Genomic DNA, 144,179 nt, shown 5'->3' on the forward strand with positions numbered 1-144,179 from the left:
CGTAGGCCCATACGTAGCAATGTACGCTGCACAGTGTGTTGAGAAACACTAACACTGTCTGGGTCACCTCTGTTGTAGCTGGTGGTGATTTCGGCTGTTTTAGCTCTTCGGTCACGGCGAATAATGCGTAGCAATCTCCGCTCTCCTCTGGAATCAGTGCGCCGTGGATGACACACTGTTGGCCGGCGACTTGCAGTTTCACCATTCCTGCACCATTTTTGATACGTGCTCACAACAACTGCTCGTGAACAAGCCACTATACGCGCCGTTTCTGAAATTGATGTTCCCAGTTGCCGAGCCATAACCTTTATCGAAGTCTGATAAATCAGCTGATTTTCCCATTATGTTGCTAATCGCACTATGTTTAGAAAGACAATGCATACCCGCTTTATAAACTCCAATACCAGCCGCGCACGCGCAGTGGTTCTGCTCCTGGGAGAGCCCATTGTTATAGATGGAGGATGGTCATAATGTAATGGCTCTTCGGTGTACACTCCCACACGCCTACATGCATTCACACAGGTATACATACACACACAAGCCTACATACACACACACACAACTATGCACACGTAACCGCACTGGAGGAGGTGCAGGCTTGGGGGGACAGGAGTCGTTTCTAGAAACAAATGACTCCAACGAGTAGGGTCCGCATTGTTCGCCGTGACCGAAGAGCTACAACAGCCGAAATCACCACCAGCTACAACAGAGGTGACCCAGACAGTGTTAGTGTTTCTCAACACACTGTGCAGCGTACATTGCGTATAGGCCAACGAGTAGGGTCCTGTCGCAGTTCGTGATTGCGAAAATCATAATTTGAATTCAAAATTTCAGAATTCAAAATAATTCTTTTTTCTTCTTCTTTCTCTGACTTTTACTAGGAGAGTAGGCTGTGTACAAACTGAAAAACAGGGGGGAAGGAAATTTCGTGACGGCCAAACTGGAGAGGACACCGTATGGACTTGGGTTACCTTAATAGCGCTAATAACTTTCAATTTTCTATGAACTCACAAAGAAAAAATTTACACTTTCAAAATCAGGCCCCAAAATCATTATAGAACGGAGCTCATTAATAAGTTTCGAAATTGAAACAATCAATATTTAATCTTTTTTTATTTATTTATTTTATTTTATTTCATTTTATTTTTTTGTTTTTCTAAATAATTTTTCTTTTATATTCCCTATTTCAGAAGGGGAGGGGGGCATCAACCCTCCCTGCCCTCAGGGCTTAATTTCTCTCAAAAGAAAGAAATGCAGGAGCCCTTTAGTTCCCACATTCTCATTTACGCGTAAATAAGATGAATCAGGAGTGCCTACCTTGGGTTTGGATTATGGCACAGACTGCGACATTGAAATTTTTTGGGAGTAGTTTCAAGGGGTATTTTTTCATTTTTTTCGGGGGGGGGGAGGGTTTGTTTATGGAGTAGGGGTCTTTTCAAACTTTAGGGTGGTGCGTCCTCGGTCTTAGGCGTGGGGGGGGGGGACGACGCCTGGATGAATTTCCCCCAAAATGTTAAAATTTGGAGATCAGCTCCTGTCTCTTGTGAGGTCCTATGAAAACTAAGCACTGCTTGCCCTCTGAAAACGCCCATGCATTGAAATACATTTAAAAACTGATCCGAGTTTAAATAATAAGAGTTCATTAGTTCAGTGCTTCTCAACCGGTGTGCCGCGACAAGGCCTCCCATGACATTTTCGGAGTTGTCGAATAATCAAAAACACCTATTTTGCTTGCGCAAGAAATCACATATAATGTTCCTAATTTCGTCATCAAAGATTACCTCAACGTTAAGATTTCAGTTTCAAAACATTTTGGGTGAGATTACCCGAACATCAACGTCACAAAATATTGCTTAAAATTTCAGTTTTAAAACTTAAATTTGGATAAATTTCCGGGACTCCGAACGCCCTCTTTTCCGCCTTTAAATTCAAAGATGACCTAAATTTGCGTTAAAAAGATAAAGACTCTAGTTTGAGGGACAAAAACAGGAAGAGAATCCCCCTAGATATAGTAAAATTGCGTTTTTAAGACACCAATTTAGAAAAAATAAAATTAGAAAAATCTGGAGATCTATTTCTGAAAACCCCAAAGGAAGTTCAAGACTAAGTTCTTAGGATTTTATCAGGTCGAAAAAAAAAAAAAAAAAAAATACTGGGAGAACTTCCGAAACCTTTCGCTCCTCCTAAGTCAATAAAACAGAAGTCTGAAATAACGTTTTAAAAGTCGTTTAAAAAATGTTTAAACTTTGCAAAATTTCCTGGAGAGAACCCCAAAACCCTCTCTCTAAGTTTGCTTAAGATGGCTTTAATTTGCGTCTTTGAGACATGAGTTTGAGATTTTTTTCTGGGAAGAGCCTTCCTTACCCGTAAATCACCAAAGACAGTCCTAACGTCTTCGTTTTTTTAATTATTATTGTTAAATTAAATAGTTTTTATCTAAAAAATAAAAATAAAAAAACATTACGGGAACAACCCTGGAAACTCCTCTGCATCCCCCAAACGTTGACAAATCTCTAATAAAATCAGGGGGGCCATCCCCTCCAAGTTCAATGGCGCAGATTCCCCCCCCCCCAAAAAAAAAAGAAATTCTCAACCCTCTTTCCCTTTTTTTATTTTTAGCTCTTTTTTTATTTTATTATTTTTTTTATTCACTTTATTTATTTTTTTTTTATTTATTTAAGTTACATTTTTATTTTTTAAAATTCAATTTACCTTTTTTATTATTTTGATTTTATTTACTTTTATTTATTTATTTTTATTTATTTTAAATTATTATTGTCATCATTATTTTATTTGAAAAGTTCTGTGCTACGGCAGTGACATATACACAGACACACAAACTAACTAAATAAATGAAATAAAATACAAACAGAATAAAATAAATAAATCAATAAATAAATTTATATAACTAAAGTTAAAAAACAAAAAACAAAAATTTTGATGGCGCAAGCCGCGCCATACCCCCCCCCCCCCCTCCTGTGGGCACCCCTGATTAAAACGGCTTTTTTAAACTTACAATTCCAAGCCATTTTCGCGAGAGAACATCAGGAGCCTCCCCCCCCCCCCAATCTTCCCCTAATCACTCAAAATAGCCTAAAACAATCTTCAATTTCCTTTTAAAAAAAATTGCCCCCGCACTTATTAGCCCCACTCGCCGCCTATGCTTTTCAAGAACAACAAAATATTGTGGCTAGATCCTCGATTTAAAAAAACTTTCTGCAGCTCTTTCATTCATAAAGATGAATAAAAAGCGTCACTTTTCTTTAAGACAGACATAACTTTCTCAGTCGTGTTAAGTGAAAGCTTATGACTTGCTGGTCATAATAATCACTTTCATTCATGCTGAACTTCAATTAATTTCTAAAAAAACTGAAATATTTAAAAGATTAAATGTGAAATCCATATGGAAACGCTGGCTTCGATTAGTGAACGATGAAAATATTTTCCATATTGACATATGAAATTTGTGTCAGTGTGCCGCAAGAATCGAACTACAAAAGTGTGCCGTAAAGTAAAAAAGGTTGAGAAGCACTGCAATAGTTGAGTTATTTTTTTAATATTTTTATTTTTCATTTTTTCTTTGAGATGGCGCCACCTCCACTTAACAGATTTGAAATCTATGTATCTAGGTCAGATTAAAAAGTGTTTTAGTTGGTAAATGGAAAGGGAAATTTTATTTCGATTTTATATATTATAGAACAGACGTGGTTATTTTTCAGCGAAACAGAAAATGACGTGTGCAATTTGTCAAGAAGATTTTTTTCAAACTAAATTCATTTTAATCCTCGATTGCAAACATATGTTTCACGAAAAATGCATCTTGAGTTCGATAAGACATAATCTTTTTTTTTGTCCTCTTTGTAAAGTTGCCATCAATGGCTGTCATTCGTGTTTTAAAAATATCAAAAACCCTGCTGACCGCTGTGTACTCGACTGCGAACACGAATTTCATTACAGGTGTCTACGTTGGCGAGAAACGTGTCCGGTATGCAGAGAGGAAATTGTAGCACAGGATTTGCAATTAATTCGTGCGAGAAATAGAACGATGTATTTTGGGTGATTCTCCAAAAGCCTGACAATATCGTATTCGGGGAAAGTTGCACAAGGATTGCTTGAACCATAAAGTATGTAATTATATTTTTCTTTTTTAATTGTTAGAAATACTTTTCCAAATGCATTTCCATTCACATGGAAACAACACCTCATTCATTTTTTCCTAAGAAAACTTTGGAATATAACCGAAAAGTCACCGCTTGACCTGTCCTAATCTTTTTCTCAAATGTAACTTCTAAAATATTTGTCAAATTTTATATCACCATTACACAAACTAAGTTGTAATATGCATGCTTCAAAGTGTAAAATAATATTATTTTAGTCCATTTAATTATTTAAATGATCAGTTAGAAGTTAGTCCCAAAGTTATCGTATCACTCTCCTATCATAGAAATGAGTTCAATTATTACTAGTAAAAGAAAGAATTTTGAATCTGCTGTACAGCAACACAGTTTGTTCTTACTATTTTGCTGGATTCCTAGTTTTTGCAGTTCTGATGCGTCTGATATTATTAAAATTTTAAAATTCATAACTGATATATCTATCATTTTAGCTGTCACTCTCCTGGCCAACATTTCTGTTTTATATAAAACGTTTTTTTTAATTGTTCCTGTTATATATAGTTTAATTAAGAAATAAGAACTTAAAAAAGATTGCATTCCTAACCTTAAATCTAACTTCGAGCCTTGTCTCTGCTTAAGTTAAATGTCACTCTACTGAGCACCAGCGGAGCCTTCAGAGGCCTTGGTCCAAGCTGAAAAAGGAACCAAACGTCAAGGATGGTCAAATGAAAACAATTAGCAATCGTGATTGCTCAAAAAAAAAAAAAAAAAAACTCAAAGTCGCAAAAATTCAGGTGTGCAAAAAAAAAAAAAAAAAAAAAAAAAAAAAAAACGCTGAAGGCACAGATTTTCGAGCGCCAAAAAAAAAAAAAAAAACGGAGCACAGGTTTGAGAGAGGGAAAAAAAAAAGAAAAGAAGGCGAATAGGGGTGATAGCTTGCACCATCCCACAGCAGTGCGCCCCTGCGTCGTGATAGAAAGAGGAGGTATATCAGTTGTGCACGAACTCCCCTGCACTTTTATCATCATCAAATTGTTGTCCTTCTAAGTCTTTCTGGAGTGATTGAAACAAATAAAAGTCATAGGGCGATAAATCTGAACTGTACGGAGGGGCTTCTAGAAGTATCCGATAAAACTCCTCCCATTTTTCCCGCTTTAAAACGACAATATGGAGAAGAATGACGTTACGTATCGGTTGCCGGCATCGCGTGTTATGATATGCAATTCCTGCTTCACCCAAAATGCGACAGTAATAGCCTGCATTAGTTTTTCTTCTTCAATAATGTTACGAATGGCAACAATGGTGTCTACAGATATGCTTGTCCGCGGCCTCCTTTCATCAAGTTTGTTTTCCGCAGCTTCTCATCCTGCCACATTTTTTTTCATCTCACTCATACACTCGAGTATGCGAAGTGTTTCTTCAACAAATCGTGTGTACCGCTGTCTAAAAAAAATCAGAAGGGATGGTGCTCTCTTTTGCTAGAAATTGAAAAATAATGCGTTGCGCAAAAGACGTGTGCATCTCGTGCTCGCTCATGCGTATTAAAGCAACCTAGATCTATAATGCGTGTGCCAGTTCAAAAACCCTTCTTTAGAGATGCTCACCATTCTACTGGTAAAGCCTCGGATTTTTTAATAACAGCAGCGTTTGAGTCAAACTCTATATTTGATCTACCCTCGTAAAATGCATTATGGTCAAAATTAGTTATCTTATTTTTCTTTTATTACGATCCGGATAAAAACTAAGTATACATTTAAAAAAAAAAAACATGAAAGCATTTTTTATTTCTCTGAATTTTCGATTAGAAACTGTAAGGTTTTGGGAGAATCACCCAAGTGTTTTTAGATTGAAAAATGTTAAACGTGTAAAAAAAAAAAAAAAAAAAAAAAAAAAAAAAAAAAAAAAAAACACGTTTAACATCGGGTTGTGGTCGTGGTGGGCTTCAATCTAAAAAACAAAAACAATTTTAAAAAAACTTGAATTTGTTTCCAGCAAATTCAGCTCACATTTTTTCATGTGAGATATTGAGAAAGGAACCTATTTTTAAAAAATCAACAAATAACTTTGATTTTTAATGCAAATTTATAAAACTATAACTTTATTTTCGGTTCTTTTTTCTTTAGCAGTTTAGTAGTTTGATTTGTTCTATAATGTAACTAAAACTGTTTAGTTCTGTTCTCTTTTCTATTATTAATACCTGTTAAATGTATGTTTTTAACCATTTTTAGGTATTTATGGTTTGTATAATTCTATTCATTTTAGTTCTCAGGTTTGTAGTTTAACTTACTGTAAAATTAAGCTATAAGTGTTTTCTGTTTTCTTGTGTTCTTTTTTCTATTATTACGAGTTAATAAGGAATTGTTCTAAATATGCTAATGTAGTTTTGTTCTTTTTCCTCCCGCAGTTTAGAAGCTAAGTTGTTATATAAAATTTTGATTCCGTTCTTTTTAATGTTATTACTTACTAAATACATATTAATATCTGCTTTATTTATTGAATAGTTCTGTTCTTTTTCTATTAGCGGTTTCTAGTTTAATTTCTTGTAATAGTGTATAAACTAAAAGTGTTTAGTTCTTTTCTTTTTCCTGTTATTAATGATTTAGTAAGGGACTGCCTACTCCTATTTGTGTTTTGTACAGTTCTGTTCTTTTTCCTATTCTTACTGATTAAGTAAGGGATTATTCATATTTTTGATTTCATGAAAGCAATACTTTTTTTCTTTTGCAGTATGAAAACCAGGGCTGCTGAGTCGGAAGAAAAATAGCCGACTCCGGCTTATTTATTTTTTTAACTTATTTTTTCAAATCACCCCCCCCCCCTTCATGGGAAGGGGGAAAACCCCTAAACAGAGATTGAAATATTAATTCCTTTTTATGAAATATTCGCTTTGTATATTATTAAACCTAAGATGCATACATTGTTGAAAATTCAATTTTAAAATCAAATTTTCCAATGGTTGCGATTTCTAAAGTGAGATTGCTTAAAAATTCTATTTATAAAATGAAAAGGATTAATTTGCTCCCCTTTAATATTTAACAAATAGATGTTGATCAAATCCTGTGCTTTCATTTTTGGAAGCACAGGGAAGAGTTAGAGAATGAGTTTTGACAAAAAAAAACTTTTTGCTAAGTCAAAAAACCTTTCTTTAGAGGGGACGGTCCCATCCCCCTCCCGGGGGAAACCCATCTGGTGGGTGACACCTCAACTTAATATCAGAGTCTATAAAAATTGAAATACTTTAATTCTAAAACAATTTCCCAATAATAAATCTTAAATTTCATCTTAAAAATTTCAACAAAAATATTGCACTATATTGCGGAGAGAGGTCGGGAACACGTATGTCTAGAGTAAATTTTATACAAAATGCGGCGGTTTACAGCTTTGCACAAATAGCTTTTACTATACCTACATTTCTTGGCTCAATTTTTTAATATTAATTTTATTGGCAGTTCCAGAATTAACTTTAATATGAAGATTTTTGGATTAACTACAATTATTGAGTGTTATAACAAATAAATCATGTACTAATTTTATTTTGTACTTTTCAGTGATAACCAAGCTTTCTTAGATAAAGATTTTAGATTTAAAAAAAAAACATTTATATTTTATCGGAGCTTTTGGATTTGCACTTCCGTGCCAACATTTATTTGAATTTAACCAAGCACCCTCAGAAGTTTCCCGACTTGCTCAAGCGATTCCTTTATATTTATTTATTATTTTACTAGTGGTATACCACGGCTTTGCCCGTAATAGAAAAACTAAAAGGTCTTTTGGTTCGCCTGTATATTTACAAATAATGTATGGTGAATTTTCTCTCCAATTGGCTTGTACCCATGTTACGGTTCCACGTTATGATAATTTTGTAATTTACTCGTCCATCTTATGATAATTTTGTTCTTAAAATTGGAGTGGAAAAAGAACAAAATCAAATTTTCGAAAAATCGCTTCGATGTGTACACCCTCATGCTATAAAATGTTCCAAATTTCATGAAAATCGGCCGAACGGTCTAGGCGCTATGCGCGTCATAGAGATCCTGACAGACAGAGATCCGGACAGAGAGACTTCCAGCTTTATTATTAGTAAAGATAACTGAGATCGAGGTTAAAAACATATTATTATTTTTATTTGAAAGTGATTAGTTAGAAAATGTCAGGCAACAAAACTGTTTGCTATTAGTTTATGACAGTTAAATAACGAAAGAAAATAAGCAAACTATTACACGGCGTAGGCAGGGCCAGATTCAGATATCAGGTGGCCCTGGGCCATATGCTTTTTCGGGGCCCCTGTGTACTCGATCCTTACAATTTTAGCCATTGGCGAAAACAGTTTTAGCTATTGGATAAAAAAAAATAGCCATTTGGGGGCCCCTAAAAAGTGGGGGCCCTAGGCCACGGCCTAGTTGGCCTATTCAGTAATCAGGCCCTGGGCGTAGGTAGCTGTCACAGAAAGTTCGATAGACAATCAATCCAGCTGGTTGTCACAATGACAGCTACCTTCTTATTAGTAATCCTTTATATATGTACAGTGAAACCTGTGTAAGTTGTCCACTTGCGGTGCACCACTTTAGGGGTCAACTTAAACAGGTGGTCAACTTACAGAGATTGAATTGTGTAGTATATAGATCTAATTCTGTGCCCGAAAATAGCGGTTTACTTAGACAGGTGGTCAACTTACAAGGGTGGTCAACTTTACAGGTTTTACTGCAATCAAAATAATTGGTAGTCAGTTTTTTAAAAAATACAAGGAGAGTCGGTGAAAATTAAAGAAAAAAAAGAAACCCGGAGTCGGAGTCGGCATGTTTTCGAACGACTCCGGCCCCGACTCCTTTACCCCAAAATCAGTCCGACTCCCGCTCCACAGCCCTGATTAAAACCTGTGTTGGAACTCCAGTTTAATTTTAGCTCTTTTAAAATTGTTTAGTTTTCTAATTTTATTTATAATTGGCAACAGAAAAAAATGTTATTGCTTTTACTTTTACGTTCTTTAAAGATTTTAAAAAAGAAGTTACTACGACTTACAATATGTACGCTGCGTTGGATAAGAAATTATATGTTTAAATTACGATTATTCATCTTTAAGATTTGCGCATTTATGACCAAACATTTGTATATAAACTCATCTGTAAATAGTCGTATCCATATTCATTTAACCCGATATCCGCTGAATCCAGACCATATTCAGTAACGAATATATAAGCTATTATAAAATAATAAAATTTTATAACAAATAATACAAAACTAGATATTTTTTTTAACTAACCCCAAACTCCAGTAAATAACATTAGTTGTTGACCACCTTTTTCGTTTCTTCATTCTCCTGAAATGACAAAAACCTTACCAGTAAAACAGTTAAGTTACTGGACCTAGTTCAGTTTTTTCTAAACAGAGCGTTTCTCTGCTTATCAAACGTTGCTAAAAAATAAAAAAAAAAAAAAAAAAAAATTCCTCACATTATAAACAAATTACTGATTTTAGGTACTTCAACAACGGGGTGCGTAGTATGTACTATAGAAGTGGCCTGATCGATAAGGCATCGGACTTGTGACCGGAGGTCCCGGTTTCGATCCTAGCCGGTCGAAGATCCACCGTCTTCATTAATGGTGACTGGGGGACGTTAAATATGCTAGTGGTCATAAAGTCTTCCAAGTGAAACGATACCTCTGGGGATGCTGACCAGGGATTGCTCAGTTTCTGGTATGGTTCAAAAAATCAGAGTAGTCTTCAGGGTCCCATCCAAAGTCGCAAATAGTGTCAGGTACGGGGGACCTCTGGAGTGAAGAGTGAAGAGAGTATGTGCTATAAAACATCGACGGTGCGTAGAGACTCCTGGGAAGCTACTTGGAGAAAAAATCCATTTCCAAGGTACTTTTAACTCCTTGGATTCTCCAAATAGTCCTTGGAGTTATCAAGATTCAAAACTAGTGCAACTTCGGTCATGTTTACAATGTTCAGAAAAATAAATTATCACATTTTCCCGCTTCAATGAGCTGGCACCAGCCTCAAGCTCGGTTATTCCCTATTCCCGACTGATGAGTCCATAACAAGGACGAAACTGCAGGTTCATTCATATCAAGAACGAAACTGCAGTCTTTGGATGGGATATCCAGGCTGTCGGTGTATTGCTTGTAATAATTTCTGTTATAGTCCTTCAAATGGAAAAGCTACACAGAAGGTTCCAATGCAATGGAAATAAAGATAGCAGCAAGTGACTTTCGTCATGGAAGGTAATAACATTTTTACAGTATTTTGTAATACAAATTTAATGAAACGACTTGTATAAAAATAGTAAAATTTATCTCAATTTATCCTTTATTTGGTAGTTTTTAAGATTTTTTGTTTCGAATTGACAGGTATGTGTTTATTTATGTTTAACAACGATCATAGTAATTTGGAGACAATTCTTTTCGCCAAATAAAAAATTTGTTCACTATGCATTTTATAGATTTAGACTCAAATGACAAGGGTGCCTCCCCCCCCCCCAAGAGCAAGTGCGCGCCGCCTCCTCCAAATTTTGTTCAGACTCTCTCACAAGAACAAGAGCCTCCCCCCCTTCCCAAAAGAAAAAAAATACCCCTCAAAACATCCCCTGTAAAAATTTCCCCGGTTTGCGTCATGACCCCCCCACCCCCCAACCCCTAGGTGGGCATCCCCTGCAAATGAATCTTGTTTTTGTTTTACGAAAAATAGGTTTCTCATTGAAATAATAATCTTACTTGTCTTTCATACTTCTCTTTTTCAGAGATTTTTGTTCAATACTGTTCAATAAGATAGATCTGTTTTCTAAATTGTACTTAAGAAAATAGTATCAACTTGTTTCATTCGAAATTATTTCAATGTCTTTCTATATATCTGTAAAGGGTGGCAAAAAAGTCAAGTGTCAAAATCTGAATGAAAGGTGATCAGTAAAATCGACTCATGTCATGAAAAACATTGAAAGAAATTGCTTTACTTTAATTTAAACAATACTGATGCTTGAAGATAGAAATTTACTATAAAATATCCTCCAAATAAGCAAAAAAAACTCGATTTACAGTATACTATTCAAGATTCAATCCGTCCTCCTGTAAAATATATTTTTTTGGCCTGTGCTCTTTTTACTGCTTTCAACAGTTATAGACTTATATTTCATGGATAAAAAGTGAAAATGAAGCAAAGGTAAGATGTTAAAGACAAATGCTGCCAAAAAATTTAAATTGTACTCATTTCTTTATTGTAGGAAGACTGATTTATTTTATTATATATATATATATATATATATATATATATATATATATATATATATATATATATATATATATATACAACATGAAAAAAATTTTAAGAACATATTTTTAATATAAATTCAAAGACATTGAAAAAAAATGAAAGAATAAATACTAAAGTGTACTGTAATGCCAGCGCAAAGCTGCTAGAAACAAAGACAGTACAAACATATTCATGAATAAAAAATCTAAATAAAATTGAAGATGCAAAAAGCAAGAACACCAAAATGAAAAAAGGTGAACCAGGGACCGACACTTTACATGGCCCTATCTGTTTAGCAAGAGGGAAGGTCCCAATAACTTGCTACCCTCCCCGAGAGCCCTTGGAGGAAAATTGAACAAGAAAACATACCTGAAAAATAATGAACGAAAGCGTTTTCAGGTGAACCATCAAAAGGAAGAAACAATCAGAAAGTAGACCTTGAAAAAGAAAGTGCATATCATTTCTTTTTCCCTTGAGAAAATGTCGGTCCCTGGTTCACCTTTTTGTATTAATTATTGATTACTTTTCTTTAGCACATTTGAACAAGTTTGTGAAAGATTTCTTTATTTTGCATAAGTTTATAATCTCAACCATTCTGAAAATGGTGGTAAATTTTTATAGAAAAAGAAAATGTAGTTCTTAAAAATGTACTGAATCATTCGTGGATCAAATGTCAGCGCCATATTATTTGGTTCTCTGAAGCTGTTGTCCAGGATTCGGGGCTCTATGCTACATTCTGTAGTTTTACATAGGGTAACGGTACCAGTAACAGACAAGGGTCCAGTAACGGACAGTCATAAGTTTAGATTTAAGTAATAAGAATTCTAGGCGGGTTAAACTGATGTTGCTGTGGCCAATGCATACGGTGCAGCCCTCTAGTGTTATGAGTGAATTTCATGAGTCAGTTGGTATTTACAAGGCAGTAGTAGAAGGTTTTGAACAGCCACCTCGAGGTTAGCTTGTGTTTCATGCAGCAGCTAGTTGGCTAGCCTAACGAGGTTAGTGTTTTTAACCATCATTTTACATTGTAAAATGTTGGTATGAGTGCATGCTGGAGGTATTTTTTAATGTTTGAACTATGTTCTTTACGGTTTTCACATCGTTTTTCAAGTACATTCACTTCTAATGTAAGTTTTATCTATGTCTGTTACTCATCCCAAAAAACTCGCTTTTCTAGTAACGGACACCCATGTCTGTTATTGGTCCTTGAAGCCTTTTTCATTATTTCCTTTTTTTCGCTCCAGAAGAGGTTATTCATTGGTTTGATTGTACCTACAGGTTCAATATTGAAAATCGAACACTGTGACTCAAGTGGTGTTACAATTTGGCGGACACTTGGCGATATATCACCAGTCTTTTGGTCATCAAGTTTTGTCGCCAACTTGATGACAAATTTGACGATTTTTTTTTTTTTTAATCTGGTTTCAATTTGGCCACTGTTGGTGATATTTAGAGAGTAAACTATTGAATCACATTAAAATTACGAATAATGGGAAAATGACATTAAATTAGAGTAAAAGGAAGTCATGGGAGGCACACATCTGCTCGTTATATTTGTATTTGTAAGTGTTTCTCCGCATTTTTCTTCCAGGACTATACTATACGTACTGGTATGAAAAGACGTTACTGTGATTAGAATGTAATGAGTCTTCCGGGTGAAAGCTAGTAAATCCAGATTGAGGTACCGTTTACCAACAGTGGTGCAACTAGAAAATAGTTTTGGAGGGGGGGGGGGTTCTTCCACGAAAAAATTTTGAAATGGTGGTCCCAAAAACGCAGTTTAAGGCGATCTCTGGTGCAGTTGCGGGGGGAAAAGTTTAGAGGAGCTGACTGCGGAAATTTTAACAAATCGAAATCTTAAAAACGTGATTATGCGCGATATTTGTTGACGTTGGAGTAAGGAATGTTACTTTTTGAAGCTGTCCCTGATTGATTTTTTTTTTTTTTTTTTTTTTTTGAGAAATAGAGCTGAATCGATCCCGCCTCCACCCAGCCCCCCCCCCCCCCCTCCCCAAGTGAAGTTCGAAAAACGCAGTTACAGACGAATTTTGATGTTATGGGCAGGGGATTTCTGTTGTCATTCCCAAAAAATATTTCGGAATTGAAATCCTAAAAGCGGAAGTTTTTAAGCGATGTTCAGTGATACTTGATGGGGGGTTTCTAACGCTATCTGACTTAACTTTTTCTAAATTGTTGATCTTTCGTTTTGAGATTTCATACAGAAGCATTTGTCTGAAAATATTTCGTGGTTGAAGTCTTAAAAACGTGACTGTAAATCTTGCTTGGTAACATTATGGGCTCAGCAAATTTTCAAACATGAAGCTCCAAAAAAACAATCGAAAACGATTCTCGTTGTTGTTAGAAGGCGGGGTGTTTGGAAGTTCTCCCCTGCAAATTTTCGAGCCTGAAGCCCTGAAAACGAGATTTGAGACGTTCCTTAATGTTTTTTTTTTGCCCCTTATGCCGCCCCCCCCCCCCCCCATAGGGAACTGGCCAGTCCGTGGAAAATAGGACATCGTCAAAATATAAAACACACACTATACCAGCATGTTATATTTCAATTTATTCAAAGAAAGCATAGTTTTTCTGATTCAAGGTGTGGAATTTCCTAGCTCTTACAGTAAACACAGTTTCAACAAGCAAAGATTGTTTTCTACCACATTTTTAAAAAAAAACTTTCAAGTTTCTAGCCTAGGATATGGCAACACCAGATCCAGTTTGGAAGATACAGGTTTATTTTGGTACAGCCGGCACGCTCTCTGTCATTTTTCAGTCATCAACTTCTTTACAGTTAGCAGTTTTTTTTTTTTTTTTTTTTTTTTCAACTACAGGTAAGTAAAGCTATCTAAAATCTTTGTCACGACCGTAACCAGTATCATCTATTGTATGTAACAATATGTGTTTGTAAAAGTTTGACACTTTAGTTTTACAATGAACTCAATCGTGGGAACGACACACGCTACTAATTCAAGTAAGAAACCCTTTTATTTAAGAGCTTTGTTAGTTTGAGTGTGACACTAAGAATGAGAAATGAGAGTTAGAGCCTTCTCTGAAACACGTTTTAGCATATTTTCAGACGGGTGTGCTGCCTAGTTGAAAAATAAATGTACACTTTGTAATTTGTGTTTTATGGAAAAAGATTATGGTGCTTGTGGCGACTGGTCGTTTTTCGCAACGTCATATGGCAAAGGAGCAGTGGATGGTGTTGGAGGTGGTGAGAACCTGGAAGTTTGCAGTTACGCATGCAATTGAGTTTGCTGATTATGCAAATAAAAGATTTTAAAAACATCAAAGTGCTTTTTTTCCCTATAAGAGAAATAAAATTTAAAATACAAATACTGGATAAAAGATGGAAAGTCGTAAAAACAATACCCGGTACTCAGAAGTTACACTTTTTCAAACTAGTTGATCACAACAACTTAGAAGTTAAACTCTTTGCCACCAGTACTAATTTTAAGATTGCTAACATGCGTAAAGTAATATTGCAATAGAATTTATCATTCATCTTTTAGTTCAGAGTATGTACATAATTTCGTGCAAAAAAAAGTGAGTATCTATACATCAGGTGTTATTGTGATTTTTCGAGGGATTACTTTTACTCAAGAGCAGAAGTTGCTGCGCCGTAGACGTTCCAAAAACATTCAGGCAGGATCTTTTTTATTTGTTTTATTTTATTGATTCCTATTAAAACCGAAATTAATGATAAGTGATTATTTTCAACATGTTCATTGAAACAAGCACTTTTCAGAGCGTTGACGTATGTGTCCGTTACTAACGATGTTGTTCGTTTAAGCAAATTTGTTGAAATTTTTCCAAGCAAAGAACAGGAGAAATACAGATCTCAAGCCGCAGATGAGGATGAGGATTTATTGGTAATATATTTTAAGAGACACGGGAAGTTGTGGGCTTTATGTAGAAGTTTCATAGTAAAACATAATGAAATAGTTTGAATAATGTACAATAACCAATTCGAGAAGATATCTAATCTTCAAATGAATTCATTTCTGTACTTTTTTTGCTCTAAATTTCATTATTTGAGTTCATATAACTGAAAAATGAATTAAAAGAGCCGTTTATGTATTATTATATTCATATATGAGGCAGTGAAAAGCAAAGGGATGTAAATGGCAAAATTAAAAATTTGGAGATAACCAGTATTTATGGTAGGTAAACCTCTCCTCTATCTTTGGGCAAGAGATGGTACTAGTAGCCATGATAGTTGCTGCGATACAGAATGATTTAGAAAAAAAATCAATGAAAGCCTACCTAGGATGTTATCTTTAAACGCGTTTCACTCAAAACTTGAAAATGTTCACTTACATTACATCCCTTTGCTTCTCACTGCCTCATGTGTCATCTTGATATCATAAAAAATGTTGCATATTACACGACCGTAAGCACGATCAAAAGTTCATAAAATTCCATTTTTCAGCCCAATCGCTAAGTTTTGTTTCAAAAAATTGTATTTGATCAGTAAAGGAATTGTGAAGAAATTCTTAAAGATCATAAGTACAATGGATTCAAAGAAAAGCTGCATTGTTCAGTACACTTCAGAAAAGTTTTTTTTTTTTTTTTTTTTTTTTGGCACTTCCGTAACTACACACCTTTTCCAGCTTTTTCTTCAACTTCCACAAATAATCTCCGACTGATGTTCGGTTTTGAATCAGGACCAGCTTCTAAAAATCGAGACAATCCTGATGAAACCAGAACATTTGGACATCCTATAGCATAAATGGTAATAAACAACGTTTTAACGCATAAAATTCCCAAGAAAGAAAATTATCAGGCCATGAATTCATCGGCTTAACGATACAAGTTCCAATTTTACCCTCTTAAGGCATGCTGCATATGTAAGAAAAAAATATTATTTTCCAACCGTTAACTACAAAAAAAAAAACTGTTCTACCATATATGGATGATGTGGCCCATCCCTGCTGCTAATGAATAGGAAGCAATCGAGTATTTAAAACGTGTTTTCGAAATAGTTCGTGATTACAGACTTGAAACTAATATGCAAAAATGTCAATTATCGCACCATAAGATTGAATTCCTTGGACATGTCGTAGAAAACGGTAAACTCTTTTCTTCCCAAGAAAACAAAAACTGTCCTTCATTACGTACCCAGATCCAAAAGATGTCAAAGACGTACATCGATTTCTTGTATTTATTGGCTATTTTAAAAAGATTATTCCTTCGTATTCAACTGTAGCGAGCTAATTTTGTGCGTTAAAACGTTGTTATACCATTTACTTCTCTGCACTAAGGTATCTATTAATTTCTTATATTATAACGTGTTTAAAGTTCAAACTTACCAATTTCTGCAGTCCGTCTCGCTATTTGTTGTATTTCAGCATTTTCAATTGCTGTTCCGACGAAAATCTGTATGTTAATCAAATGTTCTCAGTAAAATCTGTCTGAAAATGAGCTCGTTTCTGAGAAATTGGTGTTCACGCATAAAAGTGTATCTCCCCCGTTTTCTGATCTCGAACACGAAACTCGATTTCTGCGGTAAAAACCAGATTTTTCACAATGAAATCAGCATCTGCGTCATAGAAACCATAATGCCTTCCTTTCGATTTAAAACTCGTCTCTGAATAATTTTCTTGGTAATAATTTTCGCCAAATTATGGGAATTAACTTATTACTTCATAAATATGACAAAAAGCTCATAAAAATGATCCAAAATCAAAATAATCTGTTAAACCGTTTCTTCTTTTGTCGTAACTTATGCGAAAAAATGCTTCTCTATGAGTTACAGAAATCAATAGAGCATTTTTTTTTAATTATGTGTTATTATATCCTGCATACATCATTAATAAAAAAAAATTTTCTTTTAATGCGAAATTTGGCTTAATATCTATGACAAATTATTTTAAATGAATTCAAATCTTCCTTCATTGAACGAGTGTATTATAACTATAGTATAACTTCGATTTAAGGGGGGAAACCAGTTTAGACCGGTCAAAAAATCCACTTTTTTTTCTTCTTCCTTTTCGGCACTACAGCCTAGGGCAGGCCAAGACCGTCTCAATCAGTTTTCTCCATCCCGCCCTGTCAGAAACAGATTTCCTCTATCCACTGAGGCCAACAGTTTTTTTTATGTCATAAAATGTTTGTAAAACTATTCAAGAACATGTTGACAAAATTTGAGTGAAAATTTTCGATTAGTTCCCATGCACTGAGCACTTAAAGTGACTGGAGATTTGAAAGCATTCACTGCATTTTTTATTATTTTTTTTCCAAACGCGTTTTTCTCGAAACAACTTTGTTTCAACTGGTGTACATTCCAACTCAAAGAGTTTTTGACCAATCGTTCTGAAAATTTGTGTGAATATTCTTCAATTATACTCTATATGAACCCAACTCTTTGATGATATTAGAAATAAAAATATTTTTTTAATGTAAGAAGTGTGAAAAAATGGTAGAAAAACATAACCTTGTAATCAAACACCTCAAAAACGTGCAATATTCAACTTTTTCCATCACAATTAGGTTCATATTCTAGGGAAATATGTTGTTTGTGAGAATGAAAAATTTTAATGTTTACAGGCAAAAATTGAGGCTTTAGTAATGCACACCAGCAACAAGCTCTGATGGCGACCGCCCATGGACAGCAGCTTCTAACTCCACTAACTCTGGTGGAAATAACTTGAAAAAAAAATACAAGGTGTACTTCAAAAGATGACTACAGTATCCTCCAAGTTTAAAGAAATTCTGATTATTCCTTTCCTGTTAAAAAAAGATCACGAAAAACACTAAAATTTCGGCCTCCCAAACTGGTTTCCCCCCTTAACAATACCCGATTTAGCGACTTCCTAAATTTAATGATACATTTCACTGGTCTGGGTTCAGCTGCATTCAATGGATATACCACTCGATTTAAAGATATCTTTGATTCAACGATAACTTTTTCCAATCCGTTGGCCATCGTTAAATCGGAGTTATACTGTAATCTCATTTAAGAGGATCCGGTTCCCTGTATTGTATATGCGTCATGTTAAATTGCTAAACTTTATGTACCCTTTTCTCAAAAAGGTTTTGTGGTTTAACTTACATTTTTCAGTGTTTTCAAGAGATATTGAAGTGGCTGTTGTGAAATTTTAAGGCAATTCTGTTAATTTCGAATTTATTAAATTTCAACTAAAGAAAAATTTTTCAATGGAAAAAAGGTCGTTTTTGATCATAAAAACAGCTATTTGATTAATACCACACAGTGATAAATTACATTTAGGACCTTGCTTTTTTCGTTGTATCTTCTCCCCAAAATGCCACTTTTTGAGATTTTCGACGTGATAATATAGCTTTAAGTTTTGATTACCCACACATTCTACTGACACAAACCATTTGGAATTCCTGTAACTGCCATTCCTAAAAAACGTATTATTTAAGCTTATTAATGTCGTTATTTTTTATAGCGATCTATATTTACTTAAAATATAAGGAAATGTTTACTTTTAAATACAAATGCGAAATTATATTAGAAAGCCCATCATAGGGATTTAGTCGAGTGCAGTTTGAAACCATGAAATCCAATGTAAGGTTTCAATTTCAACTAAATTTTTAAAAAAGTACCTTTTTTTAGTTTAATTTATGGAAAATATTAAGCAGTAAGTTTTATGAAAAACATTAAGCAGTAAGTTACCGCCTGTAACAAATGAAAAAAAATGTCATCTAAAGGAAGTAGTGTGAAAATAGTTATTCATGAAACAATGTAGACCATGCTTAAACCAGGTAATTCTACTTGTACCCTTAGTACTCTTACCTCGTCTTGATAACCCGTCTTTATAGCGATTTGAATTTACGAAAGCAAGTTTCAAATCAAAACTGCGTAAAGCTTTTGTTATTTTTCTTCATATCGAATTCTCATAACAATATTGCCGTGGGCAGGTAAACGGCAATATCTGCAGAAAGGAGTTTTCGAGATACTGTGAAACCCCGATTTTACGTCCCCGGAATCCACAATTGACGTTTTTTTCATCAGGTCCCAGTGTTTTCGTATACTACGAGTGATACTGTTAATTTAACCCGGATCGAATGTTATTTATGAATTTCAGACAATTTACGTTTTCCCTGGGAAGGGAGAAGTCTTTTTCTAAAATAAGCAATATGTAGCCTTTTCTGGCTTTTAAAAGCTTTGTTGAAAGTAAATTTATTTCAACAGAAATGTTACTGCTCCATCCGGTTATATTACAGACTCCACTATTTTGGATTATATTTTCCCCGTACCGCCGGATTCGCAACTAAATGTGTTAAAATGATCTAAAATGGTACATAATAATGTTCTTTTTTAAAAATATAGATATTTTTTTCCTTTTAAAAGAGTCACCTTGACTATCTTTAGTTTTTTCTGTTTCATTGTTGCTTTCTATGCCCCTTTTGTATTTTACGTTTCCCGTATTTCACGTTATTTTAACCGGTCGCTTGCGAAACGTAAAAGCGAGGTTTCACTTTATTTGAAGAAATGCGTTTTGGATTCAATACTAACAATCGAAAAAAGTTGAGATTTGACGACCTTTTTTTTTGCTGCGGACACCAAATAAGCAAGCTAGTACGATAAAGTTAACATGCAGTAAATAGCAAAAATTCGAAAAAATTAAGAATTCGCAGTTACTGCTCACTTTACCTGCCCACCGTAAAATGATTGAATACTAGAGTTATTACAAGTACGGTATCGTTATATAATTACTAGTAAAAAAATAGGGACATTTAATAAGAAATATAGTTTTTATTTGTTATATCCAGTTTAAGTACGTTTTTTCTGTTTTGGTCCATCCTTTTGTGCACATTGTTTTGTGAAATCGAGCTTGGTCTCTCACTGTTTCAATAATGGTCGCGCCATCTGGTTCTTTTCATCGTCTGACATCCAGGTGGTCAACTTCTAGATCGTTACTGAGTGTCATCCAATATTTCGGCATTTGAACAGTAATCGAAGATTTGCTCTTTGATGGTCCTGTTACTGGTGAAGTTGTCACTCTCTGTTTCGATGCTCGTAGTCATCATAATCTTTTTATCGTCTGACATCTACACGGTCAAGACTTCTCGATCATTACCGAGCAACGTCGAGTCCTTTGTGAATTGGACAATAATCAAAGACTCGTCCTTCGATGATCGTCTTATTGGTGAAGCCGTCTCTCACTGTTTTGACACTCGTCGAGCCATCATGTTCTTTTCGTCGTCTGACATCCACGCGGTCAAGACTTCTCGATCATTACTGAGGATCATCGAATCTTTTGGCATTTGGACAGCAATCGAAGATTCATTCTTTGACGACCGTCTGATTGGAGAAGCTGCGTCTGTCTGAGTTCCAGAATTCAGCCTTTCAACTGGCCTGTTAATTACCGGGTTGCTTCCTTGGGATGCTTCGATGCACAATTTGATACTGTGTATGGTGGCAAGATCCAGTTTTGGGAACCGGTTTACAGAAGGATCGAACTCGTACAAAATGTTGTGTTCGACAAGGTCAGCACCAGCTTTCTCTTCTTCCGGTGTCATACGAATAGGAATAAACTTGTTTATGGTCTGAAAGAGAGAAAATAAAAACACTAAGTTGTTGGAAGGTAACTTTTTAATCATTAGTTTTTTTATTTTCGCTTGTTTCGTTGTTTTTTTCCTATTTTCACTTTGTATAGCGTTACAGCTGATTCAATTCTTTCACTCCTTGATTTACTTCAACAAACCATAAACTTCAGAAATTTAATTTCACTCATGCATTATCCAAATAATTGTGACTTCTTTTTTGTAAGAATTTCTTCCATGTAACCACTCTAATTCCATTTTCGAAGTTTTCCTTTTTCCAATTAAAGTTTGAGTTAACCTAGAACATTCTACTCCATGAAATAGAGTACCTGATCAAAAGTACCTTTCTAAATATTTTAAGAAAAAACATCCCCCCCCCCACAAATATATTGTGCAAACAATGATACATCCCATAGTTTCTAGGACAAAACCAATTTTTTAAAGGTATTTAAAATTCCTTGAGCTCTGAGAAACAATTACAAGTTGCTGCATAGTTTATGAAAACTTTACCCTATTATTTATGTCTGGTAATTAAATTTGGTTATCGTCTCAGTTTAAAGATACAAACTTTGTTATCGTTGACATTTTGGAAACGAGCATCTTTAAACGGGTGTGTCCACACGAGGGGGGAGGTCATGGCACAGATTGCGCCATTGAAATTGGAGGGGGCTAAGGCGTTTTTTTTTTCCTTTTGAGATGGCTCTCATTCTTGGTTGAGAGGTGCGTCCTTTGTGTGTGCTTTTAAGAGGATGGGCACCATTAGTTAAAGCTCATTAATTTTAGAAATCGACTTTGTTCAATTCTCCCTTTTTAGAGGTTCTTGCGCTTTCTTCTTTTCTGAAACAAAATCATTTAATGACTGATTTACTTTATTTGGTCTCAGTTATAGTATAGCCGCAATTAAAAAACAAACTCATGAACCCACTCTCTGACCCGTTCTCGATAGAAACTAAGCCTTTTCCGTTCATACTGGACTGAACATTGTCACTTTTAAAAATAGATTCTACAAATTATTGGCGTTCTACTCCGAAAATGCTTTTCATTCCCCTTACTCTCCTTTGAAAATTTTCAATCAGGATCTTTGTCCTGATGTGTATAGCTGTCGTCAAGCGTCGTCTGCAATAGCTGTCAGCTATCGTTTAAGAACAAAAATAAATTTTTTCTGAAGAATTGTAAGAAAGAAATTGTTTTCTACAGATAACCATACTATGAACTTTGTTATACTTAGGCTAAAAACATACAGTAAAACCCCCCTCTAATGCGAACGCTAACAGGACAAATTATTTTGTCCGCAGTAGAGGGGTGTCCGCAAGACAGAGGTTTAATAATTTTATTTGCCTTACAATCGGGAAATTAAATATTGTCCGTATAGGAGGGGTGACCGTATTTGAGGGCTGTTCGTTAGGGGAGGGGGTTTACTACACAATGTTCCTAGATCTAAAAGAAAAAATCTTGAATCTTCATATGAAAAAACCCAATACCTAAAATGTTTCCACAATCTCCAAGGTGTTCTGTATGACGCAATAGTTGTCATAACCACTGACTGCTATTGCGTCACCCATGCACCTCGAGTTCGATTCTCAGCCATTTTTTTGTGCTCTCCAATTGGCAGCGCTTGGTAATCCTCACCTTTGGTGCACATATTCTATGATGCATCTATAAAAACAAGGGGCTAAGAACAAACAAAACAGCTTGAGATGAGATTTGATAACGCTTTACGTGAAGTACTGAGATAGTCCATGCTTCTGTACTGAGTAATTTTTCTTCCATTGCTACTGTTAGTAACATGTACTAAAGTAGTTCTAGTTAGTAGTACTAGTGTAGTTATATTAGTACCTTTGCATAATTTTTGTCTAGATATTTGTTTCCGTAAATATTTCTGCTTTCAATTGAAACAGTTTTGCTGATTCAGTCATTCAGCTGAACAGTCATTCAAGTATTTCATTTCTCTATGATCGCATCTCCAAGTCATTGTTTTCACACAAAGGAGATATTGTCCATTTACCAGGAGAAGGGCTCAGTCTTCGTCACTTGGCTCCGACTTCGTCACGTGGTATCCGAGGATTTGATTTCGCTGTTTTCGGAAGAAAGCTAATGATCGTAGCAATGAACCTAAAAACGGCAGTTTCTAATATTTAAGAATAACAGCAGGCAAGCGAAGTTAGTGACGCAGAGGACACTTTGACTTTTCACACAAGCAAATGCGCGTCAAAACTAACATCGTCTCATTAACAAGCACGGGAATGTGTTCACAGATCACCCCTTGAACTCTGCGTTCGAGAAAGCGGGCGAAATGCAATTTCGTTGTGAATGAACAATAACCCACTAGACCAGCGGGTCCCAGCCCATGGCCGCGGCACACAAGTTGGCCGTGGGCAGCTCAGTACTGGGCCGTAGACATTAGTCTAGATTCTAAAAGCCAAGATAAATCCTGTGGTCTAATTTTTTTTCGGGACAATTCACTGTTGAGATGTGCCTTCACTTAAAAGCTCTCCGTGGCTGTTTGCCAATAAGGAATACGCTTCAAAATTCAGAAAACATCTCTAAAATTGAAGATGAAATCTTTTGAATAAGATTCCATTTGAAAAAAAAATACATAAGAAATTTAAATTAACTTCAAATGACGAATACTAGTTGGTTAAACTATCGCGAGAACAAACTCTAAAACGACTTTTTAAAACAACCTCATTTTGGTCTCGTTCCAATATAAAATTTTATTTCTCATAAAAAGTTTTACTTCTATAGTTATTTGGTAGTTGCTGTTCCTCAAGTTTTGTTTTTACAAAACTGGTGGACCGCACTACAGAAAAGGTTGGGAACCACTGCACTAGATGCAACCATAGTATTTTTCCCACTTACATAAAGCAACAGAAATGTTGTAACCATGCTCCATCCTGCCACCACAATGATGGCCAGAAGCTGCACTCCCAACAGTCTCCATCCTCCTCCGCGAAACAGACCCATCAAGTTGTTGCTGAACTTCATGAGTGTGTCTTTCTCCACGAAGAAACCGACCGCAATCATCCCCCAAAGCGAGCCTGCTCCGTGGACAGCAATGGCGCCCACGGGGTCGTCGACGTGCAGTCTGTCGAGCAACGGAACGGTGCAGTTGGCCAGGAGAGAGCCAATGGCACCAACTATGAGGGCTTCCCATGGGTGGTAAAGGGCACAGCCACCTATTGAGAGAATACATTTTAAAGCAGTGATATTCAGTAAGAAATTGGCAAAAAATAACAGTAATAGGAAGAAGATTTTTTGCCCTGGACACATCTGTACCATAGAGCAGGAACTAAAATGGAGGGAACAAGTCCAATTGGCTTAGCAAAAGCTATTCAAAAGACCCCAAGTCATGTAACTCAAAAACGACGAATGGTTGGCCCGTTTTGCGTGAAACAAGCGAAAGAAACCTGATTTCTTCCAATGCTTTGCTTTGGAATCCATCACTTGACTTGGGGGTCTTGGTTTCATGAATGAAATTCTTCCCTCCCTCCATTTTATCTCTTCTCAATGATCTGTACTTCAGAGACAGACTAATGTAAGTCACATAATCGCTACTTTACAGGAGCCAGGTAAAACGTTTGTCTGCCTCATACAAAGGATGAGACGCGCTCTGTTTTAACGCTGTTAAATAATTACAAAGGATTTTTTTTTTTTTTTGGAACTGCGTTCACATTGCTCAATGCGGAGTAGGATTCTACGAACAATGCACCAATAAACGGAAAATAGCAATTTCTGAACTTACGTACTTACGTTAGTCTGGTTCTGAGTTACAAACATGCCTCTCCAAAATTTCGAAATTTACTTCATAAATCTTCGAACAAAAATATTTTATAATTTTATTTTATGTTTTAATCATTGGAAATTATCAACGAAATTTGACGACTTCGAATAAATAAACAAAATGTTTATTGCAACTTTTTCAGTTCAACATTATTTTTTAGTTCGTGCTAACTGTTATATATAAAATTATTGAATGTCAACCAACTCAATAATATACAAAATTATTTTTTCCCGTAGTACATTAAACATACGGCTACATTTGTTTCACTGTCCCGTGAGAGAATGATAGAATACATGAAAACTAAATGAGAAAAAAGATCTTTGTGCTACAATATGATTAAATTGAAAAACTAACGTAAATAAAGCACAAATTAACACAAAAATACAGCATAGAGCTATTTCAAGGCTACTATGGAGCCTCTTCATCAGATGAAGAGGCTCGGCTCCATTGCAACGTTGAAATAGCTATATCGTCGGCTCATAGCAACAGACATATCTTAGTTATTTCTGCAATTAAATATCTTACTGTTGCTCTGAGGTGACGATATGCTGTATTTTTGTGTTAATTTGTGCTTAATTTACGTTGGTTTTTCAATTTAATCATACATGAAAACTAGTTTTGGAAAGTGAATCTGGTAAATTTTACTCGTGCTAAACTTCTATTTTCGTTAAAAGTTACTTTTGAATTCATTCAAGTTTTTTTTAAATCTTTATTTAGGAGAAGTTATATTTTTATTCAAATTCACTAATAATAGTGAGAGCGATATGCAGAGTTTCTTCTTAAAAGGTTAGCTTTGAACATATGTCCAACTCTTAGCTGTATCTTTTGCACATTGAGGCATGGAGCTAAGTTTTCGAAGATTGATCAGCTATAGAACGAGGGGAGGAGAGAAGACCCACTTTCATGCTTCTATTTTTAGTCAAGATTACATATGTTTAATATTCAGTTAAAAAATAATTAATTCAACTATACGGGTATTTCTAAATTAAATAACAAGTGGATCAAATTTTGGAAAAAAAATGTGGTTTTGCATCTCTTATGTACACGGACACCTATATCCCATTAAATTATTCAAAATCTCCTAAATAAACTTTCACAATACTCAACATGAAATTCACATCACTGTTAAACAGTTTTATGTTCTTTAACTAGTTTAAAATATTATGTTCTATACTCAACCGTTAAGTACAAGGCTGCAGTGTTCGAGTCGGACTGATTTAAGGGTAAGGAGTCAGAATCGGAGATTTTGCAATTCCAGGAGTTAGAGGCGGAGTCGGCCAGTTCTGCTCCTCAAAACCAGGCAAACGCAAATCACATGATCGCTACCTTGCAGGAGAGCGTAAACACTTTCGTTTCGTGCGTACAAAGGATGAGGCTCGCGCTCTTTTATGCCGGTAAATAACCATAAAAGAACTTTTTTTATGCATTAACATATTGATGATTCGATGCAGAATAAGGTTCTACGTATAAAGAAGTAATATCCTGAAAATAGCCATTTTAGGACTTAAATTAGTCTAGCTCTGAGTTACAGCTAATTTACCTCCAAGTCAGTAGCTCTGCCAGGTCTTAAGTCGCAGTCATTGAGTCGGACTGATTTGGAGGAGAAGGAGTCGGCATCTGTCATTTTCCGCCGACTCCGCAGCCCTGGATAAATGGACTCGTTTTTTTATTTTCGTTCATTTTTAGCTTTTTTAATTTGAAGTTTCCCCCATTTCTTTGTTTTGATTTTAAAAGATCGTTCAGTATTTGCAAAATTTCAATATAAATAACGAAACAAAAATAGAGAATCATAATTTCTACATGCGTAGTACAACTACTTCAGGTCCCAGGCCTGAAAGATATCTTTTCTAAATCAAAAGTTTCATTCACAGATACTTCGAGTCACAAATCCGTAACGCAATGCCGAGGTTAAAAGCATGAAGCAGTTACTTCCAATCCCAAATCTCGAGCAAAGGTTCTTCAAGTCCCAAATTCACAACATGAATGCCAACCGGGGAAGGAGGGCGGGAGTTCATGGCGTGCCATTGAAATTTTTAGGAGTGTGTGTTTTGAGGGATATTTTTCTCTTTTTCTGAGGGATTCTTGATCTTAGGGGTCTTTGCGATATCGGGGGTGGGGTGCGCCCTTGCACGTAATGGAGTTTGGCACCCCTGCGAAACACAACTGCTTCATGTTGAAAACTTGTAACGTAAATACTTCAAGTAGTAACGTAAATACTCATACTAATATATTTCGAATTCATGCGAGCCTAAGTGGCAAAGCTTCTTCAAGTAACAAACTTAAAGTAAAACAATTTCACAAATTTTTAACTATAACAAAAAGTATCAATAACTCATTCCGAATATTATAGTAGAATTGTACAGTTCATTTCATTTATCAGCGCAAATAAAATTAAGACATTTATTCTAAAAATTAACTTTTATCTACTTTAATCGCTTGATGTTCCAACTCGAAACATATATCTCTGTTCAACCAATTTCCTCTTCCTTTTTTTTTATTTATTTTTTTTTTTTTATTGCTCTAACTTGTTTATCACATGAAGATATAGTAAGATTTTGTTGAGATGGGAAGGTCATATTAGACCCAGATTAAAACGAAAAAAAAAAGGTTTTTTTTTGGGGGGGGAGTCACAGTGAAGGACAGTTTGTTTCGGTTCGCCGCATTTCGTGAACTATTTATTTTTTCCAACTGAAGTTCTCTTGCCTCTAATCATAATACAGTGACATTTTTAGTGATTCGTACGCTCTTAAACGGTAGTTTTCGTTAACAATTCTGTCTTACATCAGAAAATCCCATTCTACTTTTAAAAACGGAATAAGAAATTCAAAACATTTTTCAGTGTTTGAAAATAAAATAAACCATCTTCTGAAGCCAGCAAATATAACCTAAAATTCTAAAGCGTCGTCATATGTCTCAAAACAAGTTCAAAGCACAAAAACAAGTTCCAGAGTTGAAAAATATAATCTGAAATTGAAAACCACCTTCAGACGTTTCACAGCTTTCTTAAAAATTCAAAGCGTTTGGTATCGGAACATTTTGCTTAAAACTTATTTGCAATAAACAGGAAAGCAGAAATAAGATCTTTTCCGTGATCCTTCCTTGACTACGAAGTATTCTTTTTTCTAACAACAAATATATTCTATTTTATTTTATCATTTATTTCTTAATTCCAATATGTATGTATGCCTTCGTAGAGCTTGAACTACGCTGCTGATCCTAAGGCAGATAACATTGAGCGAAAAAATACTTCACAAAAGGCTTCTGACACCATTCTTGCTGGTTTTTATGTAAAATGACTTCCTGAATCCAAACATGAATCCCCCCTTAATCAGTTCCTGAGTCCAAATCTAGAAACCGTTTTCCCCCATTGCCTACTTTTGATAAGTCCTTTTAAAAGTTCGTGGATTGATCTCGTTGTGATACTGAATGCCTCAAAATGATGGTATATTTGTTTTAGTAATAAAACATTAAATATTTAAAACATAATTATTTTTTAAAAAAAACAGCAGGAAAGAAATAAAAAGAAAACTGCAATAGTAATATGCAAATAATGTTTTTTTTTTTTTTTTTTTTGTGTTAGAAATAACAAGAAAAGTTTTAAATAGATAAAACAGGATTTGTTTTACTAGTTTTAATACGTTTTTTCATGAACGACCTTTCAAGTATTACAAGTCTTTTTAGTCTGAAAGCTTTGTAACTTACCAGTTATTGAAACAAGTGAAGCCAAAATTCCGTTTATAAGGAACGTTACAATGAACTTCTTTCGTTGCGAGAAATAGCTGTAAAAAGACAAAATATTTTGTACTTCTAAAATCAACAATTTTAAACAAATGATTTTCAAAAATATCAATCAAAATTGTTGTTAAATGGAAAAATCTTGCATTAAACTTTGCATTGGAAATACACGGCATCATTAAAAACACCTTTAAGCAATATTCCTGCCAGTTTTTCGATACTACGGGGATAACAACATTAATTATATTTATTAAATCATATGATCATAACTAGGCTAGCCAGACATCCCGGTTTGACCGGGACAGTCCCAGATTTCAGACAAAATCTCTGTGTCCCACAGCCAGTTTACTTGGCGTCCCGGAAAAGAGTTATTTGATTACAGACGACCAAAAATGTTTTGAAATAATAACTAAGAAGGATTATTTAGAACAAGTGGCACCCGCACGGCTTTGTCCGTAGTAGAAAAATTAAAATTTCATTTGGTTTGCCTGTATATTAACAAATAATGGATGATGAATTTCTCGCCAATTGGCTATGTCAAATGGCTCGTTACGATGGTTTCGTAATTTACTATTCCACGTTGTGATAATTTGCTCGGAAAAACTTTCTTAAAATTGGTATGGAAAAAGAACAAAATCGAATTTTCAAAAAATCGCTTCGAGGTGCACACCCCCATGCTACAAACTAACTTTATATCAAATTTCATGAAAATCGACCGAACGGTCTAGGCGCTATGCGCGTCACAGACATCCAGACAGAGAGACTTTCTGCTTTATTATTAGTAATAACTAGTGGTACCCGCACGGCATAGAAAAATCAAAAGATCTTTTGGTTCTCCTGTATATTTACAAATAATGTATGGTGAATTTTCTCGCCAATTGTCTTGTACCCATCTTACGGTTCCACGTTATGATAGTTTCATATTTCGCCAATTGGCTTGTGCCCATGTTACGGTTCCACGTTATGATAATTTCGTAATTTACTCGTCCATCTTATGATATGTTTTTTTCTTAAAATTGGAATAGAAAAAGAAACACATCGAATTTTCGAAAAATCGCTTCGAGGTGCACACCCCCATGCTACATATTAACTTTGTGCCAAATTTCATGAAAATCGGCCGAACAGTTTAGGCGCTATGCGCGTCACAAACATTCTACAGACATCCAGACATCCTCCGGACAGAGAGACTTTCAGCTTTATTATTAGTAAAGAAAGAAGATAATAACATTCTCTTTTTTTTTATCGCACTGTATGAGAAATGAAAACTATAGAAGTGCGATATTCTGCTAATAAATTGTAATACTGTTATCGTATTGTTTTTTCTCAAAAATCGTTATTAAACGGTCGAGTTCAATATTAGGCACTAAAGGTGCAGCTTTAGCACCAGAAGAAATTTCGCTGCACATTACACCCATTTTCACGTGTAGTAATATTAAAGTCACTTGTCTCGGCGCCAGCTGTTTATGAGAGAGTATTTTCTTTGATGAACAACGCCTGGTCTGATGATTGATCGGTGTTTGATGCAGGAATCTACGGTTAAAGGCTTAATGACATGTAAATTTAATATCGGATTTGATTGTACCGATTTTTAAAATAAGATTAAATCTAAAAAAGACTTTCTGAAAAAAAATCCTATCCAATGATAAATACTAGTAAATATTGTTAATTTTTTTCCTCAATTTAATTGCTTCTTTTTATTTAAGTAATTTCTAAATATTGTCTTGTAAAAAAATTTAATGTTTAAATTCATATGCTTGTGTGTGTCATTAATGATTAACCCTAATTTAAATTCATAATTAGGACCATTTTTTCATAGCATTGAGAAAAAATTGCATTCTAAAAACCAGTCAACGACAGGTTCCCTTGAATAAGGACGATACTATGAGGGGGGGGGGCGTTCCGGCACCCCGGTTTAGCATTTCCGAAATCTGGTAAGCCTAATCATAACCATCCCAATAGTTGACATTAATGTTATGAACTACATTAACTTACCTATCTATATATGTCTTTCTAACTACTCGAAAACAAAAGCGAATCGAGACTCGATTCAGGTACCAAGTGACTCGTAATTCTTCGGGAAACCTTATTAACCCAATCTCACCTTTGTACGAATATAATTAGTGAAAATATTAATTAAAATGTCAAGTCTCAGAGACGTTTCATTTGCTTCAAAGTTTCCAGATCTCTGCTCCTGGCATCTTGCTAATAACTGCTTCGAGCGCGAGTGACGCTACAAAAAAAAAATATCCTTGGTGTAATTATTCCTGATGGTTCGAATGAAACTGGATTAAGTTCGTCATGCGGCGTGGCGAAATGTTAAGTTAATCAATATTCTACTGATTAATTATTGTTCCGCTACAGGTGATATGAAGGGGGAGACGTCTCGGAAGTATACTGCCCCCCCCCCCTTCGGCGGTGTACACCAACCCGCTGCAAGCGGGTTGTGCAAGCCTTCGTAGATGGCAAAATTAGTCACCCAGGCGACTAGTGTTATAATGAAAATCTTGCTGCTGTGATAGGGGTAACCGAGTTTTCTCCTTCATCCCAGTATTAGCTTAGCTTTGCCTTGGTAGAGTTTTGGATTAATTCGACTCATAAAAGAAAAGTGCTCTAATTATCTCAGGTTGGCAACTCAATTTCAATGCGTCCACTTCACGTACCTAGTATGAGAACCCAATGCTACTGCGTAAGCAAGCCTACTTACCGCCTAAGTAAGCGAGCCTAAATACCGCCTTTTTTATTGGTTATCCTCCGTACTTTTTTCACATGCGCGCACGTTAACAGTATGTTGCGAAAATTCAGAAATGGAAAATACTGAAAGATTCGTGACTCACCCAAGTACGTAACATTTCTTATTCATATAAAATTATTGATATGAACAGTTGAAATTGTAATAAAACTCCGTATACACACACATAACTATGCAAAACGAAGAAATGTTTATTACGTAACCTGTGCGGATGGGCAACCGTTGTGATTTCATTCAACTAAAATCATGGGAGGTCGCTGTGACCTTCCAAAAATTTCTTCATTCGCCAAACTTTGCCTGGCGATTCGGAAAATTTTGAAGTTGTTCGACAAAACTGTCATAAATTGACAAAAATTTGGAGTTCCATTTGGCAAAAAAAAAACATCATTCCGCGAAATTTGAAGTCCTGTTTGGCAAAATTATCATCATTTGGCAAAAATTTGGAGTTCCATTTGGCAAAATGATCATCATTCGGCGAAATTTGGAGTTCCATTCGTCTAATTGAGGATGAGGTCGTTTCCGAATTTTTTAAAGTATTTTTTTTCTGATATAATATGCTTTTCATGCACAAAAATGGTCAAAATGCTCAAAAATGGTCAGAGAACATAGGGTCTGACCATTTTTTAAATAATTTGGGAAAGTTTAATATTTAATAAAAAAATATTTTAGGATTCAATTTTATTTTTTTACGCTTTTGCACATGACATCACAAGTGATGAAATACCATTCACTGATGCCATTAGCACAGAGCATAATATTTAAATCGCATCTTCACTCTCATATACCGGAAATAGTTGATAGCCAGACTAGAGTGCAATATTTAATTCGTTTCTGAATTATCATAAGCTGGAAGCGTGGAAGACAGCAAGCATAAGCATTCAGCGCGCCAGTGGAGTACGCACCAAAACTTATCGCTTGTGACATCATAAAGATCACGCCTTGTTTGAAAAATTGGACATTTAAAAAAAAAATAATTGGAAATTAAACGTTTTGAAAATAAGATTTTCCTTGCTTCATGTTTTTTTTTTTTTTTTATTTGCTCATACTATTAATTTCAATAACTAAAAGTAGTACTTTTGGCTGATGGAAACAACCCCAGTTCTGCCCTCCCAAAAGTTTAAGACCACGGCGCTCCTGATAATTCAGCTAAATCGAGTACTGTATTAAAACCATCTTTAGAGGATGTAAGAGAACCGAGGGAAAAACTTTACTAAAAAGACAACGTAAATCACGTCATCATGGATAGTCATTAATCAGTTTATTCATTAAATCGCCTAACGTCAAATGATCTGGTAACATCTTGTTGATTTTAGGTTTTTAACGATCTTAGAGAAAAATTAAATAATCAATACATGCAAGAAAATTCACCGTTATGTGCTTCACAGTTATGGAGAGAGAAGTTGGGTGATCAACAATAAATGGAAAAGCGGTTGCATGCAGTTTGAAATAATATTTTGCAAAATATTACAGAACTCTGATTTATGAAGTTTCGTCTCCGTTTTCTAATCTCTTTCTCTTTCTCTCTCTCGGTAATTTTCAGTGAAAAACAATTTCGTCAACTCAAAGAAAAGTAATTTCTAAAGCAAAATTTTAAAAGAATGTTTTTAAGATTTAGCGACGGCAATTGAAAGTGAAATAAGCTATGGTTTTAAAATTAAATTTAAAGAACGATTAAAATAGTGAACTGATAAAAAAAAAATGAAGTAGAGCAATGACTGAATCGCATGAAACAACAATTAATTTCCTTAAATGTAATAAATTCGTATTGCAAACTACAACTAATAAAAAATCTTTCCATTTTCTAGACAACGTAATTTCGTCTCGGTTTGGGCTCATTAGTTTATAAGAAACAAACCGAGTTGCAGGCAAATAACCTCATGCAAAAGCTTAATTACTGAATTGTCGTTAGCGAAAAAACTTCCTCAAGTATGAAAAAACGAGTCAAGTCATAGTACAGTCTGAACACCGATTAAATGGAAAGGCAGACTTCCAGTTTACTGGCCGAAATGGACGCATGTATTAGTTTTCTGGGATGCCAGCAGATGTGTGTTAGCCGTTAGCCTCTAAATTAAGCAGAGACACATTTAAATGAGCAGAACACGCCCGTCGAATTTTTACTTTTCCCCATCATTCAGATAGACTTGTCTTAACTGGATGTTTGACAATTCCATATGAGGCAGTGCGAAGCAAAGGGATGTAAGTGCCAAAATAAAAAAAATCGGAGATAACCAGTTCAAATGATAGGTGAATCCCTCCTCTGTCTTGGGGCAAGAGATAGTACTAGTAGCCCTGGTGGGTGCTGCAAAACAGCATGATTTATGGAAAAAATTCAATGAAAGCCTACTTAGGACCTTATCTTTAAACGTGTTTTTCTCAAAACTTGAAAATGTCCACTTACATCCCTTTGCTTCTCACTGCATCATTTGATCCGTGGGCAGACTGTACTGTAGCTTTAATAATATAATTACTAAATCAGCCTATTACAGAAATATTGTCTTCACAAGCTCCGCAAGCTTTGTGACCTCTTTCACAAGACACAAACGGTAACAAGAGCAGGAAAAAAAATTGAATTTTGACCTCTTGAATTCTAACTATGTTTGTCGCAATCACGAGTGTGTGTGTGAATGCAGGTGTGTGTGTTTATGTGTGTGGGAGGAGGGTATGCGTGTTTGTGTGTAGGGGGTATGTGTATGTGTGTGTAGGCATATGTGTTTGTGTCTGTGTGCAGGCATGAGTGTGTGGGTAGTGGTGTGTAGGTGTCTGTGTGTATGTGTGTGTAGACGTATGTATGTGTGTGTATATGTTTGTGTGTGCACGTGCGTGTATGTATGCGTGTAAGTGTAGGATATTCACACAATTTGGAGACTGTTTTCGCTGGAGGAGCAGCATCATGAGGCGGCCGGTCGACGGTGGTGCTGCAGAAGGTGCTAGTAGGAAAATAAAATCGTAGGACCTCAAAACAGTCAAATAAAAGCAATAAGCAATCGTGATTGCTCAAAAAAAAAAAAAAAAAAACACTCCTTTTAAAAAGCCAACATTTTCAGGGGTGCCCCCTTGGGAGGGGGTCATGGCGCAGACTACGCCATTAAAATTTTTTGGGGGGTGTTTTGAGGAGTATTTGTCTTTTTTTAGGGGGCTCTAGCGCTTAGGGGGCATTCGCGATATTTAAAGGGGTGCGCCTCTGCTCTTGGGGGGGATGTGCAGTGTGCACTCCTGATATTTTAGCATATCTCTCTTCGTCGGGGAATGTGGGGCAAGGTGAAACAGTTAAGATCACTGAGCTTTTTCACAATGAACAAACTGGAAATGTATTTTGAGAATTACAGTACACAAAGAGAGAGCATTTTATTTTGGCTTGCTTGCATAACAAAACTTGCATTGAGATATTTTTTTTAATTTTTGGCAACAAATTTGCACCTTCAAAAAATGGTGGAAAATTTTCATTTTTTTTTTTTTACTGACTGCGTATGCGCGTCGCAAAGGAGGGTAATGTACTTATAAGTCTATGTATGTATGTTGTTCCTATATGGCGTCGTTGAGGCTAAACGCCTTGGCCAAATTTGATGATTCTTTCGTCAGTCGATTTGTCTTGACCTTGGGAGTGTCACTACAGTAATCAAAATTCAACATATCGACAACCAGTCACCATATTGTTAGTTATGGATCATGTCACGCTGCTTGCGTACGACACAGCGTGCTACAAATGCAGGCGGCAGCGTTTTCACTGCCTGAATATTTCGTTTACTAAGTCTACTGATTCGATTTTCATCTTTAACATGATGCATTTGTTTTTGTCGTGATTCAGGGGACTGAGTTTAGCGACGTGTTCTTTCTTGACGGGCTTTTTTAGTTTTGCGAGAAAGATTTGCTTGACGGGGGGACATTTCCGAACTCGCGTTATCATGAGTTATGCAGGCTGTTTATATAGCTGTGGTTGACATAAATTCACGCATTTTTGCTTAAGGTCAAGCATATAAGGCCTTAAACCGAGTTAGGTCCCCAGTAAGACTAATAATCAGTAGTTTAGACCACCGCAAGTTACTTAATAATCCTCATGATATAAACTATCGCAATGAAATGACAAGCTTGCGAAATTTACCATCTTATAATTGTAATAACTAAGGTAATGAAAATTAACTAAAAAGTGTTAAAAAAAAATAATAAATTTCAAATGAAAACAAAAAACCCGACTGCGTAAAAACCAAAAAAAAAAAAAAAAACTGAAAAGAAAAAAATATATAAGCCCCAGTAGTTTAGAATGTTATTAAGTACTACTGAATAACTACACCATTGAAATAGTTTTATAATCGTTTCACACATAAGACAATTTATAAATTCAAAAGCATAATAGAAGGATTAGTAGTCGGGGCGCCCATTCTCATTTTACGGGCTTCCTTGATTGGGCAAAAAGGAATGGTCTCAACTGTTAATCCTTCTATTCTGCTTTTGAATTTATAATTTGTTTATGTATCGATTTTAAAACTATTTCAATGGTGTAATTATTCAGTAGTACTTAATAACATTCTAAACTGCTGAGCTTTTTTTTTTTTTCTTTTTAGGTTTTTTTTTTTTTTTTTTTTTTTTGGTTTTTACGCTGTCAGTTTTTTTTTTTTTTTTTTTGATAATTATTTTCTACTGAATGTTTTATTCGCTGGGCAAGTGAAAAATAAAATATTTTTCTGATTAAATATTTTATATTCGATTATAAAAAGTATTTTCGATCAAATGAATCAGTAAATAAAAGGTTGAATGAATAAATGAAGAGATAAGAAAAAAATAATGAGATAAATTTATTAATCAATGGTCAGAAAAATAAATGAGTAAGTAAAAGAGTGAATGAATAAGAAAATAAGCAACTAAATGAATAAAGAAGTAAATTACTAAATGAAGGAATGTAAATAAATTACTCAATAAATGAGTACGTAAAAGAGGCAGTAAATGATTTGAATGAGCAAACGAAATATACTATTTCACTTTGTCCCATCCACTTTCCACCGCATGTACTTGACTAATTGTACATACTATTTAAAATACAAATAAGCTTAATATATGACTAAATAAATACTGCGCCGAATATTAGACGGTCACAATTAACATTTAAAATGTCAATACCAAGAACTTTATCGTTTTAAAATAACAAAAAAAAAAAAAAAAGACTGACATAAAAATTTTGACGGTATTTTTCCCCCGACTGGAATAGACTATAATGTGCAACTACATACTTAAAATGTTACCAGTTAGTGGCGCTGAAAACAGAGCAAAAAATGTCCGCATTTCATTTTGCCCCACATTCCTTTACAGTTACATAGAAATAATGCAAAAACTGATTAACTGAAATCCAAATCGCGCACCAATTAATTGTCGGGTTCAGAGGCGGATTTACCATGTCGCGATTTAGAGGGAGTTCCATGACCATAGGGGCCCCGAAGGGGATTCAGAAATGCATATGATAAATCTTTTACTTAGTTCTGACTACATGGGGTCTCAAAAATGTAATGCGGCTGATCCTCAGATTTGTAAACCCGCCACTGTTCAAGTTAAGATAATTAAACCCTGTACACCCAAACAAGTTTAAAATGGGAAAAGAGGGCTATTTTAAACTTGTTTTAAACAAAACCTTTTCTCCTTATTCAATGACGTAAAATTTGTCTTTGAAACTGTCCTCTACTTAGACGACGGAAAAAGAAGAGGGTCATGACCCTCCTCTACATACGTTCATGTTTTTTTTCTTTTTCTGGAGCCTGTAGGCGCTAATGTTAAGTTTTTTGAACTTTTCAAAATTGAACGAAACTTTTTTCAACTCAAAAAGATATTTAAAGGTTCACAATGTGCAAATTTGCACTTAGGAGTTCAATTTAGTAGAGAAAACTCGTTAAAATGCGTACTGGAGGCATCTCATGGAGTATGGCATTTTGGCATTTTTCAACATTTTGGTTGGTTGGTTGAATTTTCGGTTTTTCTTTTTTTTTTTTTTCTTTTTTTGTCGCAAGAGAGCCTCAGTAAGGCTATACTGCGCTAAACGATTGTTTAAATTAGAAAAAAAGGTGCCAAAGAAGAGAAAATGTCCAAAAAGAAAAGGACACAAAACTTCTGGAATTTTGAAAATTTTTACCCGAAAAAAAACATAAACGAAGTTTGAAATTTTGAGTAACAAACCAAAAAATTAATTAGAGAAATAATTTTAAATAAAATAAAAACATTTATAACAGCATAAAGATGAGATGAAGACAAGGACAAAAGGACGAACCCTAAATTAGAGACGAAAATCCAATCTCTTGAAGGAAGGGAAACAATTTTTCTGCATCTTGAAAATCCACCCTATGGGGCAAGGTTTGAACCAGAACAAGGGCAACCTATCACGACACCACATGCCGGCAAATAGTTAAAAATGAAAATAATGATTTCATTAGTTAATCATTTAAGAATTATCTCCGTTATCACAGGGTTCTACCGTTTACAGGTGTCCTACCGTTATTAAGTGGCATAGATAAAAATAACTTGTTTCCATTGCGAAAAATAATTGGTTAAATGAGTTGATAAAATCCAATATTTCATTTCCGAAATAATTACATAAAATATATATTGGCAACTTGATTCAATTCTGAAATTCTTTTTTGAAGCTGTGGACGTCACTTCTCGATCATTAAGAGAGAAATAAAACGTCAAACAACGAGATCAGTAATTACCAGCAAATCATTTTCAAGAAAGATCGATTCAAATATGGTTCATCGTGAGAAGAACACCATTCGTTTGAAATTATACTTCTCGCATAAATTATAGGATAAATACTCTAACAACAAGTTCCGTCTGAAGTATTGGAAATCATTGGGACAAGAAAAAATTTATTGTTTCTTGGTATCTCTTATCTAAATATTTAATTTGTTTTAAACTAAAGTCAATTATGATTATTCTTGCCAACTTTGGGCCAGGAGGGTTAACTTTGTATTATTAAGTAGTTGAACTCAATACGTAATGCCAAAAATCTGAGAATTTGAGTGATAGTGTGAAAAAAATGGAATACTTACTCATATTTTTAAAAGAATTACTTCTGTTTTTATTGCTAACCCAGGTAGCACACGTAACGTATAAACGTTTCGTAAATGTTTTAAAATGGTTGTCACAACGTTGAAAACCATTTTTGAACGTTTATGAAACGATGTTTGCTACCAGGGAAATGCACATTGTACCTATTGTTATTACATTCAGAAAAATTCAACTTACATTTCTTAAAATTTTAGAAAAATGGAAAAGATAGTAATCATAAACTGAAAGACATATTGTAATCCACAGTGGAAAATAAATATTTTTAACTCAAAGCAAATTGAAATGTTCACAAGCAAATACACAATATTTGCATCTCGATGTAAACTATGCCTTCTACAACCTCAAAATAATGAATACTTCCTGAAAAGAAAACTGCAGTATTCAATTACAAGAATTTTCAGTGAAGATATCAATAATTTCTGTTTGTATTCGCCGAAACTTACATTTTAATGAACGAATTATTCGGGATATTTTTAATGTGTTTTTGTATTAACCGTGGCTGTATCAAGGGAGTTCACCTGTGTATTAAACTTCGGAAGCGCATATAGAAGTAACCATTCAGTACTTTTCTGCAAAGTTATTTCAATTTTATGCGTCTTGTTTTACAAAATAAGTTGGCATAACGATACGAAACAAATTGTAAAATCTAATCATTCTAAAGTGGGTATCTTGAACGCTGATTTGAACTTGTTGAAAATTTTCGCCCAACATTGTGATATTCCATGCAATGTAACACAAACAAGTTATAGAATTTGTTTGATGCTGTGGCATAAAAAATGTATTTTTCAAATACTTCGAAATGATGTTTTTTTCTGGTTTAAAATTGCACTACTTTTATCAAGCAAATTTATCTCACACCATATTTCTCTCATGGCTAAATGTGATCTAAGCCTGATTTTTTTTTTTTTTTTTCATAATTGTTATTTTTTAAAAATTTGGACAGCGATTCAATAATATAGGAGTTTTCCTTCGGTTTTGTGCTAATACATGCAATAACACCATTGAAATATACCAAATATGACAGTAAAATGTAGGGAATTGTAGGGTACCCTGAATGATTGTACGTTTACTCTAACTTAGTAATACACATGATTCAAATAGATTTTTTTTCTGATAGTAATTCTTTTTTTTTCATGTCAGCGTACAACATTTTAAGGGGGAAATTTATTTTTAGTCATGAAATATAATTTTTTTTAGCTTAGATGAGCTGAAGACTTAACACAATAATAAAAAGGAAATTTCTTCTTTATCATATTTTTTCAGGATTTTTAAAATTCTTATAAGTTTTCACCGTTTTAGAAAGTTATATTAGGTAATTGAAAACTTCTTGCATTATCCTCGGATAAAATGGTAAGTTTGAAGGCTAAAAGCCTCTTCTCGACCTCTTAGATAAAAATTTCCTCGGGTCATTTCGGGATTTAAAACAATAAAAAAAGATGAAGTTTAAAAGCTTTTAAAGAAAATGAGGATTTTTACCTTCACACTCTTTACATCTTCAAAAACGCGTAAGTTTGTATGCATGAATGTATGTGGTTATCTGTTACTCCTTCACGCAAAAACTATTGAATGGATGTTATTGAAAATTTACAAGAAAAGAAACTTATACAAAAGAATAACATATAGGCTATAATTTATAAAGATATTGTGTGAATATTTTCCAAAATATATGACGATAAGTGTTCAGTAAGTAGGAAGAAATTCTGCAATCTGAGAGCTATTCTGGTGTGCGCGATCCTTATATCAAAATAAATACTTCACATCTTCACATAAAAGTCACATCTGGTTTTATGTAAGTTGCGTTGCGTATTTGAGTTAATTTTTTTTTCTACAGGGGAGCAGGATTTTCTTTTTGTATTTGCAATGCGAATTTTGCTTTAAAACATTTTTTCTTCTAGGTGGAGCGGATGACCATTTTGTATAAATTGCGTTGCGTATTTGAGTTACATTCTTTTTTCTACGGGGGACAGGATTTTCCACTTTTTTTTTTAAGATGTAATGTGTATTTTAATTACGCTCTTTTTCTTTGAAGGAGAAGGAAGAGAGTGGGTGTTTTTTTTAAACGCTTTAGGTAAAAAGATCGGATCACTAATTGATTATATTTCGCTTCGCTCGCTAATCGGCTAGGTTTCGGCAGCTTGATCGCTTGGTGAGATAGGCGATAAACAATAACGTTGGTGGATTATTTGACATTTTAAAGCAACTGTTAATGTAATTTAATGATTTTTATTTCTTTTGAGAAATATTTTAAATTGCAAAGGAACTTTTTACTGTTTTTTTATGGTGTGTGCGGGAAGGGGAGATTTTCATGTGTTCAAGAGAAATTCTTTAAGTTCTTAGCGCGGGTATCGCTGTGCAGGTACAGATAATTCAATATAATAAAATGCTTCTCATTGAGGGTTCTCGTTTTTTGAACCTATAGTCTTATTCACAACTCTAGAACGTAGATACGCCACCTGGCAATGCTTTAAGAAATTTACCAAAGCGGTAATACACGTAGTTTGCTCCATAGAATGGTTGCAACAATTTAAACCAAGAGTTGGAATTTAATTCGTGTTATTCTTAGAAATATATTACGTTAACTCTGAATCTATTTTGATTTTTCATTTTATTTTAATTATTTATTTATTGCGTAAAATGCGGCTACTTGCTCTGCATTCGCAAGAAAAGGAATTTCGAAATTTGTTTGGCATTAAAAAATAAGAAGAAAGTAAACTGTAGCAGAAGAAATCCTTGTTTGGAAACATTCGTTCAACTGGTTGCCGATGGAGTAAAATTCCATTGAGGCTAGTTTTTCTGATTCAGTATTAATATTGTTTAAGATCTGAAAAACATCTTGAAATTTTAATTCCACTCCTGGTTTAAAAAAAATGCATCATCTAAATTGCTAAATTATTTTAATGTGATAGAAACTCAAAATGAAGACGCAAACTTAAATCGTATCCACGTAAAACATTTTCTTCCAAAAGCAAAATTATAATTTCATACTTACATTTAGTTGCTTGTTATTTAGCTTCTATGATAAGATGTTTGAAAATATCAAAATAAATTACAAACATAATAACAACGTTGAAATAGAACTAACATTAGTCATTACCGCTCCAAGGAAATAAGGTTACACTTTCGCTAAAAAATTTTGTCCAACGCCTTAGGCTCCAGTAAGCGAGCTGAGACTTTAAAATAATCGTCATATTTTTCGCTCCTGACATGTATAAGTAAATAAACCTCTTTTTTTCCCATCTGTAAAAACTAAGATTTTTTTAAAATAATATAGTTATGTGAACGGAAAATGTTAATTTTCCTGAGGTTTGACATTGAAAATAGTAGTTTTGTACTGTGAAGTCACATATATTTTTTTAATGCTTTGCTAAATTTTAACTTTCAAAGATAGTTATGAAAAATATTTGGGATATGATATCATCCTTTCAATTCCATAAAACTAAAAATATGAACGGATTAAAATATAAAAGAGAATCCTAGCGATTTCAAAGTATAAAATTATAAAACTATTTACCTAGCAGAAAAATCAAAGTAACAACGATTTTAATAAGACTTTTCATTGACATACTATCTAATAAGCCAAACAAAGTATTGGATTCATGAAGTTTTCAAATCTCAACTGACTTACACGTTTTGAAGTGTGCTGAAACCATTTTCTCTCTCTCTCTCGTGTGTGTTTACCAGTACCCCCCCCCCCCCCCAGAGGTGCTACAGCGTTTGCTAGATTTAACATTATTTAAAATAGATCATTTTTTTCAACATTTATATTTTTCAGAAACTCTTAAATACATTTTGGGTTGTACCACAAAGGCGGGTATCAGCAGACGCAACCAACTCCCACTCCTTCCCCCGTAGTTATGCTACTATGTTTGATAGATTAAATATAATTTAAAATGTCCGGGGGAAAATTTCAGAACTGAAGCATTTATATTTTTCGTAAACTCTTAAATCCATTTTAGTATCACCCTTCAAGAGATGTGTTAACCGGAGCAAAGCCTCCCCTCCCCGTCCCTGTGTTGATGCTACTGCGTTCAAAGGACTAAATGTAATTTAAAATATTTATGACATTTTGCAGAATTGAAGAATTTATATTTTTCATAAACTTGCATACTCATTTTTGGTTAAGGGGGAGGACAGTCCCCCCCCCCTATTTTCTATTTTACAGGACAGACTGAAAAATTCCGAACTTGTTTTTTTTCCCCCTCTAAGCTCCAATTCACGACAAAAATAGAATTTTGCAGCCTCATTAACTGCCTTCTAACACTTTTAAAGAACATATTATTTTTAATGACGAAAATTCTTCAATACTATTATCTCGAAATTCAGTAAGTTAATGTAAAAAATATGCTTATATTTTGTGTCTACAAAATAACTGACTTCTTATTGCATACAGTCAAGATAGAATTTTTTTTCAAGCTTCAAAATATTAACTTTCATTTTCTAAATTTTAGAATTACTAAACTTTTTACTTGCAGGCAATATCTTCCAGTTACGTAATTTGATTCTTTGAAATATATTCTTAGAATATTTAGTAGTAAAAAAATAAAAAGGGTTGACTTTACCTGAATATTAAAGCAGCAATTCCACCACCAACGGATGAATTGATCGTCACAATAGCAGATCTGAAAGACAAATGAAAGCAAACATCACTCTTAGTCAACAGGCATAAATAATTTGCTTCATGCAACCGGGGGCGACGTTAGAGTTGAATTTGAAAACATCGAAGACAATTTTTTTTTTTCCAACTGTGTACACGGGTTTGTCCGGAGTTTGCTAGAGCTCTTTCAACTGTATTTAAGTGTTTATTTTATACTGCGATGAATTTTAGAAGCTTTTTTTAAATTTCCGAGCATCGTAAAAAATATTTGTTTTATTTTCTAAGAAAAACAATTTTTTCTGTTCAGTTTTTAATGTAATTAATTTATGCAATTAGTAATTTTTTGTGCATTAACTTACTTAAATTGATCTTGTGCATTTCGAGAAAAAATTCAATGAAAATTTTATTTGTTGCTCACATGTTTCCTACCTTTTTTGTGGACCACGTACTGGTCATCAGTACGCGATAAATATAAAATGCAGAACTGATAATAGTTTTATTTGTAAAAAAAACACTCTACAAATACAGAACTGATAATAGTTTTATTTGTAAAAAAAAAACACTCTACCGTTAAGCCGGTCCTTGAAGAGTTAACACCATTCGCCTTCGATGGTTAAGACTGTTTTAACACCACACTGTTAAAAAAATCCAGAAATTTTAAGGTAAAAGTTACTGGCATCTATGTTGCAAGTAACTTTTACCATAAAATCCTATGTTACTGTAAAATTTTACGGTAGAATAAACGAGAGTTAGAAAACGCAAAATGCAAGTTCGATCTCGAGACCTTCGGACTGCCAGTCGGCTTTGCTACCCATCATACGAGTTAGGACACATGAGTAAGGAGAAATACGGTGTTATGGGCTTTGCATTGTAAGTCACATGGTGTATCGATTTGCGCTGCAATCATTTATTTTTTTTTGGTACAGTTACTGTAATTTTTTTCTGTACTGTAAACGCTCCATTTTTTCAGTAATATTTACCATAAAAGTTTCCTGAATTTTTAACAGTGTAGGGTATGAAGATATTTTGGTTTTTTCCTACCGAACGGCGATGTAAGTTAGATTTATATCGAATTTTGTGAACATTGGTCGAGTAGGTTTTGTGTTGATTCATTGAACATATGTGGCATTGAGAAGCGAAGGGGCGTTTGTGGACTTTTTAAGTTTTGAATAAAAAGCGTTTAACGTTCAGATCCAAAATAGGATTCTTTCATTGAACTTTTTTTCTAAATCTTGCTGTATAGCAACACTTACCAGAACTACTATTACCACTAGAGCTACTATTTCTTTTGCCTCACAACAAAGAAGAGGCTGTAATAACATTTGCACTAATTATCTCGAAATTTTTAGCTTTGGCACTTGCACCCTTTTCCTTCTCACTGCCTCAAATGTGTGTGTCTATGTATTCCATTAAAGATACAACTAATTTCCAAAATTTGATTCCACTTAGAAATTTCACTCAGAAATATTCGGATAGCTAATGACACTTAAACTTTAATTAGAAAATCATCTTGATTAAAAGTAAAAACAAAGCAGTATGAATGCAGGTGTTAGGATGGGGGGAAAACATTTGTGATGCTTTTAAAATAAAATTACTATGCATTTTTTATTTTTTATTTTTTGTTGTTTTATGCTCGTATTAAAAGATTTTCATGACTCACTCAAAATCATGGAAAAAATATAATTTATAAATAATTTGTATTCAATAGCTTATAAAATAAATCTTGAACTTAGGAAACATATATGTATGTTCCATATGGTTCATAAATAATTAATACACAAATTGAAGTGAACGTCGTAGAATAATACTTTGGAAATACGACTAAGTTGTGCGAGTTTTGCCAGGGGGTACGCTTTTTTCTATCCAGGTTTCAGGCGACATTAAAGAATTTCACCACGTTTCTGAATCTTCTTTATCTTTACTAATAATAAAGCTGAAAGTCTCTCTGTCTGTCAGGATCTCTCTGTCCGGATCTCTGTCTGTCTGTCAGGATCTCTGTGACGCGCATAGTGCCTAGACCGTTCGGCCGATTTTCATGAAATTTGGCACAAAGTTAGTTTGTAGCATGGGGGTGTGCATTTCGAAGCGATTTTTCGAAAATTCGATGTAATTCTTTTTCTGTTCCAATTTTAAGAACAAAATTATCATAAGATGGACGAGTAAATTACGAAATTATCATAACGTGGAATTGTAACATGGGTACAAGCCAATTGGCGAGAAAATTCAACATACATTATTTGTAAATATACAGGCGAACCAAAAGACCTTTTAATTTTTCTATTACGGGCAAAGCCGTGCGGGTACCACTAGTTGAAGAATAAGCAAGGAGGAGAAACATGAGCTGCTCTGCAAGGGTTGAGCTTTAGAGGACTTTTAGAGGAATATTTAAAAGGGTTTGGGAATGCTTTTGAAGTGGGGAATGACGTTTTCCAGAAGTTTTAAATTACAGAAAGTGTACTGATGCCCTCAACTGTTTTTTTTTCCTTTTAAATTCTTAATGAATATCAGACAATTTGTTCTACCTATCAAGACACCTCCCTTCAAGAAAAATTCAAAATTGGAGCATTTTATTAGTTTATTTTCCTTAAGTTTTATTTAATATGCTTTCCTTTGCAAAGCGGGGATTACATCAATTTAAAATATTGCTGCAGTCCTCCGGGATTGAAGCAGATATTTCTAAGTACACAGGATTTCCCGACGGAGTATTAAATTGAACTCCAAACGATATTCTGAATTCGTTCAAAGCTCTAGGGGGATTTTTCAGGGATCAAGAAATAAGCAAATTTTAAGTCTGAGTAAAACATTAAGCCTTAAGTAACGTGGAACGGTGAATATTTCTGGTGAGCTTTGCTTCTAATACGATTTGTCTCGAGATCAACTAAATGTCTAGAGATTAATAATTTTTAATTGGCTTGCAGAATTGACTCGTGGAGAGTGTTACCCAAGAAAGAGCTCAAAATGAAGATTATCGGTAAAAAGTTTAAAATTTATACAAAAACTTTGAATTTGTTTTTGGAAAGTAAAATATTTTGCAATCAAAGGTTGACTACTGTGTTCACTACACTGTAAAAAAAAATTCGGAAACGTTTCTGAGTATATCGTGCAGCTGCGGTTCATGAAATTTTCAAAAACGTTTCTGAGTATTTCGGAATTCTCTTTCTGTAATGTCCGGAAACGTGTCTGAGTATTTCGGAATCCTCTTTCTGTAATGTCCAGAAACGTGTCTGAGTATTTCGGAATCCTCTTTCTATAATTTCCAGAAATGTTTCTGAGTATTTTGGAATCCTCTTTCTGTAATTTTCAGAAACGTTTCTGAGTATTTCGGAATCCCCTTTCCGTACTTTCCAGAAATGTTTCTGAGTATTCTGTGCAGCTGTGGTTCATAAAAGTTTCGAAAACGTTTCCGAGTATTTCGGAATTCTCAAAACAATTTCCAAAAACGTTTCTGAAAATTTCGGAATCCTTTTTCCGTGATTTTTTCTAAAAAATAATCTACAGTATTGCATGCCATATCAGTTTCAATTCTTTCATATCTAAGAGCAATGAAACAAGCAATTTTAGAATCATTCGTGGATTTTTTTTTTCTGAATTTCTAATGACAAATAACATGGTTAACAGCATAACATATGCACAGTTATAAATTTTTGAAAATTTATGAAATAATATAGTAGTTTCATTCATAATCACAAAATCGTCGGGGGAGGGAAGGGGAGTACTTTCTCAAAAGTGGGATTGTTTGTTAAACAATATTAAACTTCAGTTTTTCTCTCAATATTTTCAAGACAAAATTATCAACATATTGTATTTTTAATGCAGAACTTAAAAACGTACCTTGTATCAAACTTGATAGCTTTTATTTTCGGATAAAATTTGACAGAACTTACCTACACTTTGCGTTCCGAAATTCGTTCACGTCAAGTCAATTTCTTTGACGAACAAAGTGTACCGAAAAGTACCAACAGAGAAATTGATGAATTTAAATATGACACCAAAGTCCCCCTGCTGGAACCATTCGGGTTTATTCCTCTGTTCTTGCCCTTTTCCAGTTTATCACAAATATAGATACTTAATCAAAATAGGTTACTGATTTAGAGTGTGCGCAAAATGCATTATATATTTTATTTATTAAAACATTGAACTCTATTACATGATTATTCCATTTCATACATATGAGAGTTCCCCCCCCCCACACCATAAGAGTGATGGTGCACCCATAAAATGATATAAAGCGCCCCCACTTTAAAAAAAGCAACCTCTTGAAAATGTCAATGGCACAGTCTGCGTGGTGAACGCCCCTCGTCTTCTCACCATATGTGCATTGCATATTAATAACATAGTATTTAAAAACTGATCACTTTTAAAACGATGACATGAAATAATATTACTTTTTATTTCAGCATGTAAATGCAGCTGTTCCATTTTTGCCACTGACTCATTCCTCCTGAGTGTCCTACATTAAACTTGTATATCCACGAAGGAAATGTTATTTTCGGAGCTAATGTCAAGGAATTTTTTTATTGTTAACCACATTTAACATAATGAATAAGCAGATGAATTAATTTCATAACTATGTTCTTACTAATAGATAACATGGTCATTTTATAATGGTATAAATATTTTTTAATGAATGAATAAATTATAATAAAAAAAGATAAATTATACCGACACATTTTTTGTGAAGCATATTACAATACTAGAAAATATTTGCATTACCATATTTCTAATGAATTAAACAATTGATTTTTTTTCTTTTTGAACCAAAATGTATGTACATCCAAGTATTTCGAAATAACTTTTCTGTGATTGCTTCTCGAATATAAATCTTACTTCTTTTGCGTAATTAATCAGTTTCAGTTGGTTACAACAAATAGTACACCGCGCACATAGGTATGTAGGATAACTTTAAATTAATTCAATAAACCCAAAAACAGTTACAATTGGAGCCTCATCAAATGCAAATCAACAAAAATATAAATGTATATAACAACATGTTTTAAAATATTCATTAATACTTACAAGTGAACATGAGCGGAAGAAAATCTAAGTACCTCCATTACAACTGAATAAGTAATCCAAAGGGTTTCGTTTCATCAAGTATAAACACGGGTGTTGAAACTATTCACGCTTGAACACACAATATATATCTAATTGTGGTCGCATTGGAAATTGTAAAGAAGCAAATGGTTATTAACTAACTTAATAGCTGCGTACATCGTCTAAAAAATCAAAGGCAGTCCAAAATGCAAAGGCGTAAAATTAGTTTCGACACATTTTACTACTCTCTAGACATGAACTAACAAGCAATCCAATGCTGAACAGTTGCTGACTGCAGCAACCATAGATAAGAAAAAAAGAAGTTCTCGTTATTTCCGACTCATTGGCGCCTGTATTGGAAGGATGAAATAGGTTTCGAAGCGTTGCGTCATCACTTCCGCTTCTAGATATCTTGAAATAACAAAAAGCTTTCTGAATATTGAGGAGTTCGCTATTGGATGAAGGATTCCTACTATTTCGGAAACGTTTCCGATATATCCAGAAACGTTTCCGAAATTTGTTACAGTGTATGATATATTGATAACATAATAGATTTATCGTTAGTTTAGTTTTGAAAGAGGAAAAGGTGGCTTCTATTGTTGACGTATTGATGTAATTGACGTATTTATGGCTAATCGAGAGTTTTTCAATACCAAAATCAAGTTTTATTATTATTATTATTATTCATTTATTTATTATCTTTTACGTACTATTCTGCAAGAAAAAGCCAACCGTTTTAGAAATACGTTTGTTAGTTTAGAATTAAAAAAACGTATTGTGATTCCCAATATCAATTTACACATTAAAACATTAAAAGGAATAAACAGTTAAAACTATTGTGTAAATACTGACAGTTTCATGGCAAAAACATAAATTTATTGTGTACGTGTGTGATTGAATAACTAGGTAGAAGAAAACTAAATGTTTACAATACCTTGCAGCATACTTCCACTTGTGTCCCGATACTCCGAATGTACTGCCGCAGTTGAACCCGAGCCAACCCCACCTGCAATATAAGTATTTTGTGGAATATATATATACAGTGACGTTGCTACGAAGGGGGTCCACCCCGGGTGTCACCTGTCTGGAGGTAACACCTAGAGTGAAATTGCAAGCTTTTGAAAAATATAAAGCTAAAATTCATTTTTAAGACTACAAATGTTAAAATTCTCCCGGGGAGGGGGTGTCCCCACAAATAAATACCGCAATGAGAATCACTTATGCTAGGTACGCCATATATATATATATATAGATATATATATATATATATATATATATATATATATATATATATATATATATATATATATGGATGTATTTATTTTTTGAGGACGAGTTTTCAGAAGATATTTGAACTAATAAATCCGTACTTAAAGGAAACAAATGTACTGAAATGTATCTTTAAGGCCACATTATTTTTCATTAGTTTCGTGCATCTTTACTACCCTTTAACATCCTTCGATATTGCTTCGCTTTTCGTAACATGTGCCAAAGCATTTTCTCTCGAGGCTTTTTATTTTCTCTTAAATTGCAAACTTGCAAAGTGGTTGTTAAGAAACCCCGCGCGCGACGAAAGTCAAATATTTCACTTTATATCTTCAATATCTTTTGATTTCCATTTACTAGAACTGCAAGGCGGGAAGAGGGGGCTTTTATTCCGCAGTCTTTTTCAGTTGTTTTAGTTTTGGTGGTAAGTAAAAATAGATCGGGAAATAAAACCTTTAAAGAAATGCAAAATAGTTAAGAGTTTAAACAGCTTAGATAAGGGTTTTTTTTTTCATTACACTTATAATTTCTGCCTAATTTAAAATTACTTATTCCCAATGAGTAGCCTGATGGTATCGCTAATGTTTAAAAAAATAATAGTTTAAAAAACTAAAAAAACACGCTTTCGTAGCAAAATGAACTAAAAAGTGAAAAATAATCTTTGGATGATAGTAGTAGACCAATCACTTAATTTTATTGTAATACAAAAACGCGTGGGGTGCTGTCTATTTACATTTTTGATTGGAAAACAAATGGAAGAAATTCAAGATAAGATTCTGATAAGAAGCCCCCCATGCTTTTTTGTATTACATTAAAATTAAATGATTGGTCAACTACTATCGTCCAAAGATTATTTTTCACTTTTTAGTTCATTTTGCTACAAAAGCAAGTTTTTTAGTTTTTTAAACTATTATTTTATTTTTCTGTTTTTTAGTCTTATGTTGGAGAATTATCGCAGGCGAAATTGCAATTACTTCTTTTCGTAAAAGTTGAATTGACGAAATTATTTATAAAACGAGTGCGAGGTAATATCTTAAAGTTAAGACAAGGGCATCCCGATGGGAAACTACTGTGAGTCAGCGATGTATGTTTGCGGAAATCATATTTATATTATTTTGAAAATTTGAGATTCATTTGAATAAAAGTTTTGTTCAACAATGATCTGATCAGCAATGAATTTCCAATTGAAGGCTCACCTAAATTTTGGCATGAAATTAATTAAAAACAATCATATTTCATGTTCTAATTACCTTGGAACATTGGAACAAATTTTGTCTGATGCAGAAAAATTAAAGGTTTTTATTGATATTTTTAAATAAGTTTTGCGAGCATTTTTTAATGTTTTTTTTTCTTTTTCACATTGTTGGTTTTCTGCCAAAATATTGATTAAAATTGGAGGAAACTAACAATTAAAAGAGTTAATTAATTAATTTGATTATAGAATATTGCATTGTCATCATGTCTGAGGTCGCGTGCCAAATTTCAAAAGAATCCGATCGGAGGAAGTGGGCAAAATTTGAGCTGCAAGATTCCGTTACAAGATACATACATACATACAGGTGAAGTTAATAAAAGCGTGTTGAAAAAAGGTTCAGTTAAAAGTTTGTTAGCATATGTGTGTGGTTTCGAGATGTTTAGGAAACCCTATAAAACTCCTACAGCTTTGAACTTTGGTACAAAATTGCTTCGGACTAAGTGGTTTGCACCTCTGAATGTTTTTTTTTTTCTCAATTTCGAATTAATATTTTAAGCTAAAATTTGATATAAATTGCCTTATAAAGGGCAAAAAAGAAAATTCTTGATCCCCTAAACATTCCATGTCATTCAAAAGAGCTTTTTTTCTGCACAAGATGAAGTTTGTTCTAATTTTCACAATTGACTAGAGCTGTAAGAGTTTCTGATTTAGCAAATATATCAGTGCAAGCTCATTTCAAGCACTAAACTTCAGGGCAAAATGTTGCTAAACGTGTTTAGGGGACATGAATTAAAAAAAAAAAAACTTTCAATCACTATGCATGCCGTTTTGTTCTTCCTAGGAGTCCTCTTAGCAGGGCCGTCGAGAACCAAAGTAAGCTCCTAATTAGATTGGCCCCCTTTTCCCCATAAAAAGTATAAAAGTTATAGTACTCCGATTCCGAAACGGGCCCCAAGTTTTGACTAGGATGATGTGACCTCTCGTCGGGTCTGCCTCACAGCATCTACATCCTTGATAGTTGGTAGAAAATTAGCTTGAAGCCCGTATGTGCATCTTTCCAAGCGTTTTCTTTTCTTTTTTTTATACGTATTTAAACCAAATTATTTTTTCTTTGAGTAGGATTTTCTTGAGTAGTTTCTTTGAGTAAGATTTTCATAAGGCGTACTTTAATTAAATTCTTCCTATCAGACGAATTAAATAAGTTTGTGAGGCAATATTCGGGGATTGGTAAGCGTTAATGAGAAGCAAGCGAACCTCCCTAGTTGAAGAAGAAATCACCAAAATTCTACTTTCAAGTTTAATTTTAACGTGACCCAAGAAAAAATTTAATTCCCGTATGGGTCATTCTCTAAAAAAGAAAATAATAAAGATAACTAATGGATTTTCTTTTGATTATACAAAATATATTTGAAGAATCATGAACAAAAGCAACACTATTTTAAGTTATAAAAAATTTATGGAACAAAATTCTAATGACTTTTCTGCAATATTTTATTTATTGCGAGGTATTTTTATGCCTGGAATAACTTTATTTTGTCCATGAGATAGTTGTTTGAGTTTAATTTGGCAAGCAAACCATCTTAAAAAAATTCGATTTCTTGTAAAATTAATTGAAATTCTGGCTCCTTGATTCTTTTGCAAAAAGCCTTTATTAGTTCCAGGAAACCTAGATTAAAGACCTCTACAAAAGAAAATGTATAAATAAATGATTACTGTCTCGAAAATTTCATGAAAACTTTGACTAGTTTCTTCTTTTTCAAACCAAGTTTGTGTATCCATAGTCTTCCCAACAAAATCTATGTTTTTTTTCACCTGGAGCGAGAATTCGCGCGAATCTGCCACTTTCTCCTCATTATGAACGTAAAATGATTCCGCAATCCAAACTGTCAGCAGCTCAAACTTATGATCAGGAGTTCCACCCGATGACCTTGTCGTCGTTTATTTTCATCAGTGCGATTCTGGAAATATTTCATGTGGTCACGCGATATTTTTAGCGACGCTATATAAATCTGTTAAAAAAGTGTCACTTATTAGACTAAAAGAGTTTGAAATTTCATTTTTTTTTTTTTTTTTTTTTTGAAGTGAGAAACTTCTCTGCGAGAGCTTTGAAATTCTGATCCAGAACCTTTTTGTGTGACGGAAGTGACATAGTTGTTTCTTAGTTGTTGCCAAAAACAATGACATGTAAAGGTTTTCTTAAAGTTAAAATACTTTCACTTTTTGATTGCTGCCAAAAGTCTATCGTGTGTTTTCGCGACACACATTTTTTTTTCATGTGAAAAACTCGATAGATAATTCTTTTACAAGGTCTGTATAAAAAGTAATGAGAATCATTTTTTCCTGATGTGACTGTACCTCTCAAGTGCGCAGAAACTAGTTAGGTCGGTGGTGGGGGGTACTGGTGGGACTCACTCCGGTCCGCAGTCACCTGGGAGTCTTGGTTCGGGCAGCATCGTTGTTATGGTGGACCTCTGTTGCAAACGTCGATTCCAGCTCCAAAATGCAGATAACATTTGAGCAGCGTTACGCGATTAAGTTTTGTGTGGAATTCGGAAAATCGGTCTCAGAGGCTTCAGAGATGTGTAAGCAAGTGTTCGGAGATAATTGTCTGTCAAAGGCGCATGTGTTCCGGTGGCACAAGTGTTTCAAAGATGGGAGAGCGTCGAGGATGAATTTCAAGCAGGGTGTCGGTCAACCATCAGAACGTACGCAAATGTGGAACTTGTGCGTGTTGTGTTAAATTCGGACCACGGATTAAGTGTGAGAACGATTGCAGAAGTAGTTGGACTTGATAAAATGACAATTCACAGCATCAACATTGAAAACTTGAGAAATGCTGGAAACACCTGATTCATTCCCCCAGACTTCCTGGTCAATAATGGTATGTCTATGCTACCACAGCTCGCCTACAGCCACTATTTAGCTCAGCCGACTTCTTTCTATTCCAGAAGATGAAAACATCACTAACAGGGCATCACCACACTGTCAAAAATGAAACGCTCAATTTTGACGATTTGGCAATCCTCGAGCACTATTTCGTTATTTTCGACGATCCTTTCGTCACCAAATCACGTGCTATTTGACAAAACCAGAAATCTCAACTTTTTGACGAAATTATTTCGTCCCGATTTCGTCATATTGCAGTGCATTCTGGGAGTTTTCGTTTCAGTCTTGTACTTGCTCGTTAAATTATCCTAAAGGATTCATAAAAAAAGGTTAGTATTTATTAAAATTTGTATGTGCAATGTGCTTTTTCTTTTATTTATTGTTATATTTTTGTTTGGTGATGTGTTTATAGTTGTGTTTAAAACACATTAAAATTGAAAACGAACCGTTCGATTAGGTTTAGAACTCTGTGTGTTTTTTGAACTAACTTTGAGTCACCTCCACGTTAGGCTTAATTAGCGTTGTTTTTTTATTTGCAAAAGGAAATATTGGTTTATTGACATTAGTTTCCAAAAACGTACTTCCTTTATTTCGTTAAAAAAAATGTCAAACATGACCACAGAATTTGTACAAATTTAAACTTACAAAAAAAAAAAAAAAAAATCCACCGTAGCTAAACTAACGCAGATGATAAATACAGCGCTTTTATAAAAGGCATAGAACTTTGAAGCTTTTAATTTCAACGTTGAATATATTGCATGGTTATGTGTTTTCATTCTTCTCCATGAATTTTACAAAAATAATTCTGAAAACAAAGTTTATTTTTTAGTTTAATAGTTCAAATTTTTTTCACTGTGCATTTTTATATTCTTAAACAAATATGTACCCATTCTCCAATAAGTATTGATATTTTTTCTTCTTCCACTCTACATGTAATTCAATGTTATAATTTATACAGTTGCTCCTAAAAGTGTTCGTACGCTTATCATTTTCAATGAAATATATCTCTACCCATTAGTAAAAATTAATATTTTGGACTGGGTAAACAATATTACAAAACTACATGAAATATTTTAATAGCAAAATAAAGTATGATTTTGAAGAAATTATTAATCAAAAGTATCAAGAACTTTATAACACAAAAGTGTTCGTAGAAAATATTTTAAAATAATTGTTTAGCAATCTTTGAATAAAACCGGTGAAACTCGAAGAAAAAAAGCGCTTGATGCAATAAAAAATAAATGCAAATCGCTTATATCAGCTTTTGGATCCGAAATGATACCCTTTTTTTTTTGCTCGTAGACAGGACTTATAAATGCTTACCCCGTGTTGTTTATGTAATCTCTTTCCCTACGGCAGATGTTTCTAGCAATAAGTTCATTATTTGTGGAGCCTTTTTTTTTACTTGCATAAAACATGAAGTAAAGTAAATATCAATTTAATACAAATCATTTTAAGTTAGAGAAGATATTAATTTCCGTAAAGAACTCTATCTTTGTGCTTAATATTTCAGCAGAATATTTTCAATATTTTTTTTCAATTTTTCCGCAAATTAAAGAAATTAATGAAAATAGAATTTTAATGTTTAACCTCGATTTATATAAAAAAAATACATATATAGTAGCATGTTTTGAAAATAATAATGATAAGCATTTTTTGTTGTTTATTTCCACACTTAATACCCTAAATTTATAAGTTTTTCTATGTCAATTTGTGTTACATGATTTGTGATAATTATGAGTTTTTCTATTATACATAGTTTCTACGGCTAAAATTAATGCAGCATTAATTTTATTGCCATATTTCACGTTTCAAGGTATTGTCAACTAAAAATGAAAAATCCGGGTCTACATGAAACCAGACTAAGATGCATTTTATAGATGAACTACCAATCAATCCAAATGTAAATTACAGTTGTGATTTTTGCTGGATGCAAAGTAAAATATCTAAAATTTTAACCGAACAGCTATACTTTAATTAAAAAATTGAAAGGATAATCAAAAAAAAAAAAAAGAAAATCCATCGATATCTGACAATTAGTTCTCAAGACACAAACAAAGAAAAGCACTATGTTATTGGGTTTCCCCTGTCTTTGGCAACTCTTCTCCCTTGGCGTGTTTTTTATTTACTGCGTGAAAATTACATATTTTAGAAATCAAATATGCTTGGGGAAAAGGTAATACTTCCTTGGTAATACTCTCTCGTCTCAAACTAGTAGAGCGACGTTTGAATATTTTTGTACCAGTGATTAATTCTGACGCTTTTATGATTTTGTTTGAATATTTTTTAAAGATTTCAAGGTACTATGCTATCAATCAATCGAGTGTTGGAGCCCTTGGTTTTTGACTCTAATTTGGTAGTGGTTTAAGGAGGTAAGGCTCGGTAAGTAAATGTTGCTTATTGATAACATAACACAATAAAATTTCTGAAAAAAGTAAAAATAAATCATAATCACATCAGTTTCAGTACTACTTAATTTGTTACTATCTTAATAGAACTAATTTGTGGTGGAGAGAGTACTTCAGAAAACATTCGTCAAGAAAACTGCAAATCTGAAAACGAAAGTCGGGAGAAAACGGTGTATTTTGGCTGTCGGCTGAAATAAAAAATAAATTAAAAAAAAAAAAATCACAGATCAACAATTGTCGCACCCTTGATTTTTTTTATAGCTCGAAAAAAAAAAAAAAAAGAAAATTCACGACTTGATATGCAAAGGAATTAACTAGTTTAATGGCTAAGTAATGCTGATTGTCGATAAATTGAAGAAACTCTAATTCCAGAACGCTATTCAGAAATTAATTTCAGATACCAACTGAGAAATCATTGTCTGTCTGAATAAATAAAAATTTTGCCCATCCGCTGTAAAAATTACTCACTCTTGCAATCTGCTTGGAAAAATAGCTGTCACCGTCGAAATAATCATATTTTGAAAAATATGAAAATGAAATCAGATGCTCCTTAAAGTCACAAGAGAATCGTAGCTTTTTAACTAAAGGGGAACAGTTTTGAAAGAAATTGTGGAAAAATGCTTTATTTCAGAAATAAGCTGCTGCATTTAATCGTAAAACTTGCCTCGAAATAGAAAAAAGATCAATGTGCATGAGGGTATACACCCATGGACTTACACATTTACTTATTATACATATATTTTCTTTTTAAAACTCTTTTAGGATGGATCCAACATCATGGAGATAATCAGAACCAAGACAGACGAAGATGTTTTCCATAATTATAGCAATATTCAGAGTGTTCGTATATTATACATTGATTTAATGTTACACATGTTTGGAAATAATGATAAAAACTTAGGGGTAAAAAACAAAGGTATATTTTATAATTATTTAACAAACATTACACCAAATTAATTTTACCAAAAGATTTATTTCACATCTGCATTTTTTTAAGATTCATATTTTCAAATACCTTTTGCAATTTTGGCAGAGAATTTTTTTCAAAGTATGAAGTATGAAATGCATGCAGTAATAAAGTTCCTGTATTAAACATAATGTTACAAATCCTGTAAATAGTAATTATTGTAGTAACGTAACCTGTAAATAATTTCCCGTAATGAATATACAACCCCTTAACATATGGCTAAAGTATACAACCCCCTATTCTTTTTATTTTTATTGATAAAATTTGATAACGGTCTACGCATTTCTCGAAGCAGAAAGAATGTTGTAGAAAATTCTTGGATGTTTATAAAAGCCGTTAGCGATGGATAAACAATTAGTTTGGATTGATATTTCGAACTGAGAAAATTTTTGCTCTGTTTATAGCAAGGCATTTCGCTGTGTTGTTTTCGTATTTGGAAGTAAATACGTGTGTAAACGTTGAGTTTACGGTGTTGTGTGATAATTGCTTAATTGCTGATGAATAATTTAGCAGTTGTTGAAGATCTTTCCTGTACATAGTGTAAATAAATTTCCTGTGTTTTTATCAAGAACTGTGTCTTCATTTCAAGAAAGTGGAAGTCGCACCGAATCCGTTACAATAAATTTGGCCAAATAAACATTCTACATACAAGCAAAATTAATAAAACAAATAATTGATTGGAAAAAGAAAAAGGTAACCTTTTTCTTAAGATAATCTAATTTTACTAACTGTATCTAATTTTAGAACAAAGATATACTAACTTAAAGTTGTCCATTTTATTGTACTTTTTCTTTGAAATTTGTGGTATAAATTGAATAAAAATCTTTTCTTTTTTTTTCTGGAATTTTTTCATGCAATGCAATGAAGAAGAAAATCCCCAGCAAATTTCTCCCGAGCATATATTGATGTAACTGTGCATAAAAGTGACACATGATTTATTTTTCCAGAACCCAATGTCTGCTGAGGAAGTAGCACTTTTATATTCCCAGTAGGACAGGGCGATGTAGGAATTTCTACATCGTGATGCATCGCCATCCTTACATCGCGATGTAGTCCAAACAGTTTGAAATATTCTTCCCGCTTTAGGGGCACCCCCCCCCCCTCATTAGTGGAATTTTCCTTACAAAAATCCAGGCTTTTGTCAAATCTTTTTCTAATTTCGCACATAGGTTAATTTAATCACATGGGGTAGTACCCCATATGAATACTACCCCATGGGAAACTATCCTATGTGGATTTCCAGCATCAAAGGACATCTGGACCGAATCTGGAAAAGATTCGACGAAAACTGGATTTTTATAAGGAAAACTCCTGTGGGGTTTGGCACACATAGCGGTACGAAAACTACAATATGGGAATTCCCAAGCATCAAAAGACAAATGTACCAAATTTGGAACAGATCAGACGAAAACTGGGTTCTTATAAGCCCCCCCCCCCCCCCGACACACACATGATTTCCCACTCTATAGCGGGACGAAAACGGGAATTTCCGAGCGTCAAAGGACATCTGTGACAATTTTGGAAAAGTCCTGATAAAACTGGTTTTTTTATAAGAAAACCCCCCATTTGGTGGTTGTCTCACATAGCGGCGTTCGAAAACTACTTTATGAGAATTCCTGAGCATCAATGAACGAACCTCTATGCCAAATTTTAGAAAGATCCGACAAAAAATGAATTTTTTTCAAGGAAAACCCCCATCGGGGTTGCCCCCCCCCCATAGAGTGACGAAAGCTAACCTCCGTGAATTCCTGAGTATCAAAGAACCTCAGTGGCAAATTTAGAAAAGATCGGACAAAAACTTTTTTTTATATAAGGAGAACCCCCAATGCGGGGTTGCTCCCCCCCCCCCATCATGGAGGGTTGAAAACTACCATGTGTGAATTTCCGAGCATCATAGGACCTCTGTTCCAAATTTGGAAAAGATGTGATAAAAACTGTTTTTTCATAAGAACCCCCCCCCCCCCCCGTATGGGGGTTGCCCCTCATAGTGGAACAAAAACCAGCCTATGAGAATTCCTGAGCATCAAATAACGAAACTCTGTGCCAAATTCGGAAAGATCCAACAAAAACTGGATTTTTTTGTAGGAAAACTACCATAGGGGTTGCCTCCCCCCCCCCCCCAAAGAGGGATGAAAACTACCCTACGTGAATCCCCTGGCATCAAAGAACCTCTGTGCCAAATTTTGGAAAAATTCGACAAAAACTAGATTTTTTCAAGGACCCCCCCCCCCCCCCCCCTCTTTATAAAGTGATGAAAACTACCCTGCGTGATTCTAGAGCATCTAAAAACCTCTGTGGCAAATTTTAAAAAGATCGGACAAATCGGACAAAAACTTTTTTTAATACGGAGAACCCTCAATGCGGGATTGTCTGCCCCCCCCCCCCTCACATAGAGAGACATAAACGACCTTGTGTGAATTCCCGAGCCTCCAATAACGAACCTCTGTGCCAAATTTGGAAAATATCCGACAAAAATTAGATTTTTTGAAGGAAAACCCCCATTATGGGGGTTTAATCGGACACCATGGGGAGTTTAATCTGCAATGATTTGTTTTACCTTTTTTAAGAAGTTGTTTGTTTGCATTTTTACATAAATAAAAATTTGCTTGACATATTTTATTTGCCTCTTTTTTCAACAATTACTTGTCTTTTTTTTTTTGATGGGGGGGGGGGGGGGGGCTGCAGGCCCGTTATTTCATTTTTTTTCCAAATATGGCAAAGAGTCTGTACTCGATAAATTTTTTACAGAAAACCAAGTAAAACGACGGCCAGTCATGTGTAAAAACATGAATGTTCAAAAATCAAGACGGAAGGGGGGGGGGCGTCAATTGACCCCCTGTCCCCATAAATGACGGGCCTATGAAAGTGACTATACGCTTTAAAATTGGAAACTACGGTGGTAAGCTTCTGAAGTTACGATTTGATCACACGCACACGAATCTTATAAAATACAGTCGAACCTCGTTATAATGAACTTAAAGGGACCATTAAAATCGATTAAAAACGTGGTTCGCTTTATCCGAAAAACAATAAACAATAAGACAAGGATTTCAAAAAAGTTCATATCAGCAGTTATTTGTTTTAAGCGTGTTCGAATTAACGAGGTTCGACTGTATTCTGAAAAAAAAAAAAAAACTAATGTGCTCCAAGATAAAAAAAAAAAAAAGGAAATAAATTTTCTTAAAAATTTACGAAATTAACGTTCTCATGTATGACGAAATTAATTTGACGAAACTAATGCTCTCAAAACTACGAAAATGATTGTTAATTTGACGAAACTAGAATGAAGAAATATTTTGTTACATTTGACGAAATTCGCATCCTCAAACCACTAACAAAAGCAGTTTCTTCAATTTGACGAAAGGTTCGCTCGGAGCATATCCCTCGTCAAAAACGAAGAAAATTTCGTCAAATTTGAAAGTCCATTTTTGAGAGTGCATGGAGCTCTGGAGGCCGTGAAGGCGCTAGTACAAGATTTTTAAAGGACATTCTGGAAGCAGACTACAAAGCAGCCTTCGAAGCTTAGAAGACTAGCTGAGATAAGTGAATCGACTATTGCAGAAAGGGCATAAGTCTTTTTTTTTTTTTTTTTTTTCAAAATTGAGTTAGCTGTGGTTTTCCCATATTTGCATGTAGATACATCGACTAGTGTAGCAGGGAAGTCAATCCTTGTACAGCAAAGCACTTTATTTAGGGGTCACATTTTTCGTTTAGTGCAGAGAGGGCATAAGTCCCGGATTAATGACCTTTTCTGTAATAAACTCGAGGGAAGAAATAGTAAGACGCAATGGCAAAATCCTAGAAGAACTAGCTTTTTTGGCGAAATGTAGTAAAATCAAATAACTCCTTTGATCTAGCATAATTTCAGTAATAGTAGGTTCGTCAGCTGGGGGGGGGGGGTTAGGGGGGATTCAAAATCATGGAATCGGAATGATATTCGCTAATTTCTCAGGTGGTTAATAAACATCACTAAAAACTGCGAAAGAACTGTATGCTTTCAGTGAGATATACGCTGGTCAAAATAAGAAAAACATTGCAGGAAACTTTTTCTAGAAATAACACTGAAGAAATTTTACAAGATTGCTGATGACTTACTCTGAGAGGACATTTTTTTGTGCTTTGCGACCGGGATTTTGTGACACTAAAGTTAATGTTAAACAGATATGACAGATTATAACCATGTGAAATCCAATCTCTTATAAGTGAAATCCTGAAATTACAATAAGATTCATCGTCAAATCTGTTGAAAACAAAATCTGTAACTGCTAAAACAGGTGCCCTTCTTTATTTAAGTGGACTCATCTCCTAAATTGAAATTTTGGAAAAAGATTCTGCTGGGCGACAAATGTTTTCAATCATCAATATTCATGATGTTCAAATATTCGTTAGAATATCAAAGGAACGGTTTCAGGCTAGCTATTTTATAGACGGTTTTCAAGAGAATATTGCAAAGTAACGCTTGTCGGCTGAACTACCTTTGCGCCAATATTGAGTATAAAGGGGAAATTTTCATATTGTTGGAAGAAATAGTAAATATCAAGATGATTATTCAGTGCGATTTTGAACCCAGTCATACTAATATGTAATCGAACTTGGTACACTAAACTAGAAAAAAGTAATGAGCTTATGGATGAAAAGACATCCACTTTTGTCGGATGTCTTTTCATTAATAAGCTCATTACTTTTTTGCATTGAAAAAGGCGTTCTTTGTAACGCTGGAACACCTGTCTGCAGTAATCTACAATTTGTGCTTTTTAACGTTGTTATTTCTTACTTTAACTGTACAATTGTTTGAAAACACGAAACTTTTACCTAGTTTTCACTCACCAACTATTGAATTACAAAAATTGCCACAAGTGTGGTAATAGTTTCTTCCATTTTTCCTATGTTTCATTTTACCACAAATATGATTCTTTTTTTCTCTCTATCTAAGAAAAGTTCAACGTGGAGAAGGAAAATACTGTTTTCCTTTTACCTACCACAGCATGAACATGCCGACCAATGCATTTGTGGGTGAACCCAAAGAGTGGCCTGTCGCACTGTCATTGTCGTAGCGCCCCAACCGTGGCTTGAGCATGATGGCAGCAATCAAGGCTGAAGCGCCGCCAACTAGGTGAACCGCAGAACATCCGGCAATATCCACAACGTTTATCTTTCGCAGGAAACCTCTCTCTGCCCACACCCAGCCTGAAAGAGAAACCACAACTACAGACATTATACTTTTATAGGATTGTCAGTAAGGGAAATAACGTTTAAAGTTCAACTTTGCAATACATTGCAGACACGTGATTCGGGGTTTCAATGAACCTCTCTTTCGATGCTGAAAGAAGAGGGCTTAACGATGCAAAGTCATCCAACGAAAGTCATCGTTTTCATCCTTTTCAGTCAATCAGCAGCAGATCGGTAACCATTTGTGTTCGTCTACAAAGGCACGATTGACATTCTATTCTATTCAAGAGTCACAACTGACTACAACTGTATTTATGTCGAGGACTGCATACTAAGTGCCTTGCCTCCACGATTGACATGGTTATGCTGTGGTGAGTAGAATGAACATTCTTCTTCACGTTGAACTTTTTTTTTAATTTAACAAAAAAAAAAAAGCAATTTACTGACTGATGTTCTTTGAGGATTGTACACAGTTTAATGTTCCTTGATTCTCAGAAGTTTTTTTCGGCACACGTTTAAAAAGTAAAAAAGGATTCCCTGCGACCCGAATCACGTGTCAGCAGTTTTTTTTCTTCATAAATAGGTTTTTAACGTTGGTTTTTGTATTATTACATTGTAGCCCAAAGTTTTTCTTTTGTACTTGAATTAATTACCTGCAGGTAGTGAGAAGATGACAGTGTTGAAGAAGGAAAACAAGCAATAGGCAACGAAGTTGCACCTCTCTGCCATGGCACCAGATACAATAGTTGTCGCTGTCGTGGCAAAGGAGAGTTGGAAGATGTACGTAGAAAACACCACCCCCATGTCCTTCTCTCTCGCGTCCAAGAAGAAACCACCCACACCTATTTTGAAACAAGAACAATAATTCTATCCATCATACATATCTCATGTTCTATAGTTAACAAATAAGAAGAACACTGAGATACAATTCGTAACATAATTTCTGTTGATTTCAATTTATTTTAAAATTGTTCAGGTTGTTAAATAGGTTCAATTTGTTTGTTAAGCTGCTTTGGAGTTCAATAGACCTGCTGGTTTTCGAAACTGTTGTTAGTTTGTCTTTAGCAGGGCTGTGGAGTCGGAAGAAAAGTTTTTTAAGTAGTAGAAGTTTTTAAGTAGTTAAGAAGTAGTTTTTTAAATTAATCGTATGAAGGGGGTAAAGTCAGAAGTTCAATTCGAAAATCAAACTATCCAATATTTGCGATTTCTAAAGTGAGATAGCTTAAAAATCCCATTTTTAAAAAAATGAAAAAGATTAATTTGCTTCCCTTTAATGTTTAACAAATAGAAGTTGATCAAATCCGATGCTTTCAATTTTTCAAAACTGTAACTTGAGAGCGAAAAAAAATTTTTTTTCCTAAGTCAAAAAACTTTTTTGAGAGTGGGTGATACCTCAACTCAATTTCAGATTCTATAAAAATTGAAATATTTTAATTCTGAAAAATTTCCCCAATAATAAATCTTAAATTTCAAATTAAAAATTTAAACGAAATATTGCACTATACTGCTAGGAGAGGTCGGGTACATGTACGTCTGGAGCAAATTTTACACCAAATGCGGCGGTATACAGCTTTGTACGAATAGCTTTTACTATAGCTACATTACTTGGTTCAATTTTAATTTTATTGGCAGCTTTAGAATTAACCTTAATTGATTAACTACAATTATTGAATGTTGTAACCAATAAATCATTTACTGATTTTTTTTTTTTTTTTTTTGGTACTTTTTAGTGATAACCAAGTTTTCTTACATAAAGTCTTTAGATTAAAAAAAAAATTTATTTAATCAGATCTTTTGGATTTGCAGTTTCGTATAAACACTTATTTGAATTTACCAAGCACCGTCAGAAGTTTCCCCACTTGCTCAAGCGATGCATTCCTTTTACTATTTTATAACTGAGATCGAGGTAAAAAATATCTTTTAATTTTTATATGAAAGTGATTATTTAAAAAATGCTAGGCAACAAAACTGCTTGTTGACAGTTGCTATCAGTTATAGTACACAAGCCCGGTCGAAAATTGGGGGTGGGGAGTCATTTGACCCACCGGGAATCTTATTGTAAACCGTAGTGTAGCTAGTAAAAAAGAGGCGAATATATGGAGGTGCCAACACCTCCTTTCAGAACGAAGGTTGCAGGTCATTTGAAAATGTACGGCATTAGTTGAGAAACATTCTTAAATATTCCAAATAATTTTTTTAAAGAATGCCGTTTAAAAATTATGGTCCATGATAATATTATTGAAAAAAAAAAACGTTAACGATATAATAACAGTTATTTTTTTTTAATTAATTTCCTTTATTTCTGTACGGCAATAAGTTTTTTGAATACAGGCCGGAATATATTATCTTTCTATACTATTGCCGTTTAAAATGAGTGGTACAATAATAATTAATTTTAAGCAATGAGATGAAATTGGAAAAAAAAAGTTTAAATTCAGTGTGGTTGACTGAAGGAGTAAATTGATGATATTACATGGTTTATGAGTTAAAGCTTAAAATATCGCTGCTGGTACAAGTTGTTTATTTTACATTAAAATGGCCCTGTCAACTTTTACGATACTCATCTTTTTTATTGGCTACGTAAATTAACGAAATAAAAAACGTTTAACTGAAATTCTGAACTTTGAAAGGTGATGATCAAGGGCGAACTGATGCGAGGTCACGGAAGGTAACTGTAACCTTCCAAACATTTCCTTATTCGGCAAATTTTGTCTGATGATTCGGCAAAATTATCATTACTCGGCAAAGTTTGGACATCTTTCCCGAAAAATTATCATCATTCGGAGAAATTTGAAGTTCCTCTCGGCAAATTGAGATTTTCCACACTCCCAAATATTTAAGTTCGAGGCGCCCCTGGTGATGATGATGATTCCGCTGTAAAAAGTGCATCATTATTTAAGAAAAGGATTTTTCTATATCGCTGTCCTGGTAGAACATTGACGCAACTGCAAAGAGTGTAATTTTACAGGAGAACCAAATATACAAAATTATTTTATTTATTACCTCATACAGTGAAACATAGTTGAGTTACTGCCGTGATGGCTAAAAATTGAAAAAACAAATCTATCAGTAAAGTAAGACAAAACAACGTTAGAAGAAGCACAAATTTGTAAATTACAGCAGACACGTGTTTCGGCGTTACAGGGAACGCCTTTTTCAATGCAAAAAATAATGAGCTTATGGAGGAAAAGACATCCGACAAAAGCGTGCTTTTTCTAACGTTGTTTTGTCTTACTTTACTGTTCAGCACAAAGGTATTTATTTATCTCAAATCTATCAGTGTTCCTCCGAATGGGGTAACCACGTTTGGACCCAGTAACGACAATAAGTCTTTTTTTTTTTTCAATTACTTTTGCAGTTAACGTCGATGTTCCACCGGAACAGCGATATGTTCCAATATTGTAACGCTTCTTGCTTTGTTTCCATACGAATTAGTTGGTAATGATGTTCATCGAGGCTTTTCAACACTTATGTAAAAACTCGATTGAAATATATAAGAAATCTATGGCTTGAATAAGTATGAAACAGTACGTATGAAAATATCGACACCTGCGTTCTTATATCTGAAATCTGAAAGCGTGAGCGTTAAATTATATTGGAAACCTCTCTATATCTCTCTTTTTGCTTCAGTTCATTTATTTATTAATCTGTTTTTTCGCGTCAGCTCCTTGTCGGGACGGAAATGCACACAAACCTTAAAGCGCGGTTTAAACTCCAGTCAGAGAATGAAGACCTTTTGCATTTCGCTAGAAATTACGTATTTCGGATTCAACCCCACTAGCACACTAAATTAACAAACAATTGAAAATGTAACAATGTATAGGGAAAAAGGGAGGACATGTGAATTTTTTTTTTTTTTCATTTTTTAATTTCTCAGAAAATATTTTCATTTTCTCTCAGAAAAAAGGTCCTCATAATTGAACACTCTTTTCTTTGTGCCATGGAATTTTTTTCAGATTTTTAAAAAAATTATTTCTGCACTTTATGGATTTTTTTTAAAATGTCTTCAATTGTTCACATGTGAACAGGCTTGGGGCATATGTGAACACGATTGAAAAATGCAGGACGAGCATCATGTTTCAATGAAAAACTCGTTATAATGAAGCATATACGTATATAGTAATTACATTCAAGGGTTGGTAACCTATACTGTCAGTTTTAATTTTACGGTATCTGTTATTAAGAAATATTTTTTCTGAATTATAGAAACCTATTCACTGTCGAATTTTAAAGTTTCGCATTTTAAAGTTAGCATGTTCTGATGAATAGATCGACAAAAAAAAAATCTTATAAAACTAAACAATAAAAATAATATTTTATTATGTAAAGTATATTCTTGTTATATAAATCGTTTAAGTTTCATACAGAATATGATGATGAATTTAAAAAATTTTCTAAACTTCAGTTTTTATTTAAAGAAAAATATTTTGTCTTTATTTTCTGTAAATATTATATACCACTAAATCTTTAGCCAACTATTTAGTAATTAACGAATTAAAATAATAAAAAGTAATAAAATGAATAATTAGCAATTATGATAATAATAATTAACAATAAATTTACCAATTGAGTGCATTAAAATAATAAGTATAAATCTCGACATCTCTTTTAACAGTTATAATAAACCTACACTAATATTTATACACTGTAAAAAAAATTCGGAAACGTTTCTGAGTATATCGTGCAGCTGCGGTTCATGAAATTTTCAAAAACGTTTCTGAGTATTTCGGAATTCTCTTTCTGTAATGTCCGGAAACGTGTCTGAGTATTTCGGAATCCTCTTTCTGTAATGTCCAGAAACGTGTCTGAGTATTTCGGAATCCTCTTTCTATAATTTCCAGAAATGTTTCTGAGTATTTTGGAATCCTCTTTCTGTAATTTTCAGAAACGTTTCTGAGTATTTCGGAATCCTCTTTCCGTAATTTCCAGAAATGTTTCTGAGTATTCTGTGCAGCTGTGGTTCATGAAAGTTTCGAAAACGTTTCCGAGTATTTCGGAATTCTCCAAACAATTTTCAAAAACGTTTCTGAGAATTTCGGAATCCTTTTTCCGTGATTTTTTCTAAAAAATAATTCTTTTTTAATAGTATTGCATGCCATATCAGTTTCAATTCTTTCATATCTAAGAGCAATGAAACAAGCAATTTTAGAATCATTCGTGGATTTTTTTTTCTGAATTTCTAATGACAAATAGCATGGTTAACAGCATAACATATGCACAGTTATAAATTTTTGAAAATTTATGAAATAATATAGTAGTTTCATTCATAATCACAAAATCGTCGAGGGAGGGAAGGGGAGTACTTTCTCAGAAGTGGGATTGTTTGTTAAACAATATTAAACTTCAGTTTTTCTCTCAATATTTTCAAGACAAAATTATCAACATATTGTATTTTTAATACAGAACTTAAAAACATATCTTGTATCAAACTTGATAGCTTTTATTTTCGGATAAAATTTGACAGAACTTACCTACACTTTGCGTTCCGAAATTCGTTCACGTCAAGTCAATTTCTTTGACGAACAAAGTGTACCGAAAAGTACCAACAGAGAAATTGATGAATTTAAATATGACACCAAAGTCCCCCTGCTGGAACCATTCGGGTTTATTCCTCTGTTCTTGCCCTTTTCCAGTTTATCACAAATATAGATACTTAATCAAAATAGGTTACTGATTTAGAGTGTGCGCAAAATGCATTATATATTTTATTTATTAAAACATTGAACTCTATTACATGATTATTCCATTTCATACATATGAGAGTTCCCCCCCCCCCACACCATAAGAGTGATGGTGCACCCATAAAATGATATAAAGCGCCCCCACTTTAAAAAAAGCAACCTCTTGAAAATGTCAATGGCACAGTCTGCGTGGTGAACGCCCCTCGTCTTCTCACCATATGTGCATTGCATATTAATAACATAGTATTTAAAAACTGATCACTTTTAAAACGATGACATGAAATAATATTACTTTTTATTTCAGCATGTAAATGCAGCTGTTCCATTTTTGCCACTGACTCATTCCTCCTGACTGTCCTACATTAAACTAGTATATCCACGAAGGAAATGTTATTTTCGGAACTAATGTCAAGGAATTTTTTAATTGTTAACCACATTTAACAAAATGAATAAGCAGATGAATTAATTTCATAACTATGTTCTTACTAATAAATAACATGGTCATTTTCTAATGGTATAAATATTTTTAAATGAATGAATAAATTATAATAAAAAAAGATAAATTATACCGGCACATTTTTTGTGAAGCATATTATTACAATACTAGAAAATATTTGCATTACCATATTTCTAATGAATTAAACAATTGATTTTTTTTTCTTTTTGAACCAAAATGTATGTACATCCAAGTATTTCGAAATAACTTTTCTGTGATTGCTTCTCAATTATAAATCTTACTTCTTTTGCGTAATTAATCAGTTTCAGTTGGTTACAACAAATAGTACACCGCGCACATAGGTATGTAGGATAACTTTAAATTAATTCGATAAACCCAAAAACAGTTACAATTGGAGCCTCATCAAATGCAAATCAACAAAAATATAAATGTATATAACAACACGTTTTAAAATATTCATTAATACTTACAAGTGAACATGAGCGGAAGAAAATCTAAATACCTCCATTACAACTGAATAAGTAATCCAAAGGGTATCGTTTCATTAAGTATAAACACGGGTGTTAAAACTATTCACGCTTGAACACACAATATATATCTAATTATGGTCGCATTGGAAATTGTAAAGAAGCAAATGGTTATTAACTAACTTAATAGCTGCGTACATCGTCTAAAAAATCAAGGACAGTCCAAAATGCAAAGGCGTAAAATTAGTTTCGACACATTTTACTACTCTCTAGACATGAAATAACAAGCATTCCAATGCTACACAGTTGCTGACTGCAGCAACCATAGATAAGAAAAAAAGAAGTTCTCGTTATTTCCGACTCATTGGCGCCTGTGTTGGAAGGATGAAATAGGTTTCGAAGCGTTGCGTCATCACTTCCGCTTCTAGATATCTTGAAATAACAAAAAGCTTTCTGAATATTGAGGAGTTCGCTATTGGATGAAGGATTCCTACTATTTCGGAAACGTTTCCGATATATCTAGAAACGTTTCCGAAATTTGTTACAGTGTACTTGCGGAGAGGATTTGGGAGCTGTTCGCATGTGCCCCTACATGCTACGTTCACTAATGCCCCGGCATCTACCTTAGAACTAATTTTCAAAAATAAAGAATTTTTAATTGAATTACAAAATTTAAACATTGCTATAAATTTACGTGAATGTTCATATAATGGTTTGCAATAACTAAATTTAGCTTATTAGTTTAAAATATGTATTTACACGAAGAAGACAGTGATAAAAGTACATCAGCATCTGCTAAAACAAAGAAGCTGTCACCACTGGAATATGAACTTGCTCCTTGCTCTGAAAGTTTGTTTAAAAAGTAGAGCTAGTACTGCTATTACTTGAGAATTTTTTAAGATTTTTTGCTTGACGTTATCCTAGTAAAACATACCATGTTCATATGTGCTCTATGCCCACATGTGACCCCTTTTCCCCTACCTATATGTGTACAATATTCTTAAAATTAAAAATATAACAATGAAAACCACTATCTGTTGAAAATAAAAAAGTAGTACGTACCGACAAAGAAATTTGATCCCGGATCTTTTCCAAATGAAAATGCGTAACCAAACATCCAGTAGCCAAGGCCTCCAAAGATGACGTCAATGGCATTCTTTACCATAATGTTCACTTCGTTTTTCTTGCTCACATAGCCAGATTCTAGTAGACCAAACCCTGAAATAGAAAGGTGAATTTCATTGCTAACGTGAGTGAAATCTAAGTCTTAAAATTTCGCTAATATCGGGAGTATAATAATTAATCCCTTCAGTCGGAATTAAGAAATACTTAATCAAATACGTTTTATTTGGTAGTCAGTGCAAAGAAGATCTTCGAGACAAAATTTCGAGTTTCAAGGTGAAAAATCAAAAGATTTATGATCTGCCTAATGTACCGGACATACATTTTTTAAATACAGATTTTATACAAAAAATCGATGAAACATCAAACTTCATTGTAAAACATTCTCCAGTTTCCCATTGTAAAACATTCTTGCCTTCAATCTTCGAGTCGAACCGAACCATTGCTTCGGTCACTGGTCTGGTCAGTGCTAATTCGATATTAGCTACCAGTTTGTTTTACACTCTTGGCTTCCTTAAGAGGTTTTTCACTTTCAGCTCAGTCACTCCTATGCCGGGATGATGAGTGCTAATAAGGACGAAACTGCAGTCCTCGGCTGGTATTGACTGAGCTGGCGGTGTATTTCATGTATTTCTGCCTTAGCCCTGGCTATAGGGCGGTAACTTACTGAACATTCTCTTTAGCTCCACATTAATAAGAAGGAAAAGGTGATTTATGCATTAATTAAAGTCGCATATTTTCAGTCTACAAGATAGCGCTTTTGAATAGCATGTTTAGACACAACAAGTCAATAATTTTCCCTTTTAGATTCTCAGCGAGACGAATTAATTGTTTCAATGAGCAGTATAATTTCACTAACTCCATTAGATATCATGAAGAATTCCATTTTAGTTTTTGGTTAGAATATTTTCCTTTCATTTGGAGCATTTTCGATCAGTAGAGCTCAGCACCCTTTGGGCTCTGGCGCCGCACAGTGGTTCAAAACGACAAAAAAGCGGAAAAAATTCAATAACTTTGAATATTCTCAAAAAATGCTTTGGAAAATTGTTAAAATTGTTGCATGGTAATATTTATTTCCATGCTTGCTGATCGTATTCGCTGCGGAACCCCGATTTTACGTCCCTCGAATCGTTTTCCCCACATTTTACGTTTTTTATCACTAGGTCCCAGTTTTTCCGTACACTAATAATATTAATTTAACCCGGATGAAAAGTTTGTTATTTATTAATTTCCCGCATTTTACGTTTTCCCTTGGCAGTTAAAAAAAAGAGAAAAAATGTTTTTAAATTAAGAAAAGTGTTTCCCTCTGTGCATTTTTAAACATAATCCACTTTGTTGAAAGTTAATCCATGAAAACAGAAACGCTTCTGCTCCATCCGTAGCTGACCTTATGGATTTATCGGCCTCCAATGAAGACGAACAAGAAGAAGAGAAAACACAACTCGTCTCTTCTTTCAATACTGCATTTAAGAGTTTAATAATAGTGAAAGACTATTTTCTTTATCATAAAGACCAGGAAAAGACTTTGCAAAGTGTTCCGATACTGCAAGATGCTGTATTTACTTTGAATTCAATGACTCATTATTACTGACTATTTTCAACCTAAACGCCCGAATTCGTTACATAATGTGTTAGAATGATCTAAACTGGTGTGTACAATAATGTTCTTTTCGTAAAATATCGCATTTTTACATTTTATAAGCGTCATCGTAGCAACCTTTATTACTATTTTTGTTTCCTTATCTGATTTTTGCTTTTTATACATTTCCCGTATTTTACGTTTTCCCATATTTTATGTTTTTGCATTTGAACTGACGTTTTCTCATATTTTATGTAATTTATGTTTGATTCAGGCCTCTGAGAAACGTTAAATCGGGGATTCTCTGTAGTTCAAATTCATTTCCAATTTTAGTGAAAAATATAAATTAAATCAGCCGTATGCCACACGCAAGGTTTATTTATTGCAATTGATACCCTCGAACAATATTTTCTGGCAATTTTGACAAACTGAGAACAGCTTTATATTAGAATGATTTCGAAAAGGAAATCAGAAATTTCAAACGTTTAATGATTTTCTAATTTCATTGTTTTATGAACAGAATGGTTATTTAACTTTTTATATATAATTCTGTATGAGTTTTAAAAATTTCTTTCTCATATGTATCTTTTCTAAAGTCAAACGGGTCCGAAAATTGTTATATCCATGTTACTACTGCATTGCATGTAGAATAATGCTCCGCATTAAGCCATAACAACGTAAATCTGTTTTTAAAAAAATCCTCTATATTTATTGATGAATGTTTCATAAGCCCCAACTTTCGAAAACAGTAAACGAACGTTTTAATGCCCTCCTGCAAAGTAGTGAAACTGTGACATACGTTAGTCTGGAGCATGTCAAATTTGATGACCAATTCCTTTGATAAAAAAGCAATTTACCCCTGTCATACCACTACGAGTTATTTTCTAACTTACTATATTGGTATTCGTAAAAAGCGAAGATCAAACAAAAACACCTGCCACAACTACAGTCGCAGGTGGTCACAGCTAAAATGTTGTTGTTTATTTACAGGGAGGATTAAACTATTGATACATGTAAATTTTATCTCACCGGAAGCCGCCGATAGAAGTATATTCCACAATACTTTTCATTATATTTTTAAGAAAATAATGTTTTTTTATTTCAGGTAGTTTTCAATTTTGATGAATTTTTAATTTTTAACTACAATGTAATATGCATCCTATAAGTGTGAAAAACCAATCAGAAATGACTTTTATTAAATTTTAGTCCTTCTTATTGAACGAATGAATTAAAACTGAAGTATAAGGCGTACCTCCGAAAACAGTAAAAACATAATTGTTCAACAATCTCGACTTATTTTTGTAAAAACGAATTTTTTTTCAAAAAACTCTTATGGAGTAAGTTACTACAACTCAAGGGCTAAGAAATTACGGCATGAAATATTTTTTATCTTAAAACTTAAAAATGCTATTTTTTCCGTCCTTGAACCACTGTGCGCCGTCGTGCGCCACACGACCTTGCACATAGGGACGGCGCGGCCCTGCCAATGAACAATTTATTCCAACCATCAACTGCAGTAATATTTTATGATTTTTTTTAAATATGTCTCAACTGTACTAAATTTTAACAAAAACGTTTTCTCTTTAATATAACAAATGGTAATTTGTTGTCACCAGTATTGATTTGATGTCCTGTCTCCAAATTTGGTTTTATATTTGGCACTAATATTTAGAAATTATGTAGTGCCTTGAAAATTTGCATAGAGATGAATCATAATCAATTGAAACATATTTTCAGATATTTACATAATAATTATTGTAAAGAATTTTAAAAAGAAAACGAAATCGAATAAGAGAAACTAAAACAGAATCAAATTTAGTCGAGTTTATCGTAAATTTGAAACCAAAGGGCTAGTAAAAAGCAAACACACACCTCTCCGTTCAAGAGAAAATGATGTTAACATTAGAAAAGGATTGTCTCTCGAAAGAAGTTACAACTAGCTATAAATTAAAATACAGTTGAACTCTCTTAATACGATCACGTTTAATACGAAATCATGGCTAAAGCGAACATTTTGTTCGTTAAGTTTGGTTTGCTATCCAAATACATCGAAAATTTCACGTATAATACGTAAATTAAATTGAAAGTCTCGGCTAAGACGAACAAAAATTTCTGACTTCTTTACTTAATATGTTCGTGGTTGAATACTGTAATTTTCTTTTACAGAAATTATTCATCATTTTGCTAGGTAGTAGAAGGTAGAAGTCTCATTGTGCAAAGAGAGGAAAATATTAAATATTTTATATGGAAAATAAAGCCTGAACATTTTTTTACCTGTGGACAACCTATTCCGCGATTGTCGATTATCATTTTCATTTTTCAAGATTTTCGACAAACATTCATTTATAAGAAATGAGTGATTAATTTTCAGAATATAATAATTAGTAGTAATGTTTTCTAAATTTAGGTAAGTATTTCTTCGTTTTCTCACAGTATCACTTATTCACGGTTGTTACGAATAATTGCTAATACGAACTAATTCGTGAATTTTTGACTTTTCATATTAACCGAGTTCAACTGTAATAATAATAATATACACAATACAAAGAAACAGATACAAACAAAAGGATTTATCTTAAATAATACGCAAGAGACTGAATTATTTGAAAATGAAGGACTCCTAGACAATTAAATCAGAAAGGGTATTTTCAACAGTGAGAAAGTTGAGCACTAAAATGAGTTCCAGGATTAGAGACAATTTAATAAACATGCATTATGTTTTTACTGTTATTGATTTTTATTATGACATTTGTTCCTTCATTTTTTATGTGTTCACATTACGTTTTCATAAATAATACAATTTTTGTACTAAATTATGAAATGCGGCAACTAAACAATGTTTTGAAGCATCTTATGAGAAATTTCAAATACCGGTATTTATACCGGTATCACTTTTTAAAAATACCGAATACCGGTATTGAACTTTTGGTCCAGTATAGCAATCCCTATGTCCAACCTTTTTCTAAAGAAGGGCCACACCTCATATTATGATGGCTCTCGCAGGCCTTTTCAAAATAACATGGAAAAATATGGAAAAGGAATGAAAATTACAAATTAATAACCGTTACCATTACTTGAAGCTTATTTACTAAATGCACCTGTTTTTCAAAAACCAATTTCTGAATATTTGACTCTAAATTTATGCCAATGTCACTAATCGTGCTTTTCGATTTGCACCATTAAACAAAACAACGGGTCAATTTTGAGGTTCGGATGTGACCCATGAGCCGTGGATTAGGCACCACTGCTCTAAGCAGTTGCTAAAAGCAGTGAAGAGAACATTGTGACTTTTACTCACTCACAGGCAACTATTAGGACTATTTCTTTGGTTGCACCGTCTAAAAATAGAGTTGTTTTGGAATGCCACCTATTGATTGGTTCATTGATGACACAAAGATACCCTGTGCAGTGGATATCAAGTCATTGTGGTGTTATTTATTTTTAACTAGAAAGTCACCCGTAAGGTATGACGGGTGAAAATTGCTTCTACATTTTAACGAAGCAATTGCCTGTTTAGTGTATTTTGATAGTTGAAATTTTAACCCTAACTCCAGAGGATTAACCCTCAACTCCAGTAGATAGTGGTCATTGTTGACCATTTTTACGTTTCTTCATTCATTCTCCTAAAATGACAGTCTTAGCAGTAAAACAGTTCAGTTACCGGATCAAGTTCAGCTTTGTCACAATAAAGCCATTCCTTGAATTTTAAACATTACCAAAACATATTATCAAATTATCATGCCGTGGCACGAGTTTCATTGTTGATGACGTCAGGAGCGTTAATCGATCATTCGCTATTATATATATGAGAATTTTTAGCTCAATGGGAACCACCAAGATATGCCGCGGAATTTCCCGTTACTCAATTCAAATACAACCAATTATTTGTACGTAATTAAAACGTTACTTAATTCAAATACATGGGAGGGAAAGGTTACATTTTTTCCAAGTTATGTTTATCATTAAGTTAAGAGTTAAAAACACCGTAGCTAATATCACTTATTCGCTTATTTGTAAAACACCATAGCTAAAATAGTATCATATTCAAGAGTAAATAATGGGGTCGTTTCCAAAATTTTAAAAGTATTTTTTTCTGAAAGAGCATGCTTAAAAGCATACGATCTGACCATTTCTTAAATAATTTATTTAAGTTTAATAGTTTTAAAAAATTAATTAAATCGGTGCGTTTTCATTGTTTACACTTCTGTCGTGAGACATCACAAATGATGAAATGCCATTCAACGTTGCCGTTCACAGAACAAAATATTTAATTCGCATCTTTACTCACGGTGCATTGGCAACGATATAGTTGATAGCAAGCGTAGAGCGCAATTTTAATTCGCTGCTTGATTATCATAACGTGGAACCGTAGTAGAAAATGCGCCAAACTGCATCATTAGTGACGTCATATAGACCACGCCTTGTTTGAAAAATCGGACATTTTAAAAAATTAATTTTAAAAAAACTGTTGGGAAAATGAAAGTAATTTCTGGGTTCATGTAATTTTTTTTTTTTGCTCATTCTATCCATTTCAATGACTAAAAGTAGTACTTTTGACTGAAGGAAACCACCCCATTATAATAGAATAGGTACGTATCCGCCTGCCTTGTAAAGTGTTCAGAGAAGTCTGACTGCGACAGGAAGGTCCCGGCTCGGGCATGGAGTACTTTCTCTGCCCCGTCCTTGTCCTTACTTTGTGTGAATGTGTTGTCGTGCTGTGAATGGTTGCCTACCCTATAAACGGGTCCTTATGGCATGTGTGTGCTGTGGAAGTCAGACTTCACACCGAATCACGGTACTGTCTGACCACGGATTGCATGGAAAGACAAACATCCGTTTTACAGCCGAAAATGGACGAATCTATTATTTTTTACCGATGTCAGCTTTTGCAGAAGCAGAGTCTCATTCAAATAAACGGAATAGGAGCATCAAATTTTTACTTTTCCCCCTTATTCACATAGATTCGTCTTATCTATACGTTTGAAAATTCCATGCAATCCGTGGTTGGACAGTACATTTGGAAAAATGAAGCAACGCACCCCAAATTGGCAACCCAGCTGGCACACAACAACTACAATAGGTACGTAAGATAAAAATGCAAGCTTTCTATCCGAAGTGAACGATCCCTTTTTTAAACGTTCTAGCAAAAAAAAATCTTCTGGAATTTTCGACATTAAATTTTATTTTTTATCAGTATATTTAAAGTGTTCTACTTTATAACCGAAACACGCAAACGTTTTACGCATATAGCTTGTGTACCAATCACTTCAATTCCATTCAACTTTTCGACGTTACTTCTATATTTCTTTTCCAAACAGTGTTATTCTATTGAGGTTCATAAAAAGTTTCAAAAGCTTTTTAAAAGATTTCAGAGGATCTTTTTAATGATTTTTTTTCTTTGTCTCTTTCCCCCTCTTTCTTTCAATTAATGTCTGTCTCTTTCTTTACAAAAAGTTTGAAACATTTGAAAATAATTGCAACTTAGAACTTAATAATCTTAAAGAAACAAGAAAAAGTTTTGGAAAATTATATTTCGTTGTATTTGAGGGCAAAATTTGTTTATTTAACTAGTTTTGAGTATTTCCTCATCTAGTAATAAATGAGCCATAAGATTAACTAAAATTAAGTTGAAGTAGATGAATACGTAAAATTTTTCACTATGCGTACTGTTTGACCACGGATTGTATGTAATTCGGCAATCTGCCAAGTAAAGACTATTCCATCTGAATGAATCTAGCAGGGGAGAATGGAAAATAACGATGGGATTTTGATGCACGCGTTTTATAATGTCACTAGTACCTATTCATTTATTGCATACTCAAAAATATAATAAGGGGAAACAAAAGTAGTTACCCTGGGAACAACAAAAAGAAAATAAACTATTTTCATTTCGTTCAGGAGCGTAAAAGCAAAATGGTAAGCTCAAAACTTTGTTGTGAATCAATAAATCAATTAATTTTTGCCATGAGAATATAGATCGAATATACTTTAGACTTAAAAAATGTTGCTGTGAGCAAATTTTCATTTTTACAAAACTAAGGCTTAATAATAGAAAGGCAAAAGTGCACATATGAAACAAACTAACATCCCTATAAACTAATAGATACGCCCATTTCCGTCTATAAACCGGATATTAGCCTTTCCATGTAATCGATGGTCAAACAGTATATGAAAGATATCGATTTATAATTTTCATAACTTCAGAGCCAGATGTGTTTGGCAACTCATTTTTTAAAAAATACAGTTAAATGGGTCGTTTCCGAAATTTTAAAAAGACAGTAGTACCTCCTTTAAGGGACACCTCAGAATAAGGGACACCTCTATTTAAGGGACACATTTCTGGTTCCAGTCGCTTTGAATAGGAACCTCCATGTGTTTGCCTCCCATTAAGGGACACTCTATTTAAAGGACAGTCACAGACAAAAATTACAAAAAAAAAATAAAATAAAATTAATTTGAATTCGGAAATTTTGAATTCAAATTACGTTTTTCGCAATCACGAACTGAGACTGGAGTTATTATTTCTAGAAATGGTTCCTGTCCCCCCCCCCCAAGCCTGCCCCTCCTTCTGGGCGGTTACGTGTGCATAGTTGTATGTGTAAGTGTGTAGACTTGTGCGTGTGCGTAGACCTGTGTGTGTGTGTGCGTAGACCTGTGTGAGTGTGCGTAGACCTGTGTGTGTGTGCGTAGACCTGTGTGTATGCACGTAGGCGTGTGTGTGTGTGTGTGTGTAGGACATGGACGCCTCCGACTAGGAGAAGCGGATAGCTCAGGACCGGAGCAGCCGCGCCGCGCCGTCTGCAGAGGACGGTGGGCGGTGGTGCTGCAGAGGCTTCTGGTCCAAGCTGAAGAAGGCACGGACCTCAAAAATGGTGCAATCGTGATTGCTCAAAAAAAAAAATACATATAAATGGATTAGAAATATCGAATTTACTGGAATTCAAGGTTCACTTTTTGTTCAAACATTAACTGGTAAAAGTTTGTCTGGACATTAGAATACATATTTCTTAATTTTATATTAAAGTTCTTACTGAATCCTACATTCATGCCTCTTCCTCACAATAATTTTTTCATATGGACCTGATAGATAATGTGCCGCCCATGACAAGCTTTGTATAGAAACATTTAAATGTGGTCACACTGTTTAAAACACAGGACTTGTAAGGACGCGTACGAACTCTGGTTCTACATTGGAAATTACAGAACATCCAACAAATCCATGTAACACATTAATTCAAAATTGTAATTTTTGAAAATCAGTTACAAAACTTTGATGCTACAGAATGTGATAAAACTTTATTTTTTTTTCCAGTTTGAATAATTCTGAATTTTATTTAATAGATACAGTTGACCACGGATTGCATGTAATTTGGCAATCGGCCAAGTTAAGACGATTCCATCTGAATGAATCTAGTTGGGGAAAAGGGAAAATAGTGATATAATTCTGATGCACGCGTTTTATAATGTCACTAGTGCCTAATTAATTTATTGTATTTTCCAAGTTGAAAAAGAGCGGAATCGGAGTTTCTATGGAAACAACAAAAGAAAAGAAAATGTTTTCATTTCGTCAGGAAATGTAAAATCAAAGTGGTAAGATCGAAATTATGTAATAAATTTTGTAGTAAGAATATAGATCGAATATAGTTTAAATTTAAAAGAATGCTTGCCGTGAACGAATTGTCATTTGTACAAAAGTGCGTCTAAATGATTAAGAGGCAAAACCGCACATCTGTAACGAAGAAACTACCACCCCTGTAAACTAATAAATACGTCCATTTCCGCCTATAAACCGGATATTAGCCTTTCCATATAATCGATTGTTAGACAGTATGAAACATTTTCAATACTCCATCTTATATGTTAGTAATTTACATTTATTTTGATATAATACTCAGTTAAGTACACAACACTCATCAATTCATCTACCTCCGAAGAAGGGACACCTCTATTTAAAGGACGGTTTGTCCAGTCCCCTTAGTGTCGCTTATTGAGAGGTTCTACTGCATTTTTTTTTTCTGAAAGAGCATGTTTAAAAACATAGGATTCGACCATTTTTAAAATAATTTGACGATGCTTAATATTTTATAACAATTATTTTAATCGGTACGCAGATTCAATTCCATTTTTTATGCTTTTGCACATGACATCACAAGTGATGAAATGCCATTCACTGATGCCATTCGCGCAGAGCGCAATATTTAATTCGCTTCTGAATTATCATAACCTGGGAACGCGGTAGACAGCAAACGTAAACATTTACAACGCCTGTGAAATGCGAGCCAAAGTACATCACTTGTGACGTCATAAAGACCACGCCTTGTTTGAAAAATAGGGCACTTAAAAAAATTAAATAAAATTAAATGTTGAGAAAATGCAAGTTTCTTTTTGGGGGGGTGAGCAATCACGATTGCTTATTGTTCTCACTTAACTGTTTTTTGGCGTGCTATGATTTTATTTTCCCCCTGCCTCCATCTGCAGCACCACCGTCGGCCGGCCTCAAGATGCTGCTCCTGTAGCGAAAAAAGTCTCCAGGTTGCGTCCATATCCCACACTTACACGCATACATACATGTGCCTACACACACACATACACACACACGCATACATACAGACACCTACACACACAAACACATACACACCTACACATACACATACCCACATACACACAAACACACATACACACAACTACCCACACACATACACAAACATACCCCTCACCACACACACACACATACAAACACACACGCCCACATACACACACACACACACACACACACACACACGTGATTGCGAAAAACATAATTTCAATTCAAGATGTCAAAAATCAAATTATTTTTGAACAATCACGATTGCGTATTGCTTTCATTTGACTGTTTTTGGGGTTCCTTTGATTTTATTTTCCCACCGCCACCCTCCGCAGCATCACCGTCGACCGGCTCCTCACGATGCTGCACCTCTAGCGAAAACCGTCTCCAGGTTTCGTCAATATCCTACACTTACACGCATACATACACGCATATACATATATACACCTACACACATACGCAAACGCATACACACACAAACATACACACACCTACACACTCACATACACACAACAACCCACACACTCATGCCTGCACACAGACACAAACACATATGCCTACACACACACTCATCATACCCCCCACACACAAACACACACGCTTACATATACACACACCCACTCGTAATTGCGAAAAACATAATTTGAATTCAAGATGACAAAATTCAAATTATTTTTTTTATTGAGCAATCACGATCGCTTATTGCTTTCATTTGACTGTTTTTGGCGTCCTATCATTTTATTTTCGCACTGCCACCCTCCGCACCATCACCGTCGACCGGCTCCTCACGATGCTACTCCTATAGCGAAAGCCGTTTCCAGGTTGCATCAATGTCCTACACACACGCGCATATATACACAACTACACGCGCACACATACACCTACACATACACACACACAAAAAAAATACACACATACATACAAACAACTAGCCACACATTCATGCTTGCACACAGACACAAACACATTTGCCTACACACACATACCCCCTACACACATTCATACACACTACCCACACACTTATGCCAGCACACAGACACAAACACACATACCCCCTATACACAAACACACATATCCCTCATACACAAACACACACGCCTACATACACACACTCGTGATTGCGAAAAACATAATTTGAATTCAAGATGTCAAAATTCAGATTAATTTTATTTTATTTTTTTACTTATTTATTTATTTATTTATTTTATTTTTTTACTTATTTATTTATTTATTTATTTTTTTTTAAGCTCATTGTATCAACTTCAGTGACTGAAAGTAGTTCTTTTGACTGAAATAAGCAACTCCATTCTGACACGATTTAGAAAGCCAGCGGTGATAAAATGACCTATATTTTAATGGTTTTCATTGGTGGATGGCACAGCTACGAATAACCTGTTTTTGTCACGTATTTTTACAGCATCGCAGGAGTAAATGTTTGCAAACAACCGTTGCTGATTTGTGTATAAAAAATTGCTTTCGGTTCTTCGACTATCCCAGAGTTATTCTGCCGTGGAAAGGTTAAGGGCAGGACCTGCTGATATGAGTTTTTGGGAAGTTTGAAGAAATGCGTTTTGGATTTAATACCAACACTAGAGAAATATTGGAATTGAACAGTTTTTTCGTGCATTATTTTCAGCGCAAACCAAGCAAGCGCTTCGATATCTTTACTAATAATAAAGCTCAAAGTCTGTATAGATATCGGGATCTCTGTGACGCGCACAGCGCCTAAACCGTTCGGCCGATTTTCATGAAATTTGGCGCACAATTAGTTTATATCATGAGAGTGTGCACCTTGAAGCGATTTTTCGGAAATTTTATTTTATTTATTTATTATTTTTTTCTGTTCCAATTTTAAGAAAATTTTACCGAGCGAATCATAATAACGTGGACGAGTAAATTACGAAATTATCATAATGTGGAACCGTAACATAGGCGAGCAAATGAAAATGGCAAATTGGCGAGAAAACCATCATCCATTAAATATACATGCTAAACTGAATGACCTTTTAATTTTCTACTACGGGCAAAACCGTGCGGGTAACCGCTAGTGTATAATAAAGCTAAAGCACAGTAAAGCTAATGCACGATGACAAATATGCAAAAAAAAAAAAAGAAAAATAATAAGAATTGGCAAATAATGCCCTTTACCTTCCCAGGACAGTATTAAAGTAAAATTCACTATATCGATATGTTAAAAACATCGACATCGACGTCTCACCTCTAGAGTAAAACCAAAGTCTGCATGTTTAAAGATATGAAGGATTCATGCCTTGCTATAAAGGGAACTAAGCTTTTATAATAGAGCTCTATCGCAACTGCTAAGCAATTCCACTGAAAAAGACGCAATTTTAGACTTACCCCTATTTGTTTTCCTTTAATTGGTAAGTTAATCTTCCATTGTGACACGAATAATTTGTAAAAGTTAAAAAAAATGTTTAGCTTCAAAAACAGTATTGTAACGAAGTTAAACTCCTAGAAAATTACCGATGACAAAATGAGTTTCTAAAACATATCAAGTTAAAAAATAAATAAAAAAAAGAGGCTTGTAAATCATAACTAGAACAAAACAAAGAACAGTAGCGGTGGAGAAATTTAGTTTCCGAGTGGAATTCGTAAGAATTTCACCTGCTGAAATAAGATTGCAACATGCATAACTCCAAGAAAAGTAGCTTCGTTTTTAAAATGGGGCTGTAATAAAACTTAATTCCTAGAAACATTATCGATAAGGAATTAATAAAAATAAATTTAACTAAGCAATATTTTTACGAAACTTTAATCCAAGAAAAGTATTGATAGGTGAATTCTGTTTCTGAAGCGGAATGGAAGAAAAGCTTATTTTCTAAAAACCTAAGTTATCAAAATAAATCTCAAAAAACTGCGATAAAAAAGTTTCAACTCCAAAAATAGAGCTCGACGAATTGATTCATAAACGTGCAATTTCTTCCTTTACTAATAGAGATTTATTGTTTCTTTGTTTCTAACAAACGACAAAGATTTTAATATATATTTATATATATATATATATATATATATATAGAAACACTATCATGTATTTATAATCTGGACAAGTCAACCAAAATGAACTTCACTACTCAGTTCAATAGGCGCCACAGGCTGCTCTATGATACTGGTAGACAACACATTTGATAGCAATATAAGGATTGAACAAGAACGAAAAAATCTTTTAAAAGAAGGAAAAAATGAAAAAATCCCAAAATACCCTGGGGCTTCATCAGGGGGTACTCCCCAAGGGTAGGGAGAAACCATGAGATGTTTCGTGAGTGCTGCTGGCGAAATTTGCCCAAAAAAGCAGTACTAGTCCCCGACATCTCACAAAACAAGCAAGTGGGTTACTGAAAGTCCAGAATATCAGCATGACATGAAATACAAGCATTGAACCTTTTAAAACGAAAAATACAAGTTTTATCTAAAGAAAATAGAACAATATTTAAGCTACAAGATTTATATAAAGAAAATAGAACACATTTAAACCACAAGAGAAACAAATTCATACCTGAACTTGTGGAGGACTAGCGATAGTCAATTGTCAGTTCCTTAATTTCTCTGTTCCATGAATTTGATGGTTGCCCGTTCTTTCTTTTGATTTTGAGTTCAGGTATGAATTTGTTTCTCTTGTGGTTTAAATGTTGTTCTATTTTCTTTACATAAATCTTGTAGCTTAAATATTGTTCTATTTTCATTAGATAAAACTTGTATTTTTCGTTTTAAAAGGTTCAATGCTTGTATTTCATGTCATGCTGATATTCTGGACTTTCAGTAACCCACTTGCTTGTTTTGTGAAATGTGGGGAACTAGTGCTGCTTTTGTAGGCAAATTTTGCCAGCAGCACTCACGAAACATCTCATGGTTTTTCCCTACCCTTGGGGAGTACCCCCTGATGAGGCCCCAGGGTATTTTGGATTTTTTCATTTTTTCCTTCTTTTAAAAGATTTTTTCGTTCTTGTTCAATCCTTATATTGCTATCAAATATATATATATATATATATATACATATATCTATATATATATTATATAAAAGTAAATAAAGAAATAAATGTTCTTAAAGAAGCCAGTGAGAAAGTTCAAGGAACAAAAAAAAATAGCAATGATGATATTTTACTCCTTTCAGTTGAGGATTTCAGTTTTTGAAAAACAACAAAGAAGTAATTCTGTGGAGAAAAAAAGGTATGGATAAAAAGGGAAATTCTAAAGGAAGCCTACGAAAAATTTCAAACAATACAAAGAAACGAAAACTATTTTCGAAAGTAACTGATGCCATCAGAAACCATGACTGAGATGTCTTAATTTAAAACTTTTAATTTCCTAAAATAACTTCAAAACTCTTACGTAACGTGACAATCTAAAACATTGCGAAAAACAAAGCTTCAAAATCAATTTTTGAAACTATGCAACCAGATGTCACTTGTGTAAATACCAACTTTCGACGATCCATCAGACTCCCTGGATTATATTAAAAACTCGACATTATCTGCACTGAGTCAGAGTTTGCTTCCTGGATCAGGACTCGTCCCCGCGGATTCTGTAAATATTAATGTAATCGATTCTTTTCTTCGGGAAATGTCCGAGAATGTTGCCTGGAAAGTTTGTTTCCCTGTGGTTCTGTTTAAATGCAGATTAAAGGCGTGAATAAACCTGTTGACGGCCGTTTGATTGAAAAGACTTACAGTTTATAAACAAATTTTGAAAAAAAAAATAGAACCGACTTCAAAATTGCTCTAAAAAGTGAAAAATAATTTTATTCTTTAAACACCTTCAATAATACTTTTAAACATAATTTTTGAAGTTGGCGCAAAAACGATCGATAAAATCATTCACAGCCATAACTCAACTACAAGTATAAATTTAACCATGTCCAGTTTCTTCACTACCACATGCATTACGCATTGATGACAGCATATTTGAGTAACGATATAAATGTTTCGTTCCTAAGTTTGGATGATTTTTTGATAAAAATATGAAAAAAGCATGGTTACAATGGATTTTACTTTTTGTTTTTGCGCCAACTTCAAAAATTATGTTTAAAAGTATTATTGAAGGTGTTTAAAGAATAAAATTATTTTTCACTTTTTAGAGCAATTTTGAAGTCGGTTCTATTTTTTTTTTTCAAAATTTGTTTATTTCATTCTTTTTAGTGTAAATGTAGATATTTCAGTAAAAGTAAGAAGTTACCCAGTAAGAAGTGCGGCTCTATATCACTGTATTGCTTTAGAAAAGCCTTTATTCAAAATTATCATTACAATTACTATTAATGTTACAGTTATATGGCACTAAACTTTTATAACAATGAGTTTCATATTGTCGCGTAGATGAAGATAGCGAAGACAATGTGAAAGCCAAATGAAGCGAATACTCGTTAGTCTCAACTCGAGATCTTTATTCAGAATCACGAATGAACGTTACATCTCCTTATATACAACTTGAAAAAGTGCTGGAACTTTCCAGACTTGAAAAGATACAGAAATTAATAGAACATTCGAGAAAATACGGGAAACAGTAGAAACGAAACTTTAGTAAAATTCACTTTGTCCTAGTCGGGATTTGAACCCGGGTTGCTCGTGTGGGAGATGAGAATTCTACCACTGAGCCACCGTTATCCACGGATGAAAAGAGCGAACTTCGCTACAATATGATTTTAATCATTTAATAGGGAAATTTACTGTTTTTTGCCCATAACTTTTTATCTAAAGAACAAATATGGTCAAACAAAGTAATGGGACCTAAGTTGAGCCATCCTCTATCCATTAAAAAAAGAATCATCAAAATCGGTTCACTAGGTGAGACGCTATGAGTGGACAAACAAAAAAAAAAAAACATACATACGGTATGAACTGATAACCGCCTCCTTTTTGAAGTCGGTTAAAAATTATCCTCCGTTAAGTATTATCATAGTGAAAAATCATTTGAAAATCTGTATTTCTTTATAAAATTTCCGATGCATTTTGAAGAAAGTAAATTGTTTGCACTTGTGTTTTGAAAAACTGCTATAAAAAGAAAAGCATCAACGTTAGCTTTATACTCGACACACTTTCAAAAATTACATTTTTACTAATTTCTCGAGAAATAAGAGACTATTTGTTATGTAACTCTTATCTTTAAAAGGTATGCGTCAACTGACATTTAAAAATAAAATTTAAATCACCCATGCATTTAGGAGAATAACACCAAATTGATGAAACAAAAAACGTTTTTTGATCATCCTTCATCGGTAAATAAGGTGTACATTTCAGAATTAGTTTACTTATTGGGCAAAGTTATTTTATAGATTTTCGTAAATATATCGTTTATTCTTATAGGTTCAAGAAGAGTTAAGTATTTCTTGCAAAATTTTCAATTTCATTTGCAGGTGTTTGTTCTATAACGCGCAGTGCTTTCCGTCAAACGTTACCAAGCTTCCAGAGAACTTGACAGCATGCAAGAGAAACATTATACTGAAATTTTAGCTTTGAAAATTTGATGAATTATAAACATTTAATGCAATAAATATTTTACTGCGTATGCACAAAAGATAGCAATTTATAACTTTTATAATTTCGCAGTGAGGTGTATTCTACAACGTTTTAAAAAAGTTACAGTTGAATATCTTAAGAAATAAATCAGCAATCTACTGTAAAAGCACTTTTTTGTGAGACGTAATTTTCACGAAAATGAGTTAATTACCTGTGATTTTGAGAGCTGAAGATTTCTCAAATTTTATATGAGCTGAAAATAGAAAAATATTTCGTGAGGCTTAAATTTTCGCTATTATGAAGGCTTCGCGAAAATAAGTGATTTTACTGCAATAAGCTGTATTTGAATGATTCTTGGAATTGCGACAAATCATAAGGGATCGTTCGCAAATAAATCTATTTTTATTACAAACTAGTGGTGCCAGCACGGCTTTGCCCGTAATGGAAAAATTAAAAGGTCTTTTGGTTTGCCGGTACATTTACAAATAATGTATGGTGAATTTTCTCTCCAATTGGCTTGTGCCCATGTTACGGTTCCACGTTATGATAATTTCGTAATTTATTCGTCCATCTTATGAGAATTTTGTTCTTAAAATCGGAATAGAAAAAGAACCACATCGAATTTTCGAAAAATCGCTTCGAGGTGCACACCCCCACGCTACAAACTAACTTTGTGCCAAATTTCATGAAAATCGGCCGACCGGTCTAGGCGCTACGCGCGCCACAGAGATCCTGGCAGACAGACAGAACTCCGGACAGAGATCTTGACAGACAGAGAGACTTTCAGTTTTATTATTAGTAAAGATCACACCGTAGCAACACTGAATGATTCCAAGCAAGCTGTTCATTGGCATTTAAATGATCAATCCCTCTCCGACCCTTTTTTTCATCCCCCTAACTAGCTGAACCATTCTAATGAGTTAAAATGAGTGCAATTTAAAAAAAAAAAAATTTAAAAATAAATTTTGAAGATAAAATGTTTCGTTTTTTTTTTTTTTTAAACAAATTTGTGTGTATGAGAAGTTAAACTACATTCATAACCGCTTTTCCAGAGGTTAAAATTTCAAAATCAAACACATATCCAAACGTTAAGTTTCGCAACACAGAAATCCGACGAAACCCCGAAAGTGAATAGAAGCTGCAACTTTCGCAACTCATACATTTTATTTGTCCTGCAGTGCATGACTTTCTGGAAACTGAAATTTCTTTACAACAAAAATTTCATAACACTTCTCAGTGAAATGAATTTAACATTTCATCTTCACACGTGGATATTTCATAAAGTGTATAAAAAGAAATAATCCAAGAAACTACACTACACTTTTACATCTTCATTTTGGGAATGTATTAACAACATTTTAATGCTGTGTTTCTTCGGTTGCTCAAAAGAAGCTAAATGCAGGGGTTTTTTATGCTTTCGATGCGTGGAATTAATTCGGGAGTAGGATTTAACGCCACACACAAAATGCCACTTTTATCGATCTAGCCGTCCGATTGTTGACATCGTTGTGGAGTATTTAGAGAGCAATGTTTTCTACTTAGACTGAAAAAGAGAAGAAATGTTTTCTGTTATTGTTGTTTCTCGAGAAGACCCGAAAACAGGGAAGATTGCGACATTCTACTTGACTACTTGGCTCTAAGGCCACTATATAAGGGGAACTGGCTTATCCGACATTTTGATTCCGAAATTGTCGGGGGAAAAATTAGCATTTGTACAAAAGCCTCGTTACAGAAAACTGGTGGCTAAGCTTTAGATGTGTTGCCTGATAGATAGTTGAATTTTTGGTTCTGTAAAGGAAGAAGATTCTAAAAATATAAATAAAAACTAACAAAGTGTTAAAAGGAGGTTCACTACAGTCTAAACATTTCCCAATACATTATTGTTGAATTTGTAAACTATATTATCTTTCTAGATTTACTTCAACTGACAATTTACTCAACTTATCATCAATTGTTTTATGACATAGCAACCAGCGAATATTATAACGTAATTATAAATACCCGGAACAGGGTTGGATCCAAAGACGTCTTGGAACCAAAATGTCGGATAAGTCGGCCTCTTGGCTCTGGAAAGAGTCTTTTCTTCCCGAACTTCTAGAATAATCTTCAGACTGTGAAATGGTATAAAGGTAAAATAAAATATTTGTTTTTAAAAAGATGCCCATTTTTTAAAGGGAATACTTGAAGAATTTTTCGCGTTGAAGTACTCAACCCTTTACCTGCCATGGGTAGGTAAAGGGAAATAACTGCAAGTTTTTCAGTTTTCATTTTTTTTGCATTTTTGTCATCTATTGTATGTTAGCTTTATTGTACAAGCTTGCTTATTCGGTTCCCGGTATTAAAAAACGTCTTATTCAAGAATTTCCCTATTGTTAGCATTGAGTCCAAAATGCGTTTTTTCAAATATCTCGAAAACTCATTTTTGCAGATACTTCCGTTTGTCTGACCACGGCAGTATAAATAAATACCAATACTTCTCTGAACAGTAAGCTTCGCGTTCATCCTTGTGTAAAGAGCGTTTTAGATAAGTTACAAAAATTAACTGGTATGTTTGACTATTTACAATTTTAAAAATGGCACAAAAATTCACCGACCGTTAACAAATTAGCTCAATTCATGATTGTTTTGGGTGTGTTTTTTTTCCATAATAATTTGATAGATCTTCGTCGATTTTATTCAGTCTCAAAGCAACTTGATGGGGATCGAACTTAATCCAACCAAAAACCGGTGTCAAAAACCGATTCACATCCAAACTAAGTCAATCCATGCTTTCATTGAATGCCACTGTAAAGACGATTCTTTGTACCGATACCTTAATTTAATATAGTTTGAAACTAAAAATGAGAGAAAGAGAAGATGAATTCACTTCAAAATCAGCTCAAGCCAAATAGTTTTTAGCCTTAAATAATTAAATAGTACTGCTAATTTAAAAAGAAAAACAGGAATGAAGTCGCATACCGGATATTTTTCAAAGAAAAAAAAATTAGAAGAATGAAATACAGCGGTAAGCGTTTTTTTTTTTTTTTTTTTTTCAGCAAGTGAGAACAATAAGCAATCACGATTGCTTATTGTTCTCACTTGACTGTTTTGATGTGCTATCATTTTATTTTCTCGCCAGCACCCTCTGCAGCATCACCGTCGACCGGCTCCTCACGATGCTGCTCCTATAGCGAAAGCCGTCTCCAGGTTGCGTCCATATCCTACACACACGCGCATACCTACACAACTACACACACACGCACACACACACGCATACCTACACAACTACACACACACGCACACACACACACACATACACACACATACATACAGACACCTACACATTCATGCCTGCACACAGACACAAACACACATACCTACACACACATACACATACACATACCGGTACACACAAACACACATACCCTCCCACACACAAACACACACTCGTGAATGCGAAAATCATAATTTGAATTCAAGATGTCAAAATTCAAATTAATTTTTTTTAAATCTCTGCTGTAAAATTTTTATCAAATGTATTTCACTATTTTTGATACTGAACGCTTCGATCCTTAGACGTGACAGAATTACTTAACCAAACTGGTGAAATCTAATAAAAGGTGTACAAAATTGAATAACTCGTATCACCATTTCGTGCATCAATTGCGACGCTAAAGTTATCATGTCATTTACTATCAACAAAGTTGAAGCAATATCCAATTTTCTTATCAACTGTAATATATCAAATTAAAATATATTATGTAACAATATTAGCCTCAGAGATATAGCTAGGTTTCTTTCGCCGAGGCGCGAAAATCAGGGCTGCGGAGTTGGAGAGAAAATGATCGACTACTGAAATATTTTGGAACTTTCGACTCGGATACCTATACCCCAAAGCCCCTCCTACTCCGACTCTTACTCCTCATCCCTGGCAGAGTTAAGAACTCGGAGAGAAAATGATCGGTTCCTACTTCGACTCTTGGGAATTTTTAAGCTTTCGAATCTCAACTACGACAACTTTACCCAAAAATCTGTCCGATTCCGACTTCGCGATCCTGGTGGTCATTTTTTGGAGGAGGGAAATTTTCGAAAACAGTTAAGGCCATAACAGTGAACAGTTCCATTGAAAAAATAATATTAGCCTTCTGAAGATGAAATGGAATATTGTAGGGCAGCGTTTCTGAAATTGTGTTCCGCGGAACCCCAGGGGGTCCTACTTTTTTTTTCAATTCAAAATATCCACTTAAAAATTCCACAAAAGTAAGTTCTGAGGGAAGTATTCATTCAATATATTCCGAATTAACAGCAGATAAAATATCAAAACGAATTGCGTATTGTATACGCGATTATTGTCAATATATGACCTGTAATTATGTTGGTACAAGAATGCAAAATTTTAATAGAAATGACTTAAAATTATTTATTTTTTTTAAGTATTAGTTTTGATGACATTATTTAGAATATTTTTATTGTTATTCAGTCATTTTTAATGTTGCATTTAAACTATACTATTGAAATTAAACCAGGAGTTCCGAGGGAAAAGTGGATATTAGAAAAGAGGGTTCCTCTTATCAATGAAATTAAGAAACGCCGTTGTAATGAAAGAAAAAAAGGTATTATTTTGAGTTTGAATATTTAAAACGTCCAAACTCACAAACGATTTAAAACGCTGACATTTCTGAAGTTAAAAAACTGTAAAACATTAACTGTAACAACTTAAATTCCAATTGCTTTTTTCTTTCGTTTTCACAATGCTTTACTTAATAGAATGCTTTACAGTTTTATTTAAAATACTAAACCTGAAAATACGCTTGACTAAGCTTTTAACACGTATTCCCGATTTTTAAAAGCGCGAAACGTGTTTGTTGAGGTGCTAAAAGGATATCTTATTAACTCGATAATACTACGTATGAGTCATTCTTCAAAACGTGTAACTTTTCTGTCACACGACTTTTACAGTAAAAACTTTAAGGAACAATTCATTAAGCAATGCATTTTGATTTCATCAAAAATATATCTATCTTTAAGTGTAAGCTTTCTGTTTTTCGCACGACCAAGAAACTTTCTGCGGGAAGAGATCCCATTTGATCCAGCTAATCAGAGAACTTGGCGAACAATTTTGGGTGAAAATTAAATGTAAAATTTTTCATTAAACTCTGCAGAAACTTTTACAGCACTGAAATGTGTATTTTTCATAAATTTTTTAACTGTAAATCTCCAATCACGCTTTCTCAACTTTGCTGATTGACCTTTTCTTACCTTGTTTTCGGTCCGATTCTTTTCTTTAAAGCATTTTATCAAGCACTTTACTATAGAATGGAATAAATTAACTAATTTAGAGACATTTAAAACCAATTTACCGCTGTGAGGAAAAAATAAAAATTTCGAATGGTGTTTATTGTTGTTTTTTACGAATACCAGTCATTTTTAACCGACTTCAAAAAGGAGGCGGTTATCAGTTCATACCGTATGTATGTTTTTTTTTTGTTTGTCCACTCATAGCGTCTCACCTAGTGAACCGATTTTGATGATTCTTTTTTTTGATGGATAGGGGATGGCTCAACTTAGGTCCCATTACTTTGTTTGACCATATTTGTTCTTTAGAAAAAAAGTTATGGGCAAAAAACAGTAAATTTCCCTTTTAAATGATTAAAATGATATAGTAGCGAAGTTCGCACTGTTCATCCGTGGATAACGGTGGCTCAGTGGTAGAATTTCTCGTCTCCCACACGAGCAACCCGGGTTCAAATCCCGACTAGGACAAAGTGAATTTTACTAAAATTTCGTTTCTACTGTTTCCCGTGTTTTCTCGAATGTTCTATTAATTACTGTATCTTTTCAAGTCTGGAAAGTTCCAGCACTTTTTCAAGTTGTATATAAGGAGATGTAACGTTCATTCGTGGTTCTGAATAAAGATCTCGAGTTGAGACTAACGAGTACTCGCTTCATTTGGCTTTCACATTGTCTTCGCTATCTTCATCTACGCGACAATATGAAACTCATTGTCATAAAAGTTTGGTGCCATATAACTGTAACATTAATAGTAATTGTAATGATAATTTTAAATAAAGGCTTTTCTAAAGCAATATAGTGATATAGAGCCGCACTTCTTACTAGGTAACTTCTTACTTTTACTGAAATATCTACATTTACACTAAAAAGAATCAAATAAAAAAATTTTGAAAAAAAAAATAGAACCGACTTCAAAATTGCTCTAAAAAGTGAAAAATAATTTTATTCTTTAAACACCATCGATAATACTTTTAAACATAATTTTTGAAGTTGGCGCAAAAACAAAAAGTAAAATCCATTGTAACCATGCTTCGTTCATATTTTTATCAAAAAATCATCCAAAACTTAGGAACGAAACATTTATATCGTTACTCAAATATGCTGTCATCAATGCGTAATGCATGTGGTAGTGAAGAAACTGGACGTGGTTAAATTTATACTTGTAGTTGAGTTATGGCTGTGAATGATTTTATCGATCGTTTTTGCGCCAACTTCAAAAATTATGTTTAAAAGTATTATCGATGGTGTTTAAAGAATAAAATTATTTTTCACTTTTTAGAGCAATTTTGAAGTCGGTTCTATTTTTTTTTTTTTCAAAATTTTTTTAAAGTAATAAGCAAAGTGTTAAGAAATAAATAAACAAAATTTTAAAGCCAAATGACTTTTAAGGGTCGACACAATGCAAAAATAATGAAAAAACGACGCATGATGATTTTAATCATGAATGTATTCGAAAATATTTGAGTGTACGATGACTTTTGTGGCGTGTTATTTCTCTGCCCCTTCGTTTTTTGACCCATTTCAAAAAGAAGATCCGTCAATATTTTGAAAAAACTACTGAGTTTTATTAAGAATGGCATAGGACTGATGTGAAAAAATATTGGACTTCGTATTCGAATTCAGTTTCGCGTTATTTTCGTTTTACTAAAAAACTTCAAAGTGTACGAACACTTTTCGGAGCCACTGTATATTAATTTTTTACTATTTTTAACACACATATGAACTGAAAGGGTAACTAAAATTTAAGTCGTACTTTAATAAAGATAGCTTAACATTAGATTCACACTAATCATTAAAATAGCTCATTGTTTTCACAATTAACAAAAATACTACTTTGATATTAAATTGGCCTCTATTTTCAAACACTAAAAGTTTTTTCTTTTTCTTTTCTTTTTTTAAATTTCCGTGTGAACAAGGTTTTTTTTAAATTTATGAGTAAAATAATTGGAATTTAACTGGGCAATTCTTTTTGGTTACTTTTAGTAGGTAACACTATCATCTAAAAATGAAAAAAAAAAAAACGGTTTTGAAATTGAAAAATATTTTTGTTCAAAAGTTACACTTTCTGGAGAATAACCTATATAAGAAAATGATGAAAGAATATACAAAATCGTTTGCTGGGCAAATTTGGATATTTACCTCCGTTACTTATAAATTTCAACGGCTTGCTAGTTTTTCGACCAAATTCATTTTAATGCGTGCATTTTATGAGTATATTATACCTATTTAGTGGTTATTCAGAAAATAAATTGCTCAGAGAAAAAGCATTGTAAAAATTCCTAATGGAAAGCAAATATTATTGCAGCAACTAAACTTTTTTTTTAAGTTTCAGCAAAAGAATTTTTTACTACATATTTTTTAATTTTCAACTGAACTGAATTCGAGTAAAACTAATACTTAAATTTTTTTTAAATTTATTCTAAAGTTAGATGCAAGCGTTATTGGTAACAGCGTGTTACAAAGAAGAAATATATATATATATATATATATATATATATATATATATATATATATATATATATATATATATATATATATATATATATATATATATATATATATATATATATATATATATTAGAAACAGTTAATGCATCCCTCAAAAATGCTAAGTCGCTTTCATGTTACACAGTATTGTAACTGACTTTTTTAAAAAGTAAATGTAAATTACTATTTTTGATTTTTTTGTAAAATCATATTTTTAACTAACACCAAAGAAAACAAATAAATTTTTACAGTTGTTAAAAAAATCATAGGTATGGGGCAATGTTAGGCAAAAACGAACAGCCATTTATTGTATGCGTTGAGATTTGTTATTTATGGAATTTTATCAACATAAATTTTAAGCTTAACAACATTTTTAATTTTAAAATAAAAACTCTGCATCATAACAAAAAATAAACGAGTTGATGTGTGCATCACATGACTTCCTTTTACTCCAATTTAATGTCATTTCCCCATTACTGGCAATTTTAATGTGAAACAAAAGTTCACTCTCTAAATATCACCAACAGTGGCCAAATTAAAACAGATTTTTAAAAAATCACCAAATTTGTCGCCAAGGCGACCAAAAGACTGGCGATATATCGCCAAGTGTCCGCCAAATTATAACACCACTTGAGTACATCGAAATTAACAATGATTTCCCCTCAAAAAGGAGCAAAAGACTCCTTTAGGAACACCCGAATGCAACCAAAAGGGGAAGTGCACAACGAGACCCCACTAGGGGTCTACGTACCAAATTTCAACTTTCTAGGACTTACCGTTCTTGAGTTATGCGACATACATACGCACGTACATACAGACGTCACGAGAAAAATCGTTGTAATTAACTCGGGAATCGTCATTATGGATATTTCGCATGTCTATACGTTCATAGGCACTTATCCACGTGTGGTCGAGTCGAAAAAAAACTCAGTATTCATTCGGGGGTGAGTAAAATGGAAATTAAGGTCGATTTTTGAGTGAAAATTTTTTCGCGAATACAACACTTCCTTTTATGTAAAAGGAAGTAAAACAGTGTGTTCGTTAAATGCAAATTTAATTCTGTCCAAATTCGTTTAAGTAACAATTCTTAACTCAGTAAATTACCGCCCAATAGCCAGGGCTAAAGCAGAAATACATGAAATACACCGCCAGCTCAGTCATTTCCAGCCGAGGACTGCAGTTTCGTGCTTATTAGCACTCATTAGCACGGCATAGGAAAGTGACTGAGCTAGAAATGGAAAACCTCTTAACGAAGCCAAGAGTGCCAAACAAACTGGTAGCTAATATAGAATTAGCGCAGACCAGACGAGTGACCGAAGCAATGGTTCGGTTCAACTCAGGATTGAAGGCAAGGCATAGTATATTCAGTCCTCGGCTGGGGGGGGGGATGACTGAGCTGGCGGTGTATTTCATGTATTCTTAACTAACTCAAACTAATCGTAATTCACGTTTGCAGAATTTAATTTGACATTAATTTTCTTTTAAAAAATTATTATTATTATTTTTTTTTTTTTTTTTGAAGAATTCCAATACAAGAAATTAAAGATAAATTTCGCATCGCCAGATTTACAAAAAAGCAAAAGTTCTTGAACTCTGAAGCGTGCAGACAATGCTGGGAATATTTTCTAAAGAAAGGGTGTCGTGATGGCGCGAAAAGTAATTGCATGTTTTATCACCGGCTATAATTAAAATTGGAAGTTCGCGAAAACAAAATTATTTTAAAAGGTCAAAAGCATTAGTTAATGTATGACGCAACATCGTATCTTTCTTAGCTAAGAAAGAAATGATCTTACGAGTATTCGACAAACATTTTGTTTTCATAATAGTTCATACCTCCTGTTTTATATAATACTCGCACTCGCTAATCCGTGCGACGCATTCGCGCTCTACAGAAACAATTCGAAAACAAATTTTTTTTAAAGTATTTTTATGAATAAAAGCTAAGGGGTCACTCATTAATTGCGTAATGGTCCCAAGGGGTGAGAGGCGTTGGAAAAATCTCTACACACCCTTACTTGGGGGGGGGGGGCGTCAAGCCCATTCTTACGTAATACTTCCAAGTCAATATTTTACATTAGAAGTCCTGCGTCAAGTAGTTTTTCAGGGATGATATTTCATTAGCGTCTAGAAGGTAAAAACATCTTAGGATGAGCTGTTTTTTATTTGTTTAACAAAGAATGAATAGTGTAAATTGTAATAAAAGAATTGCACTATGTACGGCATGTTTTATTTTTAATTAATGTCTCATCATGCACAAAAAAAAAAAGTCGACAAAACATTCAGCCTAGATTTTAACTTTTTAGTAAATATTTGTGTATGGAATTGTGGGTTGAATTTTTATGTGTGCGTATAGGGTGTGATTTTTTAAATTGTGCGAGCTTTTGTAGTGTGTGTGTGTGTGTTTTTTTTTTTTTTTTTCCGGTATTGTAGCATTAAATTTGCATTTATTTTTCCATAGCAATGAAAAAGGTAAATCTTGTTTTGTTTTTTTCTTTCGGCAACGTGTTCTTCTTCTAAGGGTGATTGGTTCTAACAAACCTTGCGTACAACAAACTAAACTTATTTTACTTTTAAGCATGGACAATTTGCATTTGAAGGTTCAATTATTATCCTTTAAGTACAAATACATATACTAAGGCGCAATTAATAAGCATATTAACATTATAACACATTAACATAGTAAAATACAGTAAGCACAGAGCCGGCCTTAGGCCGATTAGAACAAAAGGGTCCAATTGGGCACCGCGCTGGCAGGGACCCCACGCCAAAAGGAGAAAGATCATTTTTTCCTTTAAATAAACAAGTGAAAAAGTGTATGAAAATACAAAATTCAAATTTAATATTTAACTAATGTTTAATCTGGGCGCGTGGAGCTACTCTTAGTTCAATCAAAGGGGTAAAGGAGGTTCGTGAAGCTTTTAGCTAATTTTAAATTTGCCAAAAGCATCAAGAGCTTTAATTAAGAATTAGCAAAATATATTTTCAAAAATACTTGTGCGGAATAAAAATCCGGAGAAAGGTTAAAATATCTGTTCAATGAGAATTTGATTCCTTCAGTCCTGAATTTGTTTCCATCAGTCAAAAGTAGTACTTTTTGTCACTAAAATTGGTAGAATAAGCAAAAAAATAACATGGACTTAGTAAATACTTTCCTTTTACCAACAGTTATTTTTTAATTAATTTTTTTAAATGTTCGATTTTTCAAACAAGGCGTGGTCTTGATGACGTCACAAATGATGCACTTTGCCGCATTTTTCTATCGCGTTTCCACGTTATGATAATCACGAAGCGAATTAAAATTGCACTCTACGTTTGTTATCAACCATATCGTTGCCAATACACGTGAGTAAAGATACGAATTAAATATTTAGTTCTGTGAATGGCAACACAGAATGGCATTTCATCATTTGTGATGTCATCGGCAGAAGTACATACAAACAATGAAAGCATACCGATTTAAGTATTTTTTTAAAAATATTAAACTTAAACGAATTATTTAAAAATTGTCAGATCCTATATTTTTAAGCATGCTCTTTCAGAAAAAATACTTTTAAAATTTTGGAAACGACCCCATTGAACATCTGAAGTCAATGGCCATACCGACTGTACCAACCGGTCAGGAGAAAGGGAAATAGGGGTGACGGGGTCTCAAAAATCTAATTTTTAATGATTATCGTTGGTTAGTGCAGTGAGTAATAAACTAAAGACCCCACCTCAGGTTCTAACTATCGCATGGGCAAAGCAAAAAATGAACCGAGGCACCCAAGTTTTAGGAACCCTAAAGCTGTCTTTTAAATTTAGTTGCTTTATTTATTTCATTTTATTTTTTTATTTACTTTTGGCAGGAAAAGTGCGAAAATTCAACAACGGTGATATTTGCTGTTATAAACAATTTATAACAATGTAGGGGAGAGTGTTGTACCTTGGGACACTTTTCACATTTTAATTTTCAACGTCAATTATTTGAATAAAATTTAAAATCTAAAAGTCACATTAAAATACCCCAACATACTTCTATGCAATATATTTTTTAAAATTCAGACAGTTTGAAAATAAAATTTTGACAGCCATTTAAAGTAAAAGTTCCAAGCTGTCCCAAGGTACAACATCTTATTGTAACATCCTGTTGTGCTATGGGAAAGTCTTCATGATTCAGGAAACAGCCATATACTTGAACCAATTTTGCACCAGAAAACAAAAACAAAAAAAAAAAAAATATTTTTTTTCTCGGTAGTGAATAAAATCATGAATATTTAATAATGAATTATGAATAATGAACTATGAATAATGAACTATGAATTATTATCTAACATTAAATGTGTTTAAAAGACCACATGAGATTAGAACATTGCTTCATGCTCCTAAACATATCTTAATTATTAAAAACCATGTAGAGTAAGTCCGGCGATCTTGCCCCACCTAAGCAGAAACTTTAAAAAAAAATATGTTAACGAAAACTAAAAGATAATACCTCCCGCCTCCCTTAATGTAGGTCCAGATGCTGTGTAAAATTTATCGTGGCCAAAAACTACGAATAAAAGTTTTTATTGCAAAAAAACAAAACTGCAGCTTTGGAGCATATTACCTTGATAGTCAGACAATTTGCCCCACTACACCAGGTAAAATGTCCTACTTGACCAGCATTGCAAAACACTCTGCTACTAGTAAGAAAGTGCATTAATTGACTAAATTATTTGAAATAAATACAAATTATAATGTGAGCAACTAAATGAGAAATCATAATAAATTTAATTCTAAACTGCAAATATAAGTTAAAATATTGGACATAATAAGCACATTACTTGTGGTTTTTAATAACTTTTGCTTTTCAATCTTGCCACAGCCATTACATCTCTGATTATACATTGTGCAAGTTTCATGCAACCATCCTAAGAAGTCTATACATTTTGTCCAACCTACAATCGACGTCATTCAGGTCTTCATTCAGGTGGGGCATATTACCTTTTTGGCAAGGTTAATTGCCCCACCACCTTTTGTTCAAACAGCAAGCCAATATGGCTGCAATTAATAGTAACAGCCTTCTTTGTGATACTCTTTTACTGTATAAACCGATAATTGTGTCGTGCAGTTACAAAACCGGCCATCTCCAAAAAACTAAATTTTTGTAGAAAGCCATTTTACTGTTACATCAAGCATAATCGAGGTCAAAACTAAATCTCATCGGTTTTTAGTGATATTAGGGAAGGGTGTTGGAAAACGTTTATGTAAATGGTGGTATGTGGAGGGGGGTATTTACTCATACTTTCATTTTGGATTTGGTCCCTTTTGCAACTCATTTTGGAGTTGGCCGGTTTTGCTACTAATTTGAACTTAAAAATTGCTATACCAAATTTAGATATTGGGATTTTGGGGTACGATAAACATAATTCTCAAGAATAAGACAATATAATTTGAAAAATCAAACAGACCAGAACAGCTGACCAGAATTATTTTTAAGCATAATAAAATAATATAAAAAAAATAAAATAAGATCAACATTTAAGAACTAGAGTCTCATACTATTGCAGCATTATCGTCTTCAATAGGCTCACACATTTTTTCCTGATGTTCTTCATAACTACTGTTCTCTTCCTCTTCGCCCATGATTCCATCACCTTGAGCAGATGATGCCATCAAGATGCTTTTTTAAAAAAAATAAAGCGCACATCAGTCTCCCAGTTTGACCCAAAATGTTTGGTCAGTAAGTTTTGGACATCGCACACTTTCTGAGGCTTCACCACTAAACCTGGAAATACACTCGTAACCTTACTGGTTGCAATGCTCCTCTTAGTCTTCACAACTGACTTTTTTGCTCCAATCTCAGATCTATAGAAAATCTCTCCTTGAACCAGCAACTTATTATTCTGCTTGGTTATAAAAAAATCTTTTCGTTGGTGCAAATTTGAAATGCTATTGTGCTGTGGGTTTGAGGATGGTACTTATGGTTCTCATCCAGTCAAGATCAGTGTAGTAATCTCTTCCTGGCTTGTACACTGTTCCACTTTCCAAGAGAATGTCGTCAAATTCTGAAGGCTGAACAAGGGTCTCAATTTTTTTCAACTTCTCAATTTGGGCGAAAACACGATCTGAAGGAATGAATGAATGACCTGGAATGGGGAAAATGACTTCCACTTTTTTTCAGATGGGTTGGGGCGTAACGAGTCATTCAGTATTGAATCATGAACATCATTGTTATGTTTTTGTTTTGGCCACCACAGCCGTCAGCTACGCATCTGAGGACAGTGACTCCACTGAAATCGGTATTCTGTAACCCACAAACTTTTCCATGATCGACAAAGCAACGTGCACCACTGACCAATATTAAACACGACCACTGGGAAAGGTAAACAGAGAGAGAAGCTGAAAAGGTACATTCCAGATCTGGATCGGCAGTGCCATCTAGCGGATATGGACATGGCTGGTTTTGAAACTCACAGACGAGAGGATTTGGCCGGGTTTGCAGCACATCATGATTTTCAAATGCATATTAATTGAGGATTTTGTCGGTTTTGCCGTGACTTTAGGTATCCAATAGGTGGAACATGTATCTTAGTACCCAAAATACTAAAAAAACATGCTTCCCAAAATTGAGGAGTTGGCCGGTTTTGCAACTACACGACACAATTGAACATAATATTTGAACGCTAGTTACTTAAACATAAGTTCTTAAAAGTAAAATCTTAGATCAAGCGTTAAAAAATGTCACTCTTACCTTTCACTTTGCTCTGAAGCTGTAATGATCTTTGAAAAAATCGTTGAAAATGGCTTTAGTACATGCGTGTAGCTTCTTTCTACACAAATCCCCATGAAAAAATTGACACAGGCGCACTCTGTTGTTACAATCATGAAATACAGTTACTGGGGCAATTTATCAGACGGGGCAAGATCGCCGAACTTACTCTATACGTTGTACCTTGGAATGTGTCCTAAGGTACAAAACGTTTGATTGTGCCAAGGTACAATCACCATGTGGTCATGGGCGGATTTATGGGGGCGAGGGAGGTCAATGCCCCCCCCCAGTCTTGGGAGGACTTTATACATGGTAACAGCACATATTTCAAAAATGTGAAAAGAAAAAATCATGACTTTTTTTTTCTTTTTTTGAAAAGTTCAGAAGTGAAAATGAAGAGAATAGTGACTGTCCTTTTCTGACGGGGGGGGGGGGAGGGGGACCATACACTGTATTACAAAGAGCAAAGCTGTCACCGGGTTGTTGAAATATGTTGAAAACGACTACTTTGAATTAAAAACCATTAGAGCAAGTATATGAGTGAAAATATGAGTAATCAGCCGCTATACTTAAAATGATCAACGACTGTTTCAACAATTTGGAAACTAAAACAAAGACTTAAAAAAAAAACGGATTTACCTACAAATTAAACAAGCTATAGTTGAGGGCACCCGCTTTGTTGAAGGCCCCCAACTCCGGAAAATTTCATGATTTGTTCTTTAAAGAAAAGAAGAAAACTACTTGAAAAAATAAATTACATTTTAAAGTACTTGAAAACCTTGAAAATTTGGAAAAGTGTGAATACAAGCCATAAATTTAAAAATTTATAACAATTGATGGGGGGTAGGGGGAGAAATGCCGAAATGTGTCCAATTTAGCTCATTGCCACATCCTGCATAAAAATATAAAAATCATGGTTCTCACGTTTCTGTAGCACATTACTTGAGATAAATTTTTGTGACTCACATGTTTCATATATTGCTGTTTATTTAATCCTGAATGCAGTAATTTTGGAAATTATTTTGTATTACTTGCGTTTATCTTACTTCTTCTGTATATTGATATTCTGTGCAGCCCAGAAGGGAAAAAAAACACTACCTCTATTTTTTTTTTCGTTTTTTGCACTACTTGTAATTGAAAATAAAAAGTTGTTGTAATGAAAAATCAATAGTTTTTTTTTCTTTTAAACTTAAAATGTTGTTGTTGTTTCTGATGCCCCTTGGAGCACCCAAGGTAATGAATAACGAAGGCGTTAATCCGCTTTTGAGGCTAATATGAGTGGCTTCCGTTTGACTGAGCCCCATTTTAGGTGGAAGTCCGACTTTTGCTCAGACACATAAGACAGATAGCACAATTCAGATTTATTACAATACAAGGAAATCAGAAAAGCATCCAGGGCAGTGGGCGGGAATCGAGCCCGTGCCTCTCTGCATGCAAGCAGCTGCTGAGCGATACCGCTCGGCCACTGAGGCCCCAAACTTAAAATAGTTGTTTCTTACAAAGTTAGAACAATACTGTAAAACAGTACATTCAAGTACTAAGTTTCAGAAACTGGAAAGGCCAATTTTTGTGCCTTAAATAATTTTAACTGTTCTCGAGTCCTTGAAACGGATTAGATGAGTCTTTGAAATTCCTAAGCAAAGTGTGCTTCAACTTTATTTCTTATCAATTATGAATTGTCCAAATGTGCCTATTTTCTAAATCTATACACCATTTCTTTTAAAGCATTTTTTTACTATTGATCATTTTGTATTTAATTCATTGTTGTATTTGTCGGTGGGTTGGAGGCTTGATCAAAAACTGATTGAATTGAACCGACAGCCAAAGTAAGCAAATAACAATGCATAATCTTCTATTCTTTCTCGCTTTTTCTCTCTGAAAACTGCTGTAATTGATTTGTCAAACCGAAAACCATTTCTACTGTGTATTATCGTAATTTGCAAAAGAGTGTTTTGCTATTTGTCTTCGAGATTTTAGTAGTTCCAATTACCCCTTCTAAGGCTTCAAAATGCAGAATTTTATATCTATTTTACAAAAATTCCTCCGGGGAAAAAACCCCGAACCCCCTAAAATTGGAGATATTCTATCCCCTACTTAAGAGGGATTCCATTTTCCACCTTAGACCTTATGTATAATGGATGGGGAGGGGGGGCTTTAAAAAATGGCTCTTTTTTTTTGCCACCGATAGAAAAGTTGACCAGACTACTAAAGAGACCAAAACCCTGAAATAGCTTAGGGGCACGCTAAGTCTAAATCCAGCCAGTTGTAATCAATACAACTGCTAATGCTAAAAAAAATGCTGCCCCCCCCCCCCAGGAACTCAGTTCTAAATCCGCCTATGCATGTGGTTTAAGAAAAACCAAAATAATGGTCAATCTAAATGCACTATCATTATTTTCTCATAAGTAAATTATTTAAAGTACTTCTCTTTTATAATAAAATAAAATTTAGTAGATTAAAACTACAAATACAAAGAAAGAAAATGAAATAAAAATTAAGAAAATATTTACTTTTGAGTCATGAAATTTTCTTTCTCTCACAAAATCAACAATTTTCCTCATTTGATGCTGATTTTTACTAGGGCACCACTAGTGGTGAAGGTTACTATCAGAGGTTTCAGAAACATGGCTGCTAAAAATAGATTCTTAGAAATTAGCTATGTCCCAAGGTACAACATTCTCCCCTACTGTATAATCTTGAATACTACTAGCTCCAACTATCACCAGTACTCTTATTATTGTGCAATTACTTGTAAAAGAGCCAAAACCCCTCAATTACAGACTGATTGATGCTTAAAACATCTTCAAAATAATTCCATAGAAAACAAATCGCCAACAGCTACTTGAAAATAGAGGACTCAGTGCTGCCCCCCAATCAGTTGCGGGTTAAAACATTCGATTAAAACCCGAAGCCCTACTTTTTTTTTTCTTTTTGCTCTTTTTAGGAAATAAGTGCGTGTGTGATTTGGGATTACTATTTTCATCTTGGTCTTATCTGCAGTTACTTGTTGTCTATTTTCTGATTTTGAAGGTTATTTCACTGAATGAAAAATTCCCTATGAAAAGAAACCGACATCAATGACATAACTTTTGATTATCTATAATACCAGTGATACCCAACCTTTCTATAACCGCGAACCAAAACTCATATCAAGATGATTCTAGTGAGCCAAAACACATATAAAAATATTTTCCCTTTGATTTCAAAAAAAAAAAACATGGAAAAGGAAACAAAACTACTAAGAATTTTGTTATCATTACTCGATTCTAAGGCTGGATGCAGTTTGAATTTTCTTTCCAGAAACTGCGGAGCATATACGTTGGTCACTACTGTTCTATAACACAACATATAAGAAATGTGTGTTGCGTGCTCTTTTATTGCTTTAATTTCAGAATAAGACTTACAATATTTTCAGCAGTGCATTATCGCTATGAAACCAAATAATATGGTAAGAGTATAACTTTTGTAAGACTAATGTAAAAGTTCAATTTTTTTAGTTGAGTATTAATCTAACAAGTGACTAAGTGAAGACTACTGGAAGTCTCTTTAGTCAGTTAGTTTTCTTAGCACCATACAGCCTAGATTGGGATCTGCCGTCCCATCCCTCTCCTCGTAGTGAAAAGAGACTTAGATCGTAAAACAGCCCTAATTTTAACATAAGTTACTTCACGATAAATATGTTTTTTACACCTTCAATGTCGAAAATTTCTGAGCAATGGGGTTTCAAAACATTTATCCCTCTAGCGATTTCTCAACATACAGCCTAAAATTTGGTTTTTAAAACTTCAATGTCAAAAAATTGTTAATGGAAGTCTCCATACTCTGCTATTTCATTTAACGTGATGGTTAGAGTTCGAAAAAGATTGCCTCAAATTGAGCCTAAACTTTTCACTTTCAAAACATTTTCAAAGGAAATTCCTAAATAACTAAGATTTCTGTCTGCCCTAATATCTCTAAAGGTAGCTTTAAGTTGCTTTTTTGAAATTCTAACTTCGATAACTTTCCAGGGAAGCGGCCCAGCACCTTTTACCCCTTTCTTTAGGATTCTCACTGATAGATTAAGCTTTAACTTTAAAAAAATTCCACGTGCCATCTCTCCTCTTCTTTCTTTAAAATTGACATCTGTTTCGAAAAACATTCTAGGGCTGTCAGCTTCTCTTTCCACTGTCGTTATCAAAATATCCTAAAATTGCGTTTTTTTTTCACTTCAATATCGAAAAATTTCCGGAGATTCATTGGATCCACTAATGTCGTCTAAGTGAGATTAAATTTGACTTCAGTTTTGAAATAATTCAGTCAAGTATCCTTTTCTCCTTTTCCTTAATTTTACCGAAAAATGCCTAAATTTGTTATTTTGGGCTTCAGTTTTCAAAATTCTTCCGTGAGAGGACTTCTCCAGACTAAAATTCAGTTTTTAAGACTTCAATTTATAAAATTTCCTATTGCAGACGTCATTAAAGACAATCCAAATTTTCATTTTTAGGTCTCGTAGCATTTGGGAAATAACTTTTATATCAAATCACTAAATTGCGAATCTAGAAGTTCTCAGTGTTAAACTCTGTACCTTTTCTTTAAATTCATTCTCATTCTGTTTTTGTCTCAAATTCAATGCAATTATTCTGTAAAGGGCCCCACCAATCGGACCCCGCATTCGTTAAGGTCAGCTCTAAGTAAGCATAGAGTAACATAGTAAAATTATATTCAATAATGAACAGCAGATTCAGTGGCTAATAAGCTATGATGACTATTTCAGTCTTGAATCTTCTTTTAGTATAAATGATACGACACTTCGCAGACGATCCATAAAAGAAGCTAGTATAAATGATTACAATAAACTCCCGGTTATCCCCTGGCGGATATTGTTATTGTGGATTCGTTTATTATTTATTTATCTATTTATTTTAGGTTGATGCTTTACTGAATGTAGAAAATACTCATTTCAACTTAGCAAGTGCAAAATTCATTTTTAGACCATTACTATTTTTTTCTTCCCTCTCTTTCCCAAAACTTTCCTAGGTCACCAGAACCTGACTAGTTGAATCTGTTGAAAAAAATGCGATATATTTTTGGACTGTCCCTTATTATTAAGTTTGTTAAAAATTAACTATGCATTGTTATGCATGACGCAGCATGAAACCATAAGAGAACTTCAGGGACACTTTATTTGTTCAAGAATAAAGATATATTTTTAAATTAACACGCGCGTCGTCAACATAGTAATTGCAGCAGCCTACTTAATCTTACACGGAGAAAAATAATTGCACGCATTTATCATGATCTCAACACCTTTATAAGTTCCGTTGATAAACAAAATTTTTAAGCCGTAATGTTTCTTCATGAATTAATTTAGAAATTATTTTCGATTCCAATGAAGGCTGCTGTTTTGTCTTTCTTCTTCTATTTTTTTAAACGTTACAGTTGATATTTCAATAGGATGGATTTTATTAAGGAAAAACTTTTGGTTTAATTTTGTAAAAAAAACTTCACATGCAGTTAGGGTCTGTCCGTAAATGATGTCACACTTTTTTAAAAAAATTTTACCCCCTTAAACTTTTGTTGCAATATCTCACATTTCACCTTACCCCCTCCCCCCTTTGTCGCAATGTTTCACACTTCACCTTACCCCCTCCCCCCTTTGTCACAATGTCTCACGCTTCACCTTACCCCTTCCCCTTGTCACATATCACGCTATGTTTTATAAACATATTTTCATTTTAAAAATGTGTGATGTCACATTTCTTGCTTCCTCCTCCCTCCCCCTTGCCGCAAACTGTCACACTTTCGCGTACCCATCGCCTTCTCAAAGCGTGAAATCATTTGTGGGCAGCCCCGTTACGTCAAAATTCTGCGAACCAATTCGTTTATCCTAAATACAGCGCCGATTCTATCCGAACTGGTCATGACTGACCTCCTTTGGATAGGCAAAAGTTAGAAGATTCAGACGGGAGAATTTAGCGATGCTTCTGACTCTATGAAAACTGTTCAATTGCATTTTTATATTGCACAAAATTTATGTTTCAATAAAATTTAGCAGCTAATAGATATATTTTTAAAAATAATGATAGCAATTTGTTTTACTTTACACTTTATTTACGCTGGGATTAGGCTATTAGAATAACGTTGGCTTGATGTTGATTACAGCCTTCCTCCCAGGTCTTTCCTCTGTTAAACATGGGGGAATGCTTTTAATTTTGCATGATCGCTCATTTAAAAAAAAGGAGAGAGATATCTAGTTCGGATAATTGGACAGTTCTGTTCACTGGAGTTGGGATAATCAGCGTTCTACTGTACTAGAAATTAAATTTGACCAAACGCAGTCAGAAATATTGAGAGAAAAATGGTTTTCATGTAAGAAGCGAAGAAAAAAATACAAATCAGATCTTAAAGTAATTGTGTATCATTTTTTACACAAATTCATGCCTTAACTGTACTGTAATGAAATTGCTGATATATGAGAGTGTCATTATACAGTTATACGTATCTGATTTTTTGATTACAAACAGTTCATCGGCGAAGATAATATAAGTTTATCGTATCTTGAATACATTCTATAAAATTCGAACTGACTAGATATTCCAAAAGTTGGAATAAATATAGTATTCTCACACTTACGCATCAGCCCGAAGGACAGAATAAAAAAAGGAAAGAGAAACGCATGAATGAAATTCATCTTTGTTTTCGAATAAACTAAGTTTAAAATTAAATATCCAGCAGAAATAAGGCTGATAAAAACTGGGTTAAATGTTATTGATTTAATTTACTAGTAAAGAACAATGTAAACGGAAACAATGCAATTGAAGTTTTCATAACTGCATGACACAGATTTTTCTACCTGTGTTACTATTTTTTGAGGCACTTCAAAACTGAAGATTTTGTTTTCTTTTTCACATTATTTAGAACAATCTTTTCAATCTTATTTGAATGTTCATAAGTTAAAGCAGACTTATCAGCATTTATATAGGATTATTTTCGAGGAACGGAAACTTTTACGACAAGAGGAGGAAAAAAATTACAGTCCAAAAATTGTACCGACGCATAGGATACTTCTAAAACAAGGACGAAAAATTGAAAGTTACACTAGGTTAGTTGGACTATTCTTTTAATCGGAACTATTAACAATATCTACTCAGAGCTCAGAGAATCATAAAAGATATTACGTTTAGAGTGAGAAATGGCTACTGTATTTTGTCCATTTCAGAGACAGAGGAGTATCCAGTAGTTTTCGACTCCAAAAACAAATGCTGGCTAGTCGGGTTTTTTTTTTTTTTTTTTTTTTTTTTTTTTTAATGATCTCGATATCAAAATCATTGTTCTGTATTCTACATCTATCCTCATGACATCGTACATACCTTAGCATACCTTTGGCGTCGTAGTTTTCTGTAGCCAAATGGTCTGACCAAATGATATAATGATTTGAAAACCGAGTTAATGAGAAATTCAGGAAATAATAAAAATTAATAAATGGAAGGTATATATTTACATCTGTAGATCCACGACGTATTTTAATCTGGGCAGTCCTACGGGCCGTCGGTCTCACGGTCAGAAGTCATCCTTCTCAGTCTCAGCCCTTTACGTGCCGGAAATATTAATTAATATGCACATCAAAGAAATCTTTTTCGAGACTGTTATATAATGTTATCAGAATATACGTCAAATGTGGCGACACATGGCCAACTGAGTAGTAAAATTTGGTGATACATAGCCAAACAGGTCGCCAAATATCAAGTCATCTTATTTGGTATGAAGCAGACACAACACGCTTGGCGAGCGCAATGAACAGATGCTGAAGCCTCCCTGACACCACGGTTACGCCAAGTGCGAAGCAGCCGCCGAAGACTGTTGGCCAACGGCAACAGCCCACTTAGCGATTGTGGTTAGGAAATGTCTTGGTGAGTGAAGCGAATACTTGGCCCCCGTATTTTCACGTGATTTTTCTGTTACGGCACGTGACGTGTGGTGGGATGAAAATAATTACTCTGCCGTTATTTCAAACGAGGTTTACCAATGTATTTATCGTTTATTTTCATATTTATCAGACTACAAAGTGTGAAATGAACTTAAGTTGAGAAAAAAAACTAAAGATCACTGATGAGCAATGAGTACGAAACAAAATGGGATCCGAGCAAAGGACTTCAGCGTTTCATCCACTTTAGAAAATTCACATATCAGAAACAAAATGCCTTCTCTATACAAAACTACGTAAATATATCATTCAGCAAGATTAGCATAGGAAGAAACTATATCAAAAAATACCAAATATCCTTAAGAGGTATAAAAATTAAAAAGGGGAATATCATATTAAATATTCTTAGTCTTACCTTGTCTTTCATGGAAAACCTTTTTACTTTCCTCTATATGTAATATGTAGAAGAAAGTATTGGATTCGTGCAAATTTTCGAATTTCGAATTTCGATGGATTCGAACGTTTTGAGGTGTGCTGAGTCCATTTCGACTATTTTTGGAAAATGTCTGTCTGTCGTCTGTTTGTGTATGTGTGTATGTGTGTCACGTCTGTGTGTGACCAGTTTTTTGTGACCGCTCTACAGCAAAAACTACCGCATGAAATTGAACGAAATTTGGTACACATATGTGCCCCTATGTGAACTTGTGCCCATTGGTTTTTGGCGCGAATTCCTCCAAGGGGGGTGGAGCAATGGGACGTTTTCTGAATTACGCGTGCTTACTATTCCTCAGGAAGTAACTGGCGGAATCAAACAAAATTTGGTCCATATGTTGGTATTAACAGGAACAGGTGCTGATTCAATTTTGGTGTCAATAGCTCAAACGGGGGTTGAGTTATAAAACGTTTTTTGTCGTCAATTGTGACTGCTGTATCTCAAGAAATAACAAACGGAATCAAACAAAAAAATTTTGACAAGTAGCCCTTAATGGGTATAAGAGCTGATTCTATTTTGGTGTCAACAGCTAAAAAGGGGGTAGCGCAATCGTCCGTTCTTTTTTTCCATTGTGAGTGCCCTATCTCAAGAAGTAATGCTACGTTCTGGTTGAAATTTGGAATATATGTGAATCCATACGTAAACAGGCTTTGGTTCAATTTTGACTCCAAGCGCTCCAAGAGGTGTTGATTGTTTTTTTTTTTGGGGGGGGGGAATAAAAATAGTTTTAGTAATGCAACAATAAGAAAGATAAATCGTAATAGATTGTCGTCTGCGTATTTCTCGTGATTTTAATTGTATGGAAATGATCGGAAATATTATCTCAATGATTTAAAATTTTTAACTGTTGCCATCTTATGTTTGTTAATAAATAAAATATTTGTAGTTAATTCAAGCAAGGTTTTTAAAGTAACTTTCAATTTTCGCTCTTTGTTTTGTTTTTACAATAATTCAGACATTGGGATGGTCGTCAAGTTTTTGCATGTGTAATTTTGTTTTTGTTAGGAATATTGCTTCCTCGTCAAGCATGGGGAGGGATCAGAAAAAGGAAAAATATAGAAGAAAGTTTCGTGATGGCCACAACATACTAGTTTAAAGATATGAAGGAAAACAGCAATTACCTGATTGTATGGTAAAAATGAGAAATGAACTAGATATAATTGAAGTCGCATCATTTATGAAAAAAACAATACGCCCCCTTTATAAACTATCTTATCTCTCATTCTATTGAAAAAAAATTTACAAAGTGAGGAATGAAACCATCAAGGCAATTCATTGAAAAACGTTACAAATTATGAATGAACGGACTAAAATCCAAGTTCATTGTCCCACAATACGTTCTCTTCATAAACTATCTTATCTTACATTTTATTGAAAAATTTTTTATTAAACAATGAATGAAGCAGTTATCGAACATACCTGATTTCATGGTAAAAACGATGAATGAACTAGTTATAGTTCAAGTTGCATCATCCCACAATACGTTCTTTTCTTAAACTATCGTATCTTACATTCCATTAAATGAATTTTACAAAATAATGAATGAAATAAATAAAGTAATCAGCCGATTGCACGTTCCTGATTGCACGGTAAAAACGATGAATAAACTAGTCATAATCCAAATTCATCCTCCCACAATACGTTCTTTTCATAAACTATCGTTTCTCGCATTATATTAAATCTATTTTACTAAATGATGAATAAAACCAATAAAGTAGTTAATCTATTGCACGCTAAAAATTATGAATGAAGTAGTTATAATCCAAGTTGCATCGTCCCACAACACGTTCTCTTCATAAATTATCTTATCTCTCATTCCATTTAAAAATAATTTACAACATGATGAAAGAAACCAATAAGGCAATTACTTGATTACACGTTAAAATATATGAATGAACTTTTTTTCAGCCAAGTTTATCGTCCCACAATCCGTTCTTTTCCTAAACTGCCTTATCCCCACATTTCATTCAAACACTTTTACAAAACAATTAATGAAAAAATTATCAAAATTACCTGATTGCATGGTAAAAATGATGAATGAACTAGTCATAATCCAAGTTGCATCATCCCATGATACGTTTTCTTTTGATGTACTGTTATAAACAGGAGTCTCTGGTATTAAAGGACTTGAAGCGTTCATTATCTTTAAATCCAATAATGAAGCTTATTTCAGTCAATTCAGTCGCTTTAATACCTCAAGTGGTAAGAGGGAATTTGTTTCACTTCAGTTTTCATGACCAAGCAAAATTTAGTTTTAAGTTGATGAAATAATGACAGTTAAAAATGGATCAGTGCAAAAGTCGAAAATTATCCATTCACTATAACCACTAAAATAAAATGTTCATGAGAATTTTCGAAAAATGAGACTTTTTTCCTTCAAAATCACATTTTTGTAGGAAGACAACTAAAAAAAAATTTGTTTTGCTCTGAAAATTGAACAAACTGTTCAAATCTGCTAAGATTCAAATTTTTAAGTAATGTCGCTAACCAAAGGATGTACAAATTATACTTTGAAAATTCTTAATATTGGATGCAGCTTTGCGTTGATCATATTTTTTTTTTTTTCTCTTCCTTAATTTTTTGAGCAAGAAGTATTATTTTTCGTTTCTACACACAAATACTTTTTTCGGGAACAGAAAAATATTCTTTAAAATTCAAGCTAACTCATTTATTATGTCATAATTTCAAGTATTTTTTCTTTAAAAGAATTAGAATGATTACGTTTCTAGTTTAATTTCCAAGATTCTCCATGGAGCACTGAATGTTACTTTCTTTGCAGCACTACTGTTAGAACTGAGAAAACCGTTTTACATCATAATGAAGCGTTTCACTTGGAACGCACACAATTTTTTTTTTAATGTAATTGCATAATTAAATTGCATACATATGTGTTTCAAAATATTACTTGCCGTTAAATCAATTCTTTAAATTATATAGTTGATGTAATTAAGTAACTCAATTTTCACATCTAGTGATGTTTAAATACACGTTAAAGGTTAATTTATAAAAAATGCCAAGCAAACTTCGCATTTAAAAACATACAAAAATGAAAATAACATTAAACTAGCACTTTTCATAAATTTGTGAATCGTAAATTATAACTTTCTTTCAATAGAAAGACGAAAATTAATTTAAAATCTTCTTTCTTTGAACAAGAAAATAAACTGATTTCTTTTGCAAAAAAACTCGCTATTTATAACAAATGTCATACTTTTTCTCGTACCTCCTATTTTAATTTTTTATTTCCGTATTAATTCTTCCATCATTATGATTTTAAAAAAACCTCACTTCAGAATTGTTCCAAGAACAAAAACACACACATCGGCCATTTCACAGAATCTTCAAAATGACAAACTTCAAGTAAACAAACTGTTGAAACAGAAGTTTACAAACAGGTATAGCTCACGTGTCCGCGCACCTAAACTCCTTGATTAAATCTGTCTGGCAGATTTGGTTAGATCTCAAATCCCTTGCTCCAAGAGGCGGCGACCAATAAGAGCCCATCGCTTAGGTGACGTCACGACCGGCTATATTAACATCCGGTCCGAACTCCCGGATGCTCTCAATCAAAGAGCCGCGCCGTTCCAAGTAAATTCGAACAAATTCCTGAACGCGTCAACGAAATTTCCTGAGGATTTGTTTTTAAATCCTTTTGCAACGTGTCATCATGTGAAACCAACGCTCAGTTTCCTTTCCGTTAAAAAATGTTCAGCAGAAGGCTTTTTTTCTCCTAAGGTTATTAAATCCTTAGTTAATTTTGTTAAAAATCGAGAGCAAAAATTTAAAAATACATTCCTAAACGTTGGAATGATAATCTGAAATAATTTATTTGAAGGACTTACTTTGCAGTTGTAAAACTAACACGAATATATGCAACTAAGAATAAATTAGTCAATCACACAAATGAGCTCTTCCTGATGTTAATTGAAGTTTTTATTTGGTTTTTAAACAAAATTATCCTTATATATATATATATATATATATATATATATATATACATAGTATATATAATAGCGAATGATCGAGTAACGCTCCTGACGTCAACACCAATGAAACACTGCTATATCATGATAATTTGATAATATTTTTTGGCAATGTTTGACATACAGGAAAATGTTTTATTTTGACGAGGCAGAACTGCGTCCGATATCTTAACTGTTTTACTGGTAAGACTGTTATTTCAGAAGAAACGAAAAAATGGTCAACAGTGAACGCTAGTATAGGGTTAATTCACTGGAGTAAAATTTCAACTATCAAAATATCACCAAACAGGCCATTGCTTCGTTCAAATGTAAAAGAAATTTTCACCCGTCATACCTTGGCGGCCGATTTTCCAGTTATGATATAACTAAAGATTGTTGCATATTTAATGTCAGTAAAAAACGGAATTAGCACGGAAATGTCCTGCCGTTTGAAATTATGTTGAATTTCTGGAAAATACACCTGCTAATGTATAAAGTCAATAATAAACGTAAACAAAGCAAAAATCGTGAACAAAATACTACAAATGGCAGGCTGAAAATGGGAGTTGACAAGCAAAACGAACAGGAGGGAAGTGACTGACTATGCATAAATTTTATTTAAATAAGTAAATAAATATCGAAAAACTAAAAATTTGAAGTTAGGGTTTCGAGATGGGGAAAATGCGTGTCCTTCGATCTGTGTCTGAACAATTTGTCGTTCAATTTTAAACAGTTCAAAAACCACATTTGCGGATACGGGGAAATGTAAGACAAGTATAAATCCTGCACTTAAAGGCAGATTTGCTTCTAACGAACTTTGTTGGAAAAATCTTTTGATGAAAAGCATTTAAAGAAAAGATCTTTTTGATTCAAAATATTTTTCGTTCAATTTTGAACAGCACAAAAAATTACATTAATGCCGACGAAAAACATTAGCGGCTACGAGTAAAATTAACGCTAATATAGATCCTGAACTTAAACGTGCATTTGCTTTGTTGAAAAAAGCTCTTGATGAACAAAATAAATAAATAAGTTTTTTTTTATTTAGCTATTTACAGGTTATGTTTTGAACATTTCAAAAAGTTTTAGCACTAGCGGCATTACGAAAAAAACTTTCTGGCACTTATGTGCAGATTTTAAATATATTCTTATTTTTTAATTTCAAGAAAAAGAAAAAAGTTATTGATAAAAATCAAAAGACCGTATTTTGTAAACTTAGCATTGACGCAAGTCGGAGATAAATATGACTGAATCAGAAAGAAACGGATTCAAATAGCAAATGTTTTTTAAAACTTGACCACAGAGAGATGGCAGATGACCCGAAAACGGAAACATCATTCGTATCATTTGTACTGCCTGACCATCGATTACATGGAAAGGCTAATATCCGGTTTATAGACAGAAATGGACGTATCTATTAGTTTAAATGGCTGTTGGTTTGTTTAAGATGTGCACTTTTGCCTCTCTATCATTTAGCGTTAGTTTTGTAAAAATGAAAATTTGCTCACAGCAGCATTTTTTAAATCTAAAGTATATTTCATCTATACTCTCACGGCAAAAATTAATTGATTTATTGATTCACAACAAAGTTTTGAGCTTATCATTTTGCTTTTACGTTCCTGAACGAAATGAAAATATTTTCTTTTCTTTTTGTTGTTTCCGTGGTAACTATTTTCGTTCCCCCTTATTTTATTTTTGAGAATGCAATAAATGAATAAGGCACTAGTGACATTATAAAATGCATGCATAAAAATCCCATCGTTATTTTCCCTTCTCCCCTGCTAGATTCCTTCAGATGGAATCGTCTTTACTTGGCAGATTGCCGAATTACATACAATCCGTGGTCAAACAGTAATAGGTAGCATCCGCCAAATGTAAGCGCAGAGTAGTAACCGACGCGTTCTCGTTGAAAGTATCTTTTGGAAAATAATAACGGTCAACCTGTTACAAATGACACAAATGATGTTTCTGCTTTAAAGTCATCGGCCATCTCTCCGTGGTCCAGCTTTACTATTGAGAAGAGAAGAAATGGAGGGAGCAAAGATCCCAAATCACGTGATGGATTTTACAGCAAAGCATTGGAAGAAATCGGGTTTCTTTCGCTTGTTTCCCGTAAAATGTGGAAACCCTTTATCGTTATTGAGTCACGTGACTTGGGGTCCTTGGGTCAGTTTTTGCTAAGCCAATGATTGGACTTACTCCCTCCATTTTAACTCTAAGACAGACCAATGGCTGCGGAGTTAGTGAGAAAATGACCGGCTCCGACTCTTGGAGATTTGAAGCGTTCTATTCCCCCACTTCGACTCTGATTCCACTACCCAAAATGACTCCGACTCCGCAACCCTGGTTTTTTACTGTGAAATAAAGATTTTTGAGATGATCTACCTTTATTTTCCTTCGAAAGTTTTAATTTATTCATTTCATTTTTGGCAGAGGGAATTAAATTGAAATTCGGAGTGCTTTGTTTTTTATCAAACAGAAAGAGCTGTACATACGATTTTGACGAAACTTGTTTATTTAGGAGGACATGCCATTATTAAATAGTCACGAAATGTTCATTAAGCTCACCTGACCGAGGTTGATGATCTGATCTTTCATATTACAATGACAACAAGAATAATAAGTCTAGCTCGTTGTTAAGAGGGCAAATTTTCGTCATCACGGTTAAAAATCGTTTTCTTTCATTCAAGTTTTAACCTAAGCAGATTTTACTTTTAAAACGGGGAGGGGGAGCGATTTCGTTCTTTCAGGAAAAGTACCAACAGAAATGAACTTAAAAAGCAAAACTGCATCTAAACACCAAATTTCCAAATTACTAATCCCTATCATTTAAGTTTGATAAGAAATAAAAATACCATGTATACGTTATAAATTTAATTTTTAGGATGAGTATACGGGTGCAAATTTGCCATAATAACAAGACCTCTATTACAAAGACAATTTCTCTTCATATGGATATGTCTCGAATTACCTAATCTAGAAAACCGCCAGTCATAATATGATGGGTGTGATTTTTTTCTCTTTTTCCATCCCAGTACATTTGAAAAAACAAGAAACATAATTTAAATTCAAGATGTCAAAATTCAATGTTTTTGAATGAGCAATCACGAATTGCCTATTAACCTCACTTTTCCAAAATTGATGTTGCTCTCATTTTTTAGATTACCACGCCCAGGTGGAGGATCATGCTCGAGGCCCCTGGTCCGGAGGACATGGGCTATTATGCCAACGATATTTTAACCAATTCATTTGGAATATGCTCTTTATTTTTATTTTGTGTGCTCCGAAATGAGTAAGTTTTTTTTTTTACTTTTTAATAATATAGTTTTTTAACAGTGTGGTAACAATTTTGTTACAGTATTCTTTATTTAACTAGAAAGTCGCCCGTCAAGGTATGACGGGTGAAATTGCTTCTACTCTTCTACATTTGAACGAAACCGTTGCCTCATTGGTGATATTTTGATGTCTGAAATTTTAACCCTAACTCCAGTAGATAGCGGATAGCGTTCAGAGTTAACCGCTTTTTTGTTTCTTCATGCCCCTGAAATGACACAATCTTACCAGTAAAACAGTTAAGTTACCGGATCGAGTTCAGCCTAGTCACAATAAATCTCTGCATATTAAATATTATTAAAACATATTATCAAATTATCATGCCGTTGCGCGAGTTTCATTGTTGAAACTCGCAGGTTACTTGATCATTGGCAATTTTTTATATGAGAATGTTACAACTGGGCACATTTATTACTGCATATACAATTGATTGCTTTATGTTTTATAGTATAACCTTTAAAACACTACGATTCATTGCTTTTTTTTCCGTAAATATTTAGTATTTTTATTTTCCGTATAATATTTAGTATTAATTTTAAAAAATCTAAAAATATATACTGAAGTTTATGCGCAAGTAACTTTCAGGAACACGGGACAATCAAATTGTGTAAACTCTCAGCTTATTCGAAATATACTTTAACGATTTTGTCCTTTCTAGAGCTTGGAATGGATATTTCTCTAACATGTTTACAAGAATCCACCGTCATTACATGCCAATTAAACGTTACGCTCTACGTTGGTATAAAGCTTCTCGCCAAATATGGCTCCATATTTCTCACTCTATGTAAGCAATAAAAAGCCAATCTTTCTTGTCCAATCAGATCTTTTATCGCAGTCTATTATTGTGCCGGCAATGAATCACGTCTATTTCTAATCATCTGGTGCATGATATCCATTGAGCAATAAGTTCTTTTTCCCCCTCAGCATAACATGGTGTGGTTCGTAAAAGAAAAGCATTTCAGCTCTTCGCGGGATGTACTATTTTTCTGTGACATAATAAACGTGTGCAAAAAAAAAAAAAATCAAAATCATATCTTTCTCCAGAATAAATACCTAACCTGTTGACGTTCTGACTGTAATTTCGGGCGTCATACCCCTCCTCCCTCCAGAGGTGTGCACAGAAATTTTGGGACCCGTCATAAATGACTTTTCCGGGCCCCCCTCCATATTGTTTACCCTTATATTTCACGCCTATTGCTTTAAATATTGGGCCCTCTTAAGGCTGGGTCCCAGGCACAACAGGTGTCCCTCCCCCCCCCCCCCCGTGCACAGCCCTGCCTCCCTCCCTCGTGCGAAAAAGAAATTTAATGTTTTATGCACACATGAAGTTCATACAAATTTATAAACAACGTAATTTCATGTTATCACCGTCATATAATTTGTGGACAACCCCTTAGACTAATTTCATGCTTTCATTTATTCATATCAATATTTATAATCAGTCGCTCCTTCTTTCTTTCTAACTGAAAAACCCAGAATTAAATTGTGAGTTTTTCAACCTCGGTATATATATATATATATATATATATATATATATATATATATATATATATATATATATATATATATATATATATATATATATATATATATATATATATATATATATATATATATATGAGTATGTGTGTTTAGTTTTTTTAATAATGGGTCATTCTTCAAACTATTCTAAAAAATTTTAAATATTCCTATTCGAAAATTCATACATTTGCTGCAATATTTTGAAAAGAAAACCATTTTCAATTTTAGGGTACTTTCTGGTTTACTTTAGAAGTTAATTCAGTCGAAATTAGTGGCTATTGTTTTTATAAACTGCATAATTTATTTGCTTTTAAAATTTTCCTCAAAACTTCGCGAGCGCTGAAAAGAAATTCGAACACTTAATTAATCCATTGTTGACCTTTAATTACGAATTAGGAGGATAACATGTTGAAGTAGAATGTTTTCATGTTTTCTCTTGGAGTAATTAATGAGAGAACCAGCGCGAGGAATTCTGGTTATTCTGGTAAATGATCAGTTTCTGCATACCAGATCAATCACGGAAGGCTATGGGAAAGGGCAATCGCCATTTTGTTTTCCTCTCAAAAGTTTATTCTAAAACATTTTGCATTAAAATTTCATTGAAAACTTTTGGAGAAATTTTATTCTTTTATTGAAATAAGGTTAATAATTTTTCCAAAGAAAGGTAGCAGAAGGATTTCTAATTTGTGACTATGATAGTGCATTAATAGAGCATTATTATCGTTGTCATTACTACTGTTGTTATTGTTATTGCAAGTGGTAAATCTCATCAAAAAAAATTTTTTAATACATGGCATTTTTGATAATTTCTTTTGGATTAGATATGTGTATGTTATTATTTTATTATTGAACCTTAAACTCTTAGATACTGTAATTATATTTCTTCAAATAGTTTTTCTTTGTTTTTTTTTTCGTTTATTTGCCAATTTCTTTCGGATTCAGTATTTTTTGCTCGTCAATAAGAAATAAAATAAAATTCTACAGCTTTTTTTTCTAATCTTTGCTGTTGTTGCATAATAGAGATCTCACACTGATGGGTCAGCTCAAGTGACCAACCAAAAAGACTTATCATATTTACATTAGATACCAAATTAAACGGAAATTACTGGAATAAAAATTTCTGACAGAAAACTATCTTTTTTAACAAACATCCGTAAGGAAATACAGGGTACTCATAATTAAACGACTCTACTTGGAACTTGTCTAGCAGCGAAACTATTGCTCAGAAATTAACGAAATATTGTGTACAATATAACGAAAAGATGGGAATTTGTTAGAGCGAATAAAAAAATAGTTTACAATTTCGGCACCAGTAGTAGCAATTTTATGAGTTACACATTTATTATATACTAGCAAAAATACCCGGCGTTGCCTGGGTCAGTAATAATTGTGAGAAACAATCGCTACTTTCATTCGTTTTCTGTTTTAACTGAAAGAACTCAAAACACCCCGCTTTGATGTGATTAAAAATCGAGATTCTTCCTTACCCATAAAAGTAAAAAAAGCAATAAGTATAAACAACGAAATAGTATTCAGTTAAAAACAAAAGCACGACATTTAAGCATACAAAAATTTGAAGAATTTCCAAAATATAAAATTTCACTTGTTTAAAAAGATTTATCTTTTTTTTTTTTTTTTTGAACATAGTCTAAATCTTTTTCTATATGGCTATTGAAATACAAACGGTTTTTAAAGAATGTAGCCGCCCGTAATCTCACTATACTTACCTTAGTTATTTTGGGAATTTTCAATTATTTTTGGTTCTTGACGTTACTTAAAATGTTACCAAATTTTTGGTAATCGTTTTGGGATACATTGGATAATGCTCCCCGTCCCTACTTTGTAAAACTGTCTGTTACTAATTTTCGTCAATGCGGTATTGCCACCAAATACTGAGATATTTTTGCTGACCATAAAATGATGCTAAACATTTTCATCTGAAATGATTCCGAAATAAGTAGTAAAATAGTAGTTGTCGAGTGTTTGAAATTGTGCACAAAGACAAATTAATAGAAGTTTTTGTGCTGTGAATAGATTTGCCTAATTTAGTTAGCAAATTATTTTACACTAGCAAAAATACCAGGCGTTGCCTCGGTTAGCAATACTTATCAGAAACAATCGTTACTTGCATTTGTTTCCTGTTTTAAGTTAGAGAACTTAAAACACACCTTTTTGACGTGACTTAAAATCTAGCTTCATTCTTACTCATAAAACTAAAGTAGCAGTAAGTAAAAAGAGCAAAATAGCATTCATTTAGAAACGAAAACACAAAATTTAAGCGTATATAAATTTGAAGAATTTCCGAAATATGAATTTAAACTTCACATTTTTAAAAAGATTTATCAGTTAATACTTATTTTCTTTTTTTACATTGAGTCTTACCTTCTCTGTATGTATATTGAAGAACGATCTGTTTAAAAAAATGTAGCCGCGCTCCGTGATCCCCTTAAACTTGCTTTAGTTATTTTGGAAAATTTCAATTATTGTGGGTTCTTGGTGCAATTTAAAATATTACCGAATTTGCGGGAATCGTTTCGGATACCTTGGATAATGCTCCCCCTCCTTAATTTGAAAAACGGTATGTTACTAATTTTTGTTAAAGAGATATTGTCGCCATATGCTAAGATACTTTTGGTCACCATAAAATGGCGCTAAACAATTTCATCCGTAATGTTTCCAAAATAAGTAGTAAAATTTGGCGATGGTTTGCATTTGTGCACAAAGTCACATTAATGGAAGTTTTTGTGCTGTTTATGGATTTGCCTAATTTAGTTGCTGGATTATTTTACAGTAAAAAAAGTTTTTAAAGATTCTTTGATTGACGATATTTTGTTTACATGGTGAAAGCCGACAAACATTATTACGTAGTCTTTGACTTCAAAAACCGTGACAGTTGAAAAAAACTGCCAAATGCATCCGCTACTGAAATCAACCTGCATAAATTTTGGTGAGGTTTCTGCTGTTAGATTGGATAATGATTAAAAAATCCAATCAGCACAAATAATTAAAAAAAAACATTAATTACACTAAAGTTCTGTTTAAATGGAAAATAATCAACCAAATCTATAGTTATTATTAGCCAATCTTGAGGAAAAAACCTTACTTTAGGATTTGACTTGAGAAAAGCCTCAGTCACACGAAACACAAAAAATTCAACAATTGTAACTATGAACTGAGAGTTGAGATGATACACTAAATAATAAATTGGGTAGAGGAAAGCCTTCGAACATGGAACAAAAAAAGCACATAACTCGTTTTTCATACAACTTAGAACTTTCTAACAGATGCCATCTTCAGCAGAAAAATAAGAGCTTTAGATGGACACATAATTTTAATATGTGCACGTATTTTTTAACCGTCATATTGGGGCATTTATGCGAAAATTTGGACAAATTAGAATAAAAAAGGAACTATCAATCGGATTTTTATCGAACTGGTCTACAAACCTCCCCAGTACCAAAAAGAACAAACGGTGAAAATTTCAGCCAAATCTGCCGGGTAGTTTCTGAGATCTTAGGGAACAAATTTACCAAAGTCCATTTTTATATATATAGATTTTAACAATAGTTTTAAAAATTCTTTTAATGGCGATATTTCGGTTACATGGTGGAAGCCGAACTATGTTCTTATTTCTATGAAATTAATATATATATATATATATATATATATATTTGGTAACTGATCCCTGATTGTATGTTTGATGCATTTGTAAGTAGTAAACTTACAGATATTTTGAAAAAACTCTTTCTCTCAGAATTGGAAAAAATAGGCTTTTCTGCCCATATGTTAAAGCACAATTGGTGAAAATCTCTTTTGTGATTGAGAAAAACGAATGTCATATCTGAAATCGGGGCAGCCAATAGAATAAAAGTCACTCATTACCGTACAATCACTTTCTCATGACCCGAATTTTGCAAGCCTGTGTAGTTGTAGATTCCTATTCCTATTCAGAGTCACAACTGACTACAACTGTATTTATGTCGAGGACTGCATACTAAGTGCCTTGCCTCCATTATTTTATATACCGATAGATGACAGCACCATCACCGGATCGAACAGTTAATTTAGAATTAGTCCAGGAACTAATAGCTACCTAGTACTAGCACCCCCAGAGGTATCGTTTCACTTGGAGGACATTGAGACCACGAGCATATTTAACGTCGCCCAGTCCCCTTTAATGACGACGGTGGGTCTTCGACCATCGAGGTTCGAACCCAGGACCCTCCGGCCCCGAATCCGACACTCTACCAATCGGGCTACCACGGCCCTTAGTTGTAGATAATAAACACTTTCTATTTTCTAACTGTTGCCAAAATCAATTGTCTTTTTACTTAGTATCGGTATCGATTATTGGCATAAATGAGGAAAAAATCCTAAGAAAGCAATAGATTTCATTCTTGCTCTAGAGAAGCCTTGATTCAAAATTTTCATTATGATTACTATTATTATTGCTGTCGTAAGGCAACGAATTTTTGTAACAATGGGTTTTATATTTAATCATTTAATGGGGAAATTACATGAAATTTACTGTTTTCTATCATAACTTTTTTAAACTAAGTTTTTCAGGAATGAATTATAGCCTACTAACTGCATTGCGCGGCTTTGCCCGGTCCACCTTGAAAATAAAAATTGTCTCAAGTGACGTACATTTAACAATCAGGCTTAAATGAATAAAAAAAATAGAAACAGCATGCAAAGTTTCCCTTCCAAACAATGGCGACAGATATTAAAATACTTTTAAAAAATTAAATCGAGAAAGATGGATTTAAAAAGCATAACCGTGGAAACACAAAATAAAATAAGTTTAAGGAATTAAAATGCGAAAGAAAATGGTTAACAATTTGAATGGAAGTGAGATCTTTTTATTTTGATTTAAAAAGGCTTGTAACTTTTTTTTCCTTTCGAGATAGAAGCTTAGTTTTTCGACCAGAGGTCAAGATGGATCTGGAGTAAAAAATATCGCTTTTTCCAATGGTGTCAAAAAGAAAAGTGTGGGACAATTCCTTCACTTTTTATTGATAGATGTAATGATGTAAGTAGTGCCTAAATTTCAGCTAAGCCTAAAAAAACTTGAAGTAAAAACGCGAATAACTCCCGCCATAATTAAGTAAGAGCATTGAAACAAATTGCGTAGAACGTGGAAAATTCTAATCTTTCGAACGATATATAATATCAATGTGTGCAAGCACGTTTTCACCCCCATATTCGGGAATTTGGGTGAAAATTGGGCCTAAATTGGAATTAAAAAAGAACTGCTCATCGAATTGTTTTCGGACTAGTCTGCAAACCTTTTCGGGACTTAAAGGAACAAACTGAAAATTTCAGCGAAATCGGCCGTGTAGTTCTCCAGTTTTGTGAGTTCCAACACACAGACGCTTTCTGGAGACTTCATTTTATACTATGTAGAGATGTGTATCCCTGATAATGTAGCTATCTATGGTGAAAAAATGGTTAAAATCGATCCAGTAGTTTTGAAGTTTACCCCGGACATACTTACACACATAGAGAAGTAGCCATTTATGTATATAGATTTACAGTGATTTTAAAACAAATCTTGCATCAAAACATGTTCAACATCGCCGGCTATCAGTAACGTCTACCAGCTGGAATCGTGAGGGTGCATGTTTCTACAGTTGATCGCAGTATGGATTGCAGTATCTTGAGAAATGTTACGAATGTGTGGTGATATGCTGTACTATTTAAGATCAAGTGAAGTTCTACGATTATTACGTTTTTTGAAACGTTTCAAATGTGTCCAAAGCTAAAAGTCTCATGGATCGAGGTTTGATGATTGGAAAGAAATGTATTTTCTTAAAAACTCCCTCTGGCGGCAAAATTTTGAACTATTTTTTGTTATTCGCTCAAATTCCTACCTCCTCATTATGTTGTAAATAAAATTTCCTTGATTTCTGATTAATAGTCTCGCCGCTAGACTACTTTAAAGTAGGGTCGTTAAATTATGGACATTCGGTGCTTTCGAATTCTTATCCGCTATAACTTTCCGAGTGGTGGTTCCTGTTCGGATAATAGGATAACCCAATTTGTTTTCTTCTTTATTTTTTGACTGTCTGGTTTTGGATCAACTTAACTCTAGTTTATTTCCTTCTGATCGTAAAATATCGAAGTCACAACCGTAATCAGATTCTTGTTTCGGGGAGGGTTATGTAAAACATATCTCATTGAATCTATTATCTTCTTTACTAATAATAAAGCTCAAAGTCTCACTGTCTGGAGGATGTCTGTAGGATGTCTGGATGTCTGGATCTCTGTGACGCGCATAGCGCCTAGACCGTTCGGCCGATTTTCATGAAATTTGGCACAAAGTTAGTTTGTAGCATGGGGCGCGCACAAATGCAATTTTTCGAAAATTCGATTTTGTTCTTTTTCTATTTCAATTTTAAGAACATTTTCCGGAGCAAAATTATCATAAGATGGACGAGTAAATTACGAAATTATCATGACGTGGAATGGGAGAGCGAATGAACATAGCCAATTGGCAAGAAATTCGTCATCCATTATTTGTAAATATACAGGCGAACCGACTGACCTTTTAATTTTCAATTACGGGCAAAGCCGTGCGGGTACCACTAGTGATCAATAAAGTTTGATTTCTTCTGTATACTATTATATTGGTTTATATTGCAATAGGATATTTAAATGGGGATGCTGCTTTAAGGGCATTAACATGTGCAAGTGTAAAAGATGAGGTATGTTTTAATTAAAGGGTTAAATATCTTAAGTGTAAACTACATCACTCCTGTTCCATATTTGGGTGCCTTTTAAAAGCTCAAAAGAATAGATGCGTGTACTCATTCTCATATTGGAAGTAACGCTTCTTAAATTAATATTTTTTGACAGTTATAAGATAGGTTAAATGTAGTTTGACACTTTCAAATTAACATTAGAATTACGCGGATCCTCGTATACCTAGTAAACGGCGGGGGTCATTTTGACCCCTGAGAAGAAATTGCATAGTTCTCTACATAATGCTGCATATTTGTAAAAAATAATTAAAATTAAACATTTTTACAACAAAATGCAGTTCATTTAAAGGGTGCAGAGATTTTAATGATGTAAATTGAAGCATTTAGAAAAAAGTTTTAAAACCTTTAAAATAACCAGCGCCAGCATTAGCGTTTTAAAAACTTGAGACAAGTGCTCTCTTTTATGTATAAAAGCACTATAAATGCTTAAATTTACAATGCTATATTCAAAGAGACATTTTTTAATTTCTGCTATGTTTGAGCATCAGTAAATGTATTTGCATTTCTTTTTTTCTCAAAAGGTTAAACATGACACCTGCCTACACTTTTAGGCATAACCTTTTAATTTGGGTTGAAAAAAAATCAATATTCTTGAAAGCTTTATATTATATTAAACAGCACGATTATTTAGGAAAAGTCAAGGAAGGATTAAGCATTTTATGAAAATATAGAGGAGCAGTTAGCAAAAGAAACTCGCTTGGGATCAAAATGACCAGTGCCTGCCGTAATTCTAATGTTAAAGAATTTTGAAGTTTTTGTTTGCTTCAGGTATTCAAAACTTAATAAAACGCTACATTGTTTTGTAAGGAATGATGTTCGTAACAACTACTAAAAAAAATGCTGCAGATAAGCACTGAGTTTTTACAATTCTTCAATAATAGTTTCATTTCTCATTTTAAAATAGTAATAGCAATTTTTTCAGCAAAAAAAATATATTAAAAAGCATTTTTTGGAATAGTTTTGAAAATTTTTGGAGAGGGTTTGAACCCTAAAAACCCGCCTCTTAAGCACATTCCTGATCGATGTGCAAAAAATTCACTGCGAAGTTTGTTTTGAATGTTTCTGCATGCTGCATTCGAGGCACGCCTTAACATCATCTCAATGCGTTTCGTAATCTGGAAAGAAATTCGTGCTGAAGTAATGTTCATTGCTTTGACGAAATCCATCCCACATTGATCTAAATGTATATAAAAGTGACAGCAACCATAAGAACCAATAAGTTGCATAAGAAATAGCTTTTGTTGTTTTCCATTTCCAAACAATATTTGAAATTATTTGTACTGGCTTTTTTCCTGAAACAATAAGCAGTTTATAGTAGGAATTAGAAAACCACTAAATCAGTGCTGAAAGTTTTTTATTAGAGAAAAATTACTTCATTAAACATTTTCTGAAATTTTCTACAGAACCTACTGAAATTTTTATGTGTGTTAATGGAGTTGTTTCCTTCAGTCAAAAGTAGTATTTTTAGTCACTAAAATTGATAGAATAAGCAAAAAAAAAACATGGACCCAGAAAATTCTTTTACTTTCCCAACAATTATTTTTTCATTAATTTTTTAAAATGTCCGATTTTTCAAACAAGGCGTGGTCTTGATGACGTCACAAATGATGCTCTTTGGCGCATCTTTGTACCGCGTTTCCACGTTATGATAATCAAGCAGGGAATTAAAATTGCACTCTACGCTTGCTATCAACCATATCGTTGCCAATACACGTGAGTAAAGATGCGAATTAAATATTTTGCTCTATGAATGGCAACACCAGGGGTCTGGCCAGAGCAAATTTCGGTCCGTTAACGGACCCTTCACAAAAATCCGATCAACCAAAACGGACCTTTCACAAAAATCCGATCAACCAAAACGGACCCTTCACAAAATTCTGGTAAACAAAAACGGATTTTTCACAAATTGTTTATTGAAAGAGCAAATCTCAAATTAAAATAATACAGCATATTTAAAGTTAAATTAGAGGAATCAACTTATACAAAATCAGCTAATTTTGCAAAAGGAAAAAAAAAATCGGCACTCTTGTGATGCTCCTGCAAGCCATAAATAATTACTACCGCCAAATAAATAGAATGCCTGTTACATAAAAAGTAGTCGAAAACTTTGTACTGCATAGTGAATAAAATATGACAACGTATATAAAGTACAAATTCAAAATGAAAAAAGGTTAAAAAACCAGCAAACAGCTGTTTCGGCACTCTAAAATACAAGTGCCATCATCAGTTGCAATTAAAAACGAAGACAGGTTCAACCCGACTAAAACAAAGTCGAGGCGAACATTGGAATGTTCGCCTCGTCATTCCAATGTTCGCCTCGACTGTGTTTTAGTCGGGTTGAACCTGTCTTCTATTTTAATTGCACTGATGATGGCACTTGTATTTTAGAGTGCCGAAACAGCTGTTTGCTGGTTTTTTAACCTTTTTCCATTTTGAATTTGTACTTTATATATGTTGTCATATTTTATTCAATAATGCCTGTTGTTGGTTTCTTTGAAAGAAATTAACAGCTGAAAGTCAGTTTGGTTTATAATTTTGCTTGTTTGTTTTATGCAGCGGTGTTGTTGTAAACTTCTTTGGAAAAGCGTCAACATTCACTGAATAGGCGTAGTAAGCACTTTTCTCCCCACTCATGATTTAAGCATCAATAATATACAGCGAAATGAATTTAGAACTGCAAAAGATAGTATGGGTGGGGCGGATGTGATCGCTTCAGATAGGGTTACAAAATTTAAACTTATCGCCATTTAGTGTCTGGTGGTGCGATGTTAAACTGTTATTTTGGGAGAAAGTTATATGGGTTTGGTTTTTCGATACTAAAAAGGATAATTAACGGTAAATAAAAGTTTATTTAAAGTTATTTTTTTCTATAGATGTCTACATTTTGAAAAACGCAATCTTTTTACATCCGATATGAGAATCATATTTCATTCTTTTTTTCAAGCTAACTTCGCTTTATTAGGATGCAAATAAATGAAAAGTCTCTTTATTTTTGTAACAAAGCTTATTTCAAGTTTTTAAAGGGAAATTGCATTTTCTTTTATGAGTCAATAATTAAAAGGCTGAATCGATGGTTTATTTTTTATTTTATTTATTTATTTTTGCTTCAACTGTGTCCAGATATTAATGATATACTTATCATAGGACTCTAAAATGCAATTCAAAAGTAATTTTATCAAAAATATTTATTTTACAAGCCGTTTTTATACTTTTGATTCCTTCACTTTGAGGATTGCAATCTCTTTGCATCCGCTGTGGAAATCTGATTTTTCGAATTTTCGATGTTTAGTACGCTTAGTTAAGAGGTAAACAAATAAAATATTTCTTTATTTTTTGTGAAAATCACGGAATTTATAAGGTTTGAACGAAACTCTGTGCTCTTAAACAGTGTCTTGGGTTAAAAAGTTAAATGCTGAACCCCTGCCTAATTTTTTTTTCTTACAGTTATTTTAAATACTATACAAAAAACATTTATAGTATAATTTAACATGATGTAGAATGGTAGATAAATATTGATACTTGAGGGGTGCTCATCTCCCAGGGAGTGATGCCTCCCCACTCTCTTCAAATACTAGAAAAACACTCAAGAATGATATTCTCAACAGAAAAGAGAGAAAACACTCAACTTTAAGTGTCAATGATGCAGTTTCCACCATCTCAAGAGTCAAAGCTTTCGTTTTTACAAGAAAAAAAAATTAATTATTTGATTTTTCACAAAAATAATTGATTTTTCACAAAATTATTTTATTTTTCACAAAAAACGGACCCTGTGAAAAATCCTGGACAGACCCCTGAACACAGAATGGCATTTCATTATTTGTGATGTCATCGGCAAGAAATGTGAACAGTAAAAGTCCACCGATTTAAGAAATTTTTTAAAAATATTAAACTTGAAAAAATTATTTAAAAAATGGTCAGATCCTATGTTTTTAAGCATACTCTTTCAGAAAAAAATTCTTTTAAAATTTTGGAAACGACCCCATTGTTAAATTCCTTTTTGAAATATTTTCTTAAAAGACACATTTTATCTTAGTTCAAGCGTTTGAATTCAGAGGATTTGGATCTGTGATAACCGAGAGAGCTAGGGTGTCAGAAAAGTCCATGACATGTTTGAAAAATTCATGGAAAAGCAAAAAAATTCCGTATCAATATGCAGTTTCCGCCAAAATACATTTTTTTTTGAGCAATCACGATTGCTTATTGTCCTCACTTGACCGTCCTTGGCGTTGTGGTTCCTTTTTCAGCTTGGACCAGGGGCGTCTGCAGCACCACCGCCCACCGTCCTCTGCAAGCGGCGCGGCTGCTCCGGTCCTGAGCTATCCGCTTCTGCTTCTCCTGATCGCAGGCGTCCATGTCCTACACACACGCACGCTCACACACACATACACGCTCACACACACACGACTTCACACACATACATTCACACACGCCTATGTGCATACACATAGGCCTACGCACACACACAATCCTACACACTTACGCACACACACAATCCTACACACTTACGCTCACACACAATCCTACACAATCCACACACAACTATGCACACGTAACTGCCCAGGAGGAGAGACAGGCTTGGGGGGGGGAGGACAGGAGAAGGTTCTAGAAACAGTAACTCCAATGAGTAGGGTCCTGTCGCAACTCGGGATTGCGAAAAACATAATTTGAATTCAAAATTTCAGAATTCAAATTAATTTTCTTTCTATTATTATTATTATTATTATTATTTTTGTAAATTTAAACTTGGTTGTTTTAGTTTTATTATTATTATTTTTTTTTTTGTTAACGATGTCATAAAAAAAAATCTTGAACCTATAAAGTATTATGGCGCAAACTGCACAATGATGTGTATTTTATTTTTATTTTTATTTTCTTTTTTTTATTTTTCTTTTTTTTTTAATTTATTTATTTATTTATTTTTATTTTTTTTTTTTTTTTGCTTTTCTATGAATTTTTAAAATGTGTCAAGGACTTCTTAAACACCCTGTATAATGCTACAAAAATCGGAAAATAGGATCGTTTAGCTCCAAACGAACTGCTTTTCAGATTACGTTATATGTTTGTATTAATGATTGTTCTTTAAAATGCAAATACTTGTAGAGTCTTTTTCCTATTCTGGAGACATTATTTGCATTTGAAATATGTACGCAAGGTCATGTCATTGAGGAAACTAATTACTAGGAGAATACCCTCGAATATTTTCCGCCAAGAAAAAATTCTCAAGAATATTTTCAAGAATATACAATAAAATTTTCTAAATATTTATCTTCCGTATAGCATACTGTAAAAGCATTTATTTTCGAGATGAATGAATTTTTGCGAACTTATCGTAAGCGTGAAAATTTAAACCTCGTGAAATATTTTTTCGAGAAGGATTTTTTAGCTTTCGGTTCTTTTCATGTCAAATTTGCGAAATTTTCAACTAGCAAAATCACCGATATCTTCATTTTCGCGAAAATTATGACTCGCTAAAATAAGTGTTTTTACAGTAATCAAACATGAAAAGAATGATGAAATATATCACAAGAAATAAGAAAACTTTATAATCCAAGCGTCTTTAGTGTATCTGTTTAGTGAATTAGTAAATATTTAAGGCAGGTTCTCAATGCTATACTAATGGGCACCACAGTGCCCGCCAAGTGTTTCTTGTGTATCCGCACCGCGTGCGATCAAGATTTTTTTTTTTTTTTTTAACTGATAATTCTTAACAAAATGTCATGCAAAAGTTTTTCTTTTTTTAGTGATTAATTATCCAAATTTAGAAATTGCGTACGACGCAAATAAAGGTACCTATTTCAGAGCTTGTTTCTATAAGAACCGGAGGCATAGAAGTTTTGTATATCTAATGGGACATTGTTCCATAATATTAAATGATAATTTCCGAAAAATAATTAAGAAAAACACATTAGAAAATAAAAGAGTTTTCTAATTTCATTACTTAGGAGAATCTTTTTTTCCAACAGTAACACAGAAACAGTGTCACATAAAATCAAGATACATATCACGAATTACATTGCCATGGAAAGGTAAAGCGCAGTATCTGCATTTTTTGAATTTTTTATACATATTTTTGTTTGTAATTCTACATATGAATAATAACGATAACGATAACATGATTACAATAAAAAGTATAACACGCATAATTTTAATAAAACCACCTTCTTCTTCTGCAAAAAAAAAAAAAAAAACATAGCTTCCGAAAAATACCTGCGTTTGCTATCATCAAACAGGTCTCAAGGTGAAACTTTTGATAAAATTGGCGTATTATTACGACGTCCAATACTTTCGCGTGAACAATGGGGTCGTTTCCAAAATTTTAAAGGCTTTTTTTTCTGAAAGAGCATGCTTAAAAACATAGGATCCGACAATTTTTTAAATAATTTGTTTTAAGTTTAATATTTTTTAAAAATTACTTAAATCGGTGCGCTTTTATTGTTTACGCTTCTGTCGGATGACATCACCAATGCCAGGGCGAAAAATATTTTTCTTTTGTATTTGTAAAAAAAGAGTAGAGAAATGTGTATTTGCAAGGAACTGCCTACGAATGAAGTCCCTCCTTAAGGTGGAGTTCATTAAATTGTAACCGTTCGTGACAAGGGGGAGGAAATAAACGAGAAGAGGGACATATACAATGTGGAGATTGTGACATCAAGCCTTTTTTTTTTTTGATAAGAACGTTTATGAAAAGAGTGTGACATGTGGCAAAGGGAAGAGGGGGTATGGTGAAGTGTGAAACTTTGTGACAAAGAGGAGAGGGATCAAAAATTTTGAAAAGGGCATTAGTCAGTTAGCCCCTAAACCGTAAATAAATTACAAACACGATTTTTTTAATGAAATTGCACTATTATTGCGTTTTTGAATGGACAATTTTTAATGTAGCAAGTAGGATTCGTTCATTTGACTGTTTGAAATTTCATATTTCTAATGGCATAGTTCAAGGCAAGTTACTCAATAATATTAAACTTTTGAAAAGAAATATTGTTCATGCAAATTTATGTATAATCTGAGTTTTGTTGCATCCTTTCCTTCGGGAAGATTTCGATGATTGGGAAATTGGCGCTCTTCATCTATTGGCGTCAAATTTTTGACGCCAAATTTTGATGCAAGAAATGTTTTTTCTTTGCATGCGTAAACAAAGAGTAGGGAAACGTGTATTTGCATACGGTTACCACAAAACAGGGACTGTCCACGAATGAAGTCCTGCTTTAAGGTGGAATTTACCAAATAGTAACAGTTTGTGATAAGGGAGAGGAAAGAAATGACAAGAGGGACATACAATTGGGAGAATGTGACAACAAGCCTTTTTAGCCTACTTTCCCAGTAAAAGTCAGAAAAAGAAGAAAAAAGCATGAAAGAAGGCTTAATGCATCTTAAAAATATCCCGAAAAACAAAAAAAAAGTCAAAAATAAATAAAATAATTAAATAAATATCGAAAAATTAAAAATTGGAAAGTAGGGTATTGAGATGGGGAAAAATGTCTGTCTGTCGGTCTGTCTGTCTGTCTGTCTGTCGGTCTGTCTGTCGGTCTGTCTGTCTGTCCCCCCCTAATAACTTTTGAATGAATAGTCCGATTCGAACAAACTTTTTTTTTGTTCGAAAAATCTCGGCAAGGACACCTCATTCCCATATTTTGCTTTTTGGTTTGAACTATTTTTTGTTCAATTTTGAACAGTTCAAAAAAACTTAACATTAGCTCCTACGGGGAAATTCAAGGCAATTCCGAACTGTGAGGCGAATTTGCTTCAAACAAACTTTGTAGGAAAAAGCTTTTGATGAAAAACTTGTATGTAAAATATCTTTTTGATTTGAACAATTTTCTGTTCAATTTTGAACAGTTCAAATCCCTTAACATTAGCGCCTACGGGGAAACTGAAAGTCAATGTAGATTCCGTACTTGAAGGCGGATTTACTTCAAACAAATTTTGTTGGAAATAGCTCTTGACGCCGAACTCCAGTCTCCGACTCCGAGAATTTAGGGGCACCTGAATCCGAATCCGACTCCTGTGCCCGACAATCAATCGGACTCCGACTCCCCGACTTCGACTATGACTTCCTAGCTTTGGCAAAAATTTATACACGGACAAATGACTGACTCCGATTCTTGGATATTCGACTCCGACTCCTTCATCCCAAAATTAGATTAACTCCGACTCCGACGCTATGGTTTTAACTGTGAAATAAATATTGTTGATGTGATTTGTTTTTATTTTAACGCTAAAGTTTTTATTTAGGTATTCAGTTTTCGGTGAATAAACTCGAAGTCATTTATGTTTCTACATAAAGATACGCGCTGACGATTTTTTTTTTTTTTTTTGACAATGAAAAGTATTTCTTTACGTTGACATTTTATTGTTTTTATTTATCTTGATAAGTGCATTAATTCATTTAAAAAAATATTTTTGGCAACAGGGGAAAAAGAAACGATTTTTTTTTTTGATAGGATGTATTTATTTTAATGAGCTTATTAATTTTTATTATTTTTTTTTCGTTTTGAAAGCTGTTGAAGAATTTTTTTTAAATGGAAAAAAGTGTATTAGCTGCTTTGTTTAAAAGTTGCTGCTATTTTATTTGTTCGTTTTTTTTTTTTTTTTTCTTTTTTTTACGCATCTAATTTTTTTAGATGAGTGAGAAATATTTTTTCCTAGAAAGTAGCTTAAAATATTGGAAAAATATGTTTGAAACAATTTGCGATTTTAGCTATTTTGAGAACATTGATCAGGTACTAGAAAGTAGTATGGGTATACGGGAAAGTAGGCTCGTCTAGTTCTAGACAGAACTTCTTGTTTAATAGGAACGTTTATGAAAAACAGCGTGACATGTGACAAAGCGAAGACGGGGTATGTTGAAGTGCGAAACTTTGTGTCAAAGGGGGGGGGGGGTCGAAAATGTTTAAATGTGTGACATAAATTATGCACCGGCCTTAACCATAAACAAATCACAAAGACGACCTGTTTTTTAAATTGTACTATTATTGCGACGTCCAGTGTTTTCGAATGGACACTTATATGTTGCCACGAGTAGAGTTCGTTCATTTAATGCTTGGGAATTCATATTTCTAATGACGAAGAATCAATTTACTCAATAACAGTAGACGTTTTATAAGTAATATTGTTCACACAGAAGTTTTACGTATAAACTGAGCTTTGATGCTTCATTTCATACGGAAAGATTTTGAAAATTAGATAATTGGCGATTTTTATTCATTGACGTCAAATTTTTTGATTCCAATGCCAGCGTGAAAAATGTTTTTCATTCCATACGTAAACAAAGAGTAAGGAAATATCTATTTGCATAGGGTTAGCACCAGGACCGTAGAATCGGAGTCAGACTAATTTTGTCGTAAAGGAGTCGGAGTCGTTGGAAAACGACTGCGCGGGCGCGACGCAAAGGAGGGTAATGTGTTTATAAGTCTATGTATGTATGTATGTATGTATGTTCCTATGTGGCGTTCTGCAGGCTGAACGCCTTGGCCAATTTTGGTAATTCTTACGTCAATCGATTTGTCTTAACCTTGGGAGTGTCACTAAACACATAACAGTAATCAAAATTCATCGTATCAACAACCAGTTGCCATATTTTGTCAGTTTGGGATCGGCGCACGTTGCGTGTTGCACACTATGTCGCACGCTACCTGCGTGTGACAAATGCAGGTAGTTTTCGCTGCCTGAAATTTTTTGTTTTATAAGTTTACTAATTAGGGTATCATTGGCCGAGTGGTCTAAGTGATTGCTTCTCCCACTTGAGGCGGTGGATCAAGACACCCTCGCTCCGGATGTACTTTCCCCTCTTTCTGGTGTAAATTCTTTCATGTGTTCTTTATATGTATTCTGTACTGTAATAAAAAATATATTATGCTTAACGAAGGCAAGACACTCAGATTGTAGTCCTCATCAGAATAAACCCGTGCAATAAGCACCAAAAGAAAGAGAGTCTGCTAATTCGATTTTCATCTCTAACATGTTGCATTTGTTTTTGCCTTGATTCAAAGCACTGATTTTCGCCACGTGTACTTTCTTAAGAGGCTTTTTTAGTTTTGAGAGAAAGATTTGACTGACGGACGATGACGATTTCGTGTCATGAAAGTGTTAAAAAAAAAAATTATTAAATAAAAACAAAAAATCGGCATTTCATCGTTTTTGATGCTATGTGCAGAAGCATAAAAACTGAATTTCAATCTGCATTCCGATTCAAATAATTGTTTAAAAAATATTAATTTTTTTCAAATTATTTAAATAATGGTTAAAACCTATGTTTTTAAGCATGCTCTTTCAAAAAAAAAAAAATACTTTTAAAATTTCGGAAACGACCCCATTACCGAAATATCCCCTTTCATCCACTTATTTTGAGTTTACAGACAAAAAGCAAAATTTCAAAAACTTATTACTGCTTGGTTATGTGTGTACATATAAGAATTGTATGTTTCCAGATATGCAGTAAACATGAGTAAGAGCAAAAATAGAAATGTTGGAAATATTTAAATTCATACAAGTTTTCTCAAATATTCAATTATGAATAGGGTCGAATTTCGACCACTGAGCGAACACTAGTAATAATAATTTCAAAATATTGACATTATGTCCGGCATTAATCGAATCGATGAACATCGAGTCCGTTAGGCGAATAATCAATACCCACAATGTCTTCGAGAAGATCAATATGCATTGAAATCGCTTTTTGTGACTCTCAGAGCTCTTATGCCTTCCTCTACATCGTTCGTGGTGGTGGTTGTTGTTGAAGAAGATCCATTATGTGACAATGATGACCAACTCCTTCCGAGTTTTGTCGACACACAATAATGCATGAGCATCGCAACCAAATGTTCGATAGCACAGAAATATTTTAATTCCTCGTCGTCGTCATCATTATCATCGTCATCGTGAAATCCACAACACGGCAATCCATAAATTTCCGCATGTTTTTGAACATAGTCCATAACGATGAATCATTTCGTTGAGGTATTTTAGATGTTTGTATAAATTTTAATCAAGAAATGGAATATTAGTTAAACGTTCCATGACAGATCTCACACGGCTAGGTGGACAAGCGACAATTTTCGATGAAGAAGAATCATTGAGATGATGGGTCCACCACGTTTTTATCAGATAATTCACGTCTTTGGGATCGATGGCCGTATCTTCATTCAAAGGTTAAATTGGAAGCCTTTCGTTGCGACATTCCTCTCTTTCCAGTCATGCTATTATTGTAAATTTTAATGATGGATTACAAATAATTAGTGAAATAGTGAAAGGACGCCTAATTTCCGTCACATTTCATCGTGGATAGTTCACGAGGGTTATAATTACTTTTCGAGTCGTAAATTCCATATACACAGTGGCTCCCAAAAGTGTTCGTACACTTTGAAATTTTTTAGTAAAATCGAAAGAACGCATAACTGAATTCGAATATGAAGTCCAAGACTTCTTCAAATCATTCCTATGTCATTCTAAATAAAACCTTGTAGTTTTTTCAAAATATTGGCGGATCTTCTTTTTGAAATGGGTCAAAAAACGAAGAGACAGAGAAATAATACGCCACAAAAGGCATCGTACACTCAAATATTTTCGAATAAATTCATGATTAAAATTATCATATGTGTTTTTTATTATTATTTTTGCATTGTGTTGACCCTTAAAAGTCATTTGGCTTTAATTTTTTGTTTATTTATTCCTTAATATTGTGCTTATTACTTTAAAATGGCTGGTATTCGTAAAAAAAACCAAACACCATTCAAAATTTGAATTTTTTCCTCACATTAGCGGTAAATTGGTTTGAAATGTCTCTAAATTAGTTAATTTATTCCATTCTATAGTAAAGTGCTTGATAAAATGCTTTAAAGAAAATAATCGGACTGAAAACAAGGTTAGAAAAGGTCAACCGGCAAAGTTGACAAAGCGTGATCGGAGTTTTAGTTAAACAAAGTATGAAAAATACACATTTGAGTGCTGTAAAAGTTTCTGCAGAGTTAAAAGAAAATTTTTACATTTAATTTTCACCCAAAATTGTTCGCTAAGTTCTCTGATTAGTGGATTACATGGGACCTCTTCCCGCAGAAATTTTCTTGGCCGTGCGAAATGCAGAAAGCATAAGCTTTTCGTCGCAAAACCAATGATAAATAAGCTCAAAACGTTTTGGAATAACGTCTTACTTACACACGAAAATAAATTCATCATTTTAGGTTAAACTGTTGTATAATTGTAAATTGAAGGAAAATTTAGGAATTTAATCTTAAGAACTTAGCTGGATCAGTTAATTAGAACGGTGAAGGTGTTCTTGTATGAGGATGCATATCAGCATCAGGATTTGGTAGTTTGAAAATTTTTGATGAAATAATGAATCATGCTGTTCATTTAAATATTTTAAAAATCAATTTTAAACTCTTAGCCAAAAATTAGGTTATCGGAAACAACTTTGTTTTTTATCAAGATAACGATAAGAAGCACCACAGTTTTCAACGTTTGCGTCTAGTGTCTCAAAAATTGTCCTAAAGTTTAGAAAATACCCCTTCAATTTCCATATTTAAACTTAATGTAATATATTTAGAGATATTTGGAGGCTAGATTACGAAAATACGGCTTTGGAACGAAAATAGAGCTAGAAACAGTAAGACTCGAAGTGTGGTTGAACACTTGCTCAGAAATTACGCAAAAAAAAGAAAGAAAAAAGAATGAAATCTATTCCCAGACGTTTAAATGGTGTTGTTGATACTGCATGATATTCTATTAAATAATAACTTTAAAAAAAGTTAGATTATTCAATAGTATATAGACATTTTTTAAAGTGTACGAAGACTTTTGTGAGATAAAATTTTCGGCCCTTTTTGTTTTTGATTTTTAAAAAATTAAGTTTAATATTTTAAAAAAAATGCCACGTAGTTTTGTTGAAAATTGATCATAGATCTTATAATTAAATACCTGTTCCGAAATATTAATTCTAACCAATGGATAAGGTCCTATTTCATTGAAAGTCGTAGGTGTACGAACACTTCTGGGAGTCACTGTATATATACACTCAGGGACGTGGCGAGAGGGGGGTGAGTGGGGTGCGACACCCCCCCCCCCCCCAGATTTTTTCGACTGTCGGCATTTTGGGCAAATCAGTCGGCAAATGTTGCAATTGTATATGAGCAAATAATATTTTTTTCTGCATATCGACTTTTGAGGGGACAATTATGCCGAGCTATAAAAGGAACATGAAATGTACCACTAGGCATTATATAACGATTTTGCTCGAGTCGGCATTTGTGTAAAATAGGAAGAGCAACAGAATTTAAAGAGGAAGGTAATGTTTACAGCACGGGGCAGCACTGGACTAACTATTGCCTTTTTTACTGAACTCAGAATGAGACAGGAAAAAGGGCCTTGAGGGTAAGCCCTGCTTGAGGGGGTCGGGCATCCGATCATTGTCTAAGAAGACGAAACCGCATAATAAGGTGTGTATTGGCGTAGCCTACTAGGATGCAACGGGATGCAACGCTGTTTTAGGCAATGGCATTGGGCTTCGAAACTGATGATTCCTCGAATGAAAGTGCTGATACAGATCTTTTTACTTGAGGGGATGAGGGCTTTTATGGCCCTTTTTTGAGGCTGGCCCTCCTTTGCAAATAGAAAATGGTGTACATGAACAAGCATACTTTTTCCTTTTATTTCACTGACCGTGTTTTCTTTCGTTCTTTCCCCCCCATCTTTCCTTCCAGTTAGTACGTAGTTGTTCCATAACGTTTTCAGCCAATTAGGTAATTTTAGAAAGCTTGTGATTTTTTTTTATCCAGAAAGAACTAACTATATAAAACATTCGATATACTACATCATGTTTTTCTTCCCAACGCTTGAAGTCTTGAGTTCTCGTCTTCAATCAATGAGGAAAACATTATTTGTGAGTATAATATGCTTTTAATGATTATTCATTTGTTAGAATTATTTAGCCCTCATTATTTCAAATAATACAAGCTTGAAATAGCAATTTTGTACGATTTTTGTGTATTCATTAGTCAAAAGTTAAAATACGTAAGTAAAAAAGTATAGTCCTGAAAAGAGAGAAAGATACTCCTTTTCATTCAAGTAATTACAGAGACGGAAAATTTGTTAATTCATTAGAAACTTCCTTTATAAAATTATCCTTCATAAATGCTTGTAACTTTACTTTTTGATACTAAAATGAATATATTGCTGATGCAATTTTGATGAATCAGTACATAAACTAAAGAAAATTCATTTGATTTTTTTTAACTTTAACATTTGCATATTGTATCTGAACTTAGCACTCATACAGCACTAATTGTTTTTATATACGAACTGTCGATTAAATCTAAACCTAATACAGGAGTTTACTATATTATATATATAGTAAACTCCTGTATTAGGGAGTTTACTATATATATATATATATATATATATATATATATATATATATATATATATATATATATATATATATATATAGTAAACTCCCTAATTTAAATCATCAGCTTGAATAACTATTCAAAAAATAAGAATTGTCCCGTAAAGTCATGCTCTTACTTTTATTGAAAAGAAAAAAAGGGGGGGGGGGGATTTTTTAAAGAGGTCAGTAAATGTCTGCTTTAAATATTCATTATTGCTGTTGTTGTTATTATCATGTATATTATTTCTCAAAGGTGTTTTTTGTTAGAACTCAGAACACATTAACTCCCTCAATACTTTATTAACTTCATAAGTAAGGCACCGTTTTAAAGGTTTTTTCACCACTTTCGACGAAAAATAAAGAAGCAATTAACAGTTTCGTTGTTGATTTGAAAAATCGACTTATTCTTTTATTACGCATTGCTTCAATGCATAGCATCCTGAAATGGAGAACCAATAGCTCAGTTGGTTAGAGCGTCGTGCGAAAAATGCGAAGATAGTGAATTCGAATCTTCATAGGTGGAAAAATATCGTTTTAAAAACTTGTTTTCTTCAGCAGAATTCTATATTCATTTTTATTGATTCTAATCACTAATTGAAAATTTAGGTTTTTTGCAAAGAAATTTCAAATTAGGTACTGAAAAAAACTTGCGTTATGCACCAAAAAAAAAAAAAAAATCCATACAGTAATTCTAACCTTGACTTGATGATATTTTGTAGAAAATTGAAAGCTTTTTGTTCTGGATATTTTTTTTTCACGCAACATTCATGATAGTTCAAAGAAAACTTTGAAATTGAACCACTTTAAGAAATTTTTACTATTTAGGTACAGATAAATTACTCTACATTACAGTAACATCAGAGTCACATGCAGATTTTTTCCGCCTAAAGTCCACCGTTAAAAAAAATCCTGAAATTTTACGGTAAAAGTTACTGGCATCCATGCTGCCATTAACTTTTACCGTAAAATCCTATTTTACTGTAAAATTTTACGGTAGAATGAACGAGAGTAAAAAATGCAACATGCGAGCAGCAGGTTCGATTTCGGGACCTTCGTATTGGCAGGCGACTTCGATGGGCGTCGCGGCCGGGGGGGGGAGAAGGGGTCCGGACCCCCGCAATAAATGAGAATCGGACCCCCCAAAAAGTTGGAATTTTGGAGGATAAAATCCATTATTTTGGGAAAAATCATTACTGTTTTAATTCCAAAAAAGGAGGATAATTCACAGTTACATAACACATAATTTATTATGTGAAATGCAGTTGTGAAATCTTTAATTCTTATGTAATTAAAACAAAAGGAACTTTGCGACCACAAAAGGAAAGCAACTGTCTTCAATGAAAACTAAGAAGCAAAATATTATTCCTGAAGCGGTGTCAGAAGTCTAAACTACCTCGCAAGCAGGTCCGTCATTTAGAATTTTTACGGAGAGGGTGAGGGGCAAAGAGTACATACTCCATGGAAATTATACAAAAAAAAATCAAGAATAATTTTTATTTTCTCCGTCATTTGCTATAGAAGGACATGAATTTCAGGGTCATACATTATGTCGAGGTTAGAAGACGCTTAAGATCCTAAAAACACTTTTCTGGGTTTCTACAGAACTTCTGCAACAGCAGAAGAAGACCACCTCTTATAACTGATATATCACCCTCTCCCCCCTTTTTTTAGAAGTTTCCCCTCCAATTTCATTTTAATGATAAAAAGAAGAAAAACTTTCAGTCTTAAAAATGGACAAGTAAATGATAAATGAGGATATACAATAAAAGTGAAAAGAAAATATTTCTTTTCTTTTTTTTTCCAAAATGCAACCTTAAAGTATTATTTAGGAACATCGAGATTCTGTATAATGAAATTACCTTACCAACATGACCTACAATCGTGTTTTTAAAACTTCGATTAAAACTCAATCTCTCTTCAACTAAACATCAACAATAATCGTCTAAAACTGCGTTTATAGAACAATAGTTTCGAAAATTTTCCAGAAGAGAATCCCCCGCACCCCCCCCCCCCCCCATTTCGGGATCAATATTATGCTTCAGTAGGTTAACTCAGCTCAAAATACAGAAAAAACGGTTAAGTCATGCAACGTTAACGCTTCATTAAAATATCTTAGAAAAAAATCGCTACAGAAAAATAACACACAGTTGCTAATCAAGGTATTTCATTTTATAAGATTATGTATTAAATGATAATGTTAATCCATTTTTACTGTACATGCTTTTTTATGCAATTTGAAATTAGCAGTTTTAAAGTTGGTCCCCCACAATAAATTTTATCTGACGACGCCAATGATGACCACCATACTAGATACGACTAATCTCAAAAGCTGGTCTACTTTGCAGATTACTTTTGGGTTCTTAAAATCTCCGTAGCAGACTACAGAAAAAAATTCTGGTACCGCATTGTGTAATACTTATGTTTTTTTAAAATCTAAATTAATTGTTGTAATTTTGCAAGCTAGTCTTGTTATCCCGAAACAAGCGGAAAGGAATGTATTAAAATTCAAAAACCATTTCTAATACATTATTAAAATGAAAAAATTTATCCTTCATCCTTTATTTGCGATCGCCCTTTTGGAAGGTTAAAACAGATGTAGAAAAGTTTAAAACTTTAATCAATCGAAAAATAAGAACATAATCTAAAATAACCCAATATTTTTGAATTTTAGACAAGACAAAAAATTCTTTGGCGGGAAATATAAAAATACTGAACATTTTAAAAGGGTAAAATTAACATTATGGAAATTGGAACAAATTTTTTAATATATATATATATATATATATATATATATATATATATATATATATATATATATTAGGGTGGTCCTTATTTATATGGGAAAAAAAAATTCGGAATTCAACAAGTGACGCCCCCTAGTTTTGTGACACTATAATAAAAAGTAATCGGTGCAAAATTTGAACTCGATCGATCAATAATAACACGTGCCCCTAGGACGTTGAACTTTAACACTTTTGATAATTTTCTCACAAATCTTCGAGTTTTTACTTCAGACCCCGTACATCTTTCTTCTATGTTTGCAAAATATTTTTACAGCGAGGTAGCACTAAAATTAATCTTTTTAATTATTTCATATCGTCTAAAGATTTTACATTAAATAAGAATGAAATATTGCTTTAGAAACTTTACCTTAATCGTACGCTTTTCTCAATGTATCTCAATCGTGTGCAAGGCCGTATCCAGAAATTTTTTTCGGGAGGGGCCCGGATTAGCACATTGCCCTCCCCTAACACACACACACATATAGTATACATAGACACACCAAACGCATAAAAATGTTAACATAGAAGACTTTTTGTCTCGATTTTTAATGATTCCACTGTTTGAACTGTTGTTATTTTAATTTCTTATTATTTTTCTTATTCACCTTGTATTGGTAAGGATAACAGGAGAGTGTCCCTTTAAGTCGGATGAGAACATCCATAATTTCAGGGGGTCGGGGGTTTTCCCCCGAGAAATTTTCGGAAAAAAAAAGCTGTATTTTGAGGCCTTATATTAGGTAATTGTGACAACAAAAATATGAAAAAATAAAATAGGCAAACAAAGTTTTTTAAAAGTTATACATTCTTTTGCAAATCAAAATCAAACAAAATAAAAACTGCTTGCTCGACAAATCATGGAACTTAATGGACAGAGGGGAAAAACGAGAGAGGAGAAAAGAGAAGCACTTCGTCATCTGCTCATATCGGCTTTTAGTGAAGTTTGTTTTTGATCACTCCCCCTCCCCCCCCCCCCCTTTTTTTTCATTAAATGCCCTACAGTATGAAAATTGTACAAAATAGTTTAAAAGAAATGGTGTAGACATTCAGAAAATAAGAACGGAAGAGTAATATTCTAGCCATTTAGACAATTCATACTTTATTTTCTTGATAAGATACAAAATTGAAGAACTTTTCAAGGAATTTCAAAAACTTAAATAATTTTCAGACTCTCAAACAGTTGAAATTATTTGAAGCTCTTTATTTACACTTTTCAGAAGTTGATTGCAGTCTTACAAAATGATTATAACTTTGTAAGACACACCCGTTTTAAGTTAAAAATAATTGCAACGAAATATTTCTCGAAACAAACTTTTTTTTTTTCAATCACAAGTAGTGCAGAAAAAGAAAGAGAGTTGAGTAAGTGTTATTTTTTTTTCTCCTACTAAAGATATTAACAGTATGCAGTAGAAGTAAGAAAAAAAACAAGCAATAACAAAAGAACTTCCATGATACTGAATTCGGCATTAAATAAATGCAAGACAAGAAACATATCAGTCACAAAAATGATCTTGAAAGTTTTGCTACAAAAACGCGAGAATCGTGATTTTTGCATTTTTTACTCAGGATGTATCAAGGAGCTGAATTTGTCACATCTTGGTAACAAGATACTCGCCTAATCGGAAACTAGGGGCTCAGCCTTTGGGGAGTCCCCGGCTCGAAATCAGTACAGTGTAAGTTTTATAAGAGTTTTAGGGAGAGGAGGGCAGGGTCGTGCACAGAGGGGAGAAGGGACACCTGTTGGCCCGGGCTCGAGCTTAAATGGGGCCCAATATTTTTAAACCTTGGGTTGAAAATATAGGTAAGCAATATGGAGGGGGCCCAAAAGAAGCATTTGTGACAGCCCCAAAATTTCTGTGCATGCCCCTGGAGGAGGAAGTCATAGAAGTCAGTTTGATAGACTTGAAAAATCTACCGAACTGACAAAGGGCCTACCTTAACCCTGGATTGCCCTGATTTGAATTGTGAAAGAGAGCAGGTAGTCCTAATTAAAGGTTTAAATTTCAAGTGTGCTTTGCAGCTAATGAGAACTAGAACTGCTTTTTCTGTATTTCTTCAAAATATTATAAATTTTGAATAGTAGCAAAATTAAGAATTAAAAAAAACATTGTTACTTTCCTTTTCTGACATTAGGAATTTTTAAAAAAAAACCTGTTTTACGGTGCAAAACATTTCGGGTTTCGGGGGGGGGGGCGGGTCCGTCATCCCCCCCCCCCTCTGGATACGGCCCTGATCGTGTGCATTTTTTTCCCGATAGTCTTGGAGTGTCTGTAAAAAACTAAATTGCTTTTGTGACTCATATTTGGTAAATTGATTCTGAAATTCTTCGATTAATTGTGCTCCTCGTTCAGTTGTATCATTCACAACTTTCAGCATTTTAACAAAATCTCTTCCCTTTAAATAGCTTCCTTCATTTTGCCATGAATCAGGATCAAATAGGAAAACATCTTTTGGTGTTAGTAACTTATCAAACAGTTTTATTGACTTGTAATTG

The 144,179-nt window shown here is 33.7% G+C and overlaps 1 protein-coding gene across 1 annotated transcript; it reads right to left on the bottom strand.

Moving 5' to 3' along the window:
* Positions 1–20,492: 20,492 nt before the first annotated feature.
* LOC129220731 (putative ammonium transporter 3) lies at positions 20,493–111,085 on the bottom strand. Its single transcript, XM_054855160.1, has 9 exons — positions 110,959–111,085; positions 69,372–69,527; positions 62,358–62,546; positions 61,515–61,722; positions 48,748–48,819; positions 42,745–42,804; positions 28,360–28,436; positions 23,736–24,052; positions 20,493–20,879 (listed from the first exon to the last, which is right to left on the bottom strand). Exons 1-9 carry the CDS (start codon positions 111,083–111,085, stop codon positions 20,493–20,495), a joined length of 1,593 nt encoding a protein of 530 aa, XP_054711135.1.
* Between the last annotated feature and the right edge of the window lie 33,094 nt (positions 111,086–144,179).

This window comes from Uloborus diversus, chromosome 4, assembly GCF_026930045.1.
Source record: "Uloborus diversus isolate 005 chromosome 4, Udiv.v.3.1, whole genome shotgun sequence".
Lineage (NCBI taxonomy): Eukaryota > Metazoa > Arthropoda > Arachnida > Araneae > Uloboridae > Uloborus > Uloborus diversus.

What these genes read in the sequence shown, in the direction of transcription:
- LOC129220731 (XM_054855160.1), bottom strand. Translation starts at nt 111,085, where the DNA reads ATGAACGCTTCAAGTCCTTTAATACCAGAGACTCCTGTTTATAACAGT. An exon ending in ATTGCTGCTTTAATATTCAG is followed by an intron (nt 28,437 to 42,744) that starts GTAAAGTCAACC and finishes GTCTTTTTACAG; the next exon opens with CTATTTCTCGCAACGAAAGA. An exon ending in CAACATTTCTGTTGCTTTAT is followed by an intron (nt 20,880 to 23,735) that starts GTAAGTGGGAAA and finishes TCTCTCTTTCAG; the next exon opens with ACCATAAACAAGTTTATTCC.